Raw genomic sequence first — 144,179 nt, forward strand, 5'->3', positions numbered from 1 at the left:
GTGAAGTGGATGAGTGCTAGAATAATCAATAGGCTTGACCTGAGGTACACTAGTGATCGTGTCTATTATCTTGGTATTTGGGGTCATCTGTTGGTCAGTGCTGTCTCCTTTAATCAAGGAATATTACATCCCTTGATAGGATAGAGACCATGCAGTCTGATATCAGAAGGGAAAAGTTAAAGGAACATGTCGGGCTTATTATCTTGCTTTGGTTCCTAGAACATAGATCACTGTTGAAAGATAAATCAGGGAACCAGGTCTGATATTAATGTAAGCTTACTTTGTGCTGCCTCCCCATTCGAATCATTCACCAGCCCTGTGAGTCTCAGTCCTCCGTTCTGTCTCCACTAATCTCAAAAATCATTGCTTAAAAACAGCTAATCCCTGTCTCTAGTTGATGATTAAATGATGGAAAAAAAGACAAAAAATCAAGCACATTTTAGTGTAAGTGCTATGTGATACAGAAAATGCCAAATAGAAGGAAGATCCAAGGAAGAAGCAGGAGGATGCAATTAGAGCATTTTTTAAAAATATTTCTTGCCTTAATCTTCTTTCTTTATTGTGCTCATTTATTTGCTAATTATGATATAAAAATTGCACACAATTATTTGTTTGAATACCCTTTATGGGAGGATTATTACTATGGAGACAGAAAAAATATGTCATATTAAAAAGCCCTGAGGTTAATAATCTAAGGAGCTGTGGTAAATGGACAGACAGCATGGTGTAATGGATAAAAGCTTGGAATCTAGAACTGGCTTGCCTAGGTACGCATTATTACGACTTATTACATATATGACTTCAGGCAAATTACTGAAGTAATTTGTGTCTCTTTGTCTCAATTTGCCTTATGTCTCTTTGTCTCTTTGTCTCAATTTGCCTTGTGTCTCTTTGTCTCAATTTCCTTGTTAGTATCCTGGGAATAATACCAGTGCCTCCCTCACACAAGAGATGATTAAATGAGATAACACATTAAAAAAAGAAAAAAAAGAAAAACACTGAGAATAGGACCTAGAAATACGGGTGCTTAAAACAAAAAGTGAGAGAGATTTAGGGGAACTGCTTTGTTTGCTATATTCAGAAACATTTGAAAGAATACAAATCTTCCCATCATTAATATTTTCCTCTTTTTGGCCAGTAGCATAACTATGGGAAGACGGCTAAGAGGCACATATTCCTTGGGAAGCACAGAGGGAGCTGGGCTCAGCCCCAAGTCTCACGTTAGCAGTAGTCAGTCATTCTGGTCACATCCGCTCCCTTCAATTTCAAGTGTTCCTTGCCGATATTTTTCAGGCTAAGACCCTGATATTTCCTTTCCTGAGATTCTATTCAGGGTTTATTACATAGCGCTCCACTTAGAGATGCTCCCTAGATACTACCAGCGGATAAAATCTTCAATGTTTGTTAATTTACTTATTAAGAATGAGTGAACCTGATGGGAAAAATACTTAGAATTTTTACAGTTCACAATTTTTCTTAGCCTGTGCCTTTGTAAGATCTCACTTTCAGGTATTTATACAAAAATAAAGTACCATGACTGTAGGCACTATTTTATAAAAAAGAAATTTTTGCTCTTAAAAACTGTGTTATTATTAAACAATGTGTGATAATAATAAATTGCTATGGATAAATATACTATGTGATTTATCCACTTCTAATTTAATTTATACATTTATTCAAACTTAAACAAATTTCAAACAATCGGGTGAAATTCTCTCTATGTAAACTGAATATGTCAAGTGCAGGTATGTGTGAAGTTTTACTAGAGTTAAAATTAGTAATTAGTGCTGCAGAGGAAGCTTCCAGAATAATGTAGAGCTCATCTGGAATAAGAAAGAAGTATCTGAAAACTGAGGTGTCGGTATAAGCTGGACAATTGCCTAGAACTTGCCTGAGCCCTAAGATTGGATAAAAAAGGAAAGAGATAAAAATTTACTCAGCAGAGAACATATGGCAATGTATTCTTAATTATTGTTTTTTAAAAAGAGAGAGGATAAGGCAACCTAGGTAAAAGCCAAGGGTGCAGATTTTCATTTGTATATTCAGAGGTGATAAGAACAATCTGTTTTGCAATTTAACTTTAAATTCCTAATATAAAATTAGAACTTTGGGCATCAGATGTTATTAACAGTTTTGAAAGCTTTCTTATGGAGCTGTTAGTATGTTTGTTTTATTTCTTCCATGTAAATCTAATATAACATAGAAATAATTTCATTTGTGCATTAGTGATTAAGTGAGCAAACCCCTCTCTTTTTTGACAGTTTTTTTCCCTAAAATATCCATACCTACAAAAGGTTGCCATGATCTGTGGTTATAACTTAGCAGAGTTTTTCCCCCAAATAAATGTCATAGGGGAGTGACTTTCAATCAGAACATCTCATACATAATGCATAACTTGAGTAATTAATTTTTTTCCTTTAGTAATAATGGAACATTACCCAGGAAGGGTCAAGGTGGGGAGGCAGTAAGTAACAGCAAGCTAATTATTGTCCTGCATTAATTCATTTTCTTTTTGTCCACATTAATTGTAGAGTAATGAGCTTGGTCTATGAGCATTTCTAAAGATAAACTTAATAATGTCGCAATAATTGTTATGTTAACAATAACAGATAAAATGTCATACATTCTCTATGTTAGGCATAATTCATTCTTTATATGTATTATTTTTATTAATTCCTATGAAAATCTGATTATCCATTTTTAATATCCTTACTGTACAAATTAAGGTACCAAAAGAGAACATTTTAAATAATTCATCAAAGTTTACACAACAAAGAAATGTTAGCAACTGGAAAATAATTAAAAATGTACTTCATAGACCACTTATTCTCACTAGCATGTAAATGAGATATTATGGAAACATGTGAATACATACAGCAGCTCCACTTCCTTTTCTAGACAAATCATATTACAGATTTGGACCTCTATGTAATCATGGATATGAGTTATTTTACATGTGCAGCCTTATTTGTAGCTGAGATAAATCACTTAGCATTGCAGAATTCAATAGAACATATCATGTTTTAAATATTAAAATGAATAAGCACAAAAGAATGACATGAAAGAGTTTTGTAAACTATTTTCATATGTTCACAAATTTTTAAGGACACTATAAATTATGTTTACTTTTTTGTATTTTGCTTCTGATTTAGATAAGAATTGATTTTTGAATTATTTAAAATATATGAAATTCCAAATTGATTTGATATGTTGATGTATACAGGTTATTGATTAGCTGGAACTTAAAAGAAACGTCATGAAAATGTTTTATACTATTCAGTTTTTACACACATTTGCATTGATCTTTCTGATGCCCACCTTGGCCAAATCCCAGACAGTTTGCACAGCTTCTGGTCAGTGTCAAAAACACTTTATATCCGATGTAAGGTTCTCTCTCTCACCCTCTCCCAATTACTCTGCTGCTTCTGGACCTCTGATGTCTGGAGACAGAAGTAAGGGGCACAATAAACATAGCTGGCGCTTCCATAATCCCACAGCTAGATTCCCCTGCAATGCCAGGCATAGAATGCTGGCACTCTATTGTGGGCTAATGCATGGGGTATTTGGAGACATTTTAAGGACTTGAGGTCCTTAGAAAAATAAGGATGTTATTAGCCTGTGTGACATATTCTTTGGATGACTGGTTTTAGCTCCCTCTCAGCACCTTCCCTCTGTGCAAAATTTCTGCAGCTACAGTCTCAACCTATGGGAAATTTATGCAGCTTTGCCTTGTCAACAGCTAGGAACTGCATTTTGTCCAGCCCCTGCCCTCTCTCTGTCTGCCATTTCAGACCAGTTGGTCAGCCTTCCAGCCTCAGAGCTCTCTAGGAAAAGAAGGCAGCGGCACATTCTAATGGGTATTAAGGATCTGCTTTGTGATTGAAGTGCTAGTCTCAATTCCTCCAGGAAATCACAATTTATCTCATTAGATAGATGATTGATAGATACATAGATACATAGATGATAGACAGACAGGCAGACATAATTGGAAATATAAAAAGCCACATATTCCTTTCTTCCATTTATTTCTCTATTTTGTCTCCCAGCTTTTAGTGTATTTGATATCCAATGTCTTTTATGCCATATAAAAGAACACGAAGCTACCTTGTAGGTTTCCAGTGGCCTTGCAAGTCTAACAATACATTTGTTACCAAGTTTTGTATTGTAACCAGGAAGCAGAATTCTCATGTATTGCACATGTTTTCATATTCATCGCACTTCATGGGAACTTATTCATATGAGAATTTCTATAGCATTTATCACAGGACCTGTTTTGATTGAACAGTTTAAAGGCATTACATTTTTTTTTTGCCCCTGGGGATACTACCAATATTTCCAAACTAGTTAAAACGCCAAACTCATATAATGACTAGAACCATTTTGAAAAATCTTAGTGTACCCAAGAACTGCCCAGTGGCGACCTATTTTGAAAAATATATTAATTCCATATTATTATTTAACAAAACCCAATGTGGCTTCTATACATGACCAAGTAAAATAGATTGGAATTCATTGTTACATTAAGGAATATTTATTGGTCCATTTACTATGTGCTATGAACAATTTTAGACAAGAACAAATGAAAAAGACAGATGATTCCTTGCCCATTAGGGTTTACATTCTAATAAGTGATAAAGACATAAGAAGTAAAAAAAGTGCGTATATATTGTAATACCAGGTGGCTAAGTGATTTGAATAAAAGCAAGGCAGAGCGAGGGCCACAGTGGAAGACCAGGGCCAGGTAGGCCTTTCTGGGGAGGTCACAGTTGATCACAGACCTAAATGAAGTGAAGGAATGGAAGGAAAAGAGAAATGTTTGGGGACAGACTGTTTCAGGCCTAGAACGTGAGAATGGAAGAGTTAAGAATGCAGAAATGAGCCCAGAGAGAACACCTGGCCTTCGGTGCCTTCTGTGCCGGGTCAGAAAGTTGATTCAGATCACAAACATGCTGTGAAGCTGAGGAGACACTCAGTCCTAGAAGGAAAAGGGGGTCTGCATGTTCCAGCCGCATCGCATCAACCCTCGTAACGCTGCAGTTCTTTACTGGGTCAGGTACTGCTTCTTCATCACAACAATCATGTGAAATAGGGGGACTGGGCCTTATTTTACAGATGACAAACTCAGCTCTGCCAAGAGCAGACAGTTTGACCAACAGAGTTCACACAGTTATTTGAACAAAAGTGCACTAATTCATACTCAGAACGGGTAGGCTCGAGCACAGGTGGGGAGTGAACACCTATGGTCACTGGCAGTTTCTGATCCCTATAAAGGACTTTAAATATTTTCTTGTTTCAACCATTAGTAATTCCAGACTTACACATAAACCTGTGAGTTAACGAAGGATAATATTTAAGCACTGCAGGTATTAATGCGAAGCTGTGGTATTTTCATAAATATCTGCATTGATTTAGCCTCTATGAAAATTTACAAAAATGAGATCTTAGTGCCATGTCTTTAGCTTAGGATACAGCTGTGTTCTTGCAACACTCAGGTTACTACAAAAAGGTCAAGTGTGATTGAAATGTGACCGAGTATAATTTCTAGGAAATTGCAACTTCTGTACAAGAATCAGATAGTATTTTTTGATATAGTTTAAAAGGACACATTTAGACTAGCAAATAGATATGCAACCATGTATGTTCTTTTCCTATGTACCTATAATTAACAGTCCCATCATCAACTAAACCAGAATTTATTTTAACACATCTGCTTAGTGCCACTGGACTCAAACATAAAACCCCATTGATGCAGATGGTCATTTTTTAAAGTGTTCATTCAAATTGATAAGTTGTTCCTAAGGCTTTCCCCCATGACAGAACCTACTAGATCCTCAGAAAACCCTATTTCTGTTTTTCTCATCTATCTTCCATGGATTGATTTATCTGTTGTTTATCGTACTTTCCAATTCTTCAACCAAGATTATGTAACACTATCTTTTAAATACAGGGAGTAATCCTTTATGGAATAGTTCCTGAAAATATCCCCAAGTCTAGTCTTTCAATTTTTATGTCAGTATGATAGAAATAGAAATGTTCTCTCAACTCATACATTTCTATTTTACTAGCAAGTTTTTCTCTTTTAACATTTTGTTTTGTTTAGTATTCACACTCTGCCCTAAGTAAGTGATGCTATGAATGCATAAAGATTTTCTGTGGCTTATGACTTCTCATCTACTTTTAATATCCTCCTAAATTGTTGTATTTCCAGTCTTGGGCTTTTGTAAGGTGATGATACCTATGTTGCTGACATAATCGTATCTGAATTGATATTGATGGAAAACCTCTCTTCTATTACATGGTGTGGTGTTTATGTTTCCAAGTACAGAGGAAAACAATACTGTAGCTATTCAAATCCATCATCTTTAGCTAAAAATTATTCAAAATATTTTATCTAAATATATATGGTCAATTTGGTTCAGCTCATTTTCACATGCTGCTAATAAGAAATGAACATATGAAACAATTTTGAGGACACTGTATTCACCATTTTCTTTCTGTTCAACCTATGAATTTTGAATTCCATCTTGATTTGGATAGAATAATAAGGATCGTTCTTAAAATGCTGATTAAAATTAAAGGGTTTTATTATCTTATTATCTGATGTTATCATAAAGCTTGTTATCTGGATGTTACCATGGATTTTGTCATGTCCAGCAGCTTAGCATACTTACTTCATAATGGTACAATAAAAGTAACCATTGCACCTAATTTTATATCCCATAATAAAAAAATGACACTGAAGAATCAGTTCTGGTCTAAGCTCTTAATAAAAAGGAAATGCTGAGAATTTTATCATGTTTTATGCTATGCTTGGTAAGAATCAGTTAGGGTGATCCTAATATTTTGGATGAATATTAATTCAACTTTGAATCAAATACTTCTTCCATTTATTGCTATAATTTTTAGTGGAAATAAAAATTTACTTAAAATTTTTCATGCTTTCCACAATTATCATAAAGTTTAAATTTAATGTTGAGTAAACCTTGACATGTATTTTGTTATTGCAGTGTGACATGGTAAAGATGTATTTTGGTTACATAAAAAAATGACATAAAAATCTTCCAGACATACTTTCATACTTCCTTTTTTATACAAATCTGTAATATCAAAGACAATACAAATCTATACTGTATATATCAAAGACAATACAGATCTATACTGTATCTCTGATTAATTAACATAGACCAAGAATCTGTTTAAATTTGAAATCAGTTTTCAAGTATGGTCTTGACAATGATTTTAAAATATCAAACTACTGTGAATCATAGAATCTCAGTCAGAAACTTGCTTATTCATAAAAAAGAAACAGGTTTTGAAAATTTTATATAATCAACCAGATTCTACTAGGTGTTCATCTCCATATAGCATCAGGAACTTAAAACACATAAACATTTTACTCTCACTTTGTAAGATTTAAAAAAAAAATGGATAAATGAAATAATATTAAAGTGATTTAGTTCAGGGCCTTTCTCACATTAAACATTCAAAAATTTTGGGACTTTGTATTGGATTGTAGTGAAAAAAATGCTAGAGGAATATTTCAGTTACATGACAGAGTTGGCCTGCAGAGAGCTGGTGGTTAGCATCACTCCACATCTGTATTTGGGGACAACATGTGGGTAGCTTGAAATAACCAAGGGGTATTTACGCCCAGAAAATCCGAAGACGCTACAACTTTCCTCCCCTACACTGAGAGCTGGAGTAAACAACTCTTAACTAAGCGACTACCAGTTTGCCCAAACACATATTAGCATTTTTAAAATTTAAAAAAGCCCTAATTATTTGACCGTATAGCAGAACCAAACATGCATGCTAATCTTTTAAAGCGAGGTCCCAACTCGTTAAGGTAATCATAATTTTCATCCTGATCAGAGACTGCTGATCCTAAGGAGCTCAGAGATCCAGCTAATGACCCTGTTCCCTCAAAAGCGTAGGTCTGGAGGGAGTCAAAAGGAGGGGCACAAGGATCAGTATTAGCTTCTTCAAGCTTTTCTAGAATGAATTTCCGGAATATGGCACTATCTGGGCCGACCTGCAAGGATTGCCTGTATAGGCTCCTGATCTCTGCGGTAGCAGTTTTCCGTGTCTTGCGTTCCCGCATGATGGTGCTGCTCCTCAGCTCCGCAATATCAAAAGCCTCTGTATCTTCTTCTCCGCCCCCTTCATCGTCATATCTGAATATATTCTCTCGGAAATCTTCACCTTTCTCTGGAAAGAGAGTCTGCTTTCTTCGCTGTTTCAGACCTAAGATCAAAAAAACAAACCCTGACAAAGAAAGCATATGAGAACATTAACATAATATAATAAATATAATGTCAATATATGCTAATATAAGTTTATACTCATCAATATTACATATTATTTATAATAAACTTTACAATCCTTGCTTTTGTTAAAAGCTCAAGACATGAGTTTAGATTTTATGATTATAAGACAAAAGAAGACAAACAGTTGACCCTTGAACAATGCAGGGGTTGATAACATCATTCCCTGCACAGTGGAATATCCTTGTGTAACTTTGGAATCCCCAAAACTCAACTACAGGATTTGCTGTTGAAAATTTGCTAAAGGGTCATGCAGAATGACATAAGGCAGTATAACAATATTTCTGTCTGATGATTTAGAGCAGAAAAACATCATAAAAATAAGAGTGAAGTGTTTTTGATGATAATTTAAAATTGTATTTTTTATATATTGAAAACAGAAAAAGAAAAATAGCATAAGGGAACATTTTTCAATCTATATGCATTTGTCAATTTTAGTAACCAGTAATCCATGTTAAGAGAAGTTAAGCACAACAGAGCAGTTTGAAATTCCCCACTGAGGCTAATTCTATGGCATAATTATTTTCTACATTAATATTCATTGACTACAAAATATATGCCACCAGATAGTTGGTTTAGAACCTGTGCTCAGTGATACCACATTAATTTCAGAAAGCCCAAACTATGATTTTTTAAAATCATAACACCGGTATGCCCACAATCAATATTTGTTACATAAGATAATTTTAATATCACATAAAAACAGAATAATTTCAAAGCACCCTTTTTTCTATTTTTAGAGAAAATTGTGCATGTGTGTGTGTGCGTATCAAGAATAGCCAACCCTTTCATAGCCTTTAAACTATTCAGAATTTTACCTATAGGAACTGAAACAAACATGAAGTGATGTTATTAATATCATCATAAAGAGAACTACATTAGGCAATACTTTATATAAATCTTACCTTTTAAAAAATTGAAATAGTGTTCTTGAAATAAGGTCATTGAGTTTGAATCCAGGTACTGTGAAACTCAGCTCAGATATGTGGTTGATATAGAAAGGGAGCTAATAAATAATTTTTTCAATCTATGAATTGGAGAGAGTATTCATGACATGTGCAAAGAAAACCACTGACTAAATTGGTTGACCTATACTTCCCACCATCTAAATCTTACTCATGCCCTGACTGTGAGGCTGTTCTTGGTTTACTCATGGGGTTTTTGGACTTGGTTTAGGTCTGTTCCTATGAGTAAATCAGTACCTGTCACCGTTCAAACCCTACACCGTTTTTACTACACTTGATTCTGATACCCAGCTATGTAGCTCTATATTCGGTTTTAGGATCAAAGACCATTAAAAATTATCTTAAAAGCTGAGGCTGGGTAGGAAAGAATGGTAATTTGGATGGTAAAGAGGAATGCATGATTTTTTGAAGCTCTGAGAAATAATAGAAGAGTGAGGGCAAAGCAATCCCTGAAACATAGATGCCATTTTGAGCAGTGAGTTTGGGATTACAGAACCAGTGGCTGATATAATTGTTCTCAACACTCAATAAAGGGGTGTTGACTTTTGACATGAAGTTATAAGGGAAGCAAGAGAGGGTTTAGATTATATATTCTGGTATGTTAAAGAAAGAGAAAAGGTTACGTAAAATGAATTATTTGCAGTCTTGGAAGCCTGACTAAAACATTTTGGGGTTCATTTGCCTCATTTGTAAAGTGAATATAACATCTGCTTCTGAAAACAACAACAAACAAACAATCAAACAGGAGCCTGGGTGGCTGAGTCGGTTAAGTGTCCGACTCCTGATTTCTGCTCAGGTCGTGATCTCAGAGTGGTGAGATCCAGCCCCGCAGGGTCACTCTCATTTTTCATTTACTCCACTGGTTTAAGAATTGCAAGATATTCAGAAGAGCACACACACACATACACACACACACACACCCATACCATACTGTGATAATAGAATTAACTATTTTTTTATATTTATCACATTATTTCCAGGAAATGAAGATGGGTTCAGTCCAGCACTACTTACCACATATTATCATGATGCTTATCAAAATAGCAAGTATGACTTCTGTTCTGAATCCCATGGCAAGTGTAAGGTCCTTATTCCTGCAGGTGTGTGTACTGCCATAGTCATCACAGTCACAGATGTGTATGGTAAGGGTGTTTGTACTTGTAAGTGATGGGATTCCATTGTCAGCAATTAGGACAGATATGTAAAAGACAGGCTCTTCTTCAAGGCTAAAACCAGTTCTATTGGTCAAAATTACAGCTGTGTTATCTAAAACAAAAATCGATGTGCATAATTTTTCAATAATATAAAAGAAGTTCATACCAGCTACATGCACTAGAGCAATAGTATAGATATAAGTTTAAATAATAAAGAAGAAATTTCTGATAAAAAGTCAAAAGATCCACTCCGAAAGTCATTATTGATTTGGCTTTGGCTTAACCCTAATTACATAATTAGATGAATTACATGAATCCGTTCCAAAAATGTCTTTGATAAAGATAGAAAAGGTTAACTGTGGAACATAGAAAAGAGCTTTTAAACAGATGTCAATATTTTATAGAGGCTGCTGATAATTAAATTTATGATGACAGTATGAGTTTCATTTGGGTTATTTACTCATGACAGTGCTTTTTCTAAAAGAAACTCATTCTTTTCACAAAAACTATAAATACACAAGATTTTCAAAGTCATCTACCAATATCAGAGCAAGTGGTCTCAAATCATGTATTTATTAATGAGACAGAAGGATTAGTTTTATTTGGTAGGAAAAATTCTATTGGGATGTTTCATTTTACTTTGACATTATTAACCCATTTTCTATTTAAAATTCAGATAACAGTTAAACCTCAGTAGCACTGATCACTCTTCTAGACAGAACATTTAAAACATTAACAAAGATGAACAATATATACTTTGACACTTTTGAAGTTGTTTTCCCCTGAATCCCAAAATATTCTAAGTAACCTTTTCCGGTGCAATTTCTTGTGTCTGAGTCCTATATTTCTCCTCTCTTTTTTTTATTGCCATCCCCCAAAATATTTTCTGTAGTAATCAAAACTTAGAATACACAAACAGTAAAATGCAAATAAATGAAGTGTTTGAAAATGTGTGCCTGCTAACCACTTATCCCAAATCATCATTTAAAACGAATTCTCCATCATGCTTTGGAACCGATAAAACTTATGATTTTATTTACTAGGCAGATTGAAAAGGTAAGAGAGTTTACATTTTTCAATTCATATTTTATCGGATTATTCTTAATCACAAACATTAAACCAAATTAATTATTTTCTTTGTTTTAATATACTTATTTTACCCCAGTGACTTATACTAATATAAACAAATCTTAGCTCTAATTTATTTCTTCTATTGATATTTGCATTTTTATCCTAAGTTTAGTTAAGTTTCCTTCACTGGGAAATTTGACAAGGAGAAAAGGGAGAGAACACGCCTGCATTTATGCTCCCACAAAAGATCTTCCATAGATCAAAGCCTAAAATCAGGTGTCAGGAAGGACATCTGCAGGTGTTTGGCTATGGATGCTTGAGTAATAAATCCTGTGGTGTTTCTTATCTTTAAGATATAAAGTAAAATTAAAATAGATTCATATTATGACAAGAAAATCTTTTACTGAAGTGAAAGAAAAAAGAACAGAGTGGTTTTATGCAAAGTCAATCCACTTCTGTATGGAAGGAGAAGATATTCTGTCTCTCCAGACAAAATCCTATGGCACACTGTGTCCTTAGATTGATATAATCATTTCATTTTGAAGGAAAGAGAATAATTTTCAACCAATTTTATATATTTATAGCTTCTAATTAATGACTCCAAATATCTGCGAATCAATCAAGCTAACATGACTGTAAGTATATATCATTTTCTTTCCCATAGATTGAAGTTTAAATTTTACAAGGACATGAAAGGAACCCCTGTGTCAGTACAGCCATTATATTTGCAGGGTCATTCAGGTTTTACAAGGTCTTATAGACACTGGTGACTTGGTAAAGTGTTTCTCATTTAAAGAAATCCAGTGAGAAATGGGGCTAGTATTTTCAGAACTTGACTTTGGGTTTTGTTTACCATTTTCACTGCCACTCTCTGTTCTATTTCTCAACATTACCATATTGCAAGAACCTTATAAAAAGCAACATTATAAATCCCCTTAAAATCAAGCACACTTCTCAAAGAAAGGATCAAAAGCCATCATGAGTGAATAGCATTACCTTCATTATCTATGATTATGAAACTTGAGTTCTTTGTGTCTTCCACAGGTAGATTAAAGTAAAAATGGTGATCTTCTATGGATTCATCTCTATCCACTGCACTGATGGTCTGAATTACCTAGGGAAAATAGAAACAGGTTGCTTGGTTTTTGATTCAGGAATATAATTAATGTTATCAAGATTATTATCATTAGTAGTATTAGCTTTTATCAAAATTGCTTTACCAAAATTTGTGTATATTGCAAGGGTAACTCAATTTGGGGAGAATGTTAAAATATTTTCTCAGGTTAAAAATAAGTTGACATTCCCCTTTCAAAAGAGTGTTTTGATATTACATAATCAATTCTTGTTGGGGGCTGAAATGATGTCTATCAGTTAAGTTCGTTAGAAATTCTCAAAATACTGCTGCTCTAAATCAAGATTTCCTCCCATCCTCTAGGCCTGATTTCCCTGATTTCCCCCTTTCTTCCTTTTTTTCCTTCTCCCTTCCTTATCTGAATGGCAGCCATTAGGATTTGTTGAAGTTATATATTCTCTGCTCATTTGGGAGCATAGCTGTGGTAAACTTATTGTCTTACTAAAGTATTAGCTAAACTAATGAGTTTTCAAATTGATTTGCGGAAATAACGCATTTAAAGCTTAGGAGCAATGTATATGATTTCCTTTGACCCATAAAGATTATAACAAAAGTGTTCCACATCAAATAAATTCCTATTTCAGATCATAAAAAAGTGAAGTCATGCAGTTATGAACACATCAGTTCACATTTAATTCTTTTCTTTCAAGACATGAATGTGTCAGTCAAGTGGTTCATTATTGCCAAAAAGGAGATACACTGTCAAGATCATATAGTGAGATTGTGATTAATTCTGGAAATTAAATTGATTACAGAAGTTATTGTTTTGAATTTTCTAGAATTAAAGTGCTTTTAACAATGTGTCAAACAAGAATATCTTTAGTTGCAAGATGACAGACCCAAATTTTATAATGTTATACTTCAAGGAATAGATATCTCTCCACATGCAGTCTTATAAAACCAATGTAATTTGTACGTTATTTCTCTACATCGATTTCTCTCTTTTTTTTTTAAAGGTTTCATTTATTTGACAGAGAGAGACACAGTGAGAGAGGGAACACAAGCAGGGGGAGTGGGAGAGGGAGAAGCAGGCTTCCCACTGAACAGGGAGCCCAATGTGGGGTTCGATCCCAGGACCCCGGGATCATGACCTGAGCCGAAGGCAGATGCTTAATGACTGAGCCACCCAGGCGCCCCCATCGATTTATCTTTTTCCTTATAACACATTCCTAGTCAAATCATATTCATATAGGGTTAATTAAATAATCTAATAAAACATTTTCCTTCAATCCATGCCTACAATAATAAATTTACATTATATTAGGGTAATGCTTTTATTTTGGATTATCATAAGAGCCAGGGTGAAGAGTGGGGGGACTTGAAACTCTGATATTTTGAATCCTGGTGTTGCCAGTTATTAGTTTATTTTTTTAACATTTTATTTATTTATTTGACAGAGAGAGTTGAGAGAGCACAAGTAGGGGGAACAGTGGAAGGAAAGGGAGAAGCAGGCTCCCTGCTGGGCAGGGAGCCCAATGCAGGACTCCATCCCAGGACCCCAGGATCATGACCAGAGCTGAAGGCAGTTGCCTAACTGATTGAACCACCCAGGTGTCCCACTAGATTTTATTCTTAAAAAAATTGAGATACTAATACTTCAGTTTCAGGAATGATTTTTAGAATTATATGTCATAGCTTTTCAAAGTGCTTGTCATACAGTCAGTACATGTTTATAAGGTGTTTTCTTCATGAAAATGTGGAATTGTTGGGATTTGCATAGACAAGATGGTATCCTGAATACTGTGTGTAATCTCATATATATATTTGTTTAATTAAGGTTGATAACAAACTGTAAAAACTCATGTTTACCTTATTGACACATGCAGTCTTGATTTTTAGACAAAAAATAATAATCTCACTACCTGACTTTCTGTATTAAATACATGCATCAGACTAAAGGTTGAAAATGTTTTCCTTTTGTGTATGGAGGCTTAAGAACACCGGTGAGATTTTGACTTTGTATATATTTTTAAATAATTTTAATTAATTGAATAACTCTCTACATATGTACAGGTAAACTGAATATGCATAGGTTTCAATACCCTGGCCCCTTTTTAACGTATATCCTTCCACTTCCACTTGCTTTATAAATTTAACTTTGATATGCTTTATGAGTTTTACCACTGCAAAAATAGGAAGCCACTGACATAATAGAATCAGTTACATAACAGGTACAATTAATTCTTTTGAATTAACCCTGAATGTGTACACTATTCTTGAGAACAAATTTCTAGAAAAGAGCCAACATTAATGAGCACAAAAGTCTTGACTAGGAATGCTCATTTTTTCCTTTTCATATGACAATGGAAATGTTTTTATTTTAATCTTCAAATAAAATTCTAAGAAAAAATCTTGTTGCATTGATTAGATTTCTAAACTAGTTCCTTACATCTACTTATCTGGGGCCCATCACTGTCATACACATTGATGAGAGGAGTGAAGACAAATCAAAAGCAAAGAGTAGACAGAGTAGACAAACATGGATGGTTATATTATGACAAATTCTGAGAGCTCAAATTTTTAAATTCCCCTTTGTTCTCGGTAGAATTTTGTCCAATTTTTTTCTGAACCAATACATGTGATTTTCCATTTATAGCACTTTAAAATCTATAATGGAAATATATTGTGACAGCCTAGAAAATCTAAAAATAACCACTTCTACATATTATCATAGCCAATCTTCACAATTATCCTATGCAATAAAACCCATTATTGTCCCCATTTTATATTTACTTAGATTAAGGTTCAAGTCACCTACGTATCTTAGGTAAGTAAAATGGCTGGGTCAGAATTTGAATGCAAGCTGAGGCTACCGGTATGAAATGAGTAGTACATGTGGCCCCCAGAGCATAATTTCTTCAGATTTATTGAGAAAAATAAAATTGATAAATGTTTAAAATATACATCATAATGATTTGAAACACATATAAGGTGTGAAAAGATTCTCTCCATGTAATTAATTACCATATCTATCACCTTGCATATTTATCATTTTTAAAAGTTCTACTTTCTTAGCAAATTTATACAAAGAGTATTAGCTATAGTCACCAAGTTATACATTAGATCCTTAGACTTTATTCATCTTATAACTGAAAGTTATATTCTTTTACCAACCTTTCCCCATATCCCCCACCCTCAAGCCCCTGGCAACCACTTTGTATTCCTCCCAGGCACATTGTTCAAGCCTTAGTCCTGTTCTTGTTCATAAAGTTTGCATACAAAAAAATACCGTAATGGATATGGTATGCAAACAAAACCAAGTCTCGTAAAAGACAGAGACATACAGAGAAATAAATAATATAATTGTCATAGAAGAGATATACACCAAAATAATGGTTGGGGAAAAAAAGAAGAAAATAATCTGACTATAACATTTAGGAAAAAGAAATGATTTTCCAAAGTGGAATTGAGCAAATGAGCTAATACTTGAGTAAAACATATGAATTAATGGGGAAAGTGTGATCCAGATAAAAGAATACCATGTGAAAACCAAAAATGCAGAGAGATCATATATTATTACGTAGAAATAAATGAAATTTTCATTTTTTAAGTCAGAGAGATAAACAGCAGTTTCATAATTTTCAACTTAATCATTTTATGGAACTACAAACAGTATTTGACTTTAAAGATAATCATGGGAAAATCATTTCATGTCTATCAATTACTTTGCACTGACTTCTTTTTCTAAAAAAAGGAGGCACACATGGGCCAGCTTACTAAAATGTCATTCTTAGATTATTATGTTGATTAAAAAAATCACTACAACATTCATTTTCACAGAAAATATAGGTCTGACCTTTACTAAACCATGCAATTTGGGGCACCTGGGTGGCTCAGTCGGTTAAGCGGCTGCCTTTGGCTCAGGTCATGATCCTGGAGTCCGGGAATGGAGTCTTGCATCAGGGTCCCTGCTCAGCAGGGAGTCTGTTTCTCCCTCTGACTCTTCCACCCTGTCATGCTCAATATCTCTCTCTCTCTCAAATAAATCAATAATAATAATAAAATCTTTTAAAAAAACATACAATTTCTTTGATAGCTCTGCAAAGAAGCAAGTATCATATGTGGATTTGGAGTAAACAGGTAATACATTTTTTTAATCCTAATATAATAGATGGATTTATTTATTTTTATTTTTTTAATTATTTTTTATTATTATGTTATGTTAATCACCATTCATCACATCATTAGTTTTTTTTATGTTATGTTAATCACCATACATTACATCATTAGTTTTTGATGTAGTGTTCCATGATTCATTGTTTGCGTATATCACCCAGTGCTCCATGCAGAACGTGCCCTCTTTAATACCCATCACCAGGCTAACCCATCCCCCCATCCTGCTCCCCTCTAGAACCCATGGTTTGTTTTACAGAGTCCATTGTCTCTCATGGTTCATCTCCACCTCTGACTTCCCGTCCTTCATTCTTCCCCTCCTGCTATCTTCATTTTTTTTTAACATATAATGTATTATTTCTTTCAGAGGTACAGGTCTGTGATTCAACAGTCTTACACAATTCACAGCGCTCACCATAGCACATACCCTCCCCAATGTCTATCACAGAGCCACCCCATCCCTCCCACCCCCCCCCACTCCAGCAACACTCAGTTTGTTGCCTGAGATTAAGAATTCCTCATATCAGTGAGGTCATATGATACATGTCTTTCTCTGATTGACTTATTTCGCTCAGCATGACACCATCCAGTTCCATCCATGTTGTTGCAAATGGCAAGATTTCACTCCTTTTGATGCTTGCATAATATTCCATTGTGTGTGTATATATATATATATATATATATATATATATATATATATATATATATATATATGAATGGATAAAGAAGACATGGTATATATACCATGTCTTCTTTATCCATTCATCTGTCGATGGACATCTTGGCTTTTTCCACAGTTTGGCTATTGTGGACACTGCTGCTATAAACATTGGGGTGCACATACCCCTTCTGATCCCTACATTTGTTTCTTTGGGGTAAATAGCCAGTAGTGCAATTGCTGGGTCGTATGGCAGCTCTATTCTCAACTTTTTGAGGAACCTCCATACTGTTTTCCAGAGTGGCTGCACCAGCTCGCATTCCCACCAACAGCGTAGGAGGGTTCCCCTTTCTCCGCATCCCCGCCAACATTTGTCGTTTCTTGACTTGTTAATTTTAGCCATTCTGACTGGTGTGAGGTGGTATCTCATTGAGGTTTTGATTTGGATTTCCCTGATGCTGAGTGATGTTGAGCACTTTTTCATGTGTCTGTTGGCTATTTGGATGTCTTCTTTGGAAAAATGTTTGTTCATGTCTTCTGCCCATTTCTTGATTGGATTATTTGTTCTTTGGGTGTTGAGTTTAAGAAGTTCTTTATACATTTTGGATACTAGCCCTTTATCTGATATGGCATTTGCAAATATCTTCTCCCATTCTGTCGGTTGTCTTTTGGTTTTATTGACTTTTTTTTTTTTTTTTTTTTTTTTGCTGTGCAAAAGCTTTTTATCTTGATGAGTTCCCAGTAGTTCAATTTTGCCCTTGCTTCCCTTGCCTTTGGCGATGTTTTGGAGCAAACAGGTAATACAGTTTGAGTCTGTTTCTTTACCTGAACAGTAGATATCAAGGAAATATCCCTCCAGTATTAGTTGAGGAATACATTTTTGAATAAGATTACAAACTATAAATTGAAATATGAACTATAAATCAGCGTACAGGTATTGAGTATTAATTGATATGTTATCAATTCCTCTGAATGTGCTTAACAAAAAATTTCTTTCAATAGAAACACGTTAAACAAAAAGTGAGAATTGCAATAAATTAATTCATGGGAGGATTTTTAAAATTTCACCTAAGTTGCTTGCTTATGTAGTTATTCTAGGTATTTGTACTTTGCATCAAGCTACAGATGTGAATTACTGTCAAGAAATACTGTCAACAAATTTGAAGAAGACTGTCTCCTTTTGTACCACTCCACTGAAGAAATTATACAAAATTAGACTTGTTTAGATAAAATAAAGGATTCAAAAAGGCTGTTGAGTATCTGGTCAAAAGGTCAAAGTAGTAACTAATACAATAATCAAACTAGAGCTAACAAGAAAATCTAGTCTCTAGTCTCTGTTTTCTTTCTTTGTTTAGCATGTTATTAGGAGAAAAATGTTGAGAAGCTCATGGTATTTTAATATCATGGTCTGGACAGAAGCAGAGATACTATAAGTTTCCAAAAAGGACTTTTTTAACCAAATTATATGTATTTAAGTATCATAGATACGTAATGTTTTGCCATTTACTTACAGATATCTACTTATATTCAGTTAAAAATTTTATTTTCTTAAATTTTTATCTCAGTATATATTTCATTTCTTTTGTTAAATTAATTTTTAAAACAAACCTTATAAAATTCATATAAAATCATCATATATAAACAAAAAATAAATTATAAAATTATCTGACTAATATCCCAAAGGTATCCATTCAGCAAGTATTTCATTGGTATTTGGAGCACCCCAAGCCATCTCAGGCCCTGGGGGTGAAACGGGCCAGGACCAAGTGTCTCCGTCACCACTCTTGACATTCTAGTGGAGTAGAGGGACATAATACCTAAAGCAGAGAAGAAAAGTGCAGACTAAAACACCCAATATTTGGGGGTTAGAGGACCTGGCATCTAAACAAAAATTAGAGTATACTTCAGAGGTGAGCAGTGGTGATATCATGAATGTTCTAGAAGGGCATATTACAGAGTTTGTACTTTATACTGACGTCCACTCACAAGTTCTAAATTGGAAAAAACATGATTTTATTTTTTATTTAGGATCCCATAATCCAAATGATTGGGAAAAATCTGCATTTTAGAATGTTCATTCTGAAGACATCCTTAGTGTGAATGTGGAAATAGGGAACCTAGTGAACAAGTTGTTGCCACAATCCAGGGGAGCACTCAGTTTGTACTCAAAACCTCCTGATGTGATCTATAAAGACAAGAACTCACATTCTGTAACATTCTGTTACAGAATGTGAGTTCTTTTTAATAGAAATGTACAGAATGTGAGTTCTTTTTAATAAGAAATTATATGGAAGTTGCTGAAGTGTTTACATAAACTAAAGATGGTAACAACATGCTCTCAGGTGAAGATATCATTTCCCAGGCTCCAAATTTCCCACAGGGAAAGTTGTTATCGCCAAAGTAACATTTCACCATTTCTAAGAGGACACAAAATATATTCTTCGGACTACTGTCCCACCACTAAAAACAGACTGCCATGGAAATTGTCCACATGCCTTCAGACTTAACTGATAAAAATAACTAATGAGCAACAACTGTGGGTGTATCCCTGCGTGTGGGCCATGAGACTGGATAACGAGAAGTTTGATTTTATAGGAGCATCCTTCAGCAGAACTGTTCATGGTTCACTCCGGAAGATGTGTTGAGTCCCTGGTAGGGTCTCAAGAGTGAGGATAGAGTAAAACTGACCTATTGCAGGGGTACTTAGGCGATGGAACCAAGAGAATTAGTGATTGATTGGATATGAAGAATACAAGAGTAGAATGAATTAAAGATGATGTCCACACATCCTTCTTGCACAACTTGGTGAGTTGCAGTAATTTTGCAAGGGATGTTGAAAAAAAACAAAAAAATGGGGCAGGCTTGGAAGACAATTTGGTGTAACGTTCGGGCATATAGATAAAAGTCTCTAATTGGGCATACAACTTGAAATACAGGAGAAAAAACTGGCATAAAGATCTAGAAGTCATTTGAATATGAACTTTAATTAAGACATAGGTGTGACTGAAAGCAAAGAGAGTGATTTTGAAAAAGAATAAAATAAAAGGTCAGGACACAAGAAAGAAAGGAGGCGAGAAGAAAACCAGATTATAATGCAGGACCATGGAAATTTAGGCAACAGAAAATTTTTACATGGAGACAATGTCAATGTCTTTACATTAGAATATTTTTATGAAAGAATCTAAAAATCGCTGATATCATACTTTATTTCTGGAAAAGATATTTGATATCAGTTAAGATAATGGGAATCATTAATCTGAAAAATTAGAACTATTTCCACCAAACAGGAAAGGCAAATTGCCCTGATGTCAGCTCATTTATTATATTCATTCTGCAAACCACTGAGCACTCTCTCTCTCCTCTCCTCCCCACCCTGGGCATTTACACCCTAAGAACAAAAACAAAAATTCTGTTTATCCATGTAGATCATTAAGGAAGTGCCTGATTTTCTCCAGAATGGAGTGAAATTATTCTGGGATTTTGATTTTCTATGATGAATGTATTACCTATCCAAAGCAGATAGACACTTTTTAATTTGTCATCCTGCCCAGTAATTAAGCCTGTGGGAAATAAGATCAAGAATGACCTTCACAGTAGGGTGTCTGGGTGGCTCAGTTGGTTAAGTGCTGGACTCTTGGTTTCCGCTGAGGTCACGAGATTGATACCCATGTGGAGCCCCGCCTGGGGCTCCGAGCTTAGGGAGAAGGTTTGCTTGAAGATACCCTCCCTCTGCCTCCCCCACTACTTGGGCTCTCTCTCTCTCTCTCTCTCACACACACACACATAAATAATCTTTTTTTAAAAAAAAAGAATGATCTTAACAGTATGAGAAAACATAAAATATTTCCTTACTGATTTTCAATTTATTACATGTGAAAATGATAGTATTTTGTATATATTGTGCAGATATGCATTAAATTATTTCTGCTTCTTTTTAAAAATTTTTAAACTTAAGAACATTTAACATGAGATCTACCCTCTTAACAAGTTTTTAAGTGCACAATGCCACATTGTTAACTCTAGGCACTGGGTGGTGCAGCAGATTGCTAGCACTTATTACTCATCTTGCATAACGGGAACTTTATACCTGTTGAACACCAACTCTCCATTTTTTATATTTTTAAATGTGACTCCATGAAAATTTAAAATTCCATCATATTTATTTGGCAGCTCGGCACTAGATCTCGTTTTCTCGACTAAATATCCTTCTTATCAGTAATTTTTTATGTGTATTTTACATATCATTGTATGGACCTGAGCTTCAGAAGACTATGAAGTGGTAGTGTGAAAGCAGAGATTTCTTCCTCATCATTGTTTTAAAGTATGCTACCACACGTGTTTCAGTATCAAGCGACATTTTGACTATTGATTTGAGTGCTAGTATTATCATTTTATTCTTACTATATTTATTATGGCTGCATTTTATCTTGGTTTATTTGTTACCCTGAATTTAAGTTTTAATTATGTCAAAGGGCTTCTTAGCATCACCAAATGAAAAGTTTATGTGTATCTTTTTGTTCCTTTGAGATATTGATATAATGGAAAATATTAATAGACTTTAAAATACTGTTTTGTTTTTCTCCTTAAAGACACTTTTCTTTCCATTCTGTGTATCACCATTTAGTACCTTCATAAATTGTTTTTAATTATAATTTACATATAATGCTTACAGCCATATTCTTATTAATCTTTTTGTGTTTATGTTTGCAGGTGTTTAATTTTATCACTTTTCTATGAGTAAAGCCACTTAAAGTAATTTGAGGAGCGCCCCCCCCCTTTGTTTCGAATGCTTTGGGAAAGTTTATATAGCATGGGGATTAGTAGTCAGTAATAATTTTGACTTCTTGGCCTAAAATATTCTCAATAATATTAGTGATTTTTCTTTGAATCTCTGTTATTATTTTCTTATGCCATTTCTTTTGCATTTTATTATCTTTTATTGCAGCAAATGATTTTGAACTTTTATTTTGAAATAACTGTAGATACTCAGAAAATTTAAAAAACAGTGCAAAGAGCATTTTAAATACTTCTTTCAGCCAAACCAATGGTTATATCTGACATAACTGTAGTACAATATCAATTTCCCGGAAATGGAAATGGGTATAAAATACTGTTAAATAGATAATATAATTTATTCAGTTTTCCCATGTTCATACGTCCACGTGTGTGTGTCTGAGTGTGTGTGTGTGTACGTGTGTGTGTTGGCATATGTGTGTGTAACTCAAACAGTTTGATCTCATGTAAAGACTGGTGTCTTTACATCCAATCAGAATACAGAAGAGTTTTGTTACCACATGTATGAACTCCTTCATATTACTCTTTCTTGTCACACTTAGTCCCCACTCCTTCCCTTGTTCCTTGGCAACCACTAATTCCTTCTCTGTCTCTTACAGTTTTGACTTTTAGAGGATTTACTATAAATGGAATCGTGGAGCATGTAAGGTTTAGGGTGTTGCTGTTTTCACGAAACATAATGCCTTTGAGATTCATTCATAATCTGTTCCTTTTATAGCCAGGTGGTATTCCATTTTATGGATGTATCAGCACTTTGTTTAATCATTCCTCTGGTGACTGACATGTGGATTATTTTGTTTTTGGCTATTATGAATAAGGTTGCCATGAATATTTTTATGTGGACATAAGTATTTCTCTGACATGTGTGCAACACCCTGCCCAAACGATATTAGGTTGTACAATAAGTATACATTTAGTTTTATAATAAACTGTCAAATTATTATTCATTTTTTATTTCCACCTCCTCTCTTCCCTGATGTCTATGGGTGGTGTTATTCTAACCATTCTGATAGGTGTGTAGTAATAGTTCATTGAAATTTTAAACCGCATTGTCCAAATAACTAATGATGTTCAACACCTTTTCACGTGCACTTTTGCTTTCTCTATAACCTCTTTGTGAAATGTCTTGTCATGTCTTTTGCCCATTTATTGGATTATTTATTGTGTTACTGTTGAGTTTTAGGAGTTCCTTGTAAATTCCAGATGCAAATCCTTTGAGTAATCTTTGGTTTTCAAATATTTTCTTCCAACCTGTCGGTCGTTTCTTTAATCCTTTTAACAGGGATTTACACATTTTAAAATTTTTATAAAGTCAAATTAATACCTTATTTTTGTTATGGATTGGGACCTTCATGATATATCTAAGAACTCTGTCTAGTCACAGAGAATAGGTTTTTCTCCTGCGTTTACTTCTAGAAGTTTTATAGTTTTAAGTTTATGTATAAATCTATGATACATTTTGAAATAACTTTTGTATAAGGTCTGAGCTTTAGGTGGAATTTTCTATTTCTTCCCTATGAATATCCAGTTGCTCCAGCAAAATTTTCTGAAAAGACTAGAGAATTTATATGTATCTTTGCATTTGTTCTGCAGTACTTTTCATGTCATCTAGATTTTCAAATTTATTAGAACACACAAATATTTTATTATCAAATGAGTTTTTTTACTTCTATTGATCTAATTATTATCTCTTTTGTTTTGATTTGCAAACTCAAAGGTATCATTTTTCTTGTACTACAAATAACAGTTTTGAAATTAAATAATCTGGTCGACAAAGAAAGAAGTATTTAATTACTCTAAGAAAAAATAGTGGCAATTGCAATTTATTGAGTATTGCTCCAGAAATTTAAGAAGCAACAACTTAATCTATTTCAAACCAATCAAAAATAAATCAATAATCTGACAAAATCAAAAGTCCCAATCAGAAAACAAAACCAACCTGAATTAATGTTTATATTGAAGTTTGTAACTTTTTAATCTTTATTTTATAAGTAATCGATTCCTTTAAGCATGGGATAAAAAATATTAATCTCTTTCCACCCTTATCTGTGTTGAGAGTTTTGTTTCTGCGCAACATCAAGTATCTACACACCTTGTCGCTCATTTAGAATACCTTTAGAAGGGAATGAGCCCCATGTTAAGAATTTGTAAGATTTCTCTTAACTGTTCATTTTAACAGTAACAAAATTAACTTTTAACAAAGGCCAATTCTCACTTAATAGAATTTTATCTTTACTAACTCGTTTTTTTTAAAGATTTTATTTATTTATTTGACACAGAGAGAGAGACACAGTGAGAGAGGGAACACAAGCAGGGGGAGTGGGAGAGGGAGAAGCAGGCTTCCCGTGGAGCAGGGAGCCCGACTGGGGCTCGATCCCAGGACCCTGAGATCATGACCTGAGCCGAAGGCAGATGCTTAACGACTGAGCCACCCAGGCACCCCTCGTTACCAAATCCTTATAAGATAGGGCAAAAAAATCTTTCTTTTTCAAATGAGGAGATTGGTATTTAGTGTGGTTAGATCATCATCTAATTTCGGAAGTGTGGGTGGTAGTAAAATTCTCTTGTAACTATACCAGTCAATTTTTCTGTTATTGCTGTTTATTGTTTTTGATGTTTCATTCCTAAATGAGGGGAATTATAGTTGAATTAAAACCCATGGTTTTCTACATATGTGATTTTTTGACAATAATGAAGAATACCAATTAACCCATACAATGCCCCCAAATTAATACCAGAAAACAAATGTTCATTGCAATCCTCTCTAAAGTATCCCTTGTGTCTCTAAAAACTGGGACAAAATAAACATATAAAAAAACAAGGAGAACATTTGAAGAATAATAAAGGGGACAAAAATTGGGGCGCCTGGGTGGCTCAGTTGGTTAAGCGACTGCCTTCGGCTCAGGTCATGATCCTGGAGTCCCTGGATCGAGTCCCGCATCGGGCTCCCTGCTCAGCGAGGAGCCTGCTTCTCCCTCTAACCCTCCCCCCTCTCATTTACACTCTCTCTCTCATTCTCGCTCTCTCAAATAAACAAATAAACCTTTAAATGAAAAAAAAGGGGGACAAAAATTATTTCCCTATTCTGTCAATTTTTCTCAAATGGTAAAGAGGTAAATTCACATTCACACAGATACATTCAGTTATCACTGGAAAGCTGTGTGTTTTGTATTGCTTAAGACTAAATTAGAAGTTTAGTTGATAACATCACTCAAAAAAAAAAAAGAGAGAGAGAGAGTAGACTGAGTTATAAATACCTGTCTTTCCTTGACTCTGGTCACTTTGGGGCCAAGAATGATAATTAGCTGGAAAAAATGACTTATTGTTTAGCTTTCTAATATTCTATTTTTTTAGGTTTTATTTATTTGTCCGAGAGAGAGAGAGAGAGAGAGAGCAGAAGCAGAGGGAGCAGCATGCAGAGGGAGAAGAAGGGTCCCCTCAGAACAAGGCATCCAATGCGGGACTCTATCCCATGACCATAGGATTATGACCTGAGCTGAAGGCAGACGCTTAACAAACTGAGCCACACAGGCATCCCAATAGGAAGCTGCTGGGAGGGCATTTTTTTTTTTTTTTAAGATTTTATTTATTTGACAGAGAGAGAGAGAGAGCACAAGCAGGCAGAGCTGCAGGCAGAGGGAGAGGGAGAAGCAGGCTCCCCACTGAGCAGAGAGCCTGATGCAGGGCTACAACCTAGGACCCAGGGATCAGACCTGAGCCAAAGGCAGACACTTAACCAACTGAGCCACCCTGGTACCCCATAGATTTCTAATATTCTAATGCATTCAAGCAGTGTCCAATATCCCCAAATAAATTGGTCATTAAGACATTACTATTTTGAAAAAAAAAGAAGAAATTATCAGTTTGGGAAGAAACAGGCAAAATTCTATCTAAAACAATAAAAAATATTGTATATAATAGGACATTGTTTTAAGACATACAGATCTTTATTGAAATGCATTTGGAAAATTTTAAATTGTTTTAAAATGTTACAGTTTTGGCCTCCCCATTTATTCATAGATTTATATTATAAAAAGTGAACCAGCATAGCTCATGGGCAATCTTATAAAGTCTCACACACATAGTCACATCACAAGCTTTAAAAAACAAGTTTCACAATTCAAAGTGTCTTGCCCTAATTATTTGCAAATACGAATTTTAAAAATCTGATAATCTTGATGCTAAAATGAAGGTAATGAGGGAGAGTGTTGCTTTTAGAGAATAACATCGATTGTTCTGAAACTAATTGCCTCAAATTGTGTGACTTCAAGACTCATTAATCTGGTTGTTCTAATAATCTCGGAGCCAATTTCAAAGACTCTTTTTCTTTTCATTCAGTTTAAGGTGCTTTATTAGGTAATTGGCATCCCCAAGCATCCTTTACTTTGGTTGTTATTCCTAAATTAAGATATTCTACATGGTCACATTTTATTTTATACTCATTTTGACACATTTACTTTGTTAGTATTTCTTGTTTTTAGTTTAAAGATTTTATTTATTTATTTGACAGAGAGAGACACAGCGAGAGAGGGAACACAAGCACGGGGAGTGGGAGAGGGAGAAGCAGGCTTCCCACAGAGCAGGGAGCCTGATGTGGGACTCCATCCCAGGACCCTGGGATCATGACCTGAGCCGAAGGCAGACACTTAACAACTGAGCCACCCAGGTGCCCCACTTTGTTACATACTCATAAATAATTTATTAAAGATGTTTTCTATAAATCCCAATTTATTAAAAATGCCCACTCCATAAGAATATTAGTAGTAAATATTATATTTTAAAAGACTAATAGAATGTGGTTTCTTGATTAAAATAAATATTATGCTAATTTTTAGGAAAGCACATTTTAGAAAATGATTTGGGTAAACTCAATAGGATAAACATCTACTACAGAAAACATTCACATTAAGAAATAATTAAGATGTCATCTGTAATGGATACAAAGCACTTATATATTTCTTCATTGACAAGCTCTCTCATACTACTTCTGAAAGATCTCAACATCAATACCAAGGAACCAGCTGTTAAACAAGATGATTTCTCATCAAACAGCAAGTACTACTGTATGTTAATAACAGAATGACTTTTTCAGGTTTTTGCAGTAGCTATTTCCCCATCTATCTTTTGTCTTTATTTTTAATTAAAATTTACCAATAAAGCCAAAAAGGTATAGAGTATATGAATATAGCTATTTGTAATTGAAAATATTTTTTTGTTTCAAGTTTTTATTTAAATTCTAGTTAGTTAACATATAGTGTAATATTGGTTTCAGAAGTAGAATTTAGTGATTCATCACTTACTTTTAATACCCAGTGCTCATCCCAACAAGCACCCTCCTTAATACCTATCACTCTTTGAGCTGATCCCCTGCCCACCTCCCTCCTTCCATCCTCAGTTTGTTCTCTATAGTTAAGTCTCTTTTTTTAAGATTTATTTATTTATTTGAGAGAGCGAGAATGAGAGAGCGAGAGTGTACATGGAGGGAGGGTCAGAGGGAGAAGCAGACTCCCTGCTGAGCAGGGAGCCCGATGTGGGACTCGATCCCGGGACTCCAGGATCATGACCTGAGCTGAAGGCAGTCGCTTAACCAACTGAGCCACCCAGGTGCCCATAGTTAAGTCTCTTATGGTTTACTTCCCTCTCTTTATTCTCCCTTCCCCTGTGTTTATCTGTTTTATTTCTTAAATTCCAGATATGAGTGAAATCATATGATGGGTGCTTGTCTTTCTCTGACTTGTATTGCTTAGCATAATACATTCTGTCTCCATCCATGTCATTACAAATGGCAAGATGTCATTCTTTTTGATGGCTAATATTCCATTATATACCACAACTTTCTTTTTTTGAGAGGGAGAGAGGAATGGAAGAGGGAGAGAGAATCTCAAGCAGGCTCCACATCCAGCACAGAGCCTTATACAAGATTGGATCTCACAACCCTGAGATCATGAACTGAGCCAAAATCAAGAGTTGGAAGCTTAAGTGACTGAGCCACCCAGATGCCCCTACCACATCTTCTTTATTCATTCATCAGTTGATGAACATTTGGGTTCTTCCATATTTTGGCTATTGTTAATCATGCTGCTATAAACATCAGGGTGCATGTGCCCCTTTGAATCAAATTTTTGTATTCTTTGGGTAAATACCTAGTAGTGCAATTGTAGGGCTGTAGGATAGTTCTGTTTTTAACTTTTTTGAGGAACCTCCATACTATTTTCCACAGTGGCTGCTGGAGTTTGCATTCCCACCAATAGTGTAAGAGGGTTCCCCTTTCTCCAAATACTCGCCAACACCTGTTGTTTCCTGTGTTGTTAGTTTTAGTCATTCTGACAGGTGTGAGGTGGTATCTCATTGTCATTTTGATATGTATGCAACTGAAAAGATTTACTAAATTTGACACTGCTTACAAGCACTGTATTTTTTGTACAATTTGCTTTTGCATTCTGTCTACTGTGATAGCTTCTAATGTTTAGGATAGTTTTTTTTTTTTTTTTCTCTTTTTGGTATTGTTACCTTTAAAGATTGTCCATATTAAGTCAATCATATTTAAGGTTAGAGAGTTCTGTACTACTCCTAGGATTTATGTCTCTATTAGAAATTTAAAATATTTGGTTTAAAAAAGCATTATTTGCCATAACTTTGTATAGTTGTACACATATGTATGTGTATTGATGCACACATGCAACACATATGACAGAACTAGCCCAACTAGTTAACGATAAGTGGGATTATCATTTGCAATTTGAGGGAAAATTATTTACCTTTGAATACTTATATTTCTAATTAAAGAAAACCTTCTGAAAAATTATCATATCCATGTTTCTCTAATGTACATTAATTATAAACAACTGAAGAAAATAAACAAGAAATAAAAAACTGTGTTGAAGTTACCCTTGGAGTGGTCTTCAACATTACTGAAAATAAAAGAGAAAACAGGAGAGCTATAAAATGAGAGCAAGAGAGAAAGAGAAAGCAGGATTTTTCTTGGTTTTCTGGGATTAGTATCCCAATTTTATTTACTGACCATTCCATCTGTATTTTCTGCAATATTCCACTAAAATATCACAGAATGTTAGGAAAATGGCTGCTTCCAAATCTGAGGTAGAAAATATAGAAGATGAGCTTATGTATCAGTCTGGGTCTAATTGAGGGATAGGAAGCACACAGTTATTTAAAAGGCAGAATATTAATATTAAGAATTATTAAGCTATAATAGCAGAGTAACTATAAAGATGTAGTGAGAACTCCAAAGAGTACTCGGAAGTTCAGTGAAATTATCTAAAGACACAAATATGGAGGGTAGGCCCTCTCCCCAAGTCAAGCTTTAGATCTCCTTGGAGAACGTGTGGTTGCGGCATCTTGTTTTCAGGACAAAGGAGTTCACTGGGTTGCCTCGGTCAGAGCTAGTCCACAGTCTCCAGGCAAGCGGAACAATCCTCCAGGGTGCAAGTATGTGGGTGGACAGAGATGCAGACTGAGTTGGGAGGCCCCTGGAGGTACAAGGCCTGAAGCTCACAGCACCCATACTGGGAAGGCTGCAAACTCCACCAGGACTGGGACGGAGTTGTATGGTTGCTGAGGGAATGAGGGAATGTACCTTTGGGGCATTTGGGGCTATACTTGTGGCTGGATAAAGCACCACATACGTCTTCACACTGACCAACTCTAGAGGATGAGAAAGGCAAAAATAAACATGCTACACACAGGACCAGGAAGAGAAGACCTTTTCCTTCTTCAATGTTCATTCCATGCCTTCCTTTGACAATGCTCAACACTACATTCGCAATAAGAGAAATGCTCCAAAGGGACCAATCCATTATCAAAGTATCATGGAACAGGTACTTTTTAAGGAGGTACTGAAGGATGAATGTGAAGCAAGAGAGCAGTAAATTAATAAGTGGCAAAGCCTAGAACATATTGCTGTACCAGAAACGATGAAAGCAATCAAAGACAAAGACTAATAGGTCATGTCTAAAGTACACAGAAACTGATACAAATGTCTCAAGATCTATTTTTCTTACCATTCTTTGTCCATTTATAATTCCCTTTGTGATGTAGATTGCTTACATTTTTTTCTTTTGTTTCTATTTGTGTATGTGTATGTATGTGTGGGTAAGCCCATGTGTGCATGCCTTAAACTACGTGGCGCCATGTTTTTTGAGCATCAGAGAGGCCTGTTCCTTTGTAGAGTGTTGAGGGGAAGGAGAGAATGTGGGAGAAGAAAGAAGGACCTTCACTTTGGGATGTTTAATATAAACAAATTCACACCAAATTCCATCTTCCTTGGCACAAAGTCTCCCTCAGGTTTTGCTATTATGAAGTTTTATATTCCCTACCCCAACATTTTCTAAATTATTTTTTCATTTTAGCAATTTATTTGGGGGTATCTCAGGCCAGGAGGTGCATCATCGAAGGTTCCTCATTTCTCTACATTGCATTCACTTCTCATTCTTCAGTCCAGAGAAGAGATTCTTTCCTCTCCGCTTACATACCCAAATTTCCTGTTTATCTGGAGAAGTGTATGCTGTTTCTGCATCTTTCCTTGGTTTAGTCAAGAATTCATACTATGTGACATGTATATTTCCCAATTTGTGTTTTGATGGTGTAGCCGCTTTCTTATTTTATTAATAGACTATTCATTCCTTATTTTTAAATAGAGTAAAATGCATTTCCTCTGAATGTCTAAACAGAATGCTCTTAATGTTTTGCTTATAGGCACCATTAAATTAAAAATAATTATGTCGTCCGCATAAAAACCATTTAAGTTACACAAGATATGCTTTATTATCTTTTAAAGCAAATATTTTTTGAAAGCTTATTCTATTAGGCTGTAATGTTCACACATTACTATCTAAGTTTTAGAAATGAATAAGAGATTAAGAGTACTTTTGAAAGTTTTTAATGTCACTCTGGGAGGTATATATTGATAACAGGTGCTTGGTTTCGACTGTACTTGAAGGAAGCCTATTAAATAAATTTCAAACCAGAAATTACAGCCCAACTCAATCTGATTCCACATGTAACATCTGAGGAAACATGGTACAAACAATGACAATCCAGGAGCCATGATAGTCCTAACACTCACCCAATAAATAAGGCATCACCCACCATGTGTCAGGAAGCAAATATCGATGGTAATGTTGGATATCTTGGCAGCACTCAAATAATCTGTACATTGATTTCAATTCATAAACCACAGCATCTCTAGCAATGTGAGTGGGAATTTTTGGATTCCCCTTGGATTGGAATGGAGGAACATTATAGGTAGCCATGCTGTGTATCATTTTTTTCAGATACTTAAAGACCTTGGACAAACTTCTAAATTTGATAGTGACATCTATGAGTCCCCTGACTTATTTGATGATCTGTGGCCTTCCTCCTTAAAGGACATGGATTATGAAATAGCACTAACCAGTGTGATTTATTCTGAGTTTGAGCCATACATCTCCCAGAAAGGAGGTGAAATTCAGTTGTATCGATTTCATTTTTATTTTTGCCCTTAAAATTGTAGGTGTAATTAATTTATTAGTACAAAAATTAAAAAGAAAATTTTTTCTATTTGTTTTTGTATTGTGCAAATAATCTAAGGACGGCTAGTCTTTATAATTATCAGGGCATAGTTAAAATAAGCATCATTCTTGGAGATAGATACAAATTATAATCCTCGCTCACTCATAAGCTATATGATGTTGAAAGAGTTACCTAAACTTTTTGAGGCATAATATGCACATCTGTAAAATTATAAAAAGTATAGCATGTCATAGATTTCCCATAGAGCTTTTTTTTTTTAAGGTCTTTGTGTTTTTTTTTTTTTAAAGATTTTATTTATTTATTTATTTGAGAGAGAGAATGAGAGAGAGAGAGAGCATGAGAGGGGGGAGGGTCAGAGGAAGAAGCAGACTCCCTGCTGATCAGGGAGCCCGATGTGGGACTCAATCCCGGGACTCCAGGATCATGACCTGAGCCGAAGGCAGTCGCTTAACCAACTGAGCCACCCAGGTGCCCCCCATAGAGCTTTGTTTGTAAACTCTGAGCGAGTCGCACAAAAACTTCATGCCACTACATCCAATAGATATCTTTCTTCCTCAGCAAAGTTCAGCTGTCAATATGTCTTTAAATTTTGTTGCATCAAAATTAATATTTGAGTTTCTTTCTGAGCAGTTCTACCTATTTTTAAAGATTGATATTTCATTTTTTTATTCTTCGAAGTATTCCTGATAAGGAAATATTAACTTATTATTAAATAACTAAACTAATCTTTCCTTCAATTACTGAATGGGCACATTCTATAAACCTAGTATACATTCTAGGAACTTAGTGATATGATCCTTTTTATGCCTTGAGCATTGTGCTATTTCATCATCTTACAAATCATTTCATCATTACTCACAAACTTCTCCTAATGTCCTTTTAAAAGACTTACATGAAAATTGTAAGATGCATGGCCTAGAAGGATGAGATAATAATGAAATAAATCTTCCCTATTGCATCATTCTCCTCTTCCTCTTTTTAAATGTGTTGCTTAAAGTATTACATCATTGTTCAAAAAGATACCAAAAAATTGATACACTATCTTTTTAGTTTGATTTTATTTTCTCTTTAGAAACAGATGAAAATTCAAGATTTTTCATTTTACATTCATAATGTTAGAGGGAAAAAAATGACAGAGGAAGTAATTTCACAGTAGTGTGTGAATAGAAGATGAAAACCAAAAGCAGAAACCAGCACTATAGACTCAAGATGATGGTGAAACCGATCATGTAAAAAAAGGTTTGAGACAGAGTCTTCAGATGAAGATAAGACAGATGAATAGTCTCAAAATCAAGAATCAGCAAATGAACAATATGATTTTAAGGATAAAGGAAAAATATAGTAATCATCCTTTTAGTCACTCAACAGGAAGGACTTCATCACACGATATTTTGCGATAAGAATCTGGGCTGTTCTGTTTTGCTAAAAATAAATGTGACAGTATTTTTTCATCTTTTATAAATGTTTTGCACCAAAATCTACTTGATTTATCTTGCAAATGGAAAACTGCTGAAGGCAGAATGTATCTAAATGTCACCGGAAGGAAGCGAATGCAATAGGATTTTTCTTTTTAACTAGATTGATTATTATTTGCTGTTTATAAATCTAAAGATTAAATGCTTTGCAATCATGGAGCAAAGAAGACAGCCATTCTTTCTTCAACAAAAATATGAGCTGTAAAGGATATTTTAAACTTCTCAAAGTGTTACATACTGACAAGTACGTATTTGGCAGGTTTACATTTTGCTAACATTTGACCAAGAACACCCTAGCGTTCCCCTTAGCCTGACTCAATTTTAGACAGGTTTCTTCTTAACTAGAAGCTCCTGACCTCCATTTTCTCTGACCAATTACAAGAGACATTTTCTCAGGGCAAATTCTTTCTCTGCCCCTTTGTAATGTAGATAAATCTCCCAAACTCTTTCAATTTTGTGAGGTAGGGTGGTCTTTCTCAAAAGCCTGAACACCATCCTTTTGATATGTAGACATCAAGCAAGACAGGACCCCTATCAGGCAGTGTCTATGGGAAGGTAGGAGCCTAACTTCTCTAAGAGCCAGTTACACAGCTGGCCTAATCACGCTGGTCAACCTCCCCTTCCCCACACGTGTCCTCCAGTACTTTTTCACTAGCTCAGCCCAGCATTTAAAAACTCTCCTGAACTTTGTTTCAACGGAGTTAAGTTCATTTGTCTCCCCTTTTGCAACGGTCTTGACCTTTATTGCAATCATCTGAATAACATCTTCCTTGCCTTTCCTAACAAGTGCCCAGTGCAATTTCTCTTTGCCACATTTTAGTCAAGTTGTTTTGCACTGTCATTTTATTTATATAGCTGTGAATAACTTACAAAATCACATATTTTTAAAGAGTAAATTTGACCATATGGTAAACTGTGAGGATGATTTTTTTTTTTTTTTTCTTTCCTGGAATAGTGGGAATTCAGTCTATGGACACGTCCTCCTCAAGAACTGTTGCATTCATGCGTGTCCACACCAAAACTCTTGTTTCTCTCCTACGGTACTGGTCCCACCTACTCAGTGTACTCCGCGGGCTTCTCTTTCTTTACCGAATCCTTCAATAATGCTATTCCCAAAGGTTCTGTCCTATGTTCTTTCATAGTCTCACTTTTTATTTTCTTCCTGGGTGACATTACATATACTACAAATATTACCTACAAATATTCTAGTAAGTTTAACATCTTTATTGTTAAATTCAAGAGGATCTTTTCTTTTCTACTTTTACCTGACCTGTAAGCAGCAAATAAAACAGATAATAACCCCCCTCCTTGGAATACTTTTTTTTTTTTTTTTTTTAGTTCCTCTGTTACCATACTCTCCTGGTTTGCTCCTTGCAGATTTTATTTTCTACTGTTTTTCGCCCCCCAAACACTAATACTGGAGTATCTGGGTCTCAGTGTTTAGACTGATTCTTGCCTCCATCCATGGTCTCTCTTTAAGGGATCTCATCACACTGCAACATTTTAAATATCACCTACAAGGCTAATAATTTCAAATGTATATCTCTAGAGAATTATAGAAAAATACTCTTCAAGAACTACTGTCTTCATGCTCTGTTCATTTATTCAACTAGTTATTATTGGGAACCACAGTGCATGTTGTCAACAATATAAAAATAAACCCACTCATTGTTCACAACTATCTTGGAATCTAGAAAACACGTGAAACTAGAAATGACTCATTTCAAAAAAATATAAGATCTATTCAAACTACGGATAGAGAGGCAACAAAATATAATGGTAACATGCATGGATTCTGATGCCAGCACTTGGGATAAAATATCTCTCTGTCTTTACTTAGGAAATAATTTCCCTGGGCCTCAGTTTATTCACCTGAAAAATGAGGCACATGATATATTTCCCTCACGTTTTTTTTTTGAGAACTTTTGAGAATTGGTTTAATGTTTATAATGTTGCTAGAATCATGCCTGGGATGTTGTGAATATATATTGGTTTAAAACAGTTTGATTATGTGGCATGTGAGTTCAGTTTTGCAGTGTAGTTAAAATTCCAACAGGAATCGACAGGGGCATTTCAGGAAGAAGGGTTGATATGAACAAATTCTAGAAACTTTAATTTATATTTTGAAAGACAAGCAATTCAGAGTGTGAATAGGAAATAATATGTGTGTGTGTGTGTGTGTGTGTATAAAAGCAAGATAGATACAATTGTGACCAAATCAAAGAGAGTGATAAATACCAGGCCATGAGTTTTGTACTTTTCTGTGCTGGTATTGGAAAATCCATTGAAGTTTTTGAGCAATGAAGTGAGAAAACCGCTGTAGGAAATGTCATCTGCTCTGCTCTTTGCTGTGAATTCATCTCTGCCTAATGCCCAAAGCCTCCTGTGATCATGGTATCACTGTCAGTGAGTAGAAAGTAGGAAAAAAATTCTCATTCTCAAAAAAGGGAGTATTCCACAATATTACAAATGCACCGACCTCTGAATTCTTGCCTATGAGCCAGAATCTGTGAAAAGAATGAATGATCCACTGAGTCAGTAAAGATCTTGAGTGGACTCTAAACCAATCAATAGTGGAGGGAGCTAATTCCTACTAGAAATGTAGATTTCCATCTTTTCACATGATGCAAAAGTTGAAAAAGGTTATTATACACATGATTAATTAGAGTGGTTATAAATAACTTGAGGAGTTAGAATAAAAGCTCCAATGTGATCAACAGAGTTAGGTAGCAGCATCCTTAGAAGTGTTTACCACATAGGGCTAGGGCACTGGTCTCAAGTCTCTTATATAAATGTGTTGCTTCCCAAATCTTCTGCCCATCTCAGCCCAGAGAAGAACACATCGAACATGCAACTTTATAGGGTAAGTGGACTTACCGCCCAAGACATTTATAAAAATAAGTGTAAATTAAGCCTATTTTTTTAAGTTTGGAAATAGGTTGTCTAACCCGGGGGGGAAGCACTCTGAATACAATCCACATTTATGCAAAGTGTATAAAATATTTAAATTTGACATATATAATTCTAATAATTATAATTATATGGTTTATATAATTATAATAATATATATTATATATAAATATGTAATATATATAATTATAATAATTATAAAATACAAGTCATCTTAAATATGTAATGTAATATGTAGAGATTTAGTAAATTGTGAGATGAATTATTTCCAAAATTATTTTAATTTTAAGCTTATTATATTTGTTGATGTGTCAGATAGACAGATGTGTTTGAAAAGTTTGAGAACATCAGATACGTTAAATTTCAAGTATATCATCTATTTATAATTCCAAGTTCAAAGAAATGTTTAAAGCCAGTTTCTATAGGAGTCATGGGTAGCAGGTCATTTGCATTCTGTTTTTGTGATTCCTTTATACCATATTTTCTGTCCATAGGTTTCTAAATTAATCTGGTTTTGGATCTAGGAGGCAGTGCCGCATGGTGGAGAGTCTCTGAAAGTTTTATATTAAGCTTTTACTTTATCAAAAACCTTGGGTCCTAACCAATTCAAATTAAGTCACTTAAGTTTAAATTCATTTGTATATTTATTATACTTTTATTATTATTTTAAACTTAGGAAATGCTTATAAGCAATATTTCAGAATTATTTCTGGAATACAATGTATTCTAAAATAAATACGGCCAAATGAATTTCACAAGACATTTTAAGAGCTACTAATCATTCCCATTATGTTACAGTTGAATATTCCATAAGGATTCAGGTATACTTCATTCTTAAAATATGCCTATTTCTTACCATAGTAAGTCTTTGAAAATAAAGCAAAATGTTGGCTACTATTATTTATTGGTAGAAAATTAAAGGTTCCATTTTTGTAAAATCCAAATTGTCTTCAACTAGCTTCATTGATAAATTCACTTCTATTGAGAATAATTGATTTCACAGTAAATATGTATGTATTCCTATATATACATATATACATACGTACATACACACATTCAGTATTCTGAAAACTAGTTTATATATCTTTAAAAATGTTTTATGACATTTATTAAGCTTCTACGATTTCAAATGATACCTAAGAAAAATTTTATTGTACTGGACCTGAAAACAAAGAACAATCTACTTTAAGCTTTACATTTTACAGATGAAAAAAGTGAGCTCCACAAAAGAAAATGTATGAAATAAATTGTGAAGTAAAAATAAATGAAGAAGGAAAGAAAGAAAGAAAGAAAGAAAGAAAGAAAGAAAGAAAGAAAGAAAGAAAGAAAGAAAGAAAGAAAAGAAAGAAAGAAAGAAAGAAAGAAAGGAAGGAAGGAAGGAAGGAAGGAAGGAAGGAAGGAAGGAAGGAAGGAAGGAAGGAAGGAGGGAAGGAATGAAGGAAGAAAGGGAAAAATTAATTGTGAAGTAATGGTGATGTGTTTCAAAATAAGTCTGCTCTCTATTCTTTACATATCTAGTAATTCAATTGACATTAGGTTTCTTTTATGTTGATATGTCTGATACAGTAGTTATAAGCTATAGAAAAAATTCCAGCTCATTCTCTTCATGTTTATGTTTATATATTATGTTTCTCTGTGCCATGATGAATGAAAAATAAAAATTAAGTGAGATGTGTTTACTTATTCTATTGAATTACCAAAAAAAGAACTTTTCTTTATTGTACTGGGAAAGTATAAAAGATTTACTAAGAATACCCAGTGTTAGCAGATGTTTCAAACATTTGAGGAATTTGAAAGTGGAAAGCTTGAAGCTTACATTTTATTTTTTAAAAAAGAAATTTAAATTATACAGAATTCACAACATAAAAGCAGTAATTGATACAGTTAAGAGAAGCTTATTTTTATCATTTCAAAATGAGAGGAATGGTAGCAAAAGTTATTATATATAATATATGGCAATGTTTAGACATTAGCAATTTATTGCAGGTCCTTACCTGACCAGAGCCTGCATTTTCACAAACATATGTGTCATAGTATTCAGAGAACTCGGGAGCATGATCATTAACATTAAGAACAAGCACATACACAGGAACTGCAGAAATCTGTTGCACATTGTCTGCAAATTGAATAAACAGAATGAAAATAAAGAATGTTAATGCTGTCTTTAGGGGGGACAATTAAAAGGTCATGAAAATTGCATTAAGACTGGGTGGCATATTTCTATTTTCCTTGAATAAAAGCTACCTGAGTATAGAATCTCTATATCAATCATATATTTATCAAGAGTACAGCCTAGGAAAATTGTTCTCAACACATTCAACTCAGCCAATACTTATCAAGTGCCTTTCCCTTGCTATAGACTACAGATAGAGCTGATGAGGAAAAATAATGAAAAAGATGGTCAGTTTCAGGGATACCTTTCTAAAATCCATCAACTGCTGGATATATGTATATTAATGCATTTAATTCATTTAATAATGAATTATTATCCTCTTTAACTTTGCTGATAAAAACATTGCGAATTTAGTTCCACAAATTACAGATAAATGGCTGGTCTAAGGTTATAGCTGAAGTAGAAAGGGCAGTTTAAGAAGCCAGCAATAAGTGCTCTTAATGATGACGTTGTTCAGTACAATTTTTAAAAATAAAAACAAAGAATAAGGATCTAAATAAATTTTAAAATAAACAAATCTAGGTAAAGTTTTATGTATACATTTTAGTTGGGAGGATTTTCTTGTGAGCCAAGAAATACAGAAACTAGGAAGAAATGGGAAGGTATTTTAAAATGCTGCTCTCCACACCCCCCCAAAAAAAAACAAAGTAAAAAAAGCCACAACAAGAAGACACCAGTGATCTGGAAAAACGTTTGCATCAGAAGATGAAATTTTAATAGCTCTAATTTACAAATTCTGACAGTTGATATGAAAAAAACAATTTGGGGAAATAATCACAAACTAGAAATTCACGGATGAGAAAATTCAAATGATCAATGCCAGTTTTTCAACCTTGTCACTATTGATATTTTGGACTAGATAATTCTTTTTGTTTCAAGAGGCTCTCCCATGCATTGTAGGATGCTTAGCAGCATCCCTAACTTCTAGTAACTAAATGCCAATAGCATTCCCCACACAGGTTGTGATCATCAAAATTGGCTTCAGACATTGTCAAAGGTATTAGGAGGCAAAACTGCCCACATCTGAAACATGCTGCTCTATCAGAATATTCACAAACACTCTGGCTCACCACAAGTGCAGATAATGATGACTTACTCTGTGGGTTCTGTGTTAAATATGAAAAACAGAGAGTGATAGTGGAGTACTGAGAAAGAGTAGGGATGTAAACCTTTTCTGGAACCTTATCTGGTAGTAGATGGTAAGAGATAAGCTAGACATATCTTTGACCCCGTAATTCCATTGGGAAACCTACGCTGCAGTCCAAGGCTCTAGTATATGCAAAGAGTATGTGTCCAATTTACTTATTCTAGAATTTTTTTCATCTCAAATAAATGAAAATAACCCAAACGCATATCAAAAGGGAACTGAGAAATAAATTACAACCACACTATGATATTGTGTGTGCTTATTAAAAATGAATGAGCTAATGTAATAAACATATGAATATGGTGAGCTTTAAAAAATAGATTTTAATCTTGATCCTCAATTTGACAAAACCGCTTAACTACTGTTAAGTTGCCCCGCAAAATGTAAAAGATAATAGTAACTAACCTTATAAGAGCTGTTATAAAGATTAAATTAATTAAAACATATAAAGCATTTATAAGATTACTTAGGGTATATATAAGCAATAAATATTAAATATTATTATTTTATTTATCTATTAATCAGCAGTATTAATACACATGGCATTCTGCGAAATGATAAAAAAGCAAGTTGCCTCATAATATACTGTGTATTTGCATATCATTATTTTAAATGTTTTCTTTTTAATTCAAAAAATGGTGTGGGAAGGTACATACAATTAGAGTGAGGAGAGGAAGGTTTCTTTGTTGTTTTAATGTCTTTATAATATCCTGTTCTTTTTTTTTTTTAAAGATTTTATTTATTTATTTGAGAGAGAGAGAATGAGCGAGAACACGAGAGGGAAGAGGGTCAGAGGGAGAAGCAGACTCCCCGCCGAGCAGGGAGCCCGATGCGGGACTCGATCCCGGGACTCCAGGATCATGACCCGAGCCGAAGGCAGTCGCTTAACCAACTGAGCCACCCAGGCACCCTATAATATCCTGTTCTTATGTTATTGCAAAAGCATTATATTTGCAATTGTAATTTGTATGGGCAAATACATTTTAAAAAAGGCTTAATTATCTCTGTTGAAAATAAGGGAAAAGATTTTCCCTCTTTCCTCTTCTTAAAGCATTTACTTTAGGAAACTTGTAATTTAAGTTCTCTCTCTATTTTTTTAATGTATGTAAACCTTTTAAAAACTGAATAAATGTCAACTTCACAACCCAGGCTTGTCTTTCTCAAGTACTGGGAGCCAACTCTTTGAAATATAATTATCAAGGAAAATGACACTCCTTTCTCCCAGTTTCTGTTGGAGGATAGGAGCTTTGTTTCAGCAAAGGCTTTGACCAAAATTCAAAACTACTTCTTGTCATAAAGATCTGAAAAATTTAGTTTTCCTTTGGATAAAGTCAGTTAGCAAAAACAGAGTGAACTATGTGTGACACATGGTATTAAGTCTCCCTACTTGAAGGCTAGCACTTGGTTATCCTGAGAACATGATGCTTGATTTTATAATAGGGTGAAATTTCTTTCTGACTTGGAAATCTCAACAGATTCCTGTAATGCACATCAAATTCTGTTTGAATGCTTTTCAATTATAAAACTGTTTCCTCTCTATTCCACTATTATGGAGTTGTTTTCTGGGGTGGGAGGAGCCTGTTTCTAATTGTTTGGATACCGCATTAATAAGAAATTGGCACATACAAATATTTTCTCCAAAATTGTTCTAAAATGAGTTTAATGATGTGGAAAAGAAAAAATCCCATGGTGATAGGTATTAAAGAGGGTACATTCTGCATGGAGCACTGGGTGTTGGATGGAAACAATGAATCATGGAACACTACATCAAAAACTAATGATATAATGTATGGTGATTAACATAACATAATAAAATTAAATTAAAGAAAAAAAGTGAATCCTTAAAAAAAAAAAAGAAAGATCATGGTAATTACAGAACTCCTGGCATGCCATTTATGTTGCCATTCACCGTGATGGATGTACGTTAAGCTGTCGATTCCAAAATATATAACGAATATTTAAAAAAAAAATCCCAGAGAGAGAAAAAGTACATGAAAATTGGTTACTTAGTGTTAAAAAAGTTTCTTCTAAACAATTTTTCTTAAAAAAGTTAAAAAATTTCAAAAAATGTTCGCAGTGATGACTTAAATATACAATAACTTTGTGGCTTTCTGAAAATGTTTATCTAATTATATTTTATTTTGGAATTTCATTCCCCATACTGTAACTTTTCAGCTTTATAATAAAAATAATAGCAGGAATTTCATCTCTTTTATCTAAAAGTATTATTTTTAATTCCAAGAAAACTGATGTAAAATGCCAGGAGCAGAACAGCATGAACTGTATAATTCCTGTACTTGATAACATTTCTAATCACTTATTTCTGAAACAGTGATTAACTTCTAAGTATTAAATTCTGTGAAAATAAATATATTCAGTTTATTTTCAGTTTGCCTTTCACAGGCATTTACAAGTTTGTTTTCCTTGACTGCATTTTTAATCTTTTATTTATAAATTATTATTGTTGTTATTATTTTAAAGATTTATTTATTTATTTGAGAGAGAGTGAGAGTGTGCACATGTGAGCGTGGGCCGGGGGGGAGGTGGCAGAGGGAGTGAGAGAGAGAGAATCTCCAGAAGACTCCCTGCTGAATGAGGAGCCCCCTGCTGGGCTGGACCCCAGGACCCTGAGATCATAACTTGAGCAGAAATCAAGAGTCAGATGTTTCACCAACTGAGCCACCCAGGCATCCCTATAAATTATTTGTTTTATTATAATACTCTATAATCCACAAAATTTTAAGTTTAAAAATTTACTAAATTGATACTTTTTGCATCAAGTGACCAACTTCAATGTTGACCTAATCACATTTTATGAAATTCTGTATCTAAGATTACATATCTATTAAACCTCTTGTTTTATTCTATTTTGTCCCTTGAATTCACTTTGAAACCTTATTTACTTGATTTTCCTCAAAAGAATTAAAATGTTTTCAAGTCCACTAATTTGTTGTTTTTATTTTTATTTTTTTTAAGATTTATTATTTATTTCAGAAGGAGAAGGAGAGAGCATGCATGAGCAGGGGGAGGGAGAGGATTCTCAAGCTGACTTCCCTGCTGAGTGTGGAGCCTGTGGGGCTCGATCCCAGGATCCTGAGATCTTGACCTGAGCCAAAACTTGGAGGCAGATGCTCAACTGACTATGCCACCCAGGTGACCCTAATTTATTGTTTTCAAATGTTTACATGTGTTTTATTTTGCTATCTTCAAATATAAAATAATTATTATACTATAAATATATTCTGGCTTTCATGTTTCAAGAGAAAATTTATTTTAAAAAATGTCTTTTTTAAAGATTTTTATTTATTACAGAGAGAGAGAGAGCATGTGCATGCACATGCACATGCATGCACATATGTGTGGGGAGGGGAGAGACAGAGGGAGAGAATCTTCAAGCAGACTCCCCACTGAATGTGAGTCCTAGTCAGGGCTCAATCCCATGACCTATGAGATTATGACCTGAGCCAAAATCACAAGTCAGATGCCTAACCGACTGAGCCACCCAGTCGCCCCCCCCCAAAAAAAAACATGCTATTAACATATTTTTGCACAATAGGACACTGTTCTTCAAAATCTATTCAAAAAAGTAATCGTCTCCTAAACTGTCACCTGCCACACATGCTTTCATCAACAAATAAACATGGATAAAGCAATAGCAACAGAATGTGATGAGCACACCTCAGAGCACAGTCAGAACATGTATCAGAGCAGAATTTAGCTAACATACTTACAGAGATTATCAGTTGTTTGGCTCTGAGGAGGTCATACAGCATGAACTGATTTAAACATTACGTTTGAGTTACTAATTGAAATACCTTTGTAATTAAACTTTACTTTTAAAGAGAAAAATAGAAAAATGAAACTTGGTTAAGATTATTGTGCATATAGTTAAATCAGAAAACACCAAAAGCAAGTATCATTTCTCACATTCTCAGTAAGTAACAGTGTGGCATAGTGTGGCATAGGATTAAGACAGGCTTTGGAATCAGATACAATTGTGATCAATCCCTGGCTTCATCATTTAGGAGCTGGGCAAATAAACTGCATAAGTGTCACATTCATCTTCTCTGAAACAGAAATAACGTTTGCTTCAAATCTGTATTAAGAGCTATAAAAATGCTACTAACTGTAGAATTTTACACATATAGGCATATATATACTTTTATAATCATACACATATTTATATGCAATAAAATAATCTATTTAATAAAATATAATTCCTGAAAACTCACCAATACTCACAACACCTTGCAAAATATGTATTTTATAAACAAATATCTAAAAATCAAAGAAGTGACAAAGCTAGAATTTTTTTTCCCCTGTGAATCACAAATGGTATCCAGTTTTTATTGTCATTATTGTATTTTTATTTTCCTCAATAGATACACCATTATAATATCTATGGTCTTTAGTGCAAACCTATGTAATAAGTAATATTGTAAACTACGAATTGAAACAGTTCTATTGCCTGAATACTATATGCTCCCACACCCACTCACATATATAAGTACATTACAGAGAACATTTGAAGCCACCGTTTTCCTTGATAAGGTGAAATCTATAGATCAACTGGGAGCAATAGTTTAGAAAGATCTCAAGTCTCATCTGATTATTTCTGTTGTGCTGGTCACTGATTCTTTGGGTATCACCTCTGAACACAGTATGTAGTGAGATAATTAAAATGATTAAATAATATACTTTGTAGTATATATGCAAATATGCATACATATGTTGAATTAATAATTTTTTGGGACAGCTATCTTGCAACCCAGAGATTTGTGTGACTGCTCTTATTTCATTTTGTGATTCTACAATTTACTTCCACTGTCTTAAAAAAGGGCGGGGTCAACACAAAAATACTTCAAACAATGTCTCTTTAGAGATCTTCATGACAACATTTTGATAAAAGTAATTATGTAATTAATGGGATTCAGGTATAATTGGCTTATCTTATAAACTTTTCATACCAATCACTCATTCATCCTTTTTTTCTATTCATTCATAAAATATTAAAATGTTTTTTTGTCTCAGAATATACATAATACATTTTCAAGATTCTGCTTTCTAATTACTCATATTGCAATCTAATTTAACAAAAAGTAAATGATATATTCTTACAAAAATTCCACCAAAAGCTTATTTTATATACAAAAAAAAATTATTGTAGGGCGCCTGGGTGGCTCAGTTGGTTAAGCGACTGCCTTCGGCTCAGGTCATGATCCTGGAGTCCCGGGATCGAGTCCCGTATCGGGCTCCCTGCTCAGCAGGGAGTCTGCTTCTCCCTCTGACCCTCTTCCCTCTCGTGCTCTCTATCTCTCATTCTCTCTCTCTCAAATAAATAAATAAAATCTTTAAAAAAATTATTGTATATAAAATAAGCTTACAGTTTATATACATTTGTTAAAACATGCTCTTGTAAAAGCTAAAACACCATTTTATAGAGAAACACATTTTTCAAAGATACCCACCCTCCCCTTGAACTGATTTGAATGCTTTTTCTCAACAGTTTTGTAAATAGTGATATTATAAATAATTTGTTCTCAGAAAACCCAACAAATAAAAGCTTCTTGCTTTTAGAATAAGCATCTTTGTGTTTTCTGACACCAAGAGCCTTGACATTTCTTCTGTTGCAGCAGACATTTGCTCCTAGGTCTTTGTTGTTAAGTTAAATGGAAACTTCAAAACCCAGACTCAGTCCTCCTGCAGTGTTTCCATAGAGCTATTCAATGTATGACAAAAAAAAATATGCAAGGGATCCTTTCCACTCCACCATATCCCCAGCCACTGCTCAATATGTAATCAATAAGATATATGTTTAAAGGTTTAAAAAAAAGTCAGAAAAGTAAACAAGATTATTAAAATTTATGCAAAATCAGTTATAAAGGATGCATTCTAGAACATTTCATATTCACAAATTTAATTATTTACTGAACTATAATAAACTTATCAGTTAAATAAAGGGGATGATCTTGATAATCTTTTATATTGTGTTATATCTATTCCTTTGAGCTTAAATTAGTTAATATGGTTGACTTAATACCAAATTAACTGATAATTTTGAAGACACTATCCAAGTAGTAAATTAGGATGATTTTATCTACTTTTTACACCCGGAAAATGGAATCATCTGCCTATCTCTGAGCCAAAGGCAGACAATTAATGACTGAGCTACCCAGGCGCCCCTCATCTGCCTATCTCTGGAAACAAAAACCAAAACCAGAAAATAAAAAACAAAAATAAAAACACACAACAACAATAACTGGTCCCCACTGATTACTGAAGATGCGACTATTAGCACAGCTTCCACTATATGCTTAATTTGAAAATGTCTGACTGTTTGTAATGCACCAGTGAATGCTGTTGAATCCTTCATATTCTTTCCCATAGCTTCATTGAAATATGATTATTTTTAAGTGCCTAAAGTTTCAAAAGGCTGTGTTGAAGTGCTACCCTGTCCCTAATGTCCAAGAGTATAGAACTTTTGTTCCAGAAATAGAACGAGGCACAGGCATTCTGTGTTTTATTTCTAGAATAGTCCCCTCGTGAACTAATACAGTCAGTCTAAACTGATTATGGTTAAATGGTATGATATTACTAGTCAATTTTAAATTACTTTAAATTTAAAATTTTAATTCTCACTCATTAGGTTTACTACTCCTTGGATAGTAGTAAAAGAATGTATAACATTAATTAAACATTTCTCTAAATTAAAAAAATTTCTCTAAGGGAAAGATTCCTATGAAATAAGTATGATAACTTCTTTCCACCTATATGTATTTTTTTAAGGGTCAATTTTTTGGGGGGGATAATGTATATAAGACTTTCTTTTTTCATTAAACTCATAACTTAAAAGAGAACCCATAGAAAATATATATTAAATATTTCTCAGAAAACCTTTCAAAATTTATATTCAGTTTGTCATAATAAAAAATCTTAAAGTATTTAGTGGTAAGTATATAAATAAACTATAATAGGAATGAACAGACATTAGTAATCTAAAATAATAAAATAAAATACACATATATGAATTGACACATATATAATTTGACTCCAATTCCAACAAATTTTAAGCTAGCTTCTGCCCCTACAATTGGAGATTATTGAATGGTTTAAATATGTGCTGAACCAATGTGTGATCCTAAATGAGTACTTACATTTTTCTGTGGCTATAATACTTAGGTTGTACCAAGCACTAATCTCTCGATCAAGAGGGTTAGTTGTGATGATTGTGCCATTGTCATCAATACTGAACACTTTGCTTCTGGTCATAGAATACCTGCACCAAAAAAAAAAAAAAAAAAAAAAGTATCCCTTAATTTTATTATTTTGTCTGTGTAACTGTGATATATAAAACCTTTTTGAGGCAATTAGACAAATTAAATGCATGCTCCATATAAGCAAATGTAATGCTGAACAATTTTTAGAAAGGTGCATGCATATATTTAAGATTCAACTCAGTGAGGATTAAAAAGAAAAAAACTACACTAAAATGGTCTCAGATTTAAATTGATGTATCCTAAATCTAAACACATGTAATTTATTCTCAATCCCAAAAGAAAATTTTAATAAGTGAATGATTTAGCTAAAAAGAAATGGCAAAACGTCATTTGCAAAATTAAGTGAAGTACAAATAAATAGCGGTAAAAATTATTGCTTGTTAACCTTTTTTTACCTTTGAAGCAACACAAAGCATATCCTCACCCTAAACTGCTGAGTCTCTTTCCTACACCATATAGATGTTTGCTAAATGTGTATTATAATTACCTGATTGCTGACAGATGAGAAATATTTGGTTTTGTTTGTTTAAAGAAAATGCTTGGATAATATTTAATAAAAATGAGATGTGTGTGTGTATATAGATCCCCCAAAAGTAATGATAGTAGATGGAATATGCTGTTAGAGCATGCATGGAGAAGCCAGATAATAAAATTCCCTCATGCAAAAGCCTGAAAACTGATCTAAAACTCCACAATGAAAGGAGCCTTTGAAGTACTCAGCATGTCTTATCCACTTGCGAATGATTAATAGTAAAAATTAAAGAAGAGTAATAACTTGGGTTCAATGATGACTTCTCATTGCATGTATATTCCTGAAGACTTTGATGAGACATCAATGAGGTTTGCCATAATTATGTGGCAGGAGATGAGAATATTTTAATCTTGAATTGACAGGTCTCTAAAAATATCACACTGATTTGTAGACTGGTGTTCAGGGGAGAATTAAAATAGAAATTACAGAGACTTAAGCTTCAGAGGAATTTGGTTTTAACTCCACCCCATTTTAAAACTTTATAAGCAATTTACTGACATCCAAAAATGGTCACATTACCTACTTAAGAGATTTGTTGACAAGGGGGAACAGTAGTTTAACAGTTACTATTTTGTATTAAACATCTAGAATATCCTGTTTCTATAATAAGCCATTCCAAATAAAACCAATCAAACGTTTGACATAATTTTCAAATAAAAGTTTTTAAAAATCATGACCTTGTGTCATCAGTAACTAGGAAAGATGTGTGCTATACATTTTAGAAAGAGCTTGAGCTAAAAAGCTTAAAATGTGAAGTTTTGATGTTTGGTTCATTTTGGAATTCCTTTTTATGGAACTCTTCATTCCTACAAAAATGCTGAATGAATACCATGTGACTGTGCACTGTTTTCCCATTGCCAACAGCTCTTGCCTGAATGATAAACAAATGGTTCTTCCATGCATGCTCCTCCAGATGCCTGTGCCTCTTGTTCTTAATCCTCACATGCCTCTACAAAGGTATTATTCCCACTTTACAGACAAAGCAACTGAGACACATAAGACCCAACCCCCATATACAAAAGCTGGACTTTTCCAAGTAGGCTGCAGATCCACTGGGTGTTTCAAGGATTTTTAAGCGCTTTCATTAGAATACAGATGAAAGATGTTTAAAGACAGCCTCTTCCACAGGAGAACACTCCTGACATTCCCGAATACCCACAAAGCTCTTCCTGTTTCTCACACACATGACTACTCAGGTTATTTATCTTTTTATGTGAATGTTGGTAGGTTCCTTGAAGGACTTTCAAGGAATTGGTCTGAATTCATGGGCTTCGAGTCATTCATAGTATTTCACTATACTATTGTTTAATGTCTATGGGATCAAGAGTTATGTTCACTTTTTTCATTTTTGGTAATGTTAATTTTTGTCCATTCTTCTCCCACCCCCCGGTTGTCTTGCTGAAGACTGATCAATTTCAGGTCTAATTATTGCATTCTTTCTTCATACCTGCACCCTCATTTTTCTTAAACATTTACCACAAAACTTATAATTCATTTCAAGGCATATTTTCTTATGCTTTTCTGCACTTAACAATGACAACAACGGCACGAACAATTTGTTAAGCCAGTTTATCTCACCCAAGACTTGCTGAAACATACTGGGAATCTCCATACTTCAGAGAAATACCAGGTAATTCTTACATGCAAGGAAAAACTAAATAATATGAGTTATTTGAATTATGTATAATGTAATTTGTTTACTATGTGCAAATTTCTTTCCCCTAAACAGAGAATACCCCGAGAGTAAAATAGAATACCCTTTAATTTCCTTTGGTTTCCATATTTCTTGCCATGTAGTGAGTATTAAGGAAGATATATCACATTAAAACTCAAATTGAAATCATTTAGCATTTGATTTCAAATATGTTTTGGATCTTTGGCTTCCAAACAAACAAACAAACAAACAAAAATGGAGGGGGCGTACCTACTGAAATGTGTTCAAGGGGCTATTTTCATCCTAACAAACATGACAAGCAGTCTTATATAAAAGGCACCTCTAAATGAAACAATGTCCATAAAAGACATTTAAAAAAGTATTCTTTTGTTAGGTACTAACAAAAAATTTTAAGTAATTAATTTCAGTATAAAGGTAAAAATTATTAGCTAAAATATTCTTGGTAGAAAATAAAGTAACCATCAATAGTGATACTATAAAACACATAACCCCTGTTAACATTTGGTGTGGTTGATTTATTTGACTCAAAGATAGGTAATATTTTTACCGGTAGTAAATATACAACTCTAGTGATTCTGTATTATTTTCAAATCATGCCATGTTTTAAGCTATGTTCATAAGCATCATTGTCAAGCATTTATCATCTATTGTCTTAATTACACTATGATTAGATATTTAAATTGTTTCCAACACTTTATTATTATAAATAATAATATAATAAACATCTTAATCCTTAAAGCATTTTTTTAGAATTATGTATTCTTTAGTATTCTCAGAAGAACAATACACAGTTGAATATATATACCAATTTAAAAAATCTAAATAATTCATTTCTGGGTTATAATTATAATTTTATATATATATATACACATATATATATAAAATACCACACATATGCTTACATTAATTGCTAAAAGTACTATTACTAAATAAGAACTATATCTACATATTAGAAGGCAGTGTTTTATGATTAGGAATTACACTGGAAAAGTGGGATCATTCCTCTGTCTCAAAAATTTAAAGAAGCTTCTTTGTATCGTAACCCCTCCAAAGTGCAAAGCAGTAGCCGCATCTTTTTTTTTTTAAAGATTTTATTTATTTATTTATTTGAGAGATCGAGAATGAGAGAGAGAGAGAGAGAGAGCACATGAGATGGGGGAGGGTCAGAGGGAGAAGCCGACTCCCCGCTGAGCAGGGAGCCTGATGCGGACTGGATCCCAGGACTCCAGGATCATGACCTGAGCCGAAGGCAGTTGCTTAACCAACTGAGCCACCCAGGCGCCCACATCTTTTTTTTTTTTTTAAGATATTTATTTATTTATTTGACAGAGAGAGACACAGCGAGACACGGAACACAAGCAGGGGGAGTGAGAGAGGGAGAAGCAGGCTTCCCGCTGAGCAGGGAGCCCGATGCGGGGCTCGATCCCAGGACTCTGGGATCATGACCTGAGCCGAAGGCAGGCACTTAAAGACTGAGCCAGCCAGGCACCCAAGTAGCCAGCATCTTAATAAATACATGGAAGTTTGTAAAATTCTCGGAACTGTGAATTGTGGAGAACCGATGAGTAAGGGAAGGTGGTGGAAGGAAACGTAGCAGGTTTTTATGTCTAACCAGGTCTACAAATATTGAAAAAAAATGAAAATATAGTACCTGAAAATAACAGACTAGATTAATAGATGATAAGCATTGTTTAATTGCAATACAGAAACTTATTTCTAACCGACTGAATTTATTTCATTTTTACTACTACTACTACTACTAAGTGGTATCCTGGGAAAGCTTTCTCAATTTTTGAATATTAAGTAGTATTTAAATGGAGCACATTTTGGTCAGCTTTGCTTCTGACTTGGCATAATCAACCGTTTCTTTTTCCCTCACTACTTATGCCAAATTAGTAGAGTGGATTTCATTGAATTTTGGTTGGTGATTGCCTATTTCTTTTACAACTGCAATTGCTTATTTCACTACAACTTTATCAATAGTGAGCTCCCTGTTTTAACTGGTTTAAATTGTTGCAAATTTAATAAGTACCATATAGAGGAATACAGATTTATCTTTATTACATTTCTATGAAATTTTATTTTCAGGCTAATTTGTATTCACTCATTTATTAATATGAAGCTGGCCTCCCAAACATACCTGATAGGAGATTTCCTCTGATCTGGATCTATGGCGGAGACCATGCCTACAAATGATCCATGTGGGCTTTCTTCAAAGATTTCAAATAGGTAATATGGGAGGAGGAAAACAGGAGGTTCATCTTCATCTTCCACCTGGACCCTAATGAAAGTGGTGGAAGCTTCAACATGGTATTCCATGAGCTTCTCATCAACATGGCGGTTTTTAACATTTGCTCTAACACGATATTGGTTCTGGTGCTCAAAATCCACTTTCTACAAAGAAATACAGTGTATAGAAGAAGAAATGGCTTCAGTAACCCAAGGCACTATTTAGAAAAAAAAATTGGGGTTATTAAGTCTCAGTTGCTTTTTAGTCAGATTTCGCTTCTTATGTACTTGGTTTGATCCCTCTAATATTATCAGTAAGCAGCTGCATAGCAAATCCCTGTAAGTGTTTTGTTATTTATGTCTGTTATAAAATGTTTTGGAATAGTAACTATATATTTTTAGGATTAAAATTATACTTGTCTGGGCATAAATATCCTATGGAATTGAGAATTATTTTTTTTTATTTAATATCTTTCCAAAACGTTTATCCTCTAAAAATCTTTAAAAGCATAATAAAATAAAAACTGTTCTACAAGTAATTTGAGACTCTGTAATAACTCTGTCTCATCTCTAAGTTCCTTTGCTCCCTAAATCATAAATCACAGGTTCTCATTTCAATTACTTAATGAAGCAATAACTGGCTACACAAAATAATTATATGTATTTCTGATTTGTTTGTATTCTTCTGAAAAGTAAATATTGAAAATATATCAACCTTTTTTAATATAACTATTCCTTCTTGTGTCTCATTATTGGTAATTATGTCAAATGTTTGTGAATCATCTTCAATGCTGTAATCCATTTCTGCATTCTCTCCAATGTCATTATCATATGCCATGATTTTTCCTATTGAAGTCCCAGCAGGTGCAGATTCAGAAACAGTCAAGCGGTATAAACCTTTAAAAACAAAATTCAAGATATTTCACACAAATAATAAACATAAGAAATTTCCAATTTTAGCCCCCTATTTTTGTGGACTATGGGAAAACCCATACTCTCACTTTCTACCAGTTACTTTTTCTAAATCACTATCTATCTATCTATCTATCTATCTATCTATCTATCTATCATCTATCACTTCTTTATTTTTGTGATCTGTATTTTGTATTTCCCTTATATCCTAGTTGAGCAAGGGAAGGTGAGGGAAGGAAACGTAGCAGGTTTTTATTAATGTCTCTCAAATATAACTTAGGGAGTCTTAGCACCAGTACATATAATTTCCAAATTTCTAATCATATGTATACTTTGTTGATATTTTTGAATTTTTTATTATATCATTTAACCACCTCAAATAAACTTGATAAAAATAGTTTTCAATTTCACTTAAGCATTCTCTGATATCTAAAGTTACTCGTAAATGTAAGTGTGGATTAGAGATGGGAGAGAATAAAGCAAACAAGTGCGCTCTAAGTGTGATAGTTTGATTTTTAGATTCCGAGCCTGAGTGCATTGGCCATAGTAGAAATGAGGGGGGGAAAAAAAGTGGATCCACAGGAGTTAGTGAATGGATGAAGTAGGAAAACCATGAGCTTCTCAGATGACCCCATTGTTTTGGTCACGTGAAAACAATGGCAGTTGTATTTGAAATACACAGATGTAAGTAAAAATAATCGAGCTTTGTTTCCTTTATTTTTCAGAAGTAACTTGCATAAAACTGATAAAGAGTTAGCTATTCGTAAATTATTTGTGGTTTATGTTAAAACGGAGGAAATAATCATATATATCAATATTCTAAAGAATGAAATTGGGGGCCTGGATGGCTCATTTAGTTAAGCGTTTGAATTCGGCTCAGGTCCTGATTTTAGGGTCCTGGGATTGAGCCCCACCTTGAGTCCCATGTCTGGCTACCTGCTCAGCGAGGAGACTGCTTCTCCCTCTGCCTCTGCCCCTCCCCACGCTCATGGTCTCTCTCTCTCTCTCTCTCAGATAAATTAAATCTTTAAAAGAAAAAGTGAAACTTTGTGGAATTTTAAAAAAGCACAAATAAAATTTTTCCTTAAAGAGATTATTGATAGAATATGGCAAGTCACTGCACAGATTGCCTTGTGAGATGTCCTCACTTTTTTTTAACATGGGAGAAATGTTACTTAAAAGTTGCTAATATTTTTACTATTTTCAGGAAGTAACAGCTTAACTCTGCTACAAAGTGGTTTTTTGTTTGTTTGTTTTTGTTTTTTCATTGTGGGAAAATGCATACTTGAGAAAATAGAATTTCAGGAAGTGGGAAGAACAAGCCAAAAGGCCACAAAACCAGCGGCTGAAGTTTTCCAGTGACAGAGAGTAGGTCAATTGCCTGGTGTTGGTTTGTCCATGAACAAGGAGTAGAATGCTAGTACATGATCTCCTAGAGGTAATGGAACAGGACTGGATGATGGCAAATTATTTAGGACAATGGAGGTTATATTAAGGCCTGTGACTTTTTCTCTGAGTGACGTGGTAAGACATTTAAGTGATATGATCTGACCTGCATTACAACAAGATCACTAAAGTTGTGTTGGAAGTTGATCAGAGAAGAACAAAAGCAGAGAGACTAGATGGGAGCCTCTGGTAATAATGGAGACAAATTAAGAGGGTAGCATGATCCCAGGTTGCAAATAAAATTGGTGAGAAATGTTCAGATTATGGGTATTTTTAAAAGGTAGAGCCAACAGTACCTGCAGAGGACTGAATTTTGGATGAGAGAAAGAACAGAGGGGAAGCTGACTTCAAAATCTTTAAACATAGTAAGTTTCTATTATCAGAAGAGATTGTGTGTGTGTGTGTGTGTGTGTGTGTGTGTGTACTCACAGAATACTGAAAACCAGGGACTAGCAGGAATTGTGCAGAACTGATCATCGATTCAGTCTGAGTTAGAAATTAGAATTGGCCTAGATTTGACCCAGTGTAATCCAAGTTGGATTGTTTGAATTGAACTGAATTTGAACTGAATGGGTGAGATTATGCCCTAAGCAACGTGAAGGCTGGATTTCGTAGTCTTTGAAATGGGAAAAGCTGTAAAAAGAAGAGGTTTGGAGGAGGAGGCAGGCATGATCAGGAGCTCAAATATATGTCAAGTTTAAATGTATATAACATGTAAATGAAGATATTGAGTAGACAGTTGGATATCCACATGCGGGGTTCACTGGAGAGGCTCATACTGGGGGTATATATCTGGGAGTTGTCAGCATAGAGGTGGCGTTTAAAGTCTTGTGGCCAGATGAGGACATCAAGGAGTGAATGCAAAAGGAAGAGAAATGAGGTCCTAAGGTTGATAGCAGAAATACACCAAAGTTTACAGCATGTAGAGGTGAAGACAAAGCAAGGAAGGCGATTAAAAAGTGACCAGTGACATAGACAATAAAGTACACGAGAATGGAGTAATCCTGTCAAATCCTGCTGAAAAATCACACTATATTAGGACTGAGAATCATACTATATTAGGACTGAGATTTAGTTGCACACAGATTGATAGAATTGACTAGATCCGTTTGGTCAAGTAGCGTGGATGAAACTTAACTGGAGTGGGCTCCAAAGAGTTTAAAAGACAGTAAATAGGTTGATGAGTTTGACAACACTTTAAAAATTCTTTTCTCTAAAAGAAAAGAAAATGAGGCATGGTTAGCTAGATATGGAAGTGGAGTCAATAATGTATATTTATTTTATTTTGTTTTTAAGATGAAAACAACCACCACATGTTTTGAATGTTAATAGTCATTAACAGGCAGCATGGATACCCTCTACTGAGAGGTGAGGGGAGGTTGTACTTATCAGAGGAGATATGTATTAAATATATAAGATGAGAGGAGGGTAATGGGGTTACAATAAGGGAAAGCAGTTTGAACAAGAGTAAGGAGGTCAGCAGGCTTCTGTTCTGGAAGAATAGTCAATATACATATTTTCACATGATTATGGTGTGGGATGGAAATAGAGAAAACTATTTTAAAGAGTGAGGAAACTTTACGGTGCTAGAATCATGTTCACCCACACTCAAATTTGAAAGTAGTAATGCTATCATCTTACATGAGGGGTCTGGATAACTATAAGAATTTTAGAAAGTATTTTAAATATTCTAACTTATTCAGATATATATCAATGTATACATATGTATACATTGTTATTTATAATTACAGATTGTTTATCAATGTTCATAGACATATAGTTATATATTATATGCACACATTGTTCTATAATTATATATGCACACTGAAGTATATATATATATATGTATATATATAAAACAATGCTGAAGTTGAGAAAAATGAAAAGAAATAAGGATGGCAGCAGAAGCTTCAAGGACATTTTTGTCTCAACAAACATTCCTTGGGGGTACTGCCTTCATGAGTTCTCAACTTATTATTTCACCTTCATCTGAATAAAACATAGTTTATTCAATATATTCACCTGCTATTTTTCTACGTTTAGTATATGGCAGTAATTTTATGAAGTCCTGGGTATTTCAGATTTAATTACACATCACCTTCTTGTCGTTAGGACACACACTTTGTAGAGATAATACATTTTATAACATGAAGATGAAGGTCACAAACTGCTGCCTTGTTGCCTAAATTCCATCCAAAGAGGAGCTGTTTCATTGACTCATAAAGAAATGAGGACACGTGGCTCAAATTGTACAAAGCTGCAATGATGTAGGATGAATAAGTTTAAAAATTTTGTGTAAAGCTTGGTGACTATAGTTAATAATACTATATTGTATAATGGGAATTTACTGAGAGAACATCTCAGGTGCTCTCACCATACCCACACACCCACACAAGGCAACAATGTGAGGAGATGGATATGTTAATTAGTTTGACTGTAGTAATGATTCTGCTATGTATATGATATCAAAACATCATGCTGTATACCTTAAATATATACCATTTTTATTTTTTAAAAAATGGCCACATTAACCTGAAAAATTTAAAATTTGACAATAGCACAGAAATAAACATCCAGATTTCCAATATTTCTTGAAAAGTCAGAAGCTCTGATAACTCTGGGCCTGCCACAAATTAGCTGAACTGAATCCCATCTGCATCATTTAGGGGTGTGTGTGTGTGTGTGTGTGTGTGTGTGTGTGTGTGTGTGTGTGAAAGAGAGAGAGAGATCTACTTTTCTCTTTGATACATACTTATATATTCCTCCTATCATGATAATTGCTCACGATTTCTAAAATTGCTTCTAAATGTATTTCTGTAGCTAAGGCAGAATCCTCTGAGGGGGGAGGTGAATCCTAAGAAAAAAAATAATTTCTCTTAAGAATTTCACAAGAAATTCCTTCTGAAGCACACCAAGTGATTTAACTTGTATTTATAACTCAAATTATCAGAGCAGTTGGGGCCTATTCATGCTACAAAAGTAAAAGATACGCACACATATATGGTCAGTTAATTTATGATAAAGGAGCCAAAAATATGCAATAGGAAAATGTCAGTTTCTTTTTTTTATAAAGATTTTATTTATTTATCTGACAGAGAGAGACACATTGAGAGAGGGAACATAAGCAGGGGGAGTGGAAGAGGGAGAAGCAGGCTTCCCGCTGAGCAAGGAGCCCAATGTGGGGTTTGATCCCAGGACCCTCGGATCATGACCTGAGCTAAAGCCAGAGGCTTAACGACTGAGCCACCCAGGTGCCCCAAAATGTCAGTTTCTTTAATAAAAGGTGTTGAAAAAATTGGACAACCAAATGCAAAAGAATGCAACAGAGCCATTGTCTTAACCATACACAAAAATTAACTAAAAATGGATTAGGGGGGCGCCTGGGTGGCTCAGTTGGTTAAGCGACTGCCTTCGGCTCAGGTCATGATCCTGGAGTCCCGGGATCGAGTCCCACATCGGGCTCCCTGCTCAGCGGGGAGTCTGCTTCTCCCTCTGACCCTCTTCCCTCTCGTGCTCTCTCTCATTCTCTCTCTCTCAAATAAATAAATAAAAAATCTTTAAAAAAATAAAAAATAAAAATGGATTAAAGACTTGAACTAAGACCTGAAACCATAAAACTCTTAGAAGAAAACACAGGCAGTTAGCTCCTTGACCTAGGTCTTGGTGATGTTTTTTTTTAATCTGACACCAAAAACAAAAGCAACAAAAGAAAAAATGAGTGGACCATATCAAACTAAAAAGCTTCTTCACAGCAAAGGAAACTATCAAAAGGATGAAAAGGCAACTTACTGAATGGGAGGAAATATTTGTTAATCATATATCTGATAAGGGACTAATAACCAAAATATATAGGAACTCATAGAACTCAATATCAAATAATAATAATAATAATGGGCAGAAGATCTGAATAGATATTTTTCCAAAGAAGGCATACAGATGGCTAACAGGTACATGAGACAATGCTCTATATCATTAATCATCAGGGAAATGTGAATCAAAACCACAATGAAATATTACCTCACACCTGTTGGAATGGCTATTATTCAAATACCAGAAATAACAAGTGTTGGTGAGAACGTGTAGAAAAGGGAACCCTTGTGTACTGTAAGTGGGAATGTAAATTGGGGCAGCCACTACAGAGAGCAGTATGGTGTTTTTTTGAAAAATTAAATGTAAAACTACCTTATGGTCCAGCAATTGCACTTCTGGGTATCCATCCAAAGAAAATGAAAACACCTATTAAAAAAGATATCTGCACTCCCATGTTCATTGCATTATTATTTACAATAGCCAAAATACGGAAACAACCTAACTGTCCATCAGTGGATGAATGGATAAAGAAATTATAATACACACACACACACACACACACACACACACACATTACTTGGCCATAAAAAAGAATGAAATCTTGTCATTTGCAAGAACATGGATGGACCTCAAGGGCATTAGGCTAAGTGAAATAAGTCAAAAAAGACAAAGACTATATGGTCTCTCTTATATGTGAAATATTATATATATATATTTTCATATATATATATCATAGGTGAATACAGAAATAGGTGAATTGTGTTTATTTCTGTTTTTGGTTTTAATATATTGAATAAAAATAAAATTAAAATTAAAAAATAAAATATTATCATTTCAAACCATTACTGTGGTAAGTAGAAAAATGAATCCCCAAAATATGTGTTCTAATTCCCCAGAACCTATGAACATATTACACAAAGTGGCAAAAGGGAATTAAGGTTGCAGGTGGAATTCATATTGCTAATTAGCTGATCTTGAGAGGCGGAGATTTTCTTGGTTCATCCAAGTGGGCCTGGTCTAATCACATCAGTCCTTAAAAGTGAAGAGGCAAAAGTGTGGGTCAGAGAGATGACAGTGTCTGTAGGATCCGACCCCTTTTGCTATGTTTCAGGTACTTGAGTTATATCCAAGAATCAGAGAGACACCTTAAGGAGCTAATAGTGTCCTTCAGCTGACAGCCATCAAGGAAACAGAGACCTTAATCCTACAAACACAAAGAACTGAATTTTGCCAACAATCAAATCCAAAGAAATGGATTCTCCCCTGGATCCTTGGGAAGGGAACACAGCCCTGCAGACACCTTGAACTTAAGCTGGTGACACCTGTAACGGATTTCATTAAGATAATAATTTAAGACATGAAGTTTGTGGAAATTATTAGAGAAGCAATTAAAAGAAAACACATTACTCTTTCACTTGTATTTGACTTTTCACACTAATAAAAATTATCACACAGAATAATTAAAAATTATTTTATATAATTCTAATGCTGTTGCAGTGCTTTAGATGTAAACGCTAACACCTGCTTATATTTGATATACGTATAATTACGTCATAATGAAAATTCAAGATGTTTTCTACTTACGTTCCTTAAATATAGGTTTATTGTCGTTCACATCAGAAAGTTTAATTAATACACTTGTTGTTCCAGACAGTGCCCCAGGCAGACCAATCATATCTTTGGCTTGAATAATTACCCAATACTCATCTTGCAGTTCTCTATCCATTTTAGAAGATATTCTTATGACTCCTTTAAAAATGTAATAAAACTTCAATTATTATTTCATTATTAACCACGGTATCCTAGTTAATTTCTTAAGAATTCAATCATGTATGTGGTATATATACACAATGGAATATTATGCAGCCATCAAAAGGAATGAGATCTTGCCATTTGCAACGACGTGGATGGAACTGGAGGGTGTTATGCTGAGTGAAATAAGTCAATCAGAGAAAGACATGTATCACATGACCTCACTGATATGAGGAATTCTTAATCTCAGGAAACAAACTGAGTGTTACTGGAGTGGTGGGGGGTGGGAGGGAGGGGGTGGCTGGGTGATAGACATTGGGGAGGGTATGTGCTACGGTGAGCGCTGTGAATTGTGCAAGACTGTTGAATCACAGATCTGTACTTCTGAAACAAATAACGCAACATATTTTAAGAAAAAAAAAAGAAGAAGATAACAGGAGAGGAAGAAAAGGGGAGTATGTCAGAGGGGGAGACGAACCATGAGAGATGATGGACTCTGAAAAACAAACTGAGGGTTCTAGAGGGGAGGGGGGTAGGGGGATGGGTTAGCCTGGTGATGGGTATTGAGGAGGGCACGTTCTGCATGGAGCACTGGGTGTTATGAGCAAACAATGAATCATGGAACACTGCACCAAAAAACTAATGATGTAATATATGGTGATTAACATAACAATAAAAAATTAAAAAAAAAAGAATTCAATCATGTAATCATTCTTTTGACACATTTTAAACCACTATAATGTGCTAGACACTGCCCTGAAGAAAAAATAATAATAATAATAAACACCAACTCTGCCTGGAGTTTAGAATAGTCACCAAATACTAAGAACACTAGTAGACCCTTAATAAAATAACTACGTTAATAAAATCTGCAGGTAGAAAACAGGGATATCTTATTTTTACCTCAAATCATTTTCTGCTGTCTTCTCTAACATAATATTAGTGTGTTACAATTAACTTTTCCCTTAAATTTGAAAGAAGTTAATTATGAATAAATGTATAAATTACAACAACAAATTTATGTAAAAAAATATTGTGTACCTGTGATGTTAAAGTCTATTTTAAGTCATTATTTGTGAAGAAAGGTTTGTTTTTGACTGACAGTTATTCATAATCTACGAATAGAGATAAATATATACTCAGATTTTCAAACTCATGATGGACCATAATAAATGTAATAAATATCAACTTTCTATAAAATTACTTAGTGAAAAAGTAATTATAACTGATAAGAAGAAAACCAGGAAAAATTTCAGGTGGTGCATAGGACAAGGGGATGCTGGCCTAAAGATTTTGGGAACATTAACACAAAAAAGGGAATGGCCAGTCCTCAAATATGTCTGGGGAAAAGTGTACATTAAAAAATTGTGAGACCTCTAAAAACAAAAAAGGATAAATTGGACCATATTGTGACAGCATTTTAATTTGGACTAAAGTATTTTACAAGTATAATCTTTTATATAAATCACTATAGAAAACAGTGAATGTATTAAACAGATACTGGAAGTATCTCCCAATGTTTGACTCTGGAGAACTGGGTATGAAGTTGTATCTCATGTGGTTTTAGTTTGCATTTCCATGATGACTACTGAGGTTAATCATTTTTAATATGTTTGCAGGCTTTTTGTATATCAAATTTTAGTCAATTGTTTTAAATGTCTTTCAGCATATTTTTAAATTGGGTTTTCCTTTTCCTATTGATTTGTTGTAATCTTTACATATGTTTTATACCTTACACACAAATGATTTGTGGTATAGATTTGGAAAATTCGATTTCTGAAAGTTAGAAAAATCAGCTAAAAGACTAAAAAGAATTAAATGTTTAAAAGTACAACCAATTTATTTATTGAAACATCAGGTCTACTGTACAACATGTTTATAAGCAGAAGATTTTTGCTCTGACATTTGCCTACTTAGAATCCTGTTGAATTGCACTTTATTTCATTCAGAAATACCTGTTGTTGGCTCAATAGAGAAATATGGTTGGCCTTGTAGTAAACTGTACAGGAGACGAGCATTATTGCCACTTGAAGGATCATCAGCATCATTTGCTGTCACTTGGATGACTAATGTTCCTGAAGAAAATATAAATAGTAACAAGAAATTAAGACTGTGGTATTATTGAACAATGTGGTATTACTGAGCAATGCATTCAGTTCTATACAGCATTATTTCTTTAGCAAGCAAGATGATGATATACAATGAAAGATGAACCTCCCTTATTCAGAATAATAAAAGTAATACCATTCTGTATAAAAAAGAGAATATAGTCTCATGCAACATAGCCCTAATTCCTATATGCAATGTAGAATTTTAAACATGTAGATCTGTGCCATAATGAATTATAACTATTAAACGATCCATTACAAGATCCATTCAGGATCTTTCAAAGGTGTATTATTAGTGGAAGAATGAAAAGGGAATTGGAAGCAGTTTACTTTAAAAATCATATTGTGACCTGTAACTCAAAAAAGTCACAGAATGTTGATAAAATATTAATAAAAATTATTGAAATGTGCTTGAGTTAGTATCAAGTTGAGGAAGTGCACAATTATCTTCCCTATTTAATTCCCTTCTATAAAATACTTACTTTGAAGAATTCTTTTTTTTAAAGTACAAAGCAAAATCTACTAGATATTGATAGTGTTCTCATTAAAATTCAGTAACAATCAATAAAACACAATGTAAGTATTTGTACATTTAAACTCCATTCTTAAATCAAACATATTTCTTAAAAATATTGAGCTTTTTAATCATCTTTATGTAAACATAGAATAGCATTATGGGTGTTGTTGGAAATCTGCATTTATTGAAACATTATGTTCTGTGTGAATAAGATGGCAACATGAACAACACAGAATCAAATAGCTTATGTGATTTCCTTCACAACTAGCATCATTACTATTTTCATTACAACCTAATTTTATAAACTGAAACACTCTAAGAGGAAGCCCTTCTATTCTTCTGCAATAAAATTGTTGAAACTTTTACCTTCGCCCTCAAATGTATGTAGTATTTTCTCTTTTGTCTTAGTATTTTGTTAGTTACTTAACACTTGTTGTATACTATACAAGCACACAAAATGTAAACACCTTAGTTTCAAGTGTTTTACAACACATTTGTGTTGTGACAACATGGATGGACCTTAAGGGCAGTATGCTAAGCCAGATAAGGCAAACAGAGAAAGACAAAGATATCACTTATATGTGAAATCTAGAAAAGCTGAGCTCACAGAAACAGAGGGTAAATTGCTACTTAACAGGGGTTTAGGGTGGGAGAATTGAGTAAATGTTGATCAAAGCCTAGAAAACTGCAGTCAGAAAATGAGTAAGTTCTGAAGAGCTAATGCACAGCATGGTAATTACAGTCAACAATATTATATTGTATATTTCAAAGTTGCTAAGAGACTTGATCTTAATGGTCTCCCCCTCCACACACACAGAAGATAACTATATGATGTGATGAAGATGCTAGGCTAGCTATTTCAAGGTGGTAACTATATATTGCAATATATAAATGTATCAAATCAACATATGGTAGACCTTAAATTTACACAATGTATATGTCGAATATATCTCAATAAAATAATAAATAAATCAACAAATAGTCAGCAAATAATAAAAGGCATTTCTGTAGTAATTGTAAACAGTTATTCTAAGAAAAGGATTCTTAGGGACCATCAATTCAGTTTGTATTGGGCAAGAGTTGTTCTTTTAACTACCCTATGTGCACACATCCATTTACTTTTTCTACATTTCCTCTCTCTGTGTCCATTTAATTTCTTTCTATAGGAGTGTCCCATCCCTAGATTCCAGAACTAGACTACTTGTTTAGTCTAGCTTCAGGAGCAATAGTCAAAATCATTTTATGGTTAGTTGTTGACCAAAAGAAATTCTTACTATTAAGACTTTAGACTATACAAATGAATACCAGGAAGATACTGACTCACAGATCACCCCGTACTTCATTTATAGAAAAACAAGTTACAAAGTTATGGTTTTTTTCCCCATTTTTTTTTCAAGCACATTTTAAATTGATGCTGCATTTACTTCTAAGCAGAACATACCTGTTCAATGTTCTAATGTATCACTCCCTTGCTCTCTACTAAACAGAAAACCTAATATAATATACTAATGAATCACATAAAATAATTTCTCCGAGTGTGTGGAAAATTCAAACAAACTCTTAGAAATTAAGTGGATAAAAACAATATTATAAATACAATAACTTTCTAATGTGAATTTATTAGGAAGTTAAATTTCTGGGGAAATATTTATTATTCTCTCTTATAAGATTTATAGCTGTTTTAAATCAAAGTACCAAATCTATGGAATTGAGATAATTCTACAATGTTTCAATGGCACCCAGTGCTTGATAATGGACATTAACTACTAGTGATTTACTCCTTATATTTGTGTGTGTGTGTATGTGTGTGAGACCGCGCATATACATGTCTATCCTATTTTAAGTTACCACAAAGATATATGCAATAAATTAAGATGATAAAAATGTGCAACAGAATTTCAAAAAAATCATTTCATATAGTTTAATTCTTATGATTTATAAATTATTGGTTGTAAAATTCAGAAAGAACTTAGCAATGTTTAATTCTTATATCACTCTAATTATATAACTTTCTTTATTTACTTAGCTGTTTCCTGCTTTTTTTATTGACATCACAATTCATTAAATACAAGTTAAGCAACTTTAAACCCTCTTAGATATTTTCTAAAAGGTTTTTCTAAAAAAAATCAAAAGACATAAGCCTATATATTTTTCTAATCAGTTATTTAAATACTACAGAAATCTTCAAGAAATAGTCAAGTAACATAAACTGTAATAATAAATAAACATCAGAGTAGCTGAGAAATACAAAAACCTTTGATATGATTTTTTTTATGTTTTCCATTGATGTTTTCCTTGTCATTTGTAAAAGAATCTATGTGTATTCACTCGCAGTTAGGAATTAGCTATATGTTATACACAAAATTGAAACAAAAAATCACTGTAAGACCAATAATGTGTCCTTCAATGAAAAAAATCAGTAACTGTTCACAGTCCCCTTCCCCCCTTTTCCTATTACCAGTTAAATATAGGTAAAGGGACACTTCATGTTTGAAACAAATAAATGTTTAATTGCTACTCATTGTTATACAAACATATGTAACCCTTCCTTTATTTGTCAGTAAACTCAGAGCGGCACTATTCACATTTGAATCAAAACGATTAGCATGGGGAAGGGGAAAATGAAGGGGCAGAAATCCGAGGGGGAGAGGAACCATGAGAGACTATGGACTCTGAGAAACAAACTGAGGGTTCTAGAGGGGAGGGGGGTGGGGGATGGGTTAGCCTGGTGATGGGTATTAAAGAGGGCATGTATTGAATGGAGCACTGGGTGTTATATGCAAACAATGAATCATGGAACACTACATCAAAAACTAATGATGTATGGTGATTAAAATAACATAATAAAAAAATGAATAGCACAGGGATGCTCTTTTCAAATACAGTAGACTTTCTAGGCTTACATAATCACTATTTTTTATGTCATGATCTTTGTTTACTGTAAGAATCACTCTGAACAGTTTTATGGGAACTGTGACTCCAATCTCCTGGTCATCCCATTCCCTAACAATACCTGCCCATCACTATAAATTGAAGCTGATTCTAAAATATTGTGGGCATTATTCTACATAAGAACATAATGTATACAGGCCTGTCTCAAACATACTTGTGGAACTATTTTTAAATGTTTATTTTCATAGGAGAAGGCATTTTGAATTTTTGATGACTAAAATTCAATGATGTTTTAACTTTAGAAAATGAACCAACATAATTTGTGGCACTAATGGCTTAAAAAAGAAAAATATAAAGCAAAAATTCTCATTAGATATATAAAACACATTGGAAAATATTCCATTTCTATTTTCAATAAAAGCTCAGAAAATTAGGGAAAAAGGCAGTTTTCCAAATTTGATAAAGGGCATTTTTAAACTTTGACAGCAATCATATTTAATTGTGAAGAGTTAGAACTTTTCCTTCTGAAGTAGTTAAAAAGCAAGAAGTTTATTATCACTGCTATGTTTTAAAGCATTGTATTGAACCTCCTAGACAATGGAATGAGACAATGCCATGTATACTGAAATGAATGATTAAAGATGATGTTGATGATGGACCAAAAATCCATATATGGTGGATGGATGGATGGATGGATGGATGGATGAATGGATAGATAGATGATAGATAGATAAATAGATAGATATAGATAGATATCGGAAACATTTTTTTAAATTACAAAAATTATTCAAAGGCAACAGTATTTTTGTTAGAAAATCAAGCAGAATATACCTAAAAAAAAGTTTACAGGAGAATATTAAATTACTAAATTAGAAAGGTCACAGGAATTTTTTAATACACAAAACTCCATTTTTATGTATACCAGAAATATATATTTATAAAATATTCAACTAAATGCATAATATATATAACAAAAAAATATCCAGGAATATCTAAACAAAAAATTTTAAAGATCTCTACAATGAAACTAAAGAGAAATTAATGATCAAAAAGGAAGAAAAATACTGGGTTTATGAATTTGATGACTACATAGAGGTATCAACAAAGAGATCCATAGCGTAAATGCTATCCTAATCAAAATCCTAGCAAGTTGTATTACTGGATAAATGGATACATATGAAATATGTATGGAAATGCAAAGAACCAAGGAAGGCCAAGACGATTTTGATGAACAATATCTGGAGGACTTGCACTAACAGACAGCAAGGTTTAGGACACAACCACAGCAATAAAGACAGTATAGTGTTAGTCCCTGGAGCCACAAAAGATGTTAAAACCGACTGGAGATTCAGAACCCAAATCATACATATGTGGGGAACTCATTCATTCAATGGTGGCATAGTTGAGCATTGGAGAATCATTTCAATAAAAGCTGCGGGGTCAACTGGGTATCTCCAGCCATCTACACATCTGTCCATTGGTTATCTCTCTTTTGATCTAGAATTTGGCACATGCTTGACACCATTCACAAAAATCAGTTTAAAATAAATTGTAGATATAAATGTGAAAGATATATAACACAAATATGACAGAATAATGAAACTTCCATAAAAATAGGAAATTTTTGTATAACATCAGGGCAAAAATACAAATGCCAACACTTCTTAATCAGGATTGGGTGATTGATAACCTGATATTTGTCTCAATGCCCAAATCCCTGTTTTTGTTTATTAGACATACTCATTTGTTCCTTTTACCCATCCTGGATTGGTTGCTCTTACTCTATTGAAATGGCATTCAGTAGAATATTATCCTTAATGGTGCTTTACTTAATCAGTGTATGAAGCATGGCACATGCCTAACATATGAACCAACCTGCTTAGCCTCTTCATTCATTTCATCAACATTTTATTGTGCTCTCACTAAAACTGACAAAGTTGGCTTAACTACATTGGTGGATCAAAAATTAAAGTTTCTTTATATTAGGCTAGTAATAAAGTTACTTCTAAAGGACAAATGATATATATAGTAATAAAGTTACTTCTAAAGGACAAATGATATATATGTACATTAATGAAAAATGCTTTATATAGATTATTTTAACTTTAAATATATCACGAGAAAGATATTTTTCACATGTAAACTGATTAAATAATCAGTTTCTTAGCTTAATTTTGTTTTTCTGAACAGTGCCGTGGGTTATCACTAGCCTTCTTTCAGATTTAATCATGTCTTAAAAGGAGACATTTTATTCAATGCCCGTATGTCTCATAAACTACTTCTCATATGCCATGGAAGAGCTGCAAGTACAAAGTAGATGTCTCCCAGATTCACTCTGGCTTACTATAATGCACCTACTAATAATATTTAAAAAATAAAAAATCAGGACCATATGCTTTCTGGACAAAATGCCCCCCCAAAATAGGATTAAACAGGGCTGTCCTGGGTAAAACTGGGTATCTGATCACTATTAGTTCATAAAACCTTCCCGATCTTCCTGGCTGTAATCTGAAACCGGCCCCTCACAAGGAGGACAGGAGGAAACCAAAGAAAGAGGCAGACCACTCTAGACTGGTAGGTGACAGGTGTATTGAGTAGGAGAACTTATTTATGAGGCTTGTTTTGGGTGGCTCTAAGACCAGTAGTTTTCTGGATCTGCCAACCAAGTTTTGAAAATTATAGAGGACTTACGTATCTTCTGTCATATATACCATCCAAATAGTCTCAACACCACATCTCTATGTCAAGTCTGGGTGCTTGCAGCAGCTGCTGGGAGAAGAACCAGGCTAGTGGAACCCACATTCCAAGGACAGGGGAGGGGCTGAGGAGTCTCCAATTTCCCTGGCCCAGCACACAGGTCGACTGGCAGTCACATCCTCTCGATGACCACCCCCAACGTTCCACAGCCTCGTGACCCGTTCTTACAATCTTATATGCTCCTCTCTTCCATAATGTGGCCTGAGCCATCAGTAAGGGGCTTCGCTAGCACGGAGGTGGCTCATCTGGTAGCTATCTGGCTGCCCTGAAGGCAGGTAATACTGGCACATACAAGAAAAATACAGATTAAGACAATAATTTCCCAATCAGTGACAACTGTTTTCACCAAGAATCCCATGATCTGAATCATTCATTTACTAAGTCCCCTAAGCTGGGGGTCAGATCACTTGTATCTTCGTGTGATTTAATAAAGATGACACACTAACAGAGTCATGAGGTATGAGCATGTAACATTTGTTTGAATAATGGCACAGGTGCCTCCTTGTGAGGTTTTAAGTGTCCAAGGCTGTTTTACTTTAGAGGGCAGCTTTTATCATCAGAGACATTTCAGTGTCCAATTAAGGGCAGACTTTGCTTGCTATCATTCAAGTCTTGCTGGGTGAGTTTAGCAAGAGTTTCTATGTGTCATAATGTCCTCAAGGACAATGGAGGGAACAAACAAGGCAGCCAAATGATTAAACTAGCAGGAAACAATATGCCCACCTGGCCTTGGGGAGAGGGAGGTTGGTAGCTTTAGGAAGTTCAACTGGCTGTGCATACCACATGTTAGCTGAGGGGAGGCAGCACTATCAGGTGTAAGGAGATGAGCTGGGGGTGGGACATTCCAGACCAGGACCCAAACCTTCTTTCTTTTAATGCACACTGTTCTATTTCAGGCTTATTCTGTTTCAACAGATCCAGTTGAAGCAGGACAATGGGATCCCAGTGAGGAGAAAATAGTTTCCATTCACCCAGAGGTGGGAAGTAACTCACCCATCCTGGTGGGACACCTCATTGCAAATTCCAGTAAATAACTCTTTTCCCAGGCATGATGGGGCTTGGTGTTCTCAGAAGCATAGCATGTTAATTTGAAGTGCAGACTTGGGGCCAGGGCAGTTTCCCCTGTCTTCCATACCTTTAGGGTACTGGTACCCCAGCAGGGGTCCCCAGTCTGGCATATGGGCAACACTCTCTACTGGTTGATCATTCAAATCTATGAAAGCCTGGGACAGTACTGTAGTCCACTTGGCCAAGGAGGTTTTACTTGTTAGGAATTTAATCTGCTGCTTTATGTTTCATTTTTTTCTTTTTACCAACCCTGCTTCTTGTGCATTACCCAGGAGATGGAACCTCCATTCAAAATCATGTTCTTTTGTCTGGTCTTGCATATTATGATTTTGAAATGTGACCCTTGATCACAATCTATCCATACACAGTGCTCAGCTTCTCTAATCCCCTAATAGTGGCAGCCTGGTTCATACAATGACAAGGGAAAGCATGTTTCCACACAAAACCAGGCATGTTTACAATTTTCACTCAGAGGGAGAGGGCCAATATCATCAATTTGCCAACCTGTCAACAACTGGAAACTCCACTGGGTGGCCTCAGACTCCTTTGGCAGTTGCCTTGGGCAGTGTTTAGAACACACATGACATGCTGTTACTGTATTAACCAAGTCACTATCTTTTAAGGGCAATCTAGCATCCTTAGCAACAAGCCATCCTCCCTGAAGTGGCCACTCTTTTTATCTGCTGTACCTACTAAAAACTCAGTTGCTAGGGCATACACCCAAAATAGGGCATCAACTTCTAGACTGCCTTTTGGTTACTGAAGGGTCCAAAAGTCAGCATACATCTCTGGATTGAGTTATTATAGTTTGATCAGAGATAGCTGTATTGTGTGGAAATGAAGAGACCATATGATTAGACTTTTGCAGTCTAAAAATCCTCTTAAATCAATTTGTACCTATCCTATTTAATGAACAAAAATTTATCTACAAAAATTATTCTCTCAGAATGATGTTTTGTTTTTTAAAGATTTTATTTTTAAGTAATGTCTACACCCAACTTGGGGCTCAAACTCACAAACTGGAGATCAAGAGCTACATGCTCTACCGACTAAGCCAGTCAGGAGCCCCTTAGAATCATGTTTTAATAAGAGGAATTTCTCAGTTTACTTGTTCCAATAATAAACATACAAATGTAGTATTTAATATAATAATTATGGGTTCTATTATTACACTGATGGTTGATACTGCTTGCCTATATTATTGCTGAGACTTACATAGATGGAAATTTAAAATCAGTTTTGTCTTTCTAGCTAAGATTCTGACTTTTTTAAAGCTATTTTTTGTGAAAGGACTTTATGAAATATTTAAGACAATATTTGACTTTGAAAACTTATTATTATGTAGGTAACACAGGATGTAAACTTGTACCAAATTCGAGAGGAAAATCATAGTTTAGTAGTCCAAACTATGGGAACTGGGAACTGCAGTTTGCCGATATACTTCATTTGTTATGACACAAGCTACAAAATCATAGTAAGATAATGGTATATTAATATAAGATAAAATATTTATTGCATATGAGAAATTACATATAAACTATACTTTCTGTGGCATTGTTAATAAGTGCTAAAACTTACAAAACTACATGAAATTTTTAAAGCTCAAAAGCATTATTGACCACATGAATATGATTTCCCAACACATTAGACATATTCTCCCAACAAGAGTAAAACCTAATGTAAGAATAGTGTAATTCCATCAATATTGATTTATATGGATTTTAGTATTAACCAGAAGTATTACAGAGGACTGAATGATTCTCACCTAAGTGTTAAGTTTATTATTAATAACAAAACTTTATTAAATTATATCTCATATTTCACACCAAATGCTTTATCTTCTTTCTAGTGATTATGGGAGGCATCCATAAAAATGTAAAAGAGTGATAGATTTTGATATGCAGACTAATTTAGATATCCTGAAGGCAATAGAGAAGTCAGCAATTTGTGACAAGGATATTTTGTATGTAAAGTTTCCATTCATCATAGAATACTAAATAGTGTGTCTTAGTTTAATATATGTTGGAATGCCAAGATCTGAACTGTGGATTTCAAAATGACTCATTTATTTTAGTATGTAACTTTTTCTGTGTTAAGTTCGTGGTAAAAATATTAAACAGGCTTTTCTTAGAATGAAGATATAAACTGTGGAATAGGCTAGATATTTTTATATGCAGTTTTAGTACAAGTATATTTTGACTACATTGAAGCAAATTTATTGAGAGGATGTTGAATTGTGTAATGGTCAAGTTTAAAGAAACCCAAATTAAATAATGTTATTTTGACCTACAATCTGTGTCTGTGATTTTTGTGACATTAAAACAGATATAAAATATTAGATAATTTAGTAAAATTATAATTTTCTGAAATCAAATTCATGAAATAAGTTTTTAATCTGTGGATCTGCTCATTCTTTCACATGGGATTTATTTATTTTATTAGTATTAGGATCATTATTTATTTACAGGGACTGATTGGCCCATCTCCCCTCTTTTTATATATGAGATACAATTATTTTATAACCTAGAACCTCCAAGCAAAACTCAAGAAACAGATGATATTTTCCCACTTGTCACCTTAAATGTGCAAAATATTCTTCAAATATTTTTTTTTTCTGTCTACCATCACTTGAAAATTAGGTCATTCTTATTATTCTTGTGCTGTATTTTTGACACCTCTACTTTTCATAATGTGAGAGAATTTAAGTCAAATAAATAGACTGTGTTTAAGAAAGCAAACAATATTTTCAGAGAAAATACAAAGAGTAATCCATCCCAAATTCAGTCACATCCAAGTCACATGTCCAAAGACATAACTTTCATCAAATATAATTTTCAAATTTGATGTATTTTAAGAAATAAGGATTTTTATATTTCAGAGAAATCTCTAAGTGTTGAAGCTTATTAAATTTATGAATTCAAAAAGTGATATCTAAATTTGCATGTGTTTTACATAAATTGAATTCAATCTCTTTTTTTTACAATGGGTGACGTTATTTTGATGGTAAATACTATTAAAGTCAATTTCTTTTTCTTCAAGCTTATTGAGATACTATTGATATACAGTGTTGTATAAGTTTAAGGTATACAACGTGATGGTTGATATACAAAAATATATTGAGAGATGATTACCATAATAAGATTAGTTAACACCTCCATCACCTCATATAATTACAATTTTACCCTTTTTTGTGGTGGGAAGAGTTAAAATCTACTGTCTTAGTAACTTTCCAATATGTGATACAGTAATATTAATAATACCATACCAAATATTATATCGCCAGACCTTAATCATCTTCTAACTAAAATTTTGTTCCCTTTGACCAACATTTCAACATTTTCCCTCCTCCCAGTCTAGGCAACCACCATTTCACTCTCTTTCTAACGAGTTTAACTTTTTTAGAGTCCATATATAACTGAAATTTTACAGTATTTGTCTTTCTCTGTCTTACTTATCTTACTCAGCTTAATGCCCTCAAGGTCCATTCCCCTATATTGTCATCAGTGGCAATATTTCATGCTTTTTTCTGGTTGAATAATATGCCAGTGTGTGTGTGTGTGTGTGTGTGTATTTTATTTATCTATTTATCCATGATGAACATTTAAGTTGTTTCCATGTCTTGTCTATTGTAAATAATGCTCCAATACACATGGAAGTGCAGATCTCTTCAAGACAGTGATTTCCTTTCCTTTCTTATATATCCAGATGTGGGATTGCTGACTTGTTGAGAGCTTTCATTCTGAAAGATACTGAATTTTGTCAGATATTTTTTTCTCATTTATTGAGAGGGTTATATGATCTTTATACTTTATTTGATTAAAGTGGTATATCATGTTTGATTTGCTTTTGTTGAACCATCCTTGCATAGTAGAGCTAAATCCCACCTGATCATGGTATATGATCTTTTTAATGTGCTGTTGAATTGGGCTTGCTAACATTTTGTTGACAATTTTTGCATCTGTGTTCACAAGAGATACTGACCTGTAGTTTTCTTGTGGTGTCCTTATCTGGTTTTGGCATCAGGGTAATACCAGCCTTGTAAAATTAACCTCGGGAGTGTTCCATCCTCTTCAAATTTTTGGAAGAGTTTGAGAAGGATTGGTATTAATCCTTCTTTAAATGTTTGGTAGAACTTACCAGTGAAGCCAACTGGTCCTGGACTTTGGTTTGTTGGGATGTTTTTAGTTACTGATTCAATCTCACTAGTAATCTGTCTGCTCTGATTTTCTGTTTCTTCATGATTCAGTCTCAGTAGGTTGAATGTTTCTAGAAATTTAAATGTTTCTAGAAATTCTGCACTGGGAAATTTTACAATTGAAGAATCACTATTCAGAGACTGCCTGCAGCACTTTAGGTCACTGTGTGCCTCAACTCACACCCACAGAGCCTCCCTGGATTTTATATCCACCAATATCCTCTGTTCATCTCCTAAACCTCATCTAATCACTTATGTAGCTTTTCACCCATCCATGCACTCATTCTTTTACTCAGTCATCACAAACTTCAGGTACTGCATGACTCCTAGCCTATTAGACCTTATATTTTTGTGTGGAAGAGAGATAATAATTTTGTAATTCCAGACCAACAAGTGGAAAAACAGTGTTTCATCTCAACTCTTTTTGGTAGTTCTAGTTTTGGAAGCAATTGCATTTTAAACATAAATGCAATCAGTAAAAGCTCACTGTTACTTGTAAATAAATATGTGTTTAATAAGCAACAAGTAGTTTGTAGTTTTCTTGGTTTTCTCTTCTGATGACATCCTCAAATGGAGATCCTTTCAGTACTCTTTCAAATTCTACATTCAAAGTACAGATTCAAATATAATAATTGGTAGTTGACTACAATACAACGCACAATATTTAAGACAACAGAGAATAGAATGTTTGCATTTGTTGCTTTATAAAGGATAAGATATGTGGATAGTATATGTGGAAGCAAGATTAACACTCAAGAACCTATAAAATGGCAATGATATGGAAAGAACATGAAGGAGTAAGTATATATTCAGGTAAGATAATTCATATTATTCATTATTTAAATATTGAGATTGAGGAAAACAGAAAAATCACATATAATATTAATTGATTTCTTCAAAACAAAGTTAATAATTAAAGGAATGCTTCAGAGGGAAACCATCTACACCTAGTTGACAGTATAATGGGGATATTCTTCTATCTCCATATAAAGTAACATTTCTGATAACAGCTGACTATTGTTCTGTTGGCCACTTCCTCCCATGGAAAGGAATAAAAAGTGCTCATTGATTTTAGTATGATTCCATACAAGGCCTGAACCCAGACTGGCAATCCCACAAGATGTACTGAATTACACAGATTAACTAGGTTAATATATACATGAACCCTGAGTTGCAAAGCAAAGAGATCTGTGCTAGCCAAGTACAGAACAAACCAATGTTTTGTGATGTTGGTTGAATCAACCACAGTCTGTGGCTACACTTGATGCCATGTGCAAAGACTGTATTGCACATACTGCAATCCCCTTGTAGGTCAACTCTCCAACTCTACATAAAAGAGTACCTCCTCTTCTCTATGTAAAAATCCACCCCTTTGCTCTCAGTTATTGCCTCTGTCTCATATCTAATGCAGGTATGAGGTATCAACTGGTTTATTATCAACCAAAATGTTAACCTACCTGAATCTGTCTCCTCTACTATTGCTCTAGATTCCATGGGTCTTTCCCTTCTCAAGAACAGTTTTCCAGCAGTTAGGGCCCCCTTATTTTCTTCAAAAATAGTCTTTTTTGGATCATTGCCTATAGTATATAACTGTGCTTTTATATTTTCCATTTTAATAAATGATTAATGATAACAAGTAAAAAATCCTCATTACCTTTATCCCTCTCTACCTAGTACCCCACATCTCTATTTTCGCCCTGTAGTATAACATCTTTTAAAGTTGGCTAAATTCACCATAACCTCCTCTTCTTCATCCATCCATGCAATAGAATAATCTCCAAAATATTGCAGCTGCATAAATTCAACTGAATTCCTCTTACCAAAATCACTAGGAGCCTTCAACTTGCCAAATCAAAAGTCACTACACTTCCTTGATTTTATTCCACCTCACAGCAGCATTCCATACAGTTGGAGGACCTCTTCCTTTGCAACATCTCTGCTCATGTCTTTCTCTTTTTCCTACATTACTGGCCAATCTCAATCATTCTAATTTATCAGTCAACCCCCTTTTGCTTAACAGTCAACTCACCCTGTATGCTTTTCTCTTCTCTACCGACATTCTCTGCCAAGGGTATCTCGTACACTGCCATGCCTACATGCTTGCTATATGATAATAACTCCCATATTAATAATTAATATGCACAATCCTCATCATACTGTATGGGAATATTTCCCTAGAACACGACATGACTGGATTCTCTGTAATCAACTTCAAATACCATCTCCTAAAGTGTCCCTTCCTCCAGTCAGTTAATCATCATCATACCTCACCCGTAATTATTACATTCATACATACAGCATCAACTATCACCTTATTTAAAATAGTTACTGTTTGTGTGTTATAACCAAAATATAAGTTTCATACTAGCAATTACCTCCAAAATGACATTTCAAAAATTCTTCTAGTAAATGTTAGGTCCATAATGTATGCTATTTAAGAAAGAGGAGGAGTGGGAGGAGAAAGTGAATGAGGAGGAGAAGTATGGAGTGGGAAGAAGAAAGTTTCATTGCCTACCTACCAAATAGAACAATATCCATGTGTCATTTACATCTAATGATAATTGGTCCTGATACATATTCACAGCTAAATTTGTTTATGCTGTAAAGACCTATGTTCTGAACACATGTAGAAAGAAGTCTTTAAATTGTTTCCTGGAATGTTAAAAAACAAGAATCAGGAAAAAATACAATAGAATATACAATTTTAGATTTGGTGGCTAATAAATCAAATGTTTAGGTAAAGCAATTTTAAAGTATGTTAGCATAATTTAAAATGACCATTATGGAATAGAACTTATCACACTTAAGTAAATTTTATGAACTTCATTTTACTACATATTGTGCTATCAAAATTTTCCGACTCAATGAGTGAACAAATTTTGCATAGCCCCACCATAATTTCCTCTCTATTAGAAAGACATTTCTGATTTTCAGTGCATTCAGTTCTTATACCTTATGGAAAGCAGTTGCTTCTAGATGCATTACATTTAAAATATTTATAAAAATAACATTGGAATGGAAAGGAACTTTGAAAATAAATACAGTTGCACAGAGCTTTTCAACCACTTTGTTTTGTTTTTAGTCTTTATGGTCTATGATTCTGATGCATAGAGTAATTGTGTCTTATAAATTGGCTTCTACTACTTAAACATGCATATTTTTCAGGATGGCCTTATGTGCTTTTGTAAGATACGAAATTATATCTTGTTCTGGAAAATGTGTTTTTATAATGGGGAAACTAATAAGTGAATAAGCTGAAGAATTTTATAAATCACTAAAACATACGTTTTTCTAAATATTTATTTATTTATTTATTTATTTATTTATTTATTTATTTATTTATTTATCAGAGAACGAGAGAGAGAAGGAGAGAGGGAGAGAGCATGAGCAGGGGGAGCGGCAGGCAGAGAGAGAGAGAGAAGCAGGCTCCCTGCTGAGTAGGGAGCCCAATGAGGGAATCAGTCCCAGGACCCTGGGATCATGACCTGAGCTGAAGGCAGATGCTTAACGGACTGAGCCACCCAGACATCCCTAAAACATACATGTTTAACCCCTGTTTCTTGCCGTGAAGACTGAGATATTTTAACAAGACAAATAATGTATTTATACATGGTACCATTGTTTACAAAATTTAAATGATAGCCTAAGTTTTTAAATATTTTAGTTAACATGTTTGTAGAAGGAAGTACAAGTGTTGAACTTTAAATAATTCACTTCCATAACATATGCTCAAAATTTTAAATCTGTTGTCATTGTTAATATATCTTTGATGTAAATTAATATGCAATACCTTCTGGAGACATCTCTGGTACAATGGCCTCATAAGGTTCATCTAGGAATTTTGGTTCATTGTCATTGATATCCGAAACTCTGATGACAAACTCAGACTCAGGTTCCACAGCCCTTCCAGTAGTGCCGTCTATTACCTGGGCTCTTAGAGTGTAGAGGGATCGTTCCTCTCTATCAAGCTTCTGGACGGCATATATGTCACCTGTTCTCTCATCAATGACAAAAATACTTCCAGCTCCAGCTCCCAAAAGCTTGTACTGGAAAGAGTTGTTTCCATTGTCTAAATCAGATCTTAGCTGAAAGTACAAAGAGGGATAATTTAGTTTCCAGACATGTGTAAATGGACAAATGAATTTTAACAATTTTATTTTCATGTCTGTTAATTTTTCCCCAAGTTAATAACTCCATGTAATTCCCATAGTATATTAAATCAGGTGAAATATTAATTTTAAGATTAAATTCTATCATCAGGCAGAGGAGTCTGAAATTTCAATGTAAATCACTATATACATTTTATTACTCTAAATTGATTATTTTAATTAGAAACTATAATAATTGAAAAACAAAGTACCTTTCATAAATTATGCACAACAAAGTTGGTTCATGTTTACTCTATGATTACATTCTTGGTCACTAAAACCATAATCTCAAATATTTGTATTAGATTGGGATCTAGAGACAGATAGGAAGATAATAATCTAGATAAATCTAAACAGTGATGTTCTATCTTTAGGCTAAAAACACATAGGAAACATGAAAATATTACCAGGAAAATAAGGGAGCATGTTGAGAAGATAATGAGAGCCTCAGCCATCCTTGTTGGCATTTATAACATGCCATAAAATCTACAAGTTGCTTTGTATATGATTTCCATAATAATTCTCATAACATTGTGAAATATATATTATTGATATAATCATTTATACAGAGAAAGAGAGACTGAAAATTTTTAAAACTTTCACAAGAGTCATGGTTTTTGTATAGGTTTGTATAGATTTAGACAACAGGTCTGTCTGACCCAAGAGACTCCACTGCTCTGAGTTTTGCCAAATTAGATCTAACTCTTTCTAACATATTCAACTCAGTTCTCAAATACATCTTTTCTTCTTGTGCCCTCATTATTTTTATTTTTCAAAAGCAAAGTAAATTTGTTCCTTCATAGTGTTAATAGAATTGTGAATTTTATATATAAAAACAAGGGTTATTACGATAGGTAACATTGGTTGGTTGGTTTTCATATCTAAATTATTTTTACATATAGAGAAGAAGTATGCTATAATCCCCTAATTATTGTGAATCCATACTTTTCTTGAGTCATCATTTATGAATATGTCCTTCTTCAAAGTACGACCTCCGAAAATTTACAAAGTTAACCAAAGAAATACAATCTTAAACAAATTCATAACTTTTCTGATAGTTCAAGGTAAAATGACTAATTAATACATTTCTCTGTGATTGGGTAGAATATCTGAAGATATCTAAAGCAACTAATTTTAATAATTTTAATAATGTGTTGAATAACACTGCTATTCATTGAAAGAAACAGATTGGGAATAATAATAAAGAGATAATAAAAGAGTTATAGCTCTTTTAATTTGATGGCTCTTCATTACTCATAAGATAAAAAGGAAGTTTCAATGACTTACTAATAAGAAATTTAGGGAAACAAATGTCCTTTCCAATAAGTATATCAAATGAAAGTAAGGTATGGCTATGTTTTTCAAATATCATTTCGATACAGTTTGAAAATGTGATTCAATATTAGAATGATGATAAATCCAATTTAGTAATGAATAAATGTATTCCAAGTATATATACACAGTATAATTTTCATGAATCAGTGAGCTTGATCTTTTTAAGGACACAAATTTAAGTAAAAAAAAAATATATATATAGATATATAGATATTTACTTATTTTTTTAAACATCAGCCTCTTAATGTCACAAAATGTATAAGTTAAACACATTTTAATTTTATGATATCTGTATTATTATATTTTCTGTATTTCTATTCAAAAGTATTTTTTTTCAATTAGGCAGCTACTATTGATTCAGCAAATCAGTATGCCTTTAATTTTTTACTTAATTGTGTTTTCCAAATTTAATCTCTGTTAACAAACAGTTCAAAAAGAAAGTCATCTGGACACATCAACTACATTTTACTTTTACTAGCTCTTTAACTACAACACCTAAATATTCATTCTTACTCTCTTTTAAACCAGTTACCTGTATGTTATTTAAGACTAATGACATTGTTTCAGGGGAAAACATCTGATAGATTATTTTCATAAGTATTTTTTTACAGAATGAAAAAAATAGGGAAAACCAATCACAATGTGAAAGGAGGCAACAGGAGATGTGCCCAGAGCACAAAAACAAAAACCAGAAAATGTGACAGTCAGCCAGGGAGGTAGTCTCTGCTCTGATTGTACTGATGCACTTCCCTGTAGAGCCTTATTCACTAAAAGTCACCGGCCTCTGTTTGTCTGTCACCCCGCTCACTGATGGGAGGGCATATAGGGCTCTGCGGAGTTCACTGTAAATGTGGCTGTAGAGACTCAGTCAACTAGCAGACGCTTAACTATGGATCTCATTTGTGCCATCCTGTCTCTGATTTACCTGCAGTCATCTTAGAGAATAAAAAGATGTGAAATGTGACTCAAAGCAGGCACACATACATACACAAATGTTTGAAATCTGTTTGCCTAAGATCCTAATCTGAACCTTTGGTTGAATATACACATATACATTTGCTGGATGGGATAGATGAACTCCTTTGGAATCTGGACATCATGCTAACACTGCAGCTCTCCTGAAAGAGCTAGGAAAAGGGAGTTAATGAATTTTGAGTGCTTCACCCTTTGGGCCCAATTAAATTTTAGTGCCAGTTAATTGGTGGTTAAACTTATTTCAGTTCATTCATCTAGAGAAAGATCCTTATAGAAAAGGACACGGTATTGTAATTACCTCTGTTTAAAGAAAATTGAATAATAAAAACCAAAAACATAAATAAGGAATGTTCTATCTCATTAAGGAAATTTAAAAAAAATATATATATATATATATTCTTATAAGAAAGTAAAAATAATCATTCTTTATCTTTCATAATCAAATGAAGTGTGTAGGCTCTTGAAGCTACTTAGCTGTTGGTATTAATCTGCTTCATGAAAAATTAATGATGGGTAAATCAATATCTACTGAGCATAATAGAAAATCAGGCTAAATACTGTTGGTAAACGTTATTATTCTCAGTGTGGTTGCTTTGATCCATTACCAAAAATAACACCATCAAATTTCTAGATGCTGATAAATGAGGGCAGTATTTTCATATGGGAGATAAAAGTGAAATTTGAAAATCAGAGCTTTTCTTCTTCCTCAAGTTTTGCAAATATTTTAGGTGCTTGAAAATCTGAAACAATTAATTAGGCTGATGTCTGAAGCTTTCCAAGGGTTCCACTGAGAAAATGTAGAATTCATCAAATGCCTTAAAACTTCCTCAACCCATCCATTTAGATTTACAAAATGTTATTTCCTGTAACACTTTCATAAAATCAGTACCTGGCCAATGTGATAATTAGTCTTATTCATTTCCTCTGGTACAAAAAACTGGTTCCACATCCAACCACGCTTCACTCTGAAATGAGAACCCACTAGGTGCTTAACTTCATCTGTTGTAGAGATTTCTGTTGCTGTAAAGCAAGGCCGTATGAGAGGAATTCCAAACATAAAAGGTAGCAATAAGCAACAATTCATTCTGCTTTTTTGATTCCAACTGGTATTCTTCAGAGGAAAGGGTAGTTGCAAACAAAAACTGTATGTTCCTTTATAATCTTTTTAAGTCTCAGATATCTTTCATATTCCTAAAGAACAAGAAACAAAACAAAATTTTACATTTAAAAATAACATTTTCTCACACAATTGCTAACGTAAGGGTACAACTTTTGTATTCATAAAATGGAACAACAATATACATTTAATTTGTCTTCCAATTAAGCTGGTTATATTTTGTAGCTCAGCAATGATTTGAATGTTATAATTAGGAACTTCTGCTCAAGCACTGTCCATTTTAATCTGTAGCCATAAATCTGCCTGAAGTTTGAAAAGTTGGTCTGGCAATCTCCTTGATTGATAGCTGATACTGAGATGGATTTTTTTTCTTTAATTTAACCTGCTTACATCTTCCATTCCATCTTGGTAAAACTCAACAGTCAAGCCAGGGGAAAAAAATGTGATCTTTCTCCTTTTTCTAAATAGCAATAACTTTCCTAATGCAATTTCCCAAGTTATAGTATTTTATCTCGTATTAAATAGACAAAAATGACAATTCAGTTTGAAACATGGGGGATTTAATTATCAGTTATATTGATGTTATAAAACACTCTGCGAACAGAAAGCCCATGCAAGATATTTACCATTTTATATTATGAAAGATATGAAAATAAATGTTTTTCATCTTAACAAAAAGATGATGCTATTTTAGAAAATAGATACAAAAATATAGTGCCTGGGTAAAAATGGCTGTTTATAATATATAAGATGGAGATAAAAGATATCTTCTATTACCAAAATAGTAAAAGAGAAACTTCAACTACTGAATTTTACATGAAAAACTTTCCATTTAACGGATACTGATCATACCAACTCTCTTTGAAATGATTGGTAATTCTCACCCTTATAGGAAATTGAATAGCTCTGCATTTACCACACTGACAGAGCATCTCCATATAACCAAATTGGATTTGTTTATTTGGGACTCACTAAGAAAAATAATTTTGTCAGGTCTACAATGTAGCTGAATACTACATAATCAACAGAAAAGCCAGAGTCCCTGTTTCTGTTAGGAGCTTTCTATATGATCTCACTTTGAATCTCCACACATTTTTGAACAACTGCTGAGAGATATTTTAGGTCTTTGACTCTTGTTAGAAAGAGTCATTAAAAAACACCTAATTAAGAAAGCATGTTGTTATAAATGGGGATACTGTGGTGCCTCTGAGTTCCTTCAAGCAGATGTTTTCTTTTGTTATATATTTACTTAATGAAAGCCATGAAGAACTTCAACTGAGGTGAAAATTAAAGATGAATTTCATTCTTATGTTGAGTATTTGAAACTTAAATATGGCAAATTATCACTAACAGTGGTGTGAAGTGTAATTATAATGTTGGGTAAATGTATTTGTGTCAATTTTAAATTATATTTTCATTCATCTAGGGAAAAAAGTGAAGGATTTTAGGGAAGATACTGTTTTAGATTAAAAGATATTTAAAACACAAAAGAACAAGTATAAAATAAGGATATTGTCTAGAACTTAATTTGTACAAACCTATTTTTATATTTACATTTTTTATGAATTGGTGAAAATCCAATATGATAATTCAATATCTTGAGATGATAAAAAACATTGTGGATTTTGTTAGTTATAGAAGTTTCTTTGTGGTTAAATAAAACCATTTTTTTGATCATGTATACTGAAACATGTTGGTGATGGAAATAAGACGATGTCTAGAATTTTTTTAAAAACATTTCAGAAATAGTAGTAGCTCAGGTAAAACCACTGAGGCAAAGCCTTGATAGTTAATTCTTGAAATTGGGTCATGAGCATTTGCATAGCTATTATTTTATTCTTCATTTGTGTTTAAAACTTATAAATTAAAACAACAAAAATAACAATTTATTCTGTATTTTTAAAATCAATATGGTGGACAAAAATCATTAAATATTTTAATCTCAGCTATTGATGAGAACTCACAAAAAAACAAACAGAACCCTTATACAATGCTGATGAAATTGAAAATTTGGACAATTATTTTGAGGAATAGTTTGGCCAAATCTACTATATTTAAAAACTAGATGAATCTAGGGGCACCTGGGTGGCTCAGTCGTTAAGCGTCTGCCTTCGGCTCAGGTCATGATCCCAGGGTCCTGGGGTTGAGCCCCGCATCGGGCTCCCTGCTCTGCGGGAAGCCTGCTTCTCCCTCTCCCCCTGCTTGTGTTCCTCTCTCGCTCTGTCTCTCTCTGTCAAATAAATAAAATCTTTAAAAAAAATAAAATAAAAAAAAATTAGTTGAATCTATAACCAGCTATTCTTTTTTACTGCTTTATATCTAGAGAAACTTGCAAATTTGTCCACTGTGAGGCAAATATAAATGGGTTAATTTGAAAAATATGCATAGAAAAATAAAGTTCAAATGAGGGAACTATATGATACCAATTATAAAGTGTTTCACAATTATAAGATGATGCCATATGAGACTGTTGTCATACATAAATTCTGTAAAGTAAGTCTAGGAAAAGAAAAATAATACACAAAATTTATTATAGTAATTACCATGTTAGTAGGAAGAGAAATTGGTTTAAAGATTGAGGTTTAGAAATATGTCTCATTTTTCTCCCTCTAAACAATCTCAAGTAAATATGTCAAATAATAACATTCATTAAATCTGGGTGATTTTTCTACCTTATTTAGATTTTTTTTTTCAGATATAGTACATGATTGAAATATTTTACAATTAAATTTAAAACTAAAAGTTAAACTATCATTATTTTACAATCCTAAATCATAACAAAACAGATAGGAGTACACTTTTATTTGAACCTCTTAATATAAAAATACAAGAATGAAATGGTAGCAGTAGGTATGTCTGAGTCATGAAATATTATGGCTTTGTTTGTACTCTTCTAGATGTCAAATTGTCTATAACGGTCCTACATTTAGGGAAAGGGAAAAGGTTTCAAATAATGGTCCACTTCTGATTGAAGAGTGTTGACAAGCTGTCAGCAGTGCCAGGCTGAGAAATATTCAGGCACAGTCCGGGCTAATAAGGAAAAATGCTATCAATTAGTATGTCTGAAATGGGCCCTAGAGAAACAAGCAGTGGTATGTCTGCCCTATATCTCCAATCCTGCTTATATTTTCCAGTCAGGTAAAATGTATGGATGAAAACCTGCATAAGATTTCAATATGGAAAAAAATGCTAATACTGTGTCTCATCTTAATTTGTTTAGATTTAATCTCATTGCCAGTAACTAGGCATATTTATAAATATTAAATAAAATGTAGAGTGAACTATATTTCATTACCTATCTTGAAAATATATATTTCAAAATATATAATGTATACAAATTAAGTGACATTGCTGTTAACACAAAATTACAAAATAATATTAATATTTGAAAAACAGTATTATAAAATATAAAATATTGTGTTCAAATAGGATCATATAATTTTAGTATTAAAATTGTATTTTCTCTAATGCATTACATTTACATATGAAGAAATTTCTATTAAGACATTTTAAGTGACCTGTCCAGTAGCAAATAGTTATTTACCAGTGGAAGTAAGACTGGAAATCTAATCGTAAGGGCATGGAGTATTCACTGTGCTTTACTGAAGAAAGAAAACATGTAGATGTCTAAAAAAGTGCATGGCATCTGTCACTGATAGTTAACTTTATTTAAATTAACTAAATATATGGAAATTGCATTTGAACGTCTGGACCAGTCTTAAAACTAGACATAATAAAATGTTTTCTATTATCTCCTTTTAGAACACCTCTTTCTCCTTTGTTCTAAAGATTCTTGAGGTCAAAAACAGGGAAGAATGAGTCAGAATGATGGATTTGGTGTCTGTGTGGAGGAAAAGTTGAAGCTAGGAAAATGTGGATGGGATAAATATAGAAACTTAATCCTATTTGTGATCTTTTTAAAAATCAAGTGGAACTTGGCAGCCTCATAGAGTGACACCATACATAAAGGCTTCTAAATGGCTGTCTCAGAACCAGTAATAGGAAATCTAGAAAGAAATGTGTGTGGATATAGCTTGCATACATAAGTGAGAAGAAATGATATTTCTGGACCAAAATTTGTAACAAACCATGTGCCAACTCTTTCTCTACACGTAGAATGTAAAACATATTTCTTTGTCCCATTTATAAACTCTCATTAAACATATATTTTACATTTTTACTGGCACAAATAAAAGCATTGTGCTACAGCTAAAGCAGTATAAAGTCAGAGTGCCTGTACAAGAGCTTCTCAAGCCCACTTTGGCATGACCTTCCCTATTCACTATTTGTGTGATGTCCTAAGATGGGGACAAGTGCCATTTCAGCCCTGGGCTGGCTATTGTGGACTCTGTCCTCAGCGGTGCAGAGAACTGTGGATTAATGAGCACTGTAGTCAGTGCTAAGCATTGACAATGTGGAGCCTGAGTGTGAAAATATTCCCCAACAAGAAGAGACAGATTCCAGTTGATGAAATACCCACTGGCCAAATATCACTTTAAAAAATCAGGTATCCCACTTTTTTCCACTCCCACAAGTTACCAGAACGTGATTTCTCATTATTTCTAAACTAAATCACTACATGCCTCTGTACTGAAGATTTGCCTAAAACACTGGACTGTATCTTTCGTTATATGTTGCCAATGCAATTAATCTGTAGAGGACTTCATTATATCTTTGCCATGTTAGTAATGATTTTAATTTGGACATTGCATGTCCACATGCTATTTCTTCACTTATTTTTCTTGTGTGATTGCAGTCAAACCTGTAAAATATTTTCTTTAGCGAATTCTCTTTTTCTTAATGTTCTCGTGAAAATATATAACATAGAAAAATAAAGCAAAAAAACCCCACAAAAAACAAAAAAAAAAAGAAAAAGAAAGCAATACTTTATTTCTAATATCTAAAGAAGTATCGTAATATCACTTCATTATTCCAGCAGGTAAACCCACACATATTTACGCATGCTTTTTAGTTTTACTGCATAATTTAAAAACACTGGGAATTCCCTGAATACTTTAAATCTATTCATTTGGAGAGATACAAAAAATTGGTCTCATTGTTAACAGAGAAACAAGTGAATAAAAATAAATTTCAAAATTCATATTAACATGATGTTATTTGGCCATTAAGTGTGGTGCTCTAAAGTCATTTAATGAGGGACACCTGGGTGGCTCAGTCCTTAAGCGTCTGCCTTCGGCTCAGGTCATATTCCCAAGGCTCCTGGGATTGAGCCCTGCATTGGACTCCCTGCTCTGCAGGGAGCCTGCTTCTCCCTCTCCCACTCCCCCTGCTTGTGTTGCCTCTCTCGCTGTGTCTCTCTCTGTCAAATAAATAAATAAAATCTTAAAAAAAATAAAGTCATTTAATGATATAGAAATATGGCTGTAACACTTTGTTAGGTGAAAAAAATACATACAAAGAAAATGATTCCATTAATTTAGGAAAAAAATATGTTGACAAGTGCAGAAAAGAGGGCCTGAAAGACTATGCCCTCAAATGCAGACAGAAATTGTATCTGCATCAAGAAATTATAAATTAAAATTTTCCTCATGTGTGTTACATGTGTTAATATTTAATACATCTACAAATGACTACATAATAAATTATTAAACTATTTTATGAAAGAAAAGTTTATTTAGTACTGTAGTGAAGATCAAGAGATCACTACTGACTGCCTCTGGCATTGTTCTCCCAAATTTGTTGGGAATTTGTTCCCAAATTTGTCTCACAAATTTGTTCCACAGGCAGCTTGGTGGAGTGAGGGGTCAAGGAAGAACTGAATGACTATACCAGCCTTGCACCCACTGCTATATTATTTGACAATGGTTTAACCTCTGGGTACCTACTCATCTCATTTGGAAAATGAGTTTAACACTAGTGCCTATCCCATGGAGTTATCTAGATTAAATGAGTTAATATGCCTAGATATTGTCTGAGAAAAATTAAGTATTGTTTAAGTGTTTTTACCTACACAAAAATAGCTACCTATAAGTACATGGGAAAAATCTAATGATTTATTTCTAAACTTTGAAATATTCAGTTACTGTTATTTCTTCAAACAACACACACATATTAAAAAGACTTTATGAATGACTACTGCAAAAAGTGTAGGATATATGGCCCCTAATGCATGTGTTCTACATGTATTTTCAAATGATTTGAATGTCATCTTTTTTTTTTTTCTAAGCTTGGCTATGTGACTATGACAAATAAATATCGTCATGCTTGAAATAATGTGATATTGCATGGACATATATAGGCTGAAAATGATCCCAGTGTGGCTCAGAACAATTAAGTTTTCAAAGAAGACTAATTATGATTTAAGGGATGAAAAATATTGTAATCTATGCACTTATACATTTTGTAACTGAATCAAATTATGAACTGTCTTTTCTATGACCTCTTCTTGGTTACATAAAGATAATTATTCCATCTGTGGAAACTTATAAAAATATAATGTATTCTGGAAGGCTTGTGGAAAGCTAAAACTAAGCTCAACTAAGCTTCTCATAGAGAAAAACAGGTGAAAATTAATATAATGTCTCCATCTTTAGAAAACCATGAGTGGCTTGGTCAAAATGATATATCAAAAGCCTAAGAATTTGCAATGGTCAGGAAGTTCTAAAGCTTAGGGGAAAAAGGAAAACTCTCAAAATCATGGTTTCTAAAATGCTACTTAAAAATAAAATAAAACATTTCTCTTCATCAATTTATTTTCTTAAGCTTCTGTTTAAATTCCAGTTAGTTAACATATAGTGTAGTATTGGTTTCAGGATTAGAATTTGGAGATTCATCATTCATCACTTACAATAACACCGGGTGTTCATCACAAGTGCCCTCCTTAATACCCACAAGTGCCCTCCTTAATACCCATCCCCCATCTAGTCCGTGCCCCACCCACCTCCCCTCCAGCAACCCTCAGTTTGTTCTCCATTTATATAAGCATGTCTAACTTTTGATATCAAGATCCAAATGTGTGAAGCAAGCAAATTTTATAAAACTTCAGTGTGAAACAGAGTAAAATGCAGTTCTTGGGGCTGTGATTGGTTAAATTATTACAGGGGAAGTATTTAGAGATTCTTTTCTCTCTTAATTCAAGGAGTTATAGTATTTATAGAAAGAAAAAAAAATGGAGGCTTTGAAATGTGTATTAATACTCCTCTTTTATCAAGTCCCTTTATAATGACTGTTAGAGCAGTAGCATGGGTGGTTGGTGACAGGTTATAGATTATACCTCCAAGTCTAATTTTTTTATATTACGGACACTGCCTCAATATTCATTTCAGAAAAAGGTACTGTATATTTGTGTAAACCTATTTAAAACCTTGTCTACTTAAACACAGAAGTAAGTATATTAATGCTGGGAAATGTTAGGTTGTTGAATTGTTTCAGCTGAAATATCTTGGGATATCTCTACTGTTGGTTATATTAATTCCCACCTTCATGTCTGCCTTTATATTTAATTTTATAGATATATATATATATATATTTTACTTCAATCAGTTTTATTTTAAGCATTTAATATGTTAGCCTTTAATTAAGTATTTTGAATCTATAATCAGTGCTTAAAAACATCTGCAATTCCAGACATTGAAATTTTGCTTCTCTGGATCTACTGCCTTGGGCCCATGACTATCACTCACTTCAAGGTGCTGATGTATCCCAGCACTCAGACTAACATGAGGTAGTACAAGTAAGAGGATCAATAAATAACACAGAAAAAGCACGAACAACACATAATGGCCAACAGGATTTCAAGAGAGATTGTGTAGGGAATGTCAAAGGTAGGTTTAGAAATACTGAGGTAGCTACTTGCAAAACTTACAGGCGAAGGTTTTAAGTGAGCACTCGGTGATTCCACACCCAGAATTGTCATTGTTATCATGATATCTTCCCTTTCACCCCATTGCTCTAAGAAAAGTTTACCTTTAATTCTTCAGGATTTCATAATCCATCCCTAACCTCTGGATGATTAGTAAACTGAAATGGCAGGGAGGAGACATCAGAGAGTAATAAAAATAACATATTTTAATCCCTGTGGGAGACATACTATTGTTTATCAATATCATTCCTACAATTTGGCAGGGTTATGTGATTAGTTTCCTAACCATTTATAAGTAATTGATGGCTTTCACTTCAGAAACAGTGCAGTGAAAGGCCTTGCCTTTATCCCTCCCTTCTTTTGGCAATCAGATATTCTAGCTATGAGACAGTAGACACTCAATCAAGCTTAGAGCACTGGCAATTGTATGGAACTCAATATTGTACCCTCATGACTCTCATTAAATATTTGTGGTATGACGTTACTGACAAGTGGGTAGTTACGTGGCTACATAGCCTAGCACCCTAATAAAACTCCCAACTATATTCCTGGAACCGTAATATGTACTTCATGTTTTCTCTCGTTAATTTTCTTTGTAATTCTGTGAGATACTAATTATTAACCTCCATTTAAAAAGAGAAGAAGATCAAAGTGAGCCTATATAAACTAATGAGAAAAAAGGAGTCACAAAGGCCAGCTATAGATAATAACTGGAATAAAGTCTTGTCACAGTAATAAAAGAGATAAAAATACCTAACCTGAAAGAATACAAGAAGTTGAATAGGGTCAGAGTTGGGGAGAAATATGATGTGCCCAGGGACAAGTACATTTGCATATTAATTTCAAAAACATTATTCCAGACAACAGTCCAAGTTAAGCCATTTCCAAGTTAAGATATTAAGGGTAGTTAAATAGGGTACAAATATCCATAGCCTGTATAATTCAGCTATTCCTTCCTGTGTATATGTCAAGCTTTGGTTTCGCTGCCAACCCAGTCTTGATTTTTCTAGGATATTTGATCCACAATTTTAGGTACTGAATTAATTATTTGGTCATTTGCTCACTATTTATTTATTTATTTATTTATTTAGATTTTACTTATTTATTTTAGTGAGAGAGAGCATGAGCAGCAGGGAGTGGCTGAGGGAAAGAGAAAGAGAGAGAAGCTGACTCCTTGTTGAGCGCAGGGCTCACAAAGGGCTCCATCTCATAACCCTGAGATCATGTCTTGAACTGAAATCAAGAGTTGGACACTTAATTGACTGGGCCACGTAGGCAGCCCCCTCATGAATTTTAAAGCAAATACGTAAAATCTTTCACACTGAGTTTAATTTTTCCTTGTGATTTCAAATATTAACATTTTGTTATATTTTAATGTTGATATTCCGAAGATTAAAACATAGATATACCTAAATCTCCAATAGTACTAATAATTATATTTCTTCCTTCTCTTACCTGCTAACCCAACGGTTAAATCCTAACATCCTAATAATTACCTGACAGATTCAATTCAACTTATTTAGTTCAGGAAAAATGAATTGAATTATTATGGGTGGACACTTGTAAGTTCAGTCCTGTGGATTTCTACTCCCAATTTCAAATCCAGAGCCTATAACCACATGTTTGAGTTGAGTGCCGTAGAGGAAACTTTGAAAAGTCAAGTGCACACAGGATGCAGTGGGCGATAGCCAAGGTCTCTCTTATTTCACAACACCAAATAACAAATAATCCCTACACATTCCTATCTTTTTTGGCATTAGGATATTAGATATATATAAATTGAGTTGAGGAATTATCATGATTTGGATCACTGTACTAAGTTTTATGAGAGTAGATTTGGTTTAAATTGACCCTAAGTATATTTTATCTTTATAATTAGTTGAATCCGATTCATTTTTAATTTTTATGACTGGAAGTAATCAAAGTTGCATTACACACACAAACAAAAATTGTGTCTAAACAAATAGAAAGGGGCGCATGGGTGGCTCAGTCTGTTGGGTGTCTGCCTTCGGCTCAGGTTGTGATCGAGCCGCATGTCTGGCTCCCTGCTCGGCGGGAAGCCTGCTTCTCCCTCTACCCCACTGCTCGTGCTCTCTCTTAAATAAATAAATAAAATTAAAAAAATAAACAAGTAGAAAGAACGTTTCATTTATTTCAAGGCTCATGCTCTGTGTGTGTGTGTGTGCGAATTCTATACAGGTTGATGACTAAATTATAATTCATGTAGATATACCACTGATCCACCAATTAGAAAATATAATATATATCACAAATTTCCTTTATTATCAGTTTAATCCTAATGAATTCATAGCTTTCAGATAGTATAGGACCAATAAGTAATGACTTTCAATGCTAAAAATTAAAAAAACAAATTTAGGAAAGTAAAAACTTCAAAGGATGATGAATAAGGTACACGTTTGGAGATTTCTTTCTCTTTCTTTTTTTAAAAAAGATTTATTTATTTATCTTAGAGAAAGTGTTAGTGGGGGGAGGAGCAAAGGAAGAGGGAGAGGGAGAGAGAATCTCAAGAAGACCCCACTAAGCACGGAGCCTGACGTGGAGCTCAATCCCACAACTCTGAGATCATGAGCTCAGCCAAAATCAAGAGTCAGATGCTTCACTGACTGAGTCACCCAGGCACCCCACTTTTAGAGATTTCTTGACCCAGGAAATATATCATGGCAGTCTGACAAAATCACCAGTTATCATGTATGTAAAGAGCGAGAATTTCCACAATCATAACAAAGTGAAGCATTTTTCCTGAAAACATTGTTTGGATAAATATGAAACCCTATCAGTTAATTATTCTCATCACATAAGTGATATCTGATAAATTGAATTTATATATCACCATAGAAACAAGAAAAGGAAAAATATTTTTCTTCTTAGCAACAATGCATTCTACTGTCCCAAGAACTTATTACAAAATTATTTATTTGGCCTTCAATTTCCATTATGCATATATTATTTTGCTTTTCACTTGTTGAAAATCTTTTTAGCTACTGCTTACTATAGTAAATAAAGACACAGTTGCACTCTATTTGACATTTTTTTTTTTGCTGATGTTGTATTAGTAGCTACATTCTATCTAGTCAAATATATCATCTAAACATTCCTTTCTCCAATTATCAATTGCTTTCAGTACATATTCTTTATAACTGTAATAGCTATAAATGTATTCTACCATCTAAAGCAATACTTAGTAAGCACCACTGCTAAATGGTGTGGAAAATATAATTTTGTATTGAAAAAGACATAATATAAATATGACTTTTTAAAGACCTAAATCTTAGTGAATGGAAAAGAATTTAAAGTCATACAGTCTATTTTGTGTGTGTGTGTGTGTGTGTGTGTGTGTGTGTGTGTGTAGAATCAATGCAAAATTTAAAACATTTATAATATAGTATCACAGAATCACATAGTACTCGATTCATATGAACTGGTTAAAATATTAAAGCATTTTAGCCACTATGCAAAAACACTTTATTTGACAATTGTAGTAATAACTATTATTTTAAAACATGACAAAACTATTATTTTTGCTGGAGGTGGTTATATTTTTCTACTTTAAAATTTTTATTATGCATGAAGAGAATCCCTTGTTCTATACCTAAGTGTAAAGTAAAAAATAACTTGGTTGATTCAGTCCCTCAATTTCTAGGAAATGACTTACTCACCTTATTCACATTAGAATTAACTGAAAAGAGCTCTCACAGCAAGATGGCAGAGGAGTAGGAGACCTAAATTTCGTCTGGTCCCAGAAATTCAGCTAGATAGGGATCAAACCATTCTGAACACCTACAAACTCAACGGGAGATTGAAGAAAAGAATAGCAGCAACTCTCTGAACAGAAAAGTGACCACTTACTGGAAGATAGGACGTGCGGAGAAGTGAATCCGAGGGATATTCGGCAGGATAGATGGTGGGGAAGGGGGGCCTCCGTCAGCCGCTTCTGGCAAGTGCTAGAGCCGCGGAGCACAAAATCGGACCTTTTAGAAGTCGGCTCCGCTGAGGGACGTCGCGCCAGTGGCTAAGCGGGGGGTGGAACCCTCCCGGGACAGTGTGGTCTCAGGACCCTCGGGGTCACAGAAAGACCGGGGGTGCCTGAGTGCGCCAGAGCTCCCAGGTGTCGGAGGGGGGAAGCCGGCTGCAGAGACAGAGCCGAGGCGCTGGCTCTCAGCTTGGGTTTACCATAAACCATGACCCACGGCCCAGTCGGGCCACTGCTCTTCCAGCAGGGACCCAACAGGTGGCAGATCTGGGAAGACGCCCCTTCCTCTTCCAGCAGGAGTGGCGCGAAAGCACACCGCAGGAATCTGCTGGGTTTGGAGACTCCACACAGGGCCAGGTGCCAGAGATAGAAACGCTCGGTCACAGGCCGGGTGAGCACGGAGTGCGGCCAGAGACTGGGGAGACGGGAGTGACTGACTGCTCTTCTCTGGGGGCGCACTGAGGAGCGAGGTCCCGAGTTCTCGGCTACTCCAGGGCGGAGATTGGGAGGCCGCCATTTTCACTCTCATCTTCCAAAGCTGTATCGAGAGCTTGCAGGGAACAAAACCTATGAGAGCAAACCTGAGCAGATTTCTTAGCCTGGCCCCCAGCAAGGGCGGGGAAATTCCACCTCCGGAATATATATACCTTATTTTTGGTATATATATACGTTGTTCTCTCTTTAAAATTTTGGGATACAGTTTCTTCTAACAGACCAAAATATACCCTAAATCCTAGCATATGGCTTTGTTCTAGTCTCCTGACTGATCACATTCTCTCCCTTTTTTTAAAATCCTCTTCTTTCTTTTTACAACGAACTTCTTATCTTATCAATTCCTTTTATAAAATCTTTTATAATTTTCATCATTAAAGTCATATTCCATCCCTTCATTGTATTTACCCTTATTTTTGTACATATATAAGTTTTTCTTTCTTTAAAATTTTGGAGGGTGCCTGGGTGGCTCAGATGGTTAAGTGTCTGCCTTTGGCTCAGGTCATGATCCCTGAGTCCTGGGACTGAGGCCCGCATCAGGCTCCCTGCATGGTGGGGAGCCTGCTTCTCCCTCTCTCTCTACTATTCCCCCTGCTTGTGCTCTCTTGCACTCTGTATCAGATAAATAAATAAAATCTTTAAAAAAATAACTAAATAAATAAAATTTTAGGAGGCACTTTCTTCTAACAGACAAAAATATGCACAAAATCTAGTGTGCGGCACTGATCTATGCACCAGCCTGATCATATTTGATCATATTCTATTTTCTTTTTTTTCTTTCTTTCCCTTTCTTTTCCCCCGGTTTCAGGGCTCTTCTGATTTGTTTAGTGTATATTTTTCTGGGGTCGTTGTTACCCTGTTAGCATTTTGTTCTCTCATTCATTTATTCTCCTCTGGACAGAATGACAGGACAGAAAAAAATCACCACAAAAAAAAGAACAAGAGGCAGTACCGACTGCCAGGGACATAATCAATACAGACATTAGTAAGATGTAAGAACTAGAGTTCAGAATGACGATTTTAAAGATTCTAGCTGGGTTTGAAAAAAGCATGGACATGATTAGAGAAACCCTCTCTGGAGAAATAAAAGAATTAAATCTAAGTAAGTCGCAAACAAAAAGGCTATTAATGAGGTGCAATAAAAAATGGAGTCTCTAACTGCTAGGATAAATGAGGCAGAAGAGAGAATCAGTGATATAGAAGACCAAATGCTGGAAAATAAAGAAGCTGAGAAAAAGAGAGATAAACAACTACTGGATTACAAGGGCAGAATCAATGAAATAGAAACCAAAAGCACAGTAGAACAGATCAATGAAACTAGGAGCTGGTTCTTTGAAAGAATTAATAAGATTGATAAACCCCTGGCAGACTTATCAAAAAGAAAAGAGAAAGGACCCAAATAAATAAAATCATGAATGAAAGAGAGAGATCACAACCAACACCAAAGAAATACAAACAATTATAAGGACATATTATAAGCAACTCTATGCCAGCAAATTAGATAATCTGGAAGAAATGGATGCATTCCTAGAAATACATCGATTACCAAAACTGAACTAGGAAGAAATAGAAACCTGAACAGACTGATAACCACTAAGGAAATGGAAGCAGTCATCAAAAATCTCCCAACATCCCAACAAACAAGAGCCCAGGGCCAGATGACTTCACAGGGGATTCTACCAAACATTTAAAGAAGAATTAATCCCTATTCTTTTGAAACTGTTCCAAAAACACAGAAATGGAAGGAAAACTTCCAAACTTGTTTTATGAGGCCACCATTACCTTGATCCCCAAACCAGACAAAGACCCCATCAAAACGGAGAATTACAGACCAACATCCCTGATGAACATGGACGCAAAAATGCTCACCAAAATACTAACCAACTGGATCCAATAGTACATTGAAAGGATTATTCACCATGACCAAGTGGGATTTATTCCTGGACTGCAAGGTGGTTCAACATCTACAAATCAATCAATGTGATACAATACATTAATAAAAGAAAGAACAAGAACCATATGATCCTCTCAATAGATGCAGAAAAAGCATTTGACAAAGTACAGCATCCTTTCTTGATCAAAACTCTTCAGAGTATAGGGTTAGAGGATACATACCTCAATATCATAAAAGCCATCTATGAAAAACCTACAGCGAATATCATTCTCAGTGGGGAAAATCTGACAGCTTTCCCCCTAAGGTCAGGAACATGGCAGGGATGTCCACTATCACCACTGCTATTCAACATAGTACTAGAAGTATTAGCCACAGAAATCAGACAACAAAAGAAATAAAAGTCATCCTAATCAGCAAAGAAGTCGAACTCTTACTCTTTGCAGATGATATGATACTTTATGTGGAAAACCCAAAAGACTCCACCCCAAAACTGCTAGAACTCATACAGCAATTTAGTAAAGTGGCAGGATATAAAATCAATGCACAGAAATCAGTGGCATTCCTATACACCACCACCAAGACAGAAGAAAGAGAAATTGAGTTGATCCCATTTACAACTGCACCCAAAACCATAAGATACCTAGGAATAAGTCTAACCAAAGAGGCAAAGGATCTGTACTTGGAAAACTATAAAATATTCATGAAAGAAATTGAAGAAGACACAAAGAAATGGAAAAACATTCCATGCTCATGGATTGGAAGAACAAATATTGTGAAGATGGCAATGCTACCTAGAGCAATCTCCACATTCAAAACAATCCCCATCAAAATACCATCAAGTTTTTTCAAAGAAATGGAACAAATAATCCTAAAATTTGTATGGAACCAGAAAAGACCCCGAATGGCCAGAGGAATGTTGAAAAAGAAAAGCAAAGCTGATGGCATCACAATTCCAGACTTCCAGCTCTATTACAAAGCTGTGATCATCAAGACAGTATGGTACTGACAAAAAAAAAAAAAAAAGACACATTGATCAATGGAACAGAATAGAGAGCCCAGAAATGGACCCTCAAGTCTATGGCCAACTAATCTTCGACAAAGCAGGAAAGAATGTCCAATGGAAAAATGACAGTCTCTTCAACAAATGGTGTTGGGAAAATTGGACAGCTATATGCAGAAGAATGAAACTGGACCATTTCCTTACACCACACACAAAAATAGACTCCAAATGGTTGAAAGACCTCAATGTGAGACAGGAGTCCATCAAAATCCTAAAGGAGAACTCAGGCAGCAACCTCTTCCTAGAAACATCGCCAAAGGCAAGGGAAGCATGGGCAAAAATGAACTATTGGGACTTCAACAAGATAAAAAGCTTTGACACAGCAAAAGATACAGTCAACAAAACCAAAAGACAACCGACAGAACGGGAGAAGATATATGCAAATGACATATCAGATAAAGGCCTAGTATCCAAATTCTAAAAAGAACTTATCAAACTCAATAACCAAAAAACAAATGATCCAATCAAGAAATGGGCAGAAGACATGAACAGACATTTCCAAAAAGACATCCAAAAGACCAACAGACACATGAAAAAGTGCTCAACATCGCTCAGCATCAGGGAAATCCAAATCAAAACCTCAATGAGATAGCACCTCACACCAGTCAGAATGGCTAAAATTAACAAGTCAGGAAACGACAGATGTTGGCGGGCATGCGGAGAAAGGGGAACCCTCCTACACTGTTTTTGGGAATGCAAGCTGGTGCAGCCACTCTGGAAAACAGTATGGAGGTTCCTCAAACCTGAAAATAGAGCTGCCATATGACCCAGCAATTGCACTACTGGGTATTTACCCCAAAGATACAAATGTAGGGATCCAAAGGGGTACATGCACCCCGATGTTTATAGCAGGAATGTCCACAATAGCCAAACTGTGGAAAGAGCCAAGATGTCCATTGACAGATGAATGGGTAAAGAAGAAGTGGTATATATATACAATGGAGTGTTACGCAGCCATGAAAATGAATGAAATCTTGCCATTTGCAACGACGTGGGTGGAACTGGAGGGTATTATCCTGAGCAAAATAAGTCAATCAGAGAAAGACATGTATCGTATCATCTCACTGATATGAGGAATCTTAATCTCCGGAAACAAACTGAGTGTTGCTGGGGGATGGTGTGGCTGGGTGATAGACATTGGGGGGTGGTATGTGCTATGGTGAGTGCTGTGAATTGTGTAGGACTGTTGAATCATCGATCTGTACCTCTGAAACAAATAATACATTATATGTCAAAAAAAAAGAGAACTTTGTAGGAAGGGAAAACTGAAGGGGGGGAGTCGGAGGGGGAGACGAACCATGAGAGAGTATCGACTCTGAGAAACAAACTGAGGTTCTAGAGGGGAGGGGGTGGGGGGATGGGTTATCCTGGTGATGGGTATTAAATAGGGCACGTACTGAATGGAGCACTGGGTATTATACACAAACAATGAATCATGGAATACTACATCAAAAACTAATGATGTAATGTATGGTGATTAACATAACATAATAAAATAAAATTACAAAAAAAGAATTAACTTAAAAGCTAAGTAAAATGTAGATTCCATACTCCACAGATTTTGCTTCACCATTTACGTGATTTTACAAGCTCCAAGGTGATTCTAAGGCAAATAGTCCAAGGATAACACCACCACCACAACCATCATGTGTAACATATATTGGGAGCTTACTTCATGATTATCACTATACAAAGAGTATGCCATTGTTTAACTGATTTATCTTAAAACAGTTCTATGGTATATGCTCCATTATTATTGATATTTCATAAATGTAGACAGTGAGCACACAGAAGTTACATTAGCTATGTAATAATTTGTCAGGTTGGAATTAAATCCAAGCAGATTACTTCCTCCAGAGCTGGTGCCCTTACCCTTGAAGGAACCATTTTCCAGAATATGGATGCCATTTTGGAAAAGAAATATATGGGTAGATGCTGGCCAGGGTTTATTTCTAGAGTAGTGGTGTCCAAATTTTCATATTTATTCTCCTATGAAAAAAATGCTTAGGGTGAACTCCAATATTGTAATATGTATATATACTAATCATTTACTTCTACAACTTTTACCATCATAAAGATATTTCATAAAAAACATACTCAAAATTGAAATACAAGAGTATGAGGCAAAATATCAGTAAAAATAGAATTTTTCATATTTTGCCACAGCTCAGCTGATGGTCTTAGGCACACTCTGTGTTACCTACAGGAGACTACAAGGGATTCACTTATCTGGAGAATGCCCTGAAAGATGGAGGAGCACAACATGGTCATTTTGAATATTTCAAGTCCATATCTCTCACCTTAACCCGCTTTTATCTCTCTTCAAGAGAACAGTTTGCATGGGTTGTCAGATAGACTTGTACTTTATGTCCTGATCCTGGAATAGTAACTTTCTAGTTGCCACATTATACCTACAATAGATGGTTCTTATAAGTAATACAGATTGAGAATAGGAATTAAGTCAAATGAACTGTATAATATCTATCTGGTTCTTTTTCTTAATTATATTACTTAGTTAAATCTTCATTTAATATTAATATTAAATTAATGCTGACCATTAAGAAGAATCTGTATACAATGTAAAGATTTGTGCGTCTATAATATTATAGCTGCAACACACTAGTCAAAGTACTTAAACACTCTCAGATTGAGTCTCTCCAACTGCAAAATGAGATAACATACCTAACTTCTAGGTATGCTGTGATAAGCCACATAAAGATAACAAGCTGGACCTGAAGCATATCAAATATTCAGGAAAGGTAGTTATCATATCATAAAAACATGGAATTTATTTAAATATTTCTAATCCCAGATTTCGTTGGAAAATTCTAATTAATCTCTTCCTAAAGTACAGAAGAGAATTACTAGTAAGTCCCCCGTTGCTACAAGAATAAAAATAAAAGGAGTAACTGTCAATATGCATACTGTTTAAATCATTCAGGAAAGAGCTCTTTCCAACTCAAGGCAATTGGGAATGGGAAATATTTCTTAAAGATTACAAATGATTTCAGGTTAAAACACCCAAGGCTAATGTGTACAGTTTCTATTATATGAAATGTCAGGATCTGGTAGGAGACAGGAGTAGAAATGTGTATAAGTAGTCACAGGACCTAAGATACTTCAGAGATATCAAAAGGATAAAACCATTAATGTATAGGTCCATTGTCACATCTAAATATAGAAAAGTTGCTTTTTATCAACTTGTAAGGTGAAGTCTCCTTCTCTCTCTCTCTACCTACCTGTCTACCTATCAACTTTCTTTAATAGGGAAATATGTATCCTCAAGAGAAATCTGCAATATTTTGGGATCTCTAAATCAATCACCTTGGTCATTGCCAGAAAAATATCTAATGAATTCTGACAGTATTCAGTCTCCATTCCCCACTCATACAAAAACATTTCCCAAACAATTTTTATTTTCCTTATTCTTATATATACATGAGGTTCCTCTTGGGGAAAGATGGCAGTTGAAAGAAAAAGTCCAAAACAAATACAAAGCATAAAAATATAACTTAAAAGAAGCAAAAACAAATGCCAGGAGTGGTAGAGACCAACAACAACAACAACAACAGAAGAAAGGAAGAAGACCAAAAGCTCCTTAAATAAATAAAAGAAGATACTTCCCCAGTGAAACAAGCATAGCAAGCTTTTAATAAGAGTATTTAGAGAATAGGAATTGTAATTCCTGGCTATTTTTTAAAGGTGTGTGGGGGAGGAAATTTTGAAAGATAAATTTGGAGAAAAATCTTTAAGAAAGTAGAAAAACAAGGCATGGGTATAGAAAATAGGATAAAAAAGATTATTAGGGGATTAATTCAAAAGGCACAACATAAAAAAAAATAAATCTCAGAGAAATGGAATAAATGTCCATTCACTTTCTCCACATTTTTCTCATCCAAACTAAGGAAAAATGCAATCTGGCTTTCCCCCCCCAATACTACAATGCAACCAATCCATCCAGGTCAAGAGGGATACCCTTTATTTCTTTAATGAAATTCAATAAATTCTTTTCTTTCTTTTTTGAAATTAACTTTACAGTTGCATAGCACATTGTTGCCTTCATCATAATTGCAATTCCCTTTTTAAAAATTCTCTCCTTTTTGGCTTGCAAAGCTCTACATACTTTCAAGTTCCTCCGTCACCTCAAAATCTCTATTTCATTTTATTTTTCTCTTCCTTAAATACTAGAGTGCCATTCTTCAGAAATGCTTTGCTCATTCTATATGTGCGGTAATATCTGCAGATTTTATGGCTTCAGTTAATGTCTATATACCAAAGCATCACAAAGGATTCTCAGCAGTCCATATTTCTCTCTTTCTTATCTATAGACCTACTTTCCAAGAGGCATTTCAAAGTCCACGTCCCACAGAGAAACCATTATCTTTTTAAAAAAATTTTATTGTTATGTTAATCACAATACCTTACATCATTAGTTTTTGATGTCGTGTTCCATGATTCATTACTTGTGTATAATACCCAGTGCTCCATGCAGAACGTGCCCTCTTTAATACCCATCACCAGGATAACCGATCTACCAACCCCCTCCCCTCTAGAACCTTCAGTTTGTTTTTCAGAGTCCATCGTCTCTCATGGTTCATCTCCTCCCCCCCCGATTTCTCCCCTTCATTCTTCCCCTCCTGCTATCTTCTTCTTATTCTTTTTTTTTCATAACATATATTGCATTGTTTCAGAGGTAGAGATATGTGATTCAACAGTCTTGCACAATTCACAGCGCTCACCATAGCTCAAACTCTCCCCAACGTCTATCACCCAGCCACCCAATCCCTCGCAACCACACCACTCCAGCAACCCTCAGTTTGTTTCCTGAGATTAGGAATTCCTCATATCAGTGAGGGCATATGATACATGTCTCTCTCTGATTGACTTACTTCGCTCAGCATAACACCCTCCAGTTCCACCCACGTCGTTGCAAATGGCAAGATTTCATTCCTTTTGATGGCTGCATAATATTCCATTGTGTGTGTGTGTGTGTGTGTGTGTGTGTGTGTGTGTGTGTGTGTGTGTGTGTGTGTGTATACCATGTCTTCTTTATCCATTAATCTGTCGATGGACATCTTGGCTCTTTCCACAGTTTGGCTATTGTGGACATTGCTGCTATAAACATTGGAGTGCGCATACCCCTTCGGATCCCTACATTTGTATCTTTGGGGTAAATACCCAGCAGTGCAATTGCTGGATCATATGGTAGTTCTATTATCAACTTTTTGAGGAACCTTCATACTGTTTTCCAGAGTGGCTGCACCAGCTTGCATTCCCAAAAACAGTGTAGGAGGATTCCCCTTTCTCCATATCCCTGCCAACCTCTGTTGCTTCCTGACTTGTTAATTTTAGCCATTCTGACTGGTGTGAGGTGGTATCTCATTGAGGCCTTGATTTGGATTTCCCTGATGCCGAGTGATGTTAAGCACTTTTTCATGTGTCTGTTGGCCATTTGGATGTCTTCTTTGGAAAAATGTCTCTTCGTGTCTTCTGCCCATTTCTGGATTGGATTATTTGTTCTTTGGGTGTTGAGTTTGATAAGATCTTTATAGATTTTGGATACTAGGCCTTTATCTGATATGTCATTTGCAAATATCTTCTCCCATTCTGTCGGTTGTCTTTTGGTTTTGTGGACTGTTTCTTTTGCTGTGCGAAAGCTTTTTATCTTGATGAAGTCCCAATAGTTCATTTTTGCCCTTGCTTCCCTTGCCTTTGGCGATGTTTCTAGGAAGAAGTGGCTGCAGCCGAGGTCGAAGAGGTTGCTGCCTGAGTTCTCCTTTAGGATTTTGATGGACTCCTGTCTCACGTTTAGGTCTTTCAACCATTTGGAGTCTACTTTTGTGTGTGGTGTAAGGAAATGGTCCAGTTTCATTCTTCTGCATGTGGCTGTCCAATTTTCCCAGCACCATTTGTTGAAGAGACTGTCATTTTTCCGTTGGACATTCTTTCCTGCTTTGTCGAAGATTAGTTGACCCTAGAGTTGAGGGTCCATTTCTGGGCTCTCTATTCTGTTCCATTGATCTACGTGTCTGTTTTTGTGCCATAACCATACTGTCTTGATGATGACAGCTTTGTAATAGAGCTGGAAGTCTGGAATTGTGATGCCGCCAGCTTTGCTTTTTCTTTTTCAACATTCCTCTGGCCATTCGGGGCCTTTTCTGGTTCCATACAAACTTTAGGATTATTTGTTCCATTTCTCAGGAAAAACTTGATGGTATTTTGATGGGAATTGCATTGAATGTGTAGATTGCTCTAGGTAGCATTGACAACTTCACGACATTTGTTCTTCCAATCCATGAGCATGGAATGTTTTCCATTTCTTTGTGTCTTCCTCAATTTCTTTCATGAGTATTTTATAGTTTTCTGAGTATAGATCCTTTGCCTCTTTGGTTAGATTTATTCCTAGGTATCTTATGGTTTTGGGTGCAATTGTGAATGGGATCAACTCCTTAATTTTTTTTTCTTCTATCTTGTTGTTGGTGTAGAGGAATGCCACTGATTTCTATGCATTGATTTTATATCCTGCCACTTTACTAAATTCCTGTATGAGTTTCTAGCAGTCACATAATCTCATAAAAATTATACTTATGATTTAAGAGCTGTGTGTTTTAAACATTGGTTTAATACACACGCACACTGATAACATTGCTTCATATATTTAAAATAGTTTAAATATAAATTTCATATAAGTAACTTTATGTATGTCATCCATTATGTAAAGAGGCATACAACACAAGAAACAACAGGTGTTGGCAAGGATGTGGAGTAAGGGAGACCCTCTTGCACTGTTGTGGGAATGCAAACTGGTACAGCCACTCTGGAGAACAGTATGGAGGTTCCTCAAAAAATGAAAAATAGAACAACCCTACAATCCATCAATTGCCCTACTAGATATTTACCCAAAGAATACAAAAACACCAATTCAAAGGTATATATGCATCCTAAAGTTTATAGCAGATTATCTACAATAACCAAACTATGGAAATACCCCATGTCCATTTATTGGATGGATAAAGAAGGTGTGAAACACACACACGCACACTGAAATATTACTGAGCTTTAAAAAAAGAATGAAATTTTGCCATTTGCAATGATGTGGATGGAGCTAGAGAATATTTTGCTAAGCAAAATAAGTCAGAGACAGACAAATAACATTTGATTTCACTCATATGTGGTTCTGTTAAGAAACAAAACAAACCAGCAAAGGGGAAAAAAAAGAGAGGCAAACCAAGAAACAAATTCTTTTCTTTTTTCTTTTTTTTTTTTTTTAACAAATTCTTAACTATAGAGAACAAACTGATGGTTACCAAAGGGGAGGTGGGTGTGTAGATGGGTTAAATAGGTGATGGGGATTAAGGAGTGCAGTTGTGAGGAGCACAGGATGATGTATGGAATTGTTAAATTACTGTATTATACACCTGAAACTAATATAACACTGTATGTTAACTAAGTGGAATTAAAATAGAAATTTTAAAAAATTAAAAAAATAGAAGGGACAGAAAATAATAAAATGGCATAGAATTTTAACAAATAATTTGTGTAGTCTTGAAATTATCAAATGAATATATCTCTATACATGTGTATATATATATATATTTTTTTTGAAATCTGTCCATAGACAAATACAGGCACACACATATGTGTATGCATGCAAACACATATACCCATTTTTACCAGTCTTTATGATAGTCATTTTTAATGGCTATATATTATTTTATTGTGGTATAGAGCATATTATTTTACTCAATTAATCATTTATAATCCTTTTGTTCTAGATACTCTTCCTCATCTACTTTTAGATTATTTAAGTATGATAAAGTCCCAGGAAAGAGGTTTTGGCCCAAAATTTGGCCCTAATTTTGTTTGTTTGTTTGTTTCAGGAGTAGCAGTAGAATTTAGTGATTCATCACTTAAAATAACACCCAGTGCTCATCACAAGTGCCCTCCTTAATACCCATCCCCATTTATCCCATCCCCTGCCCACCTCCCTCCATCAACACTGTTTGTTCTCTATTAGTGAATAGTCTCTATGGCTTGCCTCCCTCTCTTTTTCTTTTCCTTTTCCCCCTTCCTCTACATTCATCTCTTTTGTTTCTTAAATGCCACATGTGAGAGAAATCATATGGTATTTGTCTTTCTCTGACTGACTTACTTCATTTAGCATAATACACTCTAGCTCCACCCACGTCATCGTAAATAGCAGGATTTCATTGTGTTTGATGGCTGAGTAATATTCCGTTGTCACATATGTCCATTTATTATTAACCAATAATTTGGAGTCAAATCCTGATATGCCTTTAGAATTGGTATGTTTTACAGACACTGGATAAAAGAGAGAAAATAAACAAAGAAAAACCAATGTCTTATATAGACACAAAAACAAAAGCCTTATTATGAAGGAGGAGAAGGAGGAGAATTATATCCATCTGAAAAGTAATGTTATAGCCCCTTTATTTTTCATCCAATAGGATAGGAAATGGTTATATTTTGCTTTACTAGTTCAAAAGCAATTTCAAGCATTGTCATGAAGTATTTCCTTAATAACAAATAACAATACCATTAAAAAGTTTATAGAAAGATGCATATATATCCTTTTCTCTTTATCTTTTTAATGTTCTAGTTACATTTTATGTTTCTATGATTTTCATAGTACTATCTCCTTAGCAAAAAAAAGTCATAGAACCTTCACTAGAGATTTAAAAAAGTCTCCACTAGAGATTAAAAAAATAAAATAGGTGGCAAACTCCTGGAAACAATGCAGTTATAGTCCAATTTAAAGACAGAAAAAATGGTGGCATTTTCCTTTTCTATGATTTATGTATAATTTTCTCATTTCCACAGAAATAACATTTCTAAATTTTGCACTTAGAGAAAATTACCTGGGTTATTTTGAGCCATAATTGATGCGCCAAAATTATTCCCACTTTAATATACTATCCTACAAATTGGCAAGTTCATTTATCATGTAAGTTCTTATAAAATGTAGATGTACTGATCCTGTATGTTGATGTCACTGTCCAATACTAACATTTCAAACTTGACTTGCTATGTCAAAGCAAAGTCTCAATTGTATGCTTTGCTTTAATTTTAAAATATTCTTTGATGATTCTGACTGTATTTATTGAGTAATTAATACAATGAATTTCTGACAAAAACATTTTTGTTTTACTAATGTCTCACTAAAGTGAGACACAAATGCTTTTACTGAATCATATCAGAATTTTCAAGAGGGCATGCATCATTTCAAAAAGAAATTGATTTGTTGTAAGTTGTAAAAAGGCAGGTTTTAGAGCATTTTAGGTGGACTCTTTCTAGTGAGTGGTGATGAAAGTTGAAAACTCTTAACAGTATGGTTTTTTAAAAAGTGTCAAACACCTTTCTGGTCGTCTTTCTGGTTACTTTTAACAAAAGTAACTCATTTCAAATCTGGGAGATGTCAAAAACAATGCTAGAAAGAAAGGATTCATGTCAGGTTATTAAGTTTCATGTTTGTTTATTTTTCATCCTCAATCTGTTATGCCAAAGTAAAGATACAGGTATTGGAAGATCATAAATATTAGAGGGAATTCTCATGACAACAAAATATAAAAGTTCCATTTTTTCATATTTATTATCATGGTTCTCAAACATTAGGTCAGTAGCAATAAATCACAGTCTAAAAAAAGGTATATGAAAAGACCAATATATCCTTTTAAATCATGTGATACCTTTATTTCTGTTCTATTACTACTCAGTAACATGTTAAATACTACTCTGTAAAACTTTGAATATAACAATATTTAAAGGGTACATGTTAAGAGCATGAGTGTCAAAAAATTCAGTATCAGTTTATATTTAGTTATAGATTAACATTTATCAAATTATATGTATCTCTATTATGACAAATTCCTGAAAGATGGGTCGGATTTCTTAAGAATGCTTGGGAAACATTTATGCAAATCATTTTAAAGCATCTTAATGTATGATAATTTAATTAAATTAATTTTTTAAAAAGTTCCCAGGGATAAGTACATTGGAAAGATTCTAAGGGGGAAAACAAAACAAAACAAAACAAAATATATGAATAGATAAAAAATCATTTAAGACTTCTACAGTTTGTGTGTGTGTATGTGTTTATGTGTCTGTGTATGTGTGTGTGTGTGTGTGTGAGAGAGAGAGAGAGAGAGAGGTAGAGAGAGAGTGGGTTTAAGCATAAAAGTATAAATATTTCAGTATTTTATTAGGTCACTAAGACTTCTACAGTTTGTGTGTGTGTATGTGTTTATGTGTCTGTGTGTGTGTGTGTGTGTGAGAGAGAGAGAGAGAGAGGTAGAGAGAGAGTGGGTTTAAGCATAAAAGTATAAATATTTCAGTATTTTATTAGGTCACAAGTAAAGAATTATTAAAATTGCAAATGGAAAATGAAGATAGAATTTACATAATGATGTGAAACATTTCAGTCATTGTTAAAAAGCCTTGGTAAAGCAAAAAATACATATAAAGTATAAAGGAATAAGTCATTTAGAGATGACTTCTAAATTTTATAAACTTGTTATTTGTAAAAATTGAATAATTTTATTATTTATTTATTTATTTATTTATTTATTTATTATTTTTAAAGATTTTATTTATTTGACAGAGAGAAAGACACAGTGAGAGAGGGAACACAAGCAGGGGGAGTGGGAGAGGGAGAAACAGGCTTCCCGCGGAGCAGGGAGCCCGATGTGGGGCTCGATCCCAAGACCCTGGGATCCTGACCTGAGCCGAAGGCAGACGCTTAATGACGGCCACCCAGGCGCCCCAAAACTGAATACTTTTAAGCTTTTTAAATTTTATAATGTTTATTCCTTTTTGGGAATACGTTTATTGGTTACAAAATTTGGTGTCCAGAAATGTCCACATTATATAAAAATTTAAATAGTTCCAAACTGAAAATTATTATTACATTACTTGATATTGCAAATGTATCTAAAATATAAATATATACCACTTAATTTGTAAATATTTTACATAAATAATGTCTTCTCTATAGATATGTTATTTCAAAAAATGAATTCCTTGAGCTAAAATGTAAATTTATATAAAGAAAACATTTGCCATTCTATTTAGATATGTTTGTTGCTACCTCTTCATGTGTTTTTATATGCTAGTTACAGATTTACTAAATCCCGTTGCCAAACTTACATTGAAATATTTTTTTAAAATTAGTAACCCTATTAAAAATACTTGTAATAAATTAAAACTGAAACAATATTAAATACCTTTCACAATTTGCATTTTTGTAATTTACACTTTTATGTCTTTCATATTTTTGTGTGTCTTTCATATTTGATGAATTAGCCTTTTTATTACATGTGATGGATATAATTTATTGCAAATTAATATGTGCATGTTTGACTATGTAGGTATCTGTATTGATAATTTGTCCAGTTGTTTACTTTCATTATTATTATTATCATAGTCTTAATTACTTAAGTTTTTTTGCTTTAAGGCTTTTTTAATGTCAATAAAAAGTTTGATAGCCAAACAACTGACAAAAAGGAAGAAAATAAAATAACTATAGGTCAACTTTGAGAATAGATTGTCCTTCAAAGAAACACTTAATTTTATTCAGATATGCAGAAAGCTCCATATTAAATATCATTTCCTAAGAAGTAAATAATTAATTATATTAAAATATTTACTTTATATTTTTCTTGTTTCTTTAAGGTGACTTTATTGTTCATAGCATCTGATAGTACAGATAAATACATGATAAATTAAAAAACAAAATCCTAGAGGAAGAAAAAGAAACAGTAGTGATACATTCCTCCCAAGAAATTTAACGTTTTAACTGTTCTGGAATGAGCAACTTTCATTTTTCTCAGTCCGAACTGTAGAGATGGCCAATTGTTCTCACAAATATTTGTTTTAGAGAAAGTTCAATATACACATTGTGATTTTAAATTTTTTAGAAAAATTTTTTTCCCTTATGAAACACAACCTAGCAAAGCACTTTTCAAGTCTTTTCTGGCCCTATATTCATTAAGAGACAATTTATATAATTCAAATATGCCTAATTATCACATCCTTACCTGTGTTATCTTCAAGTTCTAGGAGTTCTGCAAAAATTGAAATTCAAAATTCATAATAAACACATGAGGAAGAGGAGGAGAGATGGTTCTTATTTTTCTTCACGGGCTTCTCCTCAAACTGGACATGCGCTACACTGCTCTGAGCTAGAGACGCTTGTGCACTTAGTACCACACCACCAGTATGTCACTGCTTGCAGAATGCTATTTTGGGTTCTCTGAGTACAGCCAGGAACACTGAGCCTTTTGTGCAAAATATCATAAGGGCACTCTGATGTCCGTTCATAGGCTTGGATTAAAATGCAGACAGCTCCAGCAAGTGGTATGAGCCATTTTTTTTTTTTTTTCCTTTTTCCTAACAACAAGCAAAAGGAAAATACTTACTGGCCTGAGGTGATAAGGAGGGAATTCAACTTCTGTAAGACAGTCCTACAAATGGAAAGGACATTCCCTCTACTTGGGGATTAGCTGATGAAACAAATGATCAATTTAAAACAGGCACAAAAGTTACTAAAAAGAGAAGAGCTTTTCCACTCTGCGTCTATGCCTTCTGGCTGCTTCTTAATTCAGTTTTTCTGCTCAGGAATCAAGTAAAATACAGAAAGAGAGGGCAATGTCTAAATTAAAATCCTTTTCTTCTCCTGGTTTATCTATTACCTAAATATACTTACTTTATTAAGTTTATAATTAGATTCTGTTATAGTTATTGTTCTTTATTATGAGATGCATAATATTAAGCTATATGCTGATTACTAAAGCTGTTTTTAGTTAAAATTAAATTATGATTGATGTCTAAAAAACTTAGTATTTTTAAGGTTTACATAGGCAATTACTGTGAGGAGATAACCACAAATTTCAGAAAGACACAGTTTTGGGACCCTATGCATGTTCGTTGCTTTTTAACATAACAAGGGAAGGGTAGTAGGAAAGAGATTACAAGTAATGCCAGTGATAACTAAATCGATCATGTGATGTCTAGTTTATGCTTACTTCATATTTAAGTTCATAAAGAACAAACTTTATTAGTTACCATTTGCTAAATAAATGTTAGATGCCTGTATAACATGAGTCAAAACCAAAACTAATTTTTTTCTTTAGGCATTTTTTAAAAATTGTGTTAAGAACACTTAATATGAGATCTACCCTTTTCAATTTTAAAGTACATAACACAGTATTGTAAATGATAGGCAGGATGTTGTACAGCCAATCTCTAGAAGTATTTAGCTTGCAAAGCTGAGACTTTATACCCATTGAGCAACTCCCCATATCCCCCTGCCCAGGCCTTATCAACCATCATTCTACTCTCTGCTTCTATGGGTTTGACAACGTTAGATACTTCATATAAATGGGATCATGCAGTATTTATCCTTCTGTAAATGACATATCATTTGCATAATGTCCTCTAGTTTCATCCGTGTTCTAGTGTGTATGTAAGAATCTAACTTTTTACGGGATATTGTCTCCTGTCTTGATACCACAACCACAAAGTTCCACTTTGGGTTGCAACTGTGCTTTTTCAACCTACATGTAAATGTTCACTACCATGTTCCAGAGCTTGTGTTACGGCATAATGGCGCTGATGCAGGTCAGCATTTGCTATGCTGATTATTGTATCAGAAAAAGGATAATCACAAATGCAGAAGTTACATTAAGACAGGATTAAATTTTCTAAAGAATGTAGGGTTTGGAACTAATATATTTCAAGTAGAATATCATTAACAGAAATTTGCAATTTCATTAAATGGAAGGTATGTTATAAAACACCTATGCAAAGTGAACAACTAGATTTGATTTTAATATAGACACAAAGTACTTTCTTTTTTTTTTAATTTATTTTTTGAGAGAGCAAGAGAGGAGAATGAGCATGAGCTGAGAGGAGGGGCAGAGGGAGGATTAGACACAAAGTTCTTTAACTTACTTAAAAAATTTTGTCCTCCCTGGAGGGTAAGAAGGGATTCACATCAGATTGGCTGGAATCGAGCAGTCTTTATATCTATGCCATAACCAAAAATGTAGACTGGCCTGGACTGATGGGACTAGTCATCACATAAACTCAGGGATTACTAGAACTTCATTTTCCTCATGTCAGAAAGAAAAGTACACAAAATCTTTCCCATTTTCGGAAAGAGCAAGAAATTTTGAATAGTGAATGGAACCTGACTGTATAGGAATGGAGAGTCTCAGAATTAAGTACACCGCTACCCAGATGAGTATCTAAGCCATTACATTGGGATTACCGGTGGTCTCCACACCACAGAATAAGCATGACGGAAGCTGGATAATTCCTGAGACACTCATGCGGTTTCACAGATAGAGAAACATTCTGGTTAACAATTGTCAGCTTTTCCATGCAATCTGGGTAGATTCTACAGTTGTCTTCTGCCAGCAGGCTTAGCAACAGAGCCTGGTGTTCCAGATGCTGTTAGCCAGGACTGTATTGAGTTAATCTAAATAAAGATTTGAATTAAAATATTATAATTCACCAATGCTCTAAAGAGCTACTGATTTCTTTCTTTTCTTTTCTTTTTTCCTCCGTCCCTTCCTTCCTATTTTTTCTGATTTTTTTAAAATTCTTTTAAAAAATTTTATTTATTTATTTGACAGAGAGAGACACAGCGAGAAGGGGAACGCAAGCAAGGGGAGTGGGAGAGGGAGAAGCAGGCTTCCTGCAGAGCAGGGAGCCCGATGTGGGGCTCGATCCCAGGACCCTGGGACCATGAGCTGAGCTGAAGGCAGACGCTTAACGACTGAGCCACCCAGGCACCCCTTTTTCTGATTGTTTTTTAAACCAAATAATTAAGGAATGTAAACCTACTGACTAACTGAAGACTGGACCAGCTAATGAAGTTCAGATCTAACAGTGGACAGAAGATGAAAACCACATGTTATTCAGGTTCTGACTTGTCCCTAGAAGATCAACCTTTAATCAGAAACTTCAGATCTACTTACTTCACAACATAACCTACTCAGGTGCCTCCAATTAGATATGTAGGCTTAGTCCAATCAGCTGTGGCCAGGATGATAGCATATAAGGTCTATGTCTTCATCACCACAATCTTGGAGCATAATACTTCTCAAATTAAATTTTATTGATGAACGGTTTTGGAAAAAAAAAAATCTCGATACGTGAAGATAGAAAAATTTGAAAATGTCCAAAAAAGGCTTACACAGTAAAGAAATGTGACACATATATAGAAACATAAAGTACACTAAGGATTAGTTGATCTGATGGCTTCACACTTTAGTTATCCAGGTTCATTTGCTCTCTTTTTGTGCTTCAGAGTAAATAATCTTTTCCCAAGAGCCCCTAAGATGCTTTGCTTTTGTCTTATTGACTAAAATAATTATTTGTCCCCATTTTATCTGAACAAAGTATGCCAAAGAGAAATGCTAAGAACCATTAAGCCATTCCTGCACTTGGGAGTAAGAACTACCTGGTACAGAAACAGATTAATTTCCCCAAATCAGGCTGGGGTAGTTGGCAACCAAAAGTATTCACTATAGACATGTGTGTAAAAAGTTGAAAATAAGGGCACCTGGGTGGCTCAGTTGGTTAAGGGACTGCCTTCGGCTCAGGTCATGATCAGGCTCCCTGCTCAGCAGGGAGTCTGCTCCTCCCTCTGACCCTCTGACCCTCCCTCCTCTCACGTGCTCTCTCTCTCTCATTCTCTCTCTCAAATAAATAAATAAAACCTTAAAAAAAAGTTGAAAATAAAAATAATAATTTCTGCTATGTATGATTTATAGATGTTATTCTTTTCTAATAGTCTAATTTGCTGTATTGTCTTTCTTGTTTGAGAAGTGCACATATATCACAATGATAAATAGGAGAAACTAAAATAATGATTAAAACAACAATAAGAAAAAACACTAGCTAATCCATATACTTCAAACAATAACAGATTGTTTTTTGTCAAGCTCAGTAAAACTTGGATCCTGGTAAAGAGACATTTTATTGAATATGGCAACATGTTGTAGTGTCTTAAAAGATTTATCCTTTACATTATAGTTGCAGCAGTCCTTAGTTTGATATAATTAAAATTTATCTGTTCATATATACCCATTTTTCCTTCTTTTATTTTGTTTTGTTACTGTTTTCTTCTGGGAGCAGACCTTGTTTTGGAGCTCTGCATCCAAGGAATAATTTTGTTTGATTAAACTATAACATAAACTGCATCATAGAGGAAGTTGGCAAATTAATAAATACATAAATAATGAAAGTTCCCATTCTATAAAAAACATTTCATTGGCAACTTAAAATACTGGAAATCAGAAGTATAAGCCCAGAAATACAGAATCATCACCCTTGACCCCTAGCTCTAGATCTCTCTATTAGACAAACATCTATCATCTTTACTTTTGCAAGATATTGTGTTAAGGTTATACCTATACAAAGACAAATAAGACTCTGACCAAACCATTTACTGAAAATGAAGAGCACAAATAATTTTTAAAGCATCAAACAGGAGTAAACCAAAATGAAAACCTGATAGAATCACATGGGAAAATAGGAACATCAACCTTCACTGAATATGTGATGAAATGTGAAATATGTGTTATTTTGTCAAGATCTGATCATGGAGACTTTTAGAACATAACAGCTTGTTTGCAGACTGGGTTTTACTGTACAACTAGATGTCTTTGTATTGCTTAAGTTCCCTGAAATATAATAGTATCTCTAAGACATTTCTGCATTTTATGAAAGAATTTGAATATATCTATGAAAATAAAGATCCTGCTTAAATGATATATATTTAAATTAGAGGCGCATGGGTGGCTCAGTTGGTTAAGTGGCCAACTCTTGATTTTGGCTCAGGTCATGATCTCAAGGTCCTGGGATCCAGCACAGGCTCTGGATCTGGATCAAAATCCTTTTTACAACAGACATTTTTTTAGAGCTGTTTTTGGTTTAAAGCAAAAAGGAATCTGCTTGAGGATTCTCTCTCCCTTTCCCTCTGCCCCTTCCCCTGCTTGGCCTTGCACAAGCATCCACCGTCCCTGCTCTCTCTCTAAATAAATAAATCTGTAAAAAAATAATTAATGTAACATACTCATTGGAAATTAATAATGTTTTAATATTAATTAAACAACAAATTTTCTTCACATCAGAATCTGCAAACTAAGAAGCCCATGTGTCAAGTCTACCCAGCCTTCTGTTTTCATTAAAAACAAACACAAAAATCATTTTATTGGAACAGAGCCATTCCCATTTGTTTACAAATTGTTCAAATTGTCTGTGGCTACTTTCATTCTATAATGGCAGAGTTGAGTATTTGCAACAGAGACTCCTGACCTACAAAACCTAAAATATTTACTATGTAGTCATTTACAGGAAAAGTTTATCAACTCCTGCTTTATATTCATGTGATACAGTGACTTCAAATGTTTATACTGTAGTTTACTCGAAAATTAAATTATATATACTTGATCAATAAATAAGTGTATGTATAAACACACATAAATATATAAAAATCTATACAGCAGAAATCATCTTATTCTATACTATCTTGTCTGTCACTGAGTTAATGCATTAATACAGTGGAATAAAACATTAGTATTTTTTTAATTCCTTAGCTATATTCTATATAGTTAAAATGCATGTATATGTATGTATGTGTGTGTATATATATTTTGTAGTGTAGGGTGTCAAGGCATTTTATTTGAGATATTATCCTCAGAATGGGTCTCTGCATATTTTTCCATAAAACACATTCATCATGTATCTGTTTTCCAGTTTGTTTATCTTGAGAATGAAGGGGGAATTTAAAGAAAATGTGGAGGCATATAGGTGCAAAATCCTTTTTACAACAGACATTTTTTTAGAGCTGTTTTTGGTTTAAAGCAAAATTGAACATAAAGTAGAGAGAGTTCCCATATTCCTCTGACCCCCACACATGCACAGTCTTTCCCGTTATCGTCATCACCCGCCAGAGTGGTACATGTGTTATAATCAATGAAATTACACTGACACATCATAATCATCCAGAGACCATAGTTTATATTAGGGTTCACTCTTGGTGTTGTACATTCTGTGGTTTTGGACAAGTACACATTGAAATGTATCCACCATTACAGTATCATATGGAATAGTTTCACTGCCCCCCAAATCCGCTATGGTCTGCCTTTTCATCCCTCCCTCCCTCTTAACCCCTGGCAACCACTGATCTTTTAATGTCTCCATGTTTTTTCCTTTTCTCGAATATCATATAGTTGGAGTCATACGGTATGAAGCCTTTTCAATTGGCTTCTTTTACTTATGAATATGGATTGAAGATTCCTCTATGTGTTTTCATGGTTTGATAGCTCATTTCATTTTATCCTTAAATAATATTCCATTGTCTGGATGCACCCCAATTTATCCTTTCACCTTCTAAGGGACCTCTGGGTTGCTTTCAAGTTTTAGCAATTGTGAATATAGCTGCTATAAACATACATGTACAGGTTTTTGTATGGACAGAAATTTTTCCTATTTGGTTTTAATTTTTTTAATATCTATCTTAAAGTGCTTTCATTCATACCCTCAACAGCGTTTAAACATCTTGCTTTTAATAAACATTTCTGCAAAATTTTCTTAGATTTAATAGAAAAAATAATGGCTTGTAATTTTCAGAGATATTTGTTATATTCTGTAGATCTATATTTTTTATTAATTTTTAATTGTTATCTTATCACCAACATTACATCATTAGTTTTTGATGTAGTGTTCCATGATTCATTGTTTGTGCATAACACCCAGTGCTACGTGCAGAATGTGCCCTCTTTAATACCCATCACCAGGCTAACCCATCCCCCCACCCCCCTCCCCTCTAGAACCCTCAATTTGTTTTTCAGAGTCCATCGTCTCTCATGGTTCGTCTCCCCCTCTGACTTACTCCCCTTCATTCTTGCCCTCCTGCTATCTTCTTCTTTTTTTTTCTTAACATATGTTGCATTATTTGTTTCAGAAGTACAGATCTGTGATTCAACCGTCTTGCACAATTCACAGCACTCACCATAGCACATACCCTCCCCAATGTCTATCACCCAGCCACCCCATCCCACCCACCTCCCACCACTCCAGCAACACTCAGTTTGTTTCCTGAGATTAAGAATTCCTCATATCAGTGAGGTCATATGATACATGTCTTTCTCTGATTGACTTATTTCACTCAGCATAACATCCTCCAGTTCCATCCACGTTGTTGCAAATGGTAAAATCTCATTTGCCATGCCTTTGATGGCTGCATAATATTCCATTGTGTATATATACCACACCTTCTTTATCCATTCATCTGTCGATGGACATCTTGGCTCTTTCCACAGTTTGGCTATTGTGGACATTGCTGCTATAAAAATCGGGGTGCATGTACCCATTCGGATACCTACATTTATATCTTTGGGGTAAATACCCAGTAGTGCAATTGCTGGATCGTATTGTAGCTCTATTTTCAACTGTTTAAGGAAACTCCATACTGTTTTCCAGAGGGGTTGCACCAGCTTGCATTCCCACCAACAGTGTAGGAGGGTTCCCCTTTCTCCACATCCCCGCCAACATCTGTTGTTTCCTGACTTGTTAATTTTAGCCATTCTGACTGGTGTGAGGTGGTATCTCATTGAGGTTTTGATTTGGATTTCCCTGAGGCCGAGCGATGTTGAGCTCTTTTTCATGTGTCTGTTGGTCATTTGGATGTCTTCTTTGGAAAAATGTCTGTTCATGTCTTCTGCCCATTTCTGGATTGGATTATTTGTTCTTTGGGTGTTGAGTTTGATAAGTTCTTTATAGATTTTGGATACTAGCCCTTTATCTGATATGTCATTTGCAAATATCTTCTCCCATTCTGTCAGTTGTCTTTTGGTTTTGTGGACTGTTTCTTTTGCTGTGCAAAAGCTTTTTATGTTGATGAAATCCCAATAGTTCATTTTTTGCCCTTGCTTCCCTTGCCTTTGGCGATGTTTCTAGGAAGAAGTTGCTGCGGCTGAGGTCGAAGAGGTTGCTGCCTGTGTTCTCCTTTAGGATTTTGATGGACTCCTGTCTCACGTTTAGGTCTTTCAACCATTTGGCGTCCATTTTTGTGTGTGGTGTAAGGAAATGGTCCAGTTTCATTCTTCTGCATGTGGCTGTCCAATTTTCCCAACACCATTTGGTGAAGAGACTGTCATTTTTCCACTGGACATTCTTTCCTGCTTTGTCAAAGATGAGTTCACCATAGAGTTGAGGGTCCATTTCTGGGCTCTCTATTCTGTTCCATTGATCGATGTGTCTGTTTTTGTGTCAGTACCACACTGTGCTGATGATGACAGCTTTGTAATAGAGCTGGAAGTCCAGAATTGTGATGCCGCCAGCTTTGCTTTTCATTGTCAATTTCCTCTGACTATTCGGGGTCACTTCTGGTTCCATACAAATTTTAGGATTATTTGTTCAATTTCTTTGAAAAAAGTGGATGGTATTCTGATGGGGATTGCATTGAATGTGTAGATTGCTCTAGGTAGCAATGACATCTTCACAATGTTTGTTCTTCCAATCCATGAGCATGGAAAGTTTTTCCATTTCTTTGTGTCTTCTTCAATTACTTTCATTAGTATTTTATAGTTTTCTGAGTACAGATCCTTTGCCTCTTTGGTTAGATTTATTCCTAGGTATCTAATGGTTTTGGGTGCAATTGTAAATGGGATAGACTCCTTGATTTGTCTCTCTTCTGTCTTGTTGTTGGTGTATAGGAATGCCACTGATTTCTGTGCATTGATTTTATATCCTGCTACTTTACTGAACTCCTGTATGAATTCTAGCAGTTTTGGGGTGGAGTCTTCTGGGTTTTCCACCTACAGTATCATATCATCTGCAAAGAGTGAGAGTTTGACTTCCTCTTTGCTGATTTGGATGCCTTTGATTTCTTTTTGTGGTCTGATTGCTGTGGCTAGGACTTCTCAATAATATGTTGAATAGCACTTGTGATAGTGGAAATCCCTGCCATGTTCCTGACATTAGGGGAAACGCTCTCAGCTTTTCCCCATTGAGAATGATATTCGCTGTGGGTTTTTCATAGATGGCTTTTATGATCTTGAGGTATGTACCCTCTATCCCTATACTCTGAAAAGTTTAGATCAAGAAAGCATGCTGTACTTTGTCAAATGCTTTTTCTGCATCTATTGAGAGGATCATATGATTCTTGTTTTCTTTTGTTAATATATTGTATCACATTGATTGATTTGCGGGTGTTGAACCAGCCTTGCAGCCCAGGGATAAATCCCACTTGGTCGTGGTAAATAATCCTTTTAATGTACTGTTGGATCCTATTGGTTAGTATTTTGGAGAGAATTTTTGCATCCATGTTCATCAAGGATATTGATCTGTAATTCTCCTTTTTGATGGCATCTTTGTCTGGTTTGGGGATCAAGGTAATGGTGGCCTCATAAAATGAGTTTGGAAGTTTTCCTTCCTTTTCTATTTTTTGGAAAAATTTCAGGAGAATAGGGGTTAATTCTTCTTTGAATGTCTGATAGAATTCCCCTGGGAAGCCATCTGGCCCTGGGCTTTTGTTTGTTGGGAGATTTTTGATGACTGCTTCAATTTCCTTAGTGGTTATAGGTCTGTTCAGGTTTTTTATTTCTTCCTGGTTCAATTTTGGTAGTTGATACATCTCTAGGAATGCACCTATGTCTTCCAGGTTATCTAATTTGCTGACATAGTTTTGCTCATAATATGTTCTTATAATTGTTTGTATTTCTTGGTGTTGGTTGTGATCTCTCCTCTTTCATTCATGATTTTGTTGATTTGGGTCTTTCTCTTTTCTTTTTGATAAGTCTGGCCAGGGGTTTATCAATCTTGTTAATTTTTCAAAGAACCAGCTCCTAGTTTCTTTGATCTGTTCTCATGTTCTTTTGGTTTCTAGTTCATTGATTTCTGCTCTGATCTTTATTATTTATCTTCTCCTGCTGGGTTTAGGCTTTATTTGCTGTTCTTTCTCCAGCTCCTTTAGGTGTAGGGTTAGGTTGTGTATTTGAGACCTTTCTTGTTTCTTGAGAAAGGCTTGTATTGCTATATACTTTCCTCTCAGGACTGCCTTTGCTGTATCCCAAAGATTTTGAACAGTTGTGTTTTCATTTTCATTGGTTTCCATGAATTTTTTTAATTCTTCTTTAATTTCTTGGTTGAGCCATTCATTCTTTAGTAGGATGCTCTTTAGCCTCCATGTATTTGAGTTCTTTCTGACTTTCCTCTTGTGATTGAGTTCTAGTTTCAAAGCATTGTGGTCTGAAAATATGCAGGGAATAATCCCAATCTTTTGGTACCGGTTGAGACCTGATTTGTGACCTAGGATGTGATCAATTCTGGAGAATATTCTATGGGCACTAGAGAAGAATGTGTATTCCGTTGCTTTGGAATGGAATGTTCTGAATATATCTGTGAAGTCCATTTGGTCCAGTGTGTCATTTAAAGTCTTTATTTCCTTGTTGATCTCTTGCTTAGATGATCTGTCCATTTCAGTCAGGGGGGTATTAAAGTCCCCCACTATTATTATACTGTTGTCAATGTGTTTCTTCGCTTTTGTTATTAATTGCCTTATATATCTGGCTGCTCCCATGTTAGGGGCATAGATATTTACAATTGTTAGATCTTCTTGTTGGATAGAACCTTTAAGTAGGATATAGTGTCCTTCCTCAACTCTTATTACAGTCTTTGTTTTAAAATCTAATTTGTCCGATATAAGGATTGCCACCCCAGCTTTCTTTTGGTGTCCATTAGCATGGTAAATGGTTTTCTATCCCCTCACTTTCAATCTGGGGGTGTTTTTGGGTCTAAAATTATTCTCCTGCAGAGAGCATATTGATGGGTCTTGTTTTTTAATCCAATCTGATAGCCTGTGTCTTTTGATTGGGGCATTTAGCCCATTTACCTTCAGGGTAACTATTGAAAGGTATGATTTTAGTGCCATTGTATTGCCTGTAGGTGACTTTTACTGTATATTGTCTGTGTTCCTTTCTGATCTATGCTGAGTTCAGGCTCTCTCTTTGCTTAGAGGACCCCTTTCAAGATTTCTTGGAGGGCTGGTTTCATGTTTGCAAATTCCTTTAGTTTTTTTTGTCCTGGAAGCTTTTTAATCTCTCCTTCTGTTTTCAATGAGAGCCTAGCTGGATATATTATTCTTGGCTGCATATTTTTCTCGTTTAATACTCTGAAGATATCATGCCAGTCCTTTCTGGCCTGCCAGGTCTCTGTGGATAGGTCTGTTGCCAATCTAATATTTCTACCATTGTAGGTTACAGATCCCTTCTCCCGAGCTGCTTTCAGGATTTTCTCTCTATCTCTGAGGCTCGCAAGTTTTACTATTAGATGTCGGGGTGTTGACCTATTTTTATTGATTTTGAGAGGTGTTCTCTGTGCCTCCTGGATTTTGATGCCTGTTTCCTTCCCCACATTAGGGAAGTTCTCTACTATTATTTGCTCCAATATACCTTCTGCCCCTCTCTCTCTTTCTTCTTCACCTGGGATCCCAATTATTCTAATGTTGTTTCGTCTTATCGTATCACTTATCTCTCGAATTCTGCCCTCGTGATCCTGTAGTTGTTTTTCTCTCTTTTTCTCAGCCTCTTTATTTTCCATCATTTGGTCTTCTATATCGCTGATTCTCTCTTCTGCCTCATTTATCCTAGCAGTTAGTGCCCCCATTTTTGATCGCACCTCATTAATAGCCTTTTTGATTTCGACTTGGTTAGATTTTAGTTCTTTTATTTCTCCAGAAAGCGTTTCTCTAATAACTTCCACGCTTTTTTCAAGCCCAGCTAGTATCTTTAAAGTCATGATTCTGAACTCTAGGTCCAACATCATACTAATGTCCGTATTGAGTAGTTCCCTGGCTGACGTTACTACCTCTTGTTCTTTGTGCTGAGGTGATTTTTTCGTCTTGTCATTTTGTCCAGAGGAGAATAGATGAATGAGAGAACAAAATGCTAATAGGTTAACAATGTCCCCAGCAAATATACTCTATACAAATCAGAAAAGACTTGAAACCAGGGGAAAAGAAAGGGAAAGAAAGAAAAAAAGGAAGAGAGAGAAAAAAAAGAAAAAGATAAAAACAAAAACAGAACAATACAAAAGAAACAGAATATGGTCAAATATGATCAGGCTAGTGTATAGATCAGTGCCACACACTAGATTTTGGGTGTATTTTGGTCTTTTAGAAAAAAGTGCCTCCTAAAATTTTAAAGGAAGAAAGATATATATGTACAAAATAAGGGTTGATACAATGAAGGGATGGAAGGTGACTGTAAAGATGAAAATTATAAAAGATTGTATAAAAGGAATTGATAAGATCAGAAGATGTTTGAAAAAAGAAAGAAGAAGATTAAAAAAAAAGAAAAAAAAGGTAGAGAATGTGATCAGGCAGGAGACTAGAACAAAGCCATACACTAGTGATTTAGGTATATTTTGATCTGTTAGAAGAAACTGTATCTCAAAATTTTAAAGAGAGAACAACTTATATATATATGACAAAAATAAGGGTAACCACTATGAAGGGTTAAAATATGACTCTAAATATGAAAAATAAATTTTTTTTAAAAAAGGGATTGATAAGATGTTAGTTGAAAAAGGGAAAAAGAAAAATAAAAAAAAAACAGTTAAAAACATTTACTTTGAAAAACTAATGAATCATTGTATAAAAGCCATGAATTCTATGTGCAGTATTCCCCTAGCTCTGGAATTCTCCCGTTCTCCTTGATTAGTAAACTTGGTCTTGGCTTGCTGGCTGTTCGTGCTGATCTTCTGGGGAAGGGGCCTGTTGCTGTGGTTCCCAAATGTCTTTGCCGGAGGTGGAATTGCCCCGCACTTGTCGGTCCGGGCTAAGCCAGCTGCTTGGGTTTGCTCTCAGGAGCTTTTGTTCCCTGCAAGCTCTCGGTACAGCTTTGGAGGACCAGGGTGAAAATGGTTGCCTCCCAATCTCCACCCAGAGGATCTGAGAACTTGGCGCCCCACTCCTCAATGCACCCCCAGAGAAAAGCAGTCACTCCTGTCTCCCTGGTCTCTGGCTGCACTCCATGCTCACCCGGCCTGTGACCGAGCATTTCTATCTCTGGCACCCGACCCCGTGTGGAGTCTCCAAACCCAGCAGATCCCTGCGGTGCGCTCCCGCGCCGCTCCTCCCTGGGGGAGGAAGGGGAGTCTCCCCGGCTCTGCCGCTTGTTGGGTCCCTGCTGGAGGAGCAGTGGCCCGACTGGGCCGCGGATCACAGTTTATGGCCACCCCGAGCTGAGAGCCCGCGCGTCGGCTCCGTCTCTGCAGCCGGCTTCCCCGCTCCGACACCTGGGAGCTCTGCTGCACTCAGGCACCCCCAGTTTTTCTGTGACCCCGAGGGTCCTGAGACCACACTGTCCTGCGAGGGTTCCACCCCCCGCTTAGCCACGGGAGCGACGTCCCTCAGCGGAGCCAACTTCTAAAAGTTCCAATTTTGTGCTCCGCGGCTCTAGCACTTGCCAGAAGTGGCCGACGGAGGCCCCCTCCCCCGCCGTCTATCCTCCCGAATATCGCCTCGGATTCACTTCTCTGCACGTCCTACTTTCCAGTAAGTGGTCGCTTCTCTGTTCAGAGAGTTGTTGCTACTCTCTTCTTCGATCTCCTGTTGAGTTCGTAGGTGTTCAGAATGGTTTGATCCCTATTCAGCTGAATTCCTGAGACCAGACGAAATCCAGGTCTCCTACTCCTCTGCCATCTTGCTCCGCCCCCCTGTAGATCTATATTTTTGATAATAAGAAACTCCAGCACAAATAGTTTTGCAAACAAATGTAGCTGGAACTTTGTGTGGTTTAGAGCAAAAATATGCTGATGAACTACAGGGTGTTGTGTCAGGTTCAGAGTGTTCCATTTTGCAAAAGAAATGGAAAGCTCCAGTTTTTCCATTTTTAGTACATTTGGGATAGTTGTACTGTGGTAGAAATACATATATAATATTACTTAATCTTACATTTCTGCTAGGTAGTTGTAGGCCCTTCTTCACATTTGAGAAACCATGAGCCAGGTCTTGAAAACTCAGAGATATTTTTATGACAAAATCTATGTTGTCCTTACTCTAACACAATCTCTCTTTACTGAAGAAAACTTATAATATTTGAATTCTAAAATTTCTATGGGGATAAAGTATTCTATGTACCTCATCACAGATCCTATAGTCACTTATCTTTGGACTCCTATCTCTTGTCCGATTTTCTGTGGTAAATGAACAGACGGTGTTGTATGCAATGAATGGTAAATCTCAGAGCATCCCCTTCCAGCAGCAGTAGGTTAAAGGAAGCTATGACACTTTCAGGTGACATGGAACTGTCAGGCATCATGATATATGCTGGCTGCTCTTCTTTTTATCCTCATTATAAGGCACGAGGAAATTAAAACTCAGAGAATGCCATGCAGTTAGAATGATTTGCAACGAGATTTCAAACTTCTATCTGATGCCAGAAATGATAGAGTTTCTACTCTATCACACTGTCTTATATTTGTGAGTTAAAGTGAGCAGACAAAATTTATTCATTGAAAGAATGTTTATTGAGTGTTACTACGTATGATGCACGTGCTCTAAGTAGGTGCAAACAAACAAACCAAAATACTCTTGTCTGGCCATTCCCCACAAGAATCATTTCATCAACAGACACATGAAAAGATGCTCAACATCACTGATCATCAGGGAAACACAAATCAACACTACAATGCGATACCACCTCACACCTGTCAAGATGGCGAAAATCAACAACACAAGAAACAACAGGTGTTGGCGAGAATGCGGATAAAAAGGAACATTCATCCACTGTTGGTGGGAATGCAAAGCCACTCTGGAAAACAGTATGGAGGTTCCTCAAAAAGTTAAAAATAGAATTACCCCATGATCTAGCGATTGCACTACTGGGTATTTAACTAAAGAATACAAAAACACTAATTCAAATGGATGCATGCACCCTTTATTTACAATAACCAAATTATGGAAGCAGCCCACGTATCCATCAATTGATGAATGGATAAAGATGTAATACACACACACACACACACACACACACACACTATGGAATATTATTCATCCATAAAAGGAATTAAATCTTGCTATTTGCAATGACATGGATGGAGCTAGAAAGTATAATGCTAAATGAAATAAGTCAGTCAGAAAAACAGATACCATATGATTTCACTCATATGTGGACTTTAAGAATAACACAACAGATGAGCAAAGGGGGGGAAGTGGGAGTGACAATACAAGAAACAGACTCTTTTTATGTAAGTTTTTGTTCTAATTCCAGTAAGTTAAGATACAGTGTTATTTAGTTTCAGGTGTACAAAGGTTCCATACATCAGACTCTTAATTATAGAGAACAAACTGATGGTTACCAGAGGGGAGAGGGCTAGGGGGCTCGATTAGACAGATGATGGGAATTAAGGAGGGCACTTGTGAGAGCACTGGGAGATGTATGGAATGGCTGGATAACTATATTATATATCTATAACTAATAAAACATTGTATGTTAAAATTATTTTAAAAAGATTCATGGCATCTATTAGTCAAAAGGTCCTGCATTTCTTATACTCTGATAAGTGCTGTGATAGATTTATCATAGATTACTACAAAATCAACAAAGATATGGTTTAATCTACTAATTGTTTTTTCAGATTGAGTATGGAGGCAGTCAGGAAAGCCTTCCAAAAGAGATGGTGCTCATGTTGAGCTTGATGAACAAGTAGCTCTATTTATATCAAGAATAGTAACCATATGTGAAATACCACGACAAAGAATAACATCTTGGTGGAATGTCTAAAAAATTGGCATACTTGGATTTTAAGGTGAATGTTGAGAAATGTTATGAGTTAAGCATGAAACTATATGCAGAGGAAGAATATGGAGTTGTTTGATTTAGCTCTAAATATGTTAAAGTCTTTTGGGAAAGGATAATTTGACTAGATCTGAATTTTAGGAAAGTGATTTTGGCAACTGTAAAAGGGAATGCTGTTCAGGAGTGAGGGCAGGATACCCGTTTATAAGACTACTGTCGTAAGTCTCACACAAAATGGGTAAAACATAAAGACATGTTCTAAGTCAGTAGTAAAAGAGATGAAAATGACTTGTGAAGATATTTCTCATTTACACACTTGGAGATTTGCCAATTGTAGGTAAGTAAGAGGACTGTTTTCCCACAGGTGTCTAGGTTGGCCAGTTGTGAGAAGAGTGCCAAAAACAAATGAAATGAAGTAGGACAGTTGGGGGTAATACGTTTTGGGTAAGGCAAGAGGCTAAAACAGAAGGGGCAGGAAGAGAAGGGAATGGTGTTTCAGGGAAGGAATGTCACTGAATTTGTAATCAATATGGGAATAACTGGAAATATAACACCACTGAATATCCCCACCTGAGAACATGGTACAAGTCTCCATTTATTTGGATGTCTTTAATTTATCTCAGCAATGTTTCGTAAATCAGTCTTGAATATACTTTGTTAAATCTGTCTATACTGGTTACATAGTTCTGACATTGGATCTGGTAGCATTTTTTGTATATGTATTACATTTCCTACATAAATGGTTAATTTGTGAATGAATTTGTACTTTTTCCTTTCAAATCTATGAATACTTTATTTCTTTTCATGCCTTATTGCACTGAGTCAGACAGCCAGTGTATTGTAGAATACAAATTCTGAGAGTGGACATTCTTGTCATATTGTAGTCTAAGGTGAAAATATTAAGTTTTTAATGATTAAGCTGTAAATATACCCTTTAATTCCTAATGTGCTGAGAGTTTTACCATAATGGATGGTGTAATTTGCCACATGCTTTTTCTGCACCCATTCAAATTATCAAATATTTAACCTACTTTATTCTTTTGATATGATGAGCTACATTGATTAATTTTACAATGTAAAACAAAGTTTGCAGACCTAGGACAAATCCCACTTGTTAATTATGGAGTAAGATTTTATTTTTATACTGAGAGATTTGATTTGGTAACATTTTGTTAAGGATTTTATCTATGATAATGTCATGTAGTTATCCTGTGTTTTTTTTTTTTCATATTTTGCTGTCAGAGTAATATTGATCTCAATAAAAGGAATTGCCAATTGACTATTCCTTCTCTAGTTCATGAAAGACCTTGTCCAAACTCGATAAAATTTATTCATAATGTTTGATAAAAATCACCAATCATTTGGTGACTATATAAGTGTGAAGTTTTTTTTGTGGGTAAATTTTTATTTAAGGGTAGATATAAGGCTATAAACATTTTCTATTAACTTTGAATCCAGATTGAATAATTTGTGTACTTTGAGGAATCCACCAAGGTTTTTTTCTGTAAGTCGCCTAGTTTATTGGCATTCAGTTTTTCGTGATACACTCATTATCTATTTACTATTTATAGAATCTCTAAGGACACATCTCCAATGTAATATAAATTACATAAATTATTTTCTCTTTTTATCTCATCATAAATAGAAGTTTATCAATATTACCAATATTATAAAAAAGCTTTTGTTTCTATTGATTTTCCCTATTGTTCCTATTTCATTGACTTTCATTCTTATCTTTTTTTGACATTTTATTTATTTATTTTGAGAGAGCGAGAGAGTGCGACCATGCACGAGCAGGGTGGAGGGGCAGAGGGAGAGGGAGAGAGAGAATCTTAAGCAGGTCCCACGCTCAGTGGGGAACCCGCCGAGGCGCTCAATCTCATAACCCTAAGATCATAACCTGGGCCGAAATCAAGAGCTGGACACAACCAACTGAGCCACCCAGGCACCCTGATTTTCATTCTTATCTTTATTTATTGTCTATTTACTTTGGGTTTGGTTTGCCATTTCTTGGAGAGGGTTTCTTTTTCTTTCTATTTTTTTATTTGAGTGGGAGAGAGAGGAAGGGGAGAGGGAATCTTAAGCAGGCTCCATGCACAGTGGGGAGCCTGAGGCAGGTGTCAATCTCACAACCCTGAGATCATGACGTGAGCCGAAATCAGGAGTTGGAAGCTTAAATGACTCAGAACCCAGGAGCCCCTGGAGAGGTTTCATAAATAGGTCACTTACACCATTAATTTTAGACCTTCATTCTTTTTCAATATGAACATTTAATGCTATATTATACTTTTATATTTTATAGTCACTTATTTTTGGATTCACATCTCTTATTCAATTTTCTATATACTCATTCTAATTTTAGAATTAATAGTTGTTATTTGCAGGAGATTTTGCCCAACCATTTAATCTTGGATTAAATTACTAGAAGCCTGGCACTTGAAATCTGCCTGTATTTATATACTAATACTAAATGATATGAGCTTATAGACAGGGAGGATATAAATTAATATTTATTTTATCTCAACTGCTCTTATGTGTTTCTTCCATGCAATTATTTGAATTAATCATCATAACATCCCCATTAGGTAGACATTTTTCCCACGTCAGTGTTGAGTAGACTGCAGGTCAAGTCATTTCTTCAAAGTTAAACAGAGAATAAATGACAGAATCAGCATTCAAGCAGCATGATACCAGAACTGGTAATCAAAATCTTTGGAGATTCTGTAAAGGGTGACTGAGGAGTTAGAAATGCACGTGTGTAGGCAAGACTGAATAGGACAGACATAGCTGGTTTGCTTCCAAATGACTACTAACTAAATTATCAGGTAGAAGACAAATCTGTATATAAATACTAGTAACATGTAAATTGTGGAATAATCATAACAATGATAATAAACACCTTTTAAGTACCATTTACATACATCTAAAATTAGTTTTGTTGCTTTAAACACACACTCCCTCTTATGTACCTATGATTCGAGCTAAGCTACTGCATACAGTTTTTCAGATTGTTTAATAAACACTTTGGGGGCATTCTCACACTAACATTCTCTGGGGCTGTGTATTGTGAGGACTCTGTACAGTAATGTCCTGTCAAATCCCAATGCCAGCCCTTATTATAAATATCAAAACATGATTTGGATTGTGTTTTTAGCACTTTCCTCTAAAAAAAAACACATGAAATGTGCTTATTTTGAAAGATTGGATTATGTACAAAGCCAAAATCAGAAAAGAAAGAAGAGTAGATGAAGACATCACAGTATAGTATGTAAAATATTTCCAAGGAGACTCAAAACCACAGTCCCCTTTTTTAGGCCTACAGATTAAAAGGCCTGGACAGATGGCTCAGGGTGGATACTGTGTGACAGTGTCCAAGCAGGATAGCTCTTCAACTCATAAAATTTTCATTTCCCTTCCTCAAAAACAATGATTTTATTAAAATAATAAAATATCATTCACCAAATGTTCACAATTGCTCATTTACTGCCCTCTACTTTGCCCTGACCAAACTTCAGTTGGACTTCTCTCCTACCTAGGTATCCCTGACCCTCCTTGCTGCTAGGCCTAAAAAGTGGATCATACAACCTTATCAGTTGTTCCTTACAATCGACTGACCACAGCAAGATGCTTTTCATGTCACACCCCACCGGTCACTACCCCTTGGCTGGCAAACTTTCCCAGAAAAATATCTGTTAATCTTTGCTTATCCCTTCTTACTTTTTTTTTTTTCTCTCTCTTTTAAAAGCCTTTTTCTTTTTGATTTTGAGACACTGGCAAATTTCTGAAATCAGAGCATGCTCTCTACTACTATAATCCTACTTCTTAATAAAGTCTCCCCTAATCTAAGTCTGGATTTGTTTTTCAATTTGACAATATAAATCCTACCTCTATCCTATCTGGCATAAGAGTATGAACATACCATCTGGTCCAAGCCCTGTCTAATCATCAGATGCCACTGGTTCTCTTTCTAATTTCCTTTTTGAGCATTTCCTTAGATTTTAGTATAATCTCCCTCATCTAAAAAAAAAAAAAAATTCTTTTTTTTTTTTTTTTTAATAAACCCATTCACTTTTGTATTAGTCCTCCCTGGAGCATCTGTGTTTTTAAAATTTACTACAAAAGTAGGACTCTAGAAGTGGAGAGGATGCACTGACATAAGAAAGTATTCTGTTATTCCAAATATTGCCAAGGATAACATACTACCATGATTAATTGTAAATACTGGTAAAAAGAATGAAAACAAAACAAAACAAAACAATGTCCTAAAAGCTTAACTAAATAAAACTGAGTGGAGGAGGGACAGAAAGCAATGGTCTTTCCTAATTAACATGGAAAGTAAAAAAGACACTATTCTTATAAATAGAAAAAGAGCAAAACCCTAAATAAGGAAGAAACAGTCCTCTGTTTCAGAATTTCTTCTAACTCACATGAAGAAAGCAAACAAAATTTTAGGGCAGTGAAAAAACTGTATGATACTCTAACAACAGATATGCGTCATTATACATTTGTCTTAACTCGTAGACTATACAACACCGAAAGTGAGCTCTACTATAAGCTGTGGATATTGGGTAATGATGATGTTATCAATGCAGGTTCATCTATTGTAAAAAACGTACCACTTTGGTGGGGGAGGCTGATAAGGCCGGAGGCTGTGCGTATATAAAGACAGAGGTTATATGGGAAATCTCTGTACCTTCCTCCCAATTTTGCTGTGAAACTAAAACTGCTCTAAAAGGTCTTTAAAAAAAAGAGAGAGCAAAAAATACTCAATCACCGACCAAACCAAAACGCTCTGCTTCCAATCTTGATGAAATAAATGTGCTGTGTCGGAGACTGTTGGAGAGTAGACAAACACATGTCACCAGAAGTAATTTTGTAGGTAACTTGTACTTTGGAATGAAAAGACTAAAAGGGTACCATTTTGTCTATTATGGCAATTTTATCAAGTCATATTCAGAAATGTTGATAGATGTTAAGAAAAATGTCACTATTATTGTTCCAGTGGATCTGTCTTAATGAAAGGCAAGGCTTCTGGAACTTTTATTTTTACATTTCATGAAGTTTTGTGTTGGGGGAAAAATGGAAATCATTCAGCCCTTTGGCTTCTGTATTTTTTATATGCTATAATACTATCAAAGAATGATAGTGTATTAGTGACTGAGACAGAAATGAAAGATGTCATGACAACAACAACAAAAGGATTCTAAGTATATTTTGAATTAAAATGTAAAAATAAGGGACCTTATGCTAACGTAAGACTTTTCAATATGGCAATAGAAAATATTAATATTTATAATGTTTTTCTCTGCCCAAAGCATGCTTCCTCTGAATTGATTTGTTCATTTAACAATTTATATGATCAACCTTATATTTGTTTTTATGATGGATTGAGGACATATGGAGAAATTATGTTTATTTTACCTCAAGTTAATATTTTTAAGTTCTTGCATTATTCACACCTAATACAATTTTGCAAGACTAATATAGAAAGAAACAACAACAACAAAAATCCAGAATTAAATATTCTCTTGTAAAGCATAAAGGAAACTCTTACGGATATGTATGTTAACCTCTGAATACTTTTTTTCCGTAGTGGAGCTAGATTTTATATGTTGGAACGACTAGCCCCACAAATTCATCTGGGATAATAATAATAGAACAGATAATCATAGAAGCTTTCCTTCAAGGCATCAGAGGGTTCTCTTTAGGACATCCCATAGTATCCAAGTAACTCTCACCAATTCTGACCAGGTTATAAATGTTATAGAATTTCCTATTTACTAGAACACAGTTGAGACAACATGGGAAACAGGAGTGAAATGGATTTCCGTAGTTAATCATCTAAGTAATTTAATGTAAACATCCAAATATACCAAAACTAGAGGTTATATTTTTTCTTTTTTTTCTTTTATTATGTTATGTTAATCACCGTGCATTACATCATTATTTTTTTTTTGATTTGTATATTTAATTTCTTGAATGGTTTGGTAAAAGTTACATACAAAATTATTTTGTAAATGCATGCCTTGTTCTTTTTTATTTTTTTATTGTTATGTTAATCACCATACATTACATCATTAGTTTTTGATGTAGTGTTCCATGATTCATTGTTTGCATATAACACCCAGTGCCCCATTCAGTACGTGCCCTCTTTAATACCCAGCACCAGGCTAACCCATACCCCCACCTGGAGGTTCTATTTTATAACAGCAGCAGACAGTTCCATATGAAAGCCATGGATTTTAATTCCACTGTAGGGAGAACATATATGTATGGATTAGAAACATATTATTTGCACTGGTAGTAAACATTCATATTTAGGCGTTGGTTTTCATATTATTTGCCACCTCTTCCATGCCTAGTGGCTTGTCAAAAATTTTTTACTAATAAATACTGTTCTTTCGCTGAGACTGGTGAAAAGTTTCTACGTATGTACTTGGGCGTTAGCTGCAATTCCATCTAAGCACATCATATTCTCCTTCCCACCAAAGCTAGTAACTAAAATATGCAGACATGGCTTCATGAGCAGGAGATCTGTGCAGTCCCATAAGGGCCTTTTCTTAGAAAGACCCCAAACTCAGTGCAATATTCTGCTGTAGCCATCTTTAAATTATCAATAACCTTTGAACAAGAAGATCTATATTTGCATTTTTCACTAGGTCCCACAAATTGTGTAATTCATCCTGAGAGTATTAGATTATTTTTCCCAACCATAATTCTCGTATCTTCACTCCCTTGCTCAAACATTCTCAATACCATCCTAATCGTGTTTAGAAAACCCAAAGCAAAGCATACTCTGGGATTCAATACTACACTTGCAACTTCTATACATATCTGCTTACAATTGCCTAATTGAATCCTGGAAGTTTCAATAGAAGCTTCATGTTTTCCAATGTACTGTTTTTATTTATACTGTTACCTGTCTACGTTGCTTTTTACCCCATTTCTATTGTCCAAATCTGTCAAACACACTCCTAAATGACATGTTCTCCATTTATTCTTATCTGAGTCCTATCTTCAAGAGCAATCTCCCTGCTCTCAATTTGCCAACATTGTTTCTACACAGAATTGTTGTACTTCAATTTCTTCACTGCATTAGAATATCTATTGGTAATTATATTTAATACTAGGCTCTTTTGAATGTAGGGGGATTTATTTTGTGATCTCACACAGCTCTCCTAAGCAGCTCTTCTCCAAGCACTGGCTCGAGAATCCAAGTTGCTTCCATCTTCCATCTCTGCTTTCTGGAAATTTTTAAATAACTTAAGTGTATAGCAGAAGAGGAACAGAAAATCTATGGTTTTGCCGCATATTTTGAAGGTCAAGGCCTGGAAGTGGCAAGGCTCATATCACTTTCACTCATGAATTCATCATTAAGTACTTGGTCCCTTGGTCCCAGCATAATTGGAGAGGTTGAGAAACATAGCCTCACTGTATTCCTAGGAAGAGGAAATGTGGTTGACTCACAGCACATTAACCTCTGCCAAACTTGAACATAGAGAATATATTCAATTAACTTTCTTTCCGTTTCATATTATCTTAGCCAAATTTTTGGATTGTAGGACTTAAGCCAATATTTGTTGACTGGATGACTCAATGAATTTAGAGACCTTACATCCCTGAAGAGTCCTGAAAATCTTATCATTTATGTTCACTTAGCCTGAAACATTTATTCTTAAGAATGATTACTTTCAGTTTAGAAAGTTTTATAAAAGAAATAGAGGAGGGGCAACTGGGTGGCTCAGTCGTTAAGCGTCTGCCTTCGGCTCAGGTCATGATCCCAGGGCCCTGGGATCGAGCCCCACATCAGGCTCCTTGCTCCACGGGAAGCCTGCTTTTCCCTCTCTCACTCCCCCTGCCTGTGTTCCCTCTCCAAATAAAATCTTAAAAAAAAAAAAAAAAAGAAAAAAGAAATAGAAGAGTCAAAGAGAGAGAACATTGTTTTGAAATTGTATTTTGTTTGTATCTGAAAAACTATGTAGTAAAGATTTAATATATAATTACTGCCTTATGTGAAAATATCCATTTCTTTAGAAAACAAGAAAATGGGGCAGGCATGAAAGTAAATAAAGCAAGTTGCTTATGAATTATTTGAATAATTTGTAGAGGATTTAAGATATGATAAAATAGTAACTTTTGAGACCTAGCAGATGATATAAAGATGAGTATGTGCTGACCATAGATATAAAGAGATGTAAAGGCCAATAAGCACCTAGTACTGATAATATCCTAAGGGTCTGGAGACACCAGAGACCTCAATATTCATGATGTACTCATTATATATGAGGTATATGAGACTCTCCAAATGCTTGATGTTTGCAATCTGCCATCCACTAGGGGAATCTATTTTTTTTTTTTTTTTTCTGGAACTGTCTTCTACTCTAGAAACACACAAAAATACAAGCTAATTGGCACCTTCCATTAAGGCCAGGTTTGCATGTTCCTGAAACTCTCTGATAAAAAAGAATGTGTATGTTAGTCCCAGGCACTCTCCACTATTTGAGTCACCTTGCTCAGTCCTCAGATCCGATTCACCTAACCACACTGCCAGGAAGATAGCCAACATGGGAGAGAAAAAGAACATGATTTATGAATATTGTAAACCATGATTCAAACAGCATGATTCTTCTATCTCATTTGCAACCATTCTGACTTGACCTATTTCTTTAGCTTTAGATTAATGTAGAGAAGAAAAGAGACCCAGGGGATTTGAGGCTTTTCAACAATATAGTTTGTGATGCTTAGGAGAACTAGCAAAGAATACTGAGGGGAAGTGTCCAGTGGGTTTTTAAGAAGTTATAAAAAGAGTGGGGTCTTGAGTATAAAATGAATAACAAAACAGTGTGTCACATGCTATTGACAGACTACGTGTATCAGAAGCATTCCTGATGATGTCGAGAGATAGTTCCATGGAATAGCAGAGCTGTCAGCCCAGCCGAATTGAATAAATAAAGAGTAAATCCAAATCCATTTCTGAGGAATTTTGCTTACAAAGTAAAGAAATGTGTTGGAGCCTGAAGGGAATGGGAAGCAAAGGAGGGTGCCAATCAACTGAGATGAGTGAAAGAACAGAATAGACTGGACTGAGGGTGAGGGTCCTCCGAGTTTTTGGCATCAGTAAAATGTACTTAAAATGGAAATGTTTGAGATTCACTATATGTTAAATCACTGAGTGCCACTTACTGTCAGATTAAGAAGGATATCCACTATATGGTAGGGCCTTCTTTTAAAAATATGCTCTACCTCCAGGAATGTGGCTTCTGAGTTGAAGAGAAACATATATACCAAGGTTCAGGTTCAGTATCTTCTTCATTATTATCATTTAACCTAGTTCTGACTTAGCCTGTCTGAGTTATACTGCTGAAGGGCAGGCAGATGCCAGCCCCTTAGAGCTTGAGGTCTCTCTAACAAGATCACGCCCTCAGTCCTGGACTTCCTGTATTGTGTAGTCACATGGAAGTTCCCTATTAACAGGCCGTGCATTATAGAAGTGAAATCTCTCCATACGAGGGCCATGATGTGTGCAGTCCACCTGTGTCTAGCCTACACCCACCCTCTGTTCTTCTTTTCTTGTAAGTTCATAATGTCATTAATAGTGAGAAACCATGTACGTTATTTTACTCATCTTCAATATTTTCAGGACTCTGAAAAATGAGATGTTGTTCTTGAGCAAAAAGTGTTCTTCCATGCAGTTGCCTGATTCCCGCCACTCTTGTATGTATCAGTTTGTGTGTCATGCCTCAAATGGCAGAGTTCATATAAAATCAGCCAGGACATGATGCCTTGTCACTCAATGCCTGAATTAACTATGTTGACTATATTAACAATGCCCAAATTAGCAGTGATGGAGAATAACAGGCATTGGCCAGATGAGGCCTTCCCTTTTTCAGATTGTGTTTTATAGGGTTGTGTGAATTTCTCAAAGTACAAAAGTGTCCTTGTTTTTCCATTTCTATTTACCACTGCAAACAACACCCACCAGGGACAGTAGGAGAAAATAACTCTCTTAACTACTAACTTCTATTCATTCTCTTCTGGTACACTGAACACAGGAAGTGGGATAAATGAAATATTACCCTTGTCTTCCAGTGATTTTGCTGCATAAAAAAAAAGAAACACTCCAAACTCAGTTAAAGAAAACTACCATTTTTTTTAAAGATTAAAAGAAAATCTGCACAGTCTCTACTACCCTAGCAAGTTTCTAAATTTCTTTGTTTACTTCTAGTTTCTGACCATATGAATTGTATCTTTACCTAGTTGCAATCCAAGTTTAAATAGTGTTTTCTAACCTAATAACATATCCTAAATATTTCCCTATGCTACTACACAGGTTTCTCAGTGATAACTTTGAATGCCTCTAGAGCATTTTATGAAGTACATGCCCCTTAAGTTCCCAAGCTTTCCCCTTTGGTCGGGTCTTTGTATTATTTTCAACTGTCCACAGTCATAATTATTCTATTCATGCACTTAACAAATATTTACCAAGCCACTGTCAAAGTAAAGATTTAAGACAGCAGCACCATTCTGGTTAAGTTTTGGTTGAACTCATGGGAGGTCTGTTGACTCAGAACAGCCTGCAAACAGAGCATCGCAGAAATGGGTCTGTGCTAGGAGCTTTGTCTTGGTCAATCACTGGCTGGGAGCAGCCTCACAGAATCATGAACTTGACACCAATATGGTGGTGGATCCGGAGTCCAGAGGGTCTTAGTGGGGGCTGTCAGTCAACTGTGTTCTGCAGAGCAGGAAATCATATGGGGGATTTTCATGGCCACCACAATGACCATACTTAGAGATTGCAGAAAGCCTTTTATTCCCCCCATCAAAAATATGTAGACTCATAAATTAAATATTAAATATCAAATACTATTTATGGTAGATATTTGTAAGATCAAGTCATTTACTCAATCACTATTTGACTTATGATTTGAGTAGCATGGCCTAAAAAAGGGAAGCCAGAATGTATTCTCATCATTGTCTTACACAATATCTTCACCTGAAAGCTCCATCAGGAGAGTGGGACTTCCCACCATCATTGTCTCTGCTCTCTGGTACTACAGATCATCACGTCCTATTCAAAACTCTAGTGCATCAACTGGGTTGACATACTTTTTCTGCTGAAGCATGAGGGGAATGAGCAGTAAAGACTGTTTGCGGTTAAGCCTGATTTAAGACTAAAATAAAAGATGCATAAGCTATGAAAATGTCTTTACCCAAAGGGAAATTTTACTATGGAATTAAAATTTTGGGAATGATAAACTTAAAGAATCTAAAAATCTTAGAATTTTCTTTGAATCTCGGGAAGATGAGCACATAGATTTTCCTAAATAGGCCATCTTATGCTTCTTCCACTTCTGATCCAGCTTTTATTTTCAAGGTTTTGCCTGCACTGCAATTATATATTTATTGTAATTTTGTTTGATAGCAAGTATTGTCAAAAGCACTCACTCTAAAATCAATGGTACTTTTAACAACTTAACTTGCACTTCATATTAAAATGATTACAGTGCACTTCACAAAGGTACACAAACCAAAGTTTCTGCATATGAGAACGAATGTCTTAATTCATTAGTTTTGATGTTTACACTTAAACTCTACACTAAATAAGAGGCACTTGACTTAGTTGAATATTGTATGTTCAATAAAGTGTCCAAAATATGAAAGCCTGTAAGACGTGATAAAGGCAGTTCCGTGTAACAAGCAATAACACTACTCTTTATAAGATTGGCAGTGGGCCATGTGAGCCTTCATACAGAGAAACATCACAGGGTAATCCAACATAATGCACTCTGAGGCTTCCTAACAATCTGGGTTTGCTTTTAAGTAAATGCCTATATTGACATTATATCTAATGTCAATATTCAAGATCAAAATAAAAATTATTCTCCACAAAATTATTTCAAAGGTGTGGAGGAAAAAATACACACTGTAGCACATTTCTCTTCATGTTCAAATAAAATTGATGTTTAGTCTATGCCAAAAAATGAAATCTGGAATATAATTACATTCATGGGAGTGAATTTATGTAATGCTACTGAATTGTAACCTCATTCACATGTAACTGTAATATACTAAGTCAAAGGGCAGTTGAAGAGTTTTTAATGTTAAATATCTGGTCAATTTAAATATTACTTGGTATATGCTTTTATTGGAGAAATATATAAAATTATTTTAATTAAAAAGCTGATCGTCTCTTGATAAAGTAAATTTAGCTTCACTGCTCGTAACTGTTTTGATCTTACTAAATTTTTGTTTTCACTATATATTGTAAATAATAGATTCAGTTCCTAGGAAGCAACTTAACTTGTAGAGATTGATTTATGTCCAAGCACTTACTTTTCTCCATTTCAATACATATTCCAGAAAATCCCAAGAAGAACATTTTCGTGTTAAGAAAATCTGTAGCAAAAGTATTTCTAACCTAAACCAATGAATGTAGTTGTTCTCTTCACCAATAAAATTGATAGCTACAATGCAAGCTATATTTTTTGCTCTGTACTCTCTTGGTAGGTATTTTTGCAACAAGATAACAATTGCTTCACTGATTGCTTCTCACTGGGAAACACACTTAAATGGGAAATGCTCTATCTATGTAGTTTCTGTGTCTAAAAACAACACTGTCGCTGGGGGGAAATATGCCAAATGTATTATTTCAATATTTTTGTTAAATTGTGCTGGTGTACAGAAGATCAGGGACGCTTGTTTGTACTCGAGTCCACAGTGCTCTATGCTGTGCCTCTTCTGGTGAAATTTTCCCTTTACTACGACTGTATTTTCCTCAATACGAACCACAAAAAATAATGGGTCCTATGTTGAGTTTCTTCTGCATGTGATAATAATGAAAGAGGTATATTCTGGATTAAAAAAAGTCCTACTGGACTATGACTCATGCCTGAATTAATTAACATAGAAAATAGCGTTGAATAAAATTATGTACTTCCCCCCCCCCCCGCCCTGGGCTAAGTGGGTAATTTTCAGTAAACAGTTGTATCTATTGAGATAGATTAAATCAGGCTGTGGTTTAAAATTAAATAAATAAAACTGTTAAATGTTAGTGGCTTAAAAACAAATGATTCTTTTTCTGAAACTTCCATTTTATAAAGGGTAGCTGGGACTCTGCTTTGTGTATATTTACTCCAGAACTCAAGTTATCAAGGCAGACACTATACTGAATTGATGACTGTTGTCAGGGCTGGGTAAAGAAAGACTGATAGGTTGTCCACTGGTTCTTTAAATTTCCACCTGGACCTGACAAATGTCACTTCTGCTTAACACTTTATGGGCCTTCAATGGAGCAGGGCAGTGAAATCATATTAGATTCCTAGAAGGAGAGCCAGCGATATCAGATAGTCTTAATGACTACCACAGGCTGTCTATCCTGTATACCTGTACTTAGGAAATTGGGTTCCTCTCCCTATTATATGCAGACACATTCACTCATTCCTCTAGGAAACAGTGCAGAATTCTTATCCAGTTACAGTGTTTCAGTTCAAATTCTAGGAAGGCTAAGTCATATCTAATTTTTTATCATGTTCAAATGTGACTCCTCTTGGTGAAGAGACCTACATACTAGAAAGACCAGTCTCTTCAAAACTCAAATAAACAATATTCAATGATAGGATAGATATGAAGCCCACAGTACTCTCTTGAATTTGGAAAGAATAACAGGTGCACAGAGCAGTCACTGATATGTAGTGATTCTGAACCTTACCATGTGGGCTTGACAAGAGCCCTACCCTGGAGATGGGAAATGCTCCAGGGTTAGATCTTAATTCTGTCCCCGAGGTAGGGGATCACCAATCAGGTTTTCTCTGTAGATATTGGCATCGTGTCTAGCAGTCTCTTCTTATCCATTATTCTCCCGGACTGTGTCTAAGTTAGATCGGCGAATATACCTTCCCAGGGCTGAGCAAGCTTTCTCAGCCCATTTCTTGCCTCTAGTCACCTGGAGATCAAAGGGACGTTTTAAGTGTTAAAGAGTCACAGTTTATGCTGGCTTGAGAGTGGTTGTGGTAGATGTTTTAACATTTTAACATTAACATTTAACTTAACACTCTCTCAAAACCCAAGTCGGCCTGTGCTCTATTCGATTCTAGTTGGGTCTACATGCCAAAAAGTACACCCACAATTCTTTCTTAAATCTAATTCCTAAATTTGCTGTGTATTTTATCTTTTCACCCCAACCATGATAGGTGCATGTGGTACGCAGAATTCCAAAAATATATTTTTTTTCAGAGCAAGATTAAAATTGAATGCCTATTGGGCACTAGGTGGCTCAGTTGGTTAAGCTACCGCCTTTGGCTCAGGTCATGATCCCGGAGCCCCGGGATCGAGTCCTGCATAGGGCTCCCTGCTCCACGAGGAGCCTGCTTCTCCCTCTGACCCTCCTCCCCATGTACTCTCTCTCTCTCTCATTCTCACTCTCTCAAATAAATAAATCTCTAAAAAAATAAAATAAAATAAAATTGAATGCCTATTAAAAACGGTTGTGCTGGGTGATATCAAATGATTTTACATAAATGGGCAATTAAAGAGTTGAATGCCTATTACCAAAAACCAATATAACAGTTGGAAGATTACTTAGATTTTTCCAAATGAGGTGAAGAAAATGTAAATTTTCGCACCAAGAAGAATGAATTGCTGATCTTGTTTGTGTTTTTATTAATATTGTCATCATTGTTGTGTGAGGTTGTATAAGGAAATGAATTTCTAGTACAGGATTTTCTTTAGTTACATATTTGATCTTCCACTAGGGATGTAGTTTTGGATTTCAATATTTTTATCTTTAACATCATTGCTCCCAATTAAAATAAAAATTGGAAAGGTAGATAATTTTTGACCATGTTTTTCACACAAGAACTGTAACATAATTGTAAATTAAGCCAGATACTGAGGGCTATGACATAATATATATAAACAGATGAGAATAAACATGGTGAAAATATTTATCATACAAAACATTAATTTATTTCATTAATATATTTCATCACGGGCGCCTGGGTGGCTCAGTCGTTAAGCGTCTGCCTTCGGCTCGGGTCATGATCCCACCCGCGTCGGGCTCCCTGCTCCGCGGGAGGCCTGCTTCTCCCTCTCCCACTCCCCCTGCTTGCGTTCTCTCTCTCGCTCTCTCTCTCTTTCAAATAAATAAATGAAATCTTTAAAAAAAATTAAAAATACATATATATTTCATCACTTGTTTAATTTCCTTGTTTTAAGTACTTAAGTTTTAAGTTGTGAGCTTAAGCTCAGCAGTTAATATTCTTGACTCACTAAAACCTTGTATATAGATGCTTTCCAATGATTAAATAGGAACACAAATTTATTTAAAAGAGTTAAGACTGCTCTATATTTTATTTATTTTTTAAAGATTTTATATACGTGTGTGTGTATGTATGTATTTAGAGAGTGCGCACACATGTGCAAGCAGGAGGAGGGACCGTGGGGAGAGGGAGATAAAAACCTCATGCAGATTCTGTGCCAGCAGTGAGCACTATGTGGGCTCGAACTCAGGACCCTGAGGTCACGACATGAGCTGATGTCAAGAGTCAGAGGCTTAACCAACTGAGCCACCCAGGCGCCCCAACGTTGCTCTCTATTTTAAAAAGAAGTTCACAGAAAATTTTTTTAAATGTTGAGAAAATATCCAAAATAATGCAATCGAATTACAGTATTGGTATAACGATCAGATAAAATGAATAGAGAAGTGTTCTCTCCTTGTCAGAATTCAGAAAAAGATCGTGTAGAATTAACTTATTTCTACATTAACTGATAATAAGAATTTGCCTGTGAAATTACACGGTAATAGAATTTTCATTCTTGGGAGTGATTTAACTAAGTCAAATCTCTCTCATAGATCTAGAACCATTCTAATTTTGCATTTTTCTTTCACTTGATTTTTGTGGGTTATGTTATTCAAAAATTTGTTCCTTTTCAACTAAGTCTAGATTACAGTTCCTTGTAACATTACTTCAGTGTAAAGGAATAAGATAGTATTTACTTTAGAAGGCTAAGTAAATTCACAGACTAAGGATATTAAATGCATTTTTAAACTGTAAATTCCATGTAAGCACTAGTTATCTTAATCACTTGGTATCGTATTTATAACTGATTATAAACTACAATTTATTTGTTCAATGCCAGGGTTGTCAACCTTGGTACTATTGGCATTTGGGTTGAATAATTTTCTATTGTGGGTGTTATCCTAGGCATTATCAAGTCGCTCAGAAGCACCTCTGGCCACTACCCCAGATGCCAATAGCACCTTTTTCATTTCCCTAGTTACAAAAACCAAATATTTTCTAAGCATTCCAAATGTCATCTGCAGGGCAAAATCCCTCCTACATAAGAGCCACTGCTTAGGCTAAAGTTAACACCTTCCTCATTATGTAGCGTATGTATTATTTCTTAAATCAATCTTCCTTCCCTTCCTTCCTTCCTTCCTTCCTTCCTACCTTCCTTCCTTCCTTCCTTCCTTCCTTCCTTCCTTCCTTCCTTCCTTCCTTCCTTCCTTCCATAAAGACTAGGGGTTAAATATTTGAACAATTAAAGTACTATTCTCTTTGTCCTTAGGTTGAACTTTGAAAATACCTGCATATATAATATTTTAATAGACTATCTTCAAGGATAAGATAGGTGTTTAATGAAACATATAATACTATTGAGGAATACAATCAGGGAAGAAAATGTAGGATACTAAAGATAATACAGAAAAATAAACTCTAAATTTATGCTACTAAAACAAAGACATAGGTTTCCCACATGTGTTTTATTCATAATCTGAAATTAGGATTCATATAAACAACATATGATATAAAGTATTGGAAACCATTTGGTGATAATCCATGTTATAGATAGCAAAGCGGATTAGAAATGTGCAGTTCTGGACTATCTCTTATTGTTTTATTTTACCAATTTAATTAGGTACATTAATTATTTATATTGAAAATTTAAATGTATATGTTGTGTACAAAACTAAGGAAATAATATGTCAAAAATTAAATGTTTAAAATTAAATGTATATATTCATATATTTCAGAAAGCAAATGATAATGAATTAACCTAAAATGAACATGAAGGAATTGAAAATAAATATATGCTGAAAAGCAGGTATTAGCAATAGATTATTTTTCGGATAGTATGTTCCATTTATTTTCCAAAGGCATGATATGTCTTCCGCTTGAAAATATTTATAACACAGATTATTAAACTTTGGAAGAATTCAAGGTTTGAATGTTTTAAGGCCAAAATGTTTGAATGTTTTAAGGCCAAAAAGCAATATGTTAAACTGTTCTAGGACATTTTTCAAAGTAAAGTAACAGAAGCTGGGTCGACTGTAACACATGAAACAACTAAAAGTAAAGGACAAATCTATAAAACAAAGGTTTTCAGATGTCAGACATCAGGCACCACAAGACAGTGATATCCGAGAGAGGGGGGAAAACTGAGGTAAGCCCTAACACTGACCAGTTTTATGACTGGAGGGTCTCATGCATCTTTAGCTGAGGATTTTAAGAATATATGTGAACAGAAACAGAAAATGTTTCTAATGACAGAAAAACAGTCACCCACAAGGAACACAGGACTCACACAGGGCCTAATGACAGAAAAACAGTCACCCACAAGGAACACAGGACTCACACAGGGCCAGGAATATATCATGTCTCCAGCAGTCAGGGTGGAAAACTTGTAGTCTTTGGGTAGAGTACCCAAAAGAATATTGCCTCCTTATTAGTATTTAGTCCTTCACTAAAAGCTTCTTTGGTCCTATCTAAAAAATATAAAAGCAAGGACTGATCTGCTTTAACCATGCTCTCCAGAGCCTGAGCCTCCACATCTGACCACAGACTCAAAACTAGGACTGGGGGGATAAATACCCTTACCACCTAGAGTCTTCTGAGATAAACTGTATTTCTACCTGAGTCGCTCTATTTTCTTCCAAACACCAGGTACCATTTCAATCATTTCTTTGTCTCCGCCTGGTCTCTGTTGGCTTTGTAGTTCAACTGATACTTTCCCTTACCTCTGAGTCATACTTGAGCTCTCCTTGGTACTCACAGAGATATCAGCACAAGCATATTTGCAAATTGTAGGTTTTCCCTGGTTGAGCACCAAAAGACATGCAGTTGCTGAGACAGGGCAACTGAGTGTAAAACTAAACTTGACTATCATAAAACAGGAGCCCAAGGATTGTTTATGTCCACAGTACCCATGACCGAGCGAAAGCCTTATCATCCTTCAAAACAGTTATCCCTGGTGACACTCCATGGATAACAGCAGAATAGTGTTGAGTTGGTCTAATTATCTACTTTCTCATATTAAGGAAGACCAGAACAAATAATGAAAAGTAAAGACCCACAACAGCAACAGGAATATTAGGGGTCACTACTACCACACTGACACCACCTATATCATGCTACAGTCATGAAGAAGTACAGCTTGAAGCTACATCATTCACACCTAAAATTAGTCTCCTATTATATCCCCATTTGCTGGTATCTGATAACCTCCAATTTCCTCAAAAATTGGGGATACAATTATTATTTTTGGAAAATCCTTGAAGTCTGAAGTTGAGTGAGGGAGGAGTAAGTTGGAGGCCAAGACTGAAACTTCTGATGTGAGAAACAGTGTAATCACAATGTCACACTGTTCAGTCTTTAAGAAATCTGAACAAGAATTTTGCTACTTAATCTCTAGGGGAAACAGGGGCGCATTTATGACCCGAAGTAAGAATTGCAGTAACTCATGTTCTTGGGGCACCTTGATGTGAATATTCCATTACAAACTCTCTTTATTGAACTTAGATCAGATCTATGTTTAAGCCAACAAGGATCCCCTAAATTCCTGAGTTGCATAACATTATATATATCTAATGCATAAGCTACTTAGATTCTGACCAGTAGAGAATCTCAGTCATCCTGTGGACATAGCTGGAAACTTGCTATTGTTGGATTGAAAGCCCAAGTGACAAATAGTCACTCTGTCTTTTTCTTACCAAAGTATAGAGATATTTTAATATAGTGAGAATACTTTATTAGTCAATGTTCCTGTTCTTTCTCCTACTTTTTTAATTATCAAAATTTAATACGATATTTTATAAAGTTATCACATAAGTGCAAACTAATTGTGATAAGTTATAGAAGACATAAATATAATCCTCAAGACAGTATGCTCACAGGTTTGCTCTGTATCCTTCCTCTATTATGGCAGCTTAGTGGTGATAGCTTATTTTTAGTGGTGCAAAATGGATGAATTCAATGTGACCTTCCCTACACCATGTGTTCAGAAAATATGATACGCTCTGGGGAATTAATGACATATCATCACCATTACCCTAGCAAACACATCAATGCTGTAATTTGTACAAACCATAAACTGGTTGTGGGAAGGAATCTGAAATTAAATTGACATTGAATGAAAGTTAAAATTGCAGACCCCTTCACATAAGCAGATCTGGCTTCCTTCATTTTAGTAAGGCATTGCAAAGGAGTTCCCTGATTGATAGGTGTTTGGTGTTTATGGATCATCTGAAACAGACAAAAGTTGGGGAACACTTATTGAAAGTGGTCTTACTAAGTTTTCATAACATATTCACTGATTCACATGTAGGACTTTTTTTTTTTTAAAGATTTTATCCATTTATTTGACAGAGAGAGACACAGCGAGAGAGGGAACACAAGCAACAGGCAGAGGGAGAGGGAGAAGCAGGCCCCCCGCTGAGCAGGGAGCCCGATGCGGGGCTCGATCCCAGGACCCCAGGATCACGACCCTAGCCAAATGGGTGCCTGGGTGGCTCAGTTGGTTGGGCGTCTGTAGGACTTTTTGTACTGGTGAAAACTAAACTGGCAGTATGTCAACTCATGGCATAATATTGCTGAATTTTAGATATTTAATATTAAGTTGAAAAAGCAAGATGCAGTATGATAGCACATCCCACAAGTTCAACAGAAGTATTAATAAAAAGCATATTTATCATAGATAAAATATTTGTTGTAAAACTAATAGGAAAATATGAAACTATAAGAAATTGTAGTGAGCAAGAGAATTAGAAGGACCTCCCGGTAAGTATATACTTTCTCAATTTATGTGGTAAATTAATGATGTTCATTATATTTTCATTTCTCAAAAATTACAAAAATAATATGCATTCTGTTGCATCTATCAAATATTCTATTTTTTAAAGTATATAAAATAATATTCATAATAGTTTGCATAGTTTTATGTTAACTCTGTGCAAACTAAACAAACTGCATTGTTATATACATGTCTAGGGGAAAAAAAAGAAAAAAGATCCAAAAATATATCTTTTTATATTATCAAGAGTTTTTAAGGTTTCTGGGTGAATTGTTGGTTACCTGGAGCTGACAAAAATATTGTCAAGATATATCTGCTTTTAATAATAAAGTCAAGGGCGTCTGGATGGCTCAGTTGGTTAAGCAACTGCCTTCGGCTCAGGTCATGATCCTGGAGTCCCGGGATCGAGTCCCACATCGGGCTCCCTGCTCAGCAGGGAGTCTGCTTCTCCCTCTGACCCTCCCTCCTCTCATGTGCTCTCTCTCTCTCTCATTCTCTCTCTCAAATAAATAAATAAAATCTTAAAAAAAATAATAAAGTCAAGAGATTTTGTAAGTGTAAATAATATTAATTTGAAAAGAAAGACCTATAACTTCATAATTAGAAGAAAAATTCTTAAGACTCTTGATGACTTTAGAAAAAAAATAGTAAGAGTGGTGTTTGTAGTTCTTAGACCAATGATGAAGTCCAAAGTAATTAGGTTCCCAATGCATGCAGAATAATGCTCACAGTGCTTTTCAAACCCTACAAAGACCTTAGAGACCTGGCTCTGACTAATTTACAGCCTCCACTCGGGCCATGCCCCCTCCTCCTTCACTCAGCCTATCCCTC

General features: G+C 34.8%; 1 protein-coding gene across 1 annotated transcript; it reads right to left on the reverse strand.

The window, feature by feature from the left end:
- Positions 1 to 2,482: 2,482 nt before the first annotated feature.
- On the reverse strand, positions 2,483 to 107,675 carry CDH19 (cadherin 19). Its single transcript, XM_027576791.2, has 12 exons — positions 107,502 to 107,675; positions 79,962 to 80,263; positions 76,405 to 76,699; positions 61,033 to 61,152; positions 58,910 to 59,074; positions 51,873 to 52,054; positions 51,069 to 51,322; positions 46,599 to 46,720; positions 38,119 to 38,240; positions 12,511 to 12,628; positions 10,304 to 10,555; positions 2,483 to 8,265 (listed from the first exon to the last, which is right to left on the reverse strand). Exons 2-12 carry the CDS (start codon positions 80,154 to 80,156, stop codon positions 7,775 to 7,777), a joined length of 2,316 nt encoding a protein of 771 aa, XP_027432592.1. The 5' UTR covers positions 80,157 to 80,263; positions 107,502 to 107,675; the 3' UTR covers positions 2,483 to 7,774.
- Positions 107,676 to 144,179: the final 36,504 nt, after the last annotated feature.

This window comes from Zalophus californianus, chromosome 14 (genome assembly GCF_009762305.2).
Source record: "Zalophus californianus isolate mZalCal1 chromosome 14, mZalCal1.pri.v2, whole genome shotgun sequence".
Lineage (NCBI taxonomy): Eukaryota > Metazoa > Chordata > Mammalia > Carnivora > Otariidae > Zalophus > Zalophus californianus.

What these genes read in the sequence shown, in the direction of transcription:
- CDH19 (XM_027576791.2), bottom strand. Translation starts at nt 80,156, where the DNA reads ATGAATTGTTGCTTATTGCTACCTTTTATGTTTGGAATTCCTCTCATA. An exon ending in ACCAGAGATGTCTCCAGAAG is followed by an intron (nt 61,153 to 76,404) that starts GTATTGCATATT and finishes TATTTTCTTCAG; the next exon opens with GAACATTAGTCATCCAAGTG. An exon ending in CTCTATTGAGCCAACAACAG is followed by an intron (nt 59,075 to 61,032) that starts GTATTTCTGAAT and finishes ACATTTTTAAAG; the next exon opens with GAGTCATAAGAATATCTTCT.